At 38.2% G+C, this 110,699-nt stretch overlaps 3 protein-coding genes across 3 annotated transcripts; 1 reads left to right on the forward strand and 2 right to left on the reverse strand.

Annotated features, from left to right (window-relative positions):
* Window positions 1-16,807: 16,807 nt before the first annotated feature.
* hdac12 (histone deacetylase 12) lies at window positions 16,808-21,962 on the forward strand. Its single transcript, XM_056270787.1, has 8 exons — window positions 16,808-16,960; window positions 17,077-17,220; window positions 17,318-17,477; window positions 18,114-18,310; window positions 20,778-20,928; window positions 21,078-21,194; window positions 21,285-21,427; window positions 21,815-21,962. The coding sequence occupies exons 1-8, from the start codon at window positions 16,832-16,834 to the stop codon at window positions 21,836-21,838; spliced, it is 1,065 nt and encodes a 354-aa protein (XP_056126762.1). The 5' UTR covers window positions 16,808-16,831; the 3' UTR covers window positions 21,839-21,962.
* Window positions 21,963-23,610: 1,648 nt separating this feature from the next.
* Window positions 23,611-46,150, reverse strand: trmt9b (tRNA methyltransferase 9B). Its single transcript, XM_056270771.1, has 4 exons — window positions 45,939-46,150; window positions 30,379-30,569; window positions 29,797-29,970; window positions 23,611-25,287 (listed from the first exon to the last, which is right to left on the reverse strand). The coding sequence occupies exons 2-4, from the start codon at window positions 30,530-30,532 to the stop codon at window positions 24,329-24,331; spliced, it is 1,287 nt and encodes a 428-aa protein (XP_056126746.1). The 5' UTR covers window positions 30,533-30,569; window positions 45,939-46,150; the 3' UTR covers window positions 23,611-24,328.
* A 2,371-nt stretch (window positions 46,151-48,521) lies between these two features.
* pds5b (PDS5 cohesin associated factor B) lies at window positions 48,522-110,371 on the reverse strand. The gene is made up of 34 exons (XM_056270734.1): window positions 110,073-110,371; window positions 92,342-92,468; window positions 90,022-90,225; window positions 89,514-89,600; window positions 89,324-89,421; window positions 82,761-82,887; window positions 81,880-81,960; window positions 81,095-81,235; window positions 78,320-78,435; window positions 78,113-78,207; window positions 77,575-77,720; window positions 76,081-76,232; window positions 65,844-65,957; window positions 65,485-65,566; window positions 65,328-65,376; window positions 65,063-65,202; window positions 64,852-64,967; window positions 64,667-64,772; window positions 63,813-63,973; window positions 63,422-63,545; window positions 63,083-63,241; window positions 61,663-61,731; window positions 61,266-61,402; window positions 60,387-60,510; window positions 56,946-57,150; window positions 55,841-55,955; window positions 55,407-55,539; window positions 55,044-55,163; window positions 53,991-54,053; window positions 53,764-53,906; window positions 52,050-52,517; window positions 49,990-50,088; window positions 49,791-49,899; window positions 48,522-49,347 (listed from the first exon to the last, which is right to left on the reverse strand). Exons 2-34 carry the CDS (start codon window positions 92,447-92,449, stop codon window positions 49,312-49,314), a joined length of 4,227 nt encoding a protein of 1,408 aa, XP_056126709.1. The 5' UTR covers window positions 92,450-92,468; window positions 110,073-110,371; the 3' UTR covers window positions 48,522-49,311.
* Window positions 110,372-110,699: the final 328 nt, after the last annotated feature.

The raw sequence follows: 110,699 nt of genomic DNA on the forward strand, positions 1-110,699 counted from the left end.
ACAGTCAGTCAGTCAGTCACAATGTCAGTCTAATAATTTATTATTTAGACAATAATAATAAAAGGCTAGGATTATCACAAATAACCACAAGATTTTGACGCTCATCATTCATATTAAATCGTCTATTCCAGCATATTCCACCATTATTGTGGACCGCGCTTAGCCTGCATGACATGGAGGCGCCGGTGACTTGCATCACTTTTCTTTTTCCTAACAACCATGGAAACAACTTAAAATACTCCCTAATTTCTGGTCATACAGAAAAGAATAATACATAATTCGCAACTAAGTATATTTGTGTAAACTCACAATAACAAGAAAACAATGTGCTTTTGTAAAATAAATGTCATGCTCTCCGTGACCTCGAGCGCGTCTCAAATGAACTGAAAAACAGCGTATATAGCCTCACAGTCACAGACACATATATATCGTATATAGGCTATATATAATATATATAATATATATATATATATATATATATATATAGGATATATAAATTATTTATAATAATATATAGCCTACTATAGAATATTATTTATATCGTAATCATAATCCGTATGAAAGGTGCATTTTGAAAACATTAGTTTATTAATAAATAATTAAAATACCTCGTTATTTGTTCAGAAACATTTATTATCATTAGCCTACTTTTGCCGGTGCTTTGCGGCAAGATTTATACATTCGCTTTAGTATGGGAGGCTATTCCTCCATGCACCCATTTCTAATTTGTTCATTTAAATGTAATGTAAAAACCTGAAATGTAATTATAATAATAATAATTATTATTATTGTTATTATTATTAGAGTGTATAACTATAAACGAGTTCACTTAAGAAAGTAATATGTTTATCATAAAATAATTTATGAATGCTTTATTAAATTTAAATTATGCACAAAATGTAGGCTTATTTTTCCAAAACTGTAAAAGGTTAGGTTATAGTCTATAAAAATAATGCATTGGTAAATTATTTTATGACAAACATTTATATATTTGTAAATATTAGTGTCTTAAAAGAGCAAAATTTAGGCTACAGATCTGTGGATGTTCAGGGTTAGTTTACTAAAACTAAAACTATTAAAAAACAGTTATGCTAATCGACATAAACCGGAAAGTATTAGTTGAACAACTTAACTAAACGAAAATTAGAAATGTTTCCTTTTATCAACAAATTGGATTCATTTAGGGTTTTTTTCCCCTGTGACCTTCAACCGACGCGATCATCTCCATTCATTAACCGACAAGATTGTTAAATTAAAATTTACACGTGTCTGTGACCCATTAAAACACACAAACATGTTTTTCCAGGGGTTTAGTTTTAGCCTGCATGCACAAATAGCTGCATAAAGAACAGAAGCATCATCATATGCACCTGTAGCACTTCTGTGAACAAGAAAAAAAAAAACAGGATAAAATCATAGCCTATAAAAGGAATAAATAGCCTATCTATACACAAAATTTATTTCGATTCATGGTGAAAATGATTGCTTTTGAGAGGCAAGTTCACGGAAAGGAAAGCTGTTTGTTTTCTTCATTATACAAGCAATGTTTTGTTTTTATTGTGAGTGTAGGTAGGCTATAGGCCTACACAAAAAATTATAAACCATTCACAGATTCGAATGATCCTTGGCTATAATGATCCGTGCTGAATTGGTCTGGTCTGACTCAGTTCATCATTGATTGGGAGAGAACAGTTCAAACTTACTGGCTGTGTAAAACAGTGGGCGTGACTCATTATACTATTAGCAAAACGCCGTAAAATAACGCGCGCTCTGTTCAACCAAAACGGCGTTTTTTACGCCGTCATATGGCAAGATGAACGGCGTAAAAAGCGGCGCTTTCCATGCACAATAAAACGCCGTGGAATACGGCGTCATTGGCGTATTTCGCGCGTTTTTTACGGCGTCTGAAATTACAACGGCGTAAAAAACGCGCGAAATACGTTTTAAAACGCCGTATTTTACGGCGTATGGCTGTAAACGCGATTAATCTATAGCGTAATTCTGACCCTCTTGGCTTGCCATAAGACTGGCTGCCTGCACATTCACTGTCCTCGCGGCTGCGGCTGCTGCAATTTAAGGGGGCTGGCTGCAGGACGACTCAACTTCCACGGACAGTTTTTAATATTGTATATCAAGATTTTGCTTTAGTATAATTTTCGGGACAATTAAGGCCGGTTTCGGGATTCGGGACAACAGCTTAGATTTGGGGACTGTCCCGAATTTTTCGGGACTTCTGGTCACCCTAGGGAGGAAAAATCTGAGGGGGCACGTGCCCCCTCACTTTGAATGGGCATGACGCCACTGTGCCTGCCACACTCGCAGTGAAGTCATCACAAAAAGCAAATGGAACATTTTTCTGCGCTACCAACATTGCCATCTTCAGTTCGGCTTGCATCACGTTTTCTGCCTCTGTCTGTCCTTTCGTGATGAAGGATGAGATCGCCTGTGTGCCCTTACTTGCCTCTTCTGCGCGATGGTGCCGCTGTGTTTTAATGTGCTGGCTAATGTCATTTTTCCCGCCGTGGCCTACATTAAAATCAATGCGACACACCTTACAAAAAGCGTGGAGGTTGTCGATATGACTTGGTAAGATGCACGTAAATTGTTGCGTCCAACATTGTTGATATTTACAATTGTACTTAAGTTTCTTTGCGGGAACACCGCCGGCGCCTTCACCTGCCATCATGTCTATCGGCTCGCTTTTGGGTTAAACTTTCCGCGACTGCGCAGTGCGCAACTGGGTTATAGGTTGCCAGGTTGAGGTGAAAAACTGGTTGAAATTGTAAATAGTGTGTGGATTGTGTCAATATAATGCATTTAATACAATCTGGCAACATTAGACAAACATATTGGTCCGATTATTCATAAAGGAGTTTGGGTCATGCAAATTACGGGAGTTTCCCGGGAGAAATAACAAACCGGGAGGGGTCCGGGAGATAGGCCTAAAAAACGGGAGAAAAACGGGAGTGTTGACAGGTATGATGACCAGTCCAGTCCGTGCGCTCGGTGTGTGGATTTGAATTCGATGGACTCTGAGTCTGGTGACGATGTGATGACGTTCGAAGCACAAACAACCCACGTGCTGGGTCAACCGATATATGTTGGGTAGATGGAATTTGGGTTATTTTGTGCAACTCATGTGTTGAGTCAAAGTCCATATAAATAACCCATAATGGGTAAAACATTTCATAACCCAGCGGTTGGGTAGATTAAATAACCCAGCATTTTTTAGAGTGTACAATTACAGGTGCCACTAATTAACTATAAAGTATACTACCTTATACTTAGGCTCCGCTCCCAAACAAACAACACAAAGATTGTGTATCCCCACCCGTGATAAAGCGTGGGCAGGGATGAACACACAATGTAATTTTATGTTTGCTCACCATACTTTTGATATAGATACGTATATGTAGACAGACAACACCAAATAAGACACACAGTTTTACATATTGCACTGTTTGGACATGCTTTATAGTTTCCTGGTTTGTGACATCACCCGCTTCTGACATCTCATCACACCATTGGACAGATTTCACACATTAGGCTTCAAGACGCAATCATGCAGAGTGTTCCCATGCAGTGTCAATCGACACAGTGCGAATTCCATTGAAAGCGAATCAGGCGCCTAAAATCCACTGAGTAAGGTGTTTTTGAATTAAGATTAAGTTTATAGAGGAAACTGGTTTAATATGTTTATAATGTGCTTTCATGTCTCGTACCTTTCTTTTGAATCTACTTCTTTCCTCTGAGACATACTGTCGATTACCTGAGCGTACTTTGAACAGTAATGGTGGCATGCTGACGTCAAGTGTTTGGTTTGCGATCGAATGTGTTTTCGGATCCATGAATCGATTCACTGATTCACTTCCATGGAGGCTACTAGGCTATCTCATATCTTTGCTCACTGAAATCGCCCACATTTCACAAATTGGCTAAATAATTGTGCATGTGTAAAACTAACTGATGACCATGTAGGCTACAAATAAAAAGTACGTCATTAAAACTAGTTGAATAACATTTTGATGCAGATTGCTGAATTAAAATGATTTTCCTTTAATTAAAATGATTTTCATTGTTTTAACATTTTGCGATGCCATATCTGACCAGAGGCATTACTATCCTTTTGAAATACTCTGTGCCCCAGTAATATATTAGTGATAAATCCAGTAACGCTTTAGATTACAGCCCGGAAAGTACTGCGTAATTAAAGCGATTTTACAGCGTAACCTTCGGTAATTATAGTGTACCTATAACGTACTTACAATATAAGTATAAGGGAACAATATTTTAAGTTTGGGGTAACAACCAGGAGAATTAAACAAATATTTATACTGTAGGTATTACAGAACTAAGGGGTACTTATTCTACTATTATGATATAACAATCTTACATTTGGGAGCAATTTAGCAAGAACATACCTTTTTGAAATAATGGTGACGCAGTACATATTGTATAGGCTTTTTAAAAATTACAGGGTACATATCTATGCACTTATAAAGTAATCTTTTTAACAAAAGTATTGCAACTTTTGCTTAAATATTGGGGAAAGATACTCTTGTTTCATGTAGTGGTGCTTGTTACCCTCTTGTTCCATGTAGTTACAGGGTAAGTGTGACATTGCGGGCTGTAAATTAAAGTGGTGCTTGTTACCCTCTTGTTTCATGTAGTTACAGGGTAAGTACAATAAAAATGCATACACACAATCTTATATCACTGACTCGAAAACCTTTATTTATTATACAAGCACCACTTACCCTGTAACCACATGAAACCAGATATATTTCCCAGTATATAAAAATTTTTTTTTGCAATACTCTTAGCTTTTCTTGCCTTGAAACATGTTAGCCCAAACATAAACATCTGCACTTTTGCTATCAAAAAAAATAAAAAATAATAATTGCATAAATGCATAGATATGTACCCTGTCATTTAAAAAAAAACTATACAGTATGTATTGGTACACAATTATTACAAAAAGGTAAGCAGTGTATGTTCTCGCTAAATTGCTCCCAAATGTAAGATTGTTATATCATAATTGTAGAATAATTACCCCTTAGTTCTATAATACTTACAGTATAAATATTTTTTTGAATTATCCTGGTTGTTATCCCTTTATTCCCCAAATTTTACATATTGTTCCCTTATACTTACATGTAAGTACTTTATAGGTACACTATAATTATCGAAAGTTACTTTGTAAATTCCTCTTAATTACACAGTACTTTCCGGGCTGTAATCTAAAGCGTTACCATAAATCCTTCTCTAATGTTGGAAATTACTTTATTCCTACCCATGATTTTTTTCTGATCATGTCCTCCTTTGTGTTTTCCATTTCTAATTCCAGAATAGGGAATGAGTCACTATCGATGTAATTAAAAAAGGTTTAGAAAATGGTCTGAAATTGTTCATGGTTCAGTTTGATTCGTTCAAACAGTTCACTTAATCACTGATTCGTTTCTAACACGAAATAATGGGATATAAGACAGAAACACAAATAGCCCTGGATGAAGTCCATATTTGCAATCCATTGAAGGAAACACACATGCAAATGTCTTTTTTGTCAATGATGAAGCAGCTGCATGCCTAAAGCCCTCACCTGATGATGACATAATTGAATGCCATTCTAATAACCATGTCCTCAAACCTTGCTACTGTTACGGGTGTAAGGACAGGCTTGGAAGGGCTGGACGGGACCAGCGGAGAGGGCTCTGGCGGGCAGGCGACGGGCTCTGGCGGGCAGGCGACGGGCTCTGGCGGGCAGGCGACGGGCTCTGGCTCGGTGGGGCCCACTGTGAGCGGCGATCCACAGGCCACCAGCACCCTCTCTATGTAGGCAGCGAAGTTCCCTCGAGGCCCATCTCCGGGCAGGCATGCTTTGGTCTCAGCGTTTAGGCCTGCCCGGAAGAACACACAGAGGCTGGTGTCATCATAATGAACTAGAGGTACCAAGTCCAAATACCTCTGTGTGTGGGCCTCGAGGGACTGATCCTCCTGGGACAGGAGAAGGATTTGGACTGCTGCATCCATCGATGTTAAGGTCGGTTCTTCTGTTACGGGTGTGGTGCAGGCAGATGAAGGAGGCAGCAGTCAGCAGATCAAATTCAATAATCTTTACTATTATATAACTTGAAACAGGAATCAAGGAAACATTACCACACCAAATACAAACGTACCATACACAAACGAGAACCGAACAAGGAGTTAGGGAGAACACAGGGTTTACATATATACACAGAGAACAGATAGGGGAACAAGACACAGCTGGGGCAAATGAACTAGACACAGGTGAAGGAACTGAGAACTAACGAGGAGCGGGAAAACTGAGACACAGGACTAAACCAAATACACAGTGACGGGGGGGAAACTCAGGACACACATGTAACAGCTACACAGTATACTTATATATATCCTACATGAATTTGATTGTCCACAATGCACATGATTTGTTTTATCAATGCTTTTATTAATTAGAAGAGTGTTTTAGAGAAGATATTGAGAAGAGATTAAAGTTGAGAAGAGATTTGATTTCGGAATAACATTTTTGTAAAGATAAGATCAGAAAAAAGTAAATCAATCAAAGTAACTGTAGAGCAGCATGACTGCATATGGTCTCACTTAACACAAATATAGGACATTGAGATTGAACAGGATGCATCGTTCCAGCAACGGTTAGCTGTAGGGTGAAATAATGAAATAAGTTATTCTGATCATCATAGAGGTGTTAGAATCAAAATAAAATAGAAAGTTTAACTTAAGGCACTTTGTGAAATCCAAATTAGTCATTTCATGTTATGTATGATATGATATCTTGAAAGATATGAAGTATTGTAAATTGTAACTGAAAGTATTCAAAAAACAGATTGCATTCTTACAGGTCCAGTTGATCTCCACACAGTTCTCAAGTGAACTGTTAGGTTCTCCAGGGCACCAGTTGGTATAGAAAAACTTAGTTCCATCACTCCACAACCAGTGTCCCTAATGAGTGAAGAGAGTGAATACAAAGATTGCACTACTCCTGTCAGACTTCAGGAAGAAATCAAACCATCTTCTTTAGAAACTTCTTAATTCATTAGAAACCATCTTTATTGCCTTTACTAAAGCAGACATTTTTTAGTAACAAATAAATAGGTCTCGTTAGGACACACAATTGAACTTACATGTGAACTATCATGAGCACCAATCCAAGAACGTGTGGAAGAAGGCGGCAACAGACTCAGCAGGAAATCATTTTCCAGTTTATTGTGCACAGATGCGAGATTTCCACCAAGACTTTGACAGTTTCTCTAAAGAGACAGATTTTATTATTGTCAATACAAAATCTAATATTTTTAACATAAAGCACAAGTGACTTTTTAAACAACAGTTAAGTAATTTGCAAACAAAGTCTGTTCTTATTGATTATTTGCTTATTATGTTCTGTATAATTTATTTGCAGAAAAGAAAGTTTTACTATAAAGAATAAACACAGTTGTGCTCAAAAGTTTAAATTCACCTTGCAGAATCTGCTAAATGTTAATTATTTTCACAAAATAAGAGCAATCACACAAAATGCATGTTCTTTTTTATTAACCCCTTAAGCCCTGCATGACGCCATTTTTGGAGTTGTTTTTTTCCTGAGTGACACACAAAAGTAAAGACTCATAATTCCAAAACTTTAGCAAGGAGAGTCAAAAGGTAGGTATCGTTTGATAGAACACTTTCAAATTTTTTAGAAAATACAAATTACATTACTTTTGGACATTCCCATGCTGAGAAATGCTGAAAAATACAAAAGATATATATAATTTTTGGTAACACTTTAGAATACGGTTCCTTCGTTAATGAATAACTACACAGGAACAAATGAGTAACACAATATTAACAATCTAGTAACTACTATTAACTAACAAGAAATTCTGATTAACAAATTAGTAAGTAACAGCGCACAAATGAAAGTGGTAGTTCACTATTAACTAATCAATAACTACTTTTTTTTAATGCTTCCCAGAGAAGTACTGTAAGAATCATGGTAACTAACTAGTAATGACTCAAGTGTTACTACATACTTCTAAAGGAATGACTAATTATTTGGATCCGTATTCTAAAGTGAAGATCACGGTAACTAACTAGTAATTACTCAAGTGTTACTACATACTTCTAAAGGAATTACTAATTCTTTTAAGCTTTTGAGGTTTTTGGTGAAGTTTTAGATAGTAATTCCCATAGAAGTATGTAGTAACACTTGAGTAATTACTAGTTATTTACCATAATCTTCACTTTAGAATACGGATCCAAATAATTAGTCATTCCTTTAGAAGTATGTAGTAACACTTGAGTCATTACTAGTTAGTTATCATGATTATTACATGAAAAGCCAATCCTAAAGAGTAGAATCTTCTAATCCTTCACAAGATATTTGCACACACGTATGAGGTAGGAGACATTAATAAAAAAAAAAAAAAAATTGCGAGGTATAGGTTAAATAATAAAATCACTGTATATGGATGGCCGATAACTCAATATGTTCCAGCCGTCACCGTGACTCTGGCCAATTTTCTGGCATTCCTCTGGACTGGCATTGAATCACTACAGGACAAGTAAGGTCCCGATAACTGCATTTAAAAAGCCATTTCTTTAAAATTATTCAGTTGATAAATAGTTCTCTAGGAGAGAGCATAGGCTAATTATTTCCCAAATCATAAGTCTGCTATGCTATTACATATTGATAAACCTTGTGTATTTGTTTACAGCAGTTATTAATGTTAATGTAGTGCTAGTCATTTGTCCTGCATTAGTTATTGATTAGTTTTGCATGAACTATTAATTTTCTTCAGTAGTTCTCTGGGAAGCATAAAAAAAATAGTAGTTATCAATTAGTTAATAGTGAACTACCACTTTCATCTGTGCGCTATTACTTACTAATTTGTTAATCAGAATTTCTTGTTAGTTAATAGTAGTTACTAGATTGTTAATATTGTGTTACTCATTTGTTCCTGTGTAGTTATTCATTAACGAAGGAACCGTATTCTAAAGTGTTACCTAATTTTTTAATGATTTTGTATATCTTTCTTATTTGACATGCAATTCTGCACGTCAAACTCAAAAAGGTGTGATACCATAACATTCTCATATTTATTGAGGGAAGATGGGTCATATTTATACACATAAGAGTTTAGGCAATAACATCCAGGATGTCCTGGGCCACCAATCATACTCAAAGATCAAACCTTACCATATATGGCATATTAAGAATTACAGTAACAATTAAGAGAGGTCAAATTTTCAAATGTATATGAGTGTCTTGATTTGCCTTTAGTGTGCGAGTCTGCCAGTGTTCAAGGTCTAGTTCTTCACCGAAAAAAAAACAATAAGTAAAATTTACTTAATTTTTCTTTTGCAAGTTATTGCACTAATATTTAAAAAAAAGTACATTTTAATTATTACTTTGCAATAATCTGTTTCAAGTACGTTTTACTCACTGTAATAAGCCATGCTTTAAAGTGTATGGTTTACTTAAAAACATTTCAGAAAACAACACAGTAGATTGTGTTACACTTTATTACACAATAAAGGTATGAGGTACCCAACCAAACACAGACACCTCAATACTTGATACACAACACACAATAACGGTAACAATCAGTAGATAGTTTGAGGATGAGGGTTAGGGTGAGGGTTAGGGTCTTTGACCTTCTCAAAAGGTCATTTTGAGAAGAAAATGAACTCGTCACGAAACCACAAGTTACTAAACAATGAAAGAAATCTACTCAACTATTTTTTATCAGAAATTTGAGTATAGGTTTTATTTCATTTTATAACTTTGATACTTGCTTAAAGAATCATTGTAAACATAAAAAATTCCAAGTAAAATATACTTATAAGCTCAAGTTTTAATTTCTACAAGCTTGAATTGAGTAATAATATAGAATTTATTTGTATTATTCTTGCCTGAACTAACTTTTGTAATGTAGAAATTACTTCTTTTTTTTTTATTCACTTCACCACAGAATAATTTTTATCAGTCTAGGTGTGTCCACGATGTGCACATAACGTAAAAAAAGTTACACAAGAACAGTCAAAAGTGAAGCTTGAGAAATAAGAAAATAAGTCACTGTCATGATGACTCCTGGCTTGTTTTCCCCTCTCTTGTGTTTAAGGATTTTTACGTTGAAGTGTGTTTCTGATAAGGATATTAAGATATCTTTAATACTTCTTAAATTACATCCAAACTTGAGGCAAAAGTGCTTTTTTTTTTTTACTTTTTGAAAGGTCAGCATTTAATGAAACAAATATTGCTAGAGAAAACAGATTTTACTAATAGATCTACCAATCTCTGTGTAAAAATAAAATAATGATGCTGACATCTTTACACCCCTCTAATTTGGCTCAATAAATACAGTGATGAAAGCCAAAATATTAAATGTCACAGATGTACTGCATGTGTAAACCACTGTTTTTGTATAGGGCGGTCAAAATAACAGTTTTCTAGCTTAACACACAAAAAAAAAAAAAAAAAAAAAATTTGAATTTGGAAATTGAACTTTGAACCTAAATAAACTAATAACCCTAACTGCAATGCTATTACAAAACATTTCAAGTTAAAATAACTGAAATATTTATGTTCACTATACTTACATTTTTTAAGGCAAGCAGTTTCCTAATTTGTTTTAAGTAAATTTAAGATGGGTCATATTTATACACATACAATCAGGCAATAACATTCAGGATGTCCTAATCATATTCAAAGATTATACCTTACCATATATGGCATAATTAAGAATCATAGTAACAATTAAGAGAGGTAAAATGTTCAAATGTATGTGCGTCTTGAGTTGCTGTGTCCAAGTAGTGTTCAAGGTCTAGTTCTTCACTGAGAAAAACAATAAGTGAATACGTTTTAGTACTCATGTTTTTAAAGTAAATTTCACATGTATGGAATTAAGTAAAATTAACAAAAGAGAATAAGTGAATTTAACTTGGCTAGCTAAAGTTTGTGGAGTAATTTCTACTCACTCATTTGAAGTTGACTTTGGCATAATCTGTTTCATCATTTTACTCACTGTAATAAGCCATGCTTTTAAAGTGAATGGTTTACTTAAAAATATTTAAGAAAACACAAAAACAAAGATTTTGTGTTACACTTTATTACAGTTTTTAATCAAAGAACTTGCTGATTTTCTATCAGAGTTAGTACTGGCTGCAGATAAAGTCCTAATTGTTGGTGATTTTAAGATCCATGTAGATAATGAAAAAGACGCATTGGGATTAGCATTTACAGACATTCTAAACTCTATGACAACACGTGTCAGGACCTACTCATTGTCGTAATCACTTTAGATCTAATACTGTCACATGGAATCAATGTTGATGCCGTTGAAATTCTGCAGCAGAGCGATGACATCTCAGATCATTGTTTAATCTCATGTAAACTTAATTTAGCCAAGGTTGCAAAGCCGACTCTGTGTTATAAATATGGTAGAACTATCACTTCTGTCACTAAAGATTGCTTTATAAAAAATCTTCCTGACCAGTTTTATCTCGTCAGCATCCCAGATAGCTTAGAGGAACTCGATGTTGCAACAGAAATGATTGGCTCTCTTTTTTCCAGCACTTAAGACACAGTTGCTCCATTGCGCCAGATTGCTGTTATGATGATAGCAGAAGAACCCAAGCGCAGACGGTAGACAATTACACGACGTTTATTATAACAGAAAAACAGGGGAAAATAAAGCCCACGAGGGGGCAAAACAGAGGCAATACAAACGAGGGATAACTAAACTAGATAACACTTAACAAACACTAGACTAATAAACAGCAAATACAAGATCAAGACGTTCTTCAAAGACAAGGTACTCACAGGTAGACTCTCACAAAGTGTGACACAATGAACCGGCACAGGACAGCAAACACAAGGGGATAAAATAGGGGAACACTAATGACAAAGACAGGTGAAGCAGACTAGACAAGGACAGGTGAAACTGACTAGACAATAATGACGAGACGAGGATAACAAGGGGGCGGGGTAACGTAACGAGACAACACAAGCACATGGCTGAAAACACAAGACCATGTGCTTGCACACAAAACATGATTCTCTCATGATCCTGCCTCAAGACTAGAAAATCAAGGACATGAGGGCAGAATCATGACAATTGCGCCTAATGAAGATTAAAGGAAATAGTCCTTTATTGTGTGCACTCCCTGACTGCCTGTGAAAACCCAGCTAAAGTCATTTTTTGTGATTCACTGTTTTCTACATAAAATCATCCTACATAATGTAAAGAACTTTCTGTGAAAATATAACATTGATATCTTTAATATTGACTGAGTAAGGCTATGTCAAAGATTTGCTGAATTTCAGGCTCAGAAAATCATGATTTTATAAAAAAGCTTATTTTTAAAACTGCAACACTTTTGATCCATAATTATCCTCCATATGTGCCATATACCACATTAAAGCTGAGATTCTCCCCTTTTTAGTGATATATGACACATTTATGGGAAAATTCTTAAGGTTTTGTAAAACAGACCTATTTATTAGGATGCGCATGTCCAAAAAGCTAAAAGCATAAAAACATTGAAACGAATGGGGCCACCACAAGAGCTTGATTGTAGCAACAATTACCATGTCAATTCAGTTGAATGATTTGTATAACTTTATTAGTAAAATGAAATATCAGTGAAAATATAATATCAATAATATATCAATTAATTAACATATAACATTTCAGTAGAAAATCTCATTCTCTTACTGAGCCATGGTGTAACATTGAGTAAATCTGGAGTAAAAAATAAATAAATACAATTTCAAGGGATAGTTCACCCAAAAATTTGAATTCTGTCATCATTCTGTCACCCGCATATTAATGAGCCTTTCATTCAGGTGTGTCACACAAGAAAGAATGCAAGGACAATATACACACACACCCACACACACACACACACACACATATACATACATATATATATACACTCACCGGCCACTTTATTAGGTACCCCATGCTAGTAACGGGTTGGACCCCCTTTTGCCTTCAGAACTGCCTCAATTCTTCGTGGCATAGATTCAACAAGGTGCTGGAAGCATTCCTCAGGGAGTTTGGTCCATATTGACATGATGGCATCACACAGTTGCCGCAGATTTGTCGGCTGCACATCCATGATGCGAATCTCCCGTTCCACCACATCCCAAAGATGCTCTATTGGGTTGAGATCTGGTGACTGTGGAGGCCATTTTAGTACAGTGAACTCATTGTCATGTTCAAGAAACCAATTTGAAATGATTAGAGCTTTGTGACATGGTGGAAGTAGCCATCAGAGGATGGGTACATGGTGGCCATAAAGGGATGGACATGGTCAGAAACAATGCTCAGGTAGGCCGTGGCATTTAAACGATGCCCAATTGGCACTAAGGGGCCTAAAGTGTGCCAGGAAAACATCCCCCACACCATTACACCACCACCACCAGCCTGCACAGTGGTAACAAGGCATGATGGTTCCATGTTCTCATTTTGTTTACGCCAAATTCTGACTCTAACATCTGAATGTCTCAACAGAAATCGAGACTCATCAGACCAGGCAACATTTTTCCAGTCTTCAACTGTTCAATTTTGGTGAGCTCTTGCAAATTGTAGCCTCTTTTTCCTATTTGTAGTGGAGATGAGTGGTACCCGGTGGAGTCTTCTGCTGTTGTAGCCCATCCGCCTCAAGGTTGTGCGTGTTGTGGCTTCACAAATGCTTTGCTGCATACCTCGGTTGTAACGAGTGGTTATTTCAGTCACTGTTGCCCTTCTATCAGCTCGAACCAGTCTGGCCATTCTCCTCTGACCTCTGGCATCAACAAGGCATTTCCGCCCACAGAACTGCCGCTCACTGGATGTTTTTTCTTTTTCGGACCATTCTCTGTAAACCCTAGAGATGGTTGTGCGTGAAAATCCCAGTAGATTAGCAGTTTCTGAAATACTCAGACCAGCCCTTCTGGCACCAACAATCATGCTACGTTCAAAGTCACTCAAATCACCTTTCTTCCCCATACTGATGCTCGGTTTGAACTGCAGGAGATTGTCTTGACCATGTCTACATGCCTAAATGCACTGAGTTGCCGCCATGTGATTGGCTGCTTAGAAATTAAGTGTTAACGAGCAGTTGGACAGGTGTACCTAATAAAGTGGCCGGTGAGTGTATATATATATAATCAAAATATAAATAAAAGTCAAAAGCACATTTTTAGTCATACCTGGAAACAAATCCTGTTCAAATAGGTTATATGGGCCATTCTACAGAATTGGTTCAAAGTTAGAGTTGGAAACATCTTGAAAAGAAAATGGACTTTTTCCATAAATGTCTTAGTAGGCCAATACATTTCATCATACATATTTCAAAGTTAAGGATTCATTATTTTGATGGCTTGCATTGGAACAAACACTATAACATCTTAGTTGATTAGTTTATTGACAAAACATATTTAACATATGAGCAGAAACTGCTAACAAACGCTTATTTGATGTCTATTTTAGAGTTAAAACTTTAAAATCTATCCAAAACTAATCACACACACACACACACACAGAAACATGATTCAAATTTAAACAGTAGGCTATTTTTGCGTTTACAGACACTAACGTTATTATATATCGCGATTAGAACAAAGCACAAGAATAAAACACTTACAGCTCAGCTCGCTCCTCGAAGTGAAAATAAACCAGCACTTGTTCTGAGGTAGGTAAATGTCCCAGGATTATTCCTCACAGCCGCGCAAGACGACAGTACATTAATCTGACTAAATATAGTGTGTTTACCGAGTTTATGTGGGCGTTTACACGTCTCAATATGTTGCTTCAGATCATTAGCGTTTTGAATAGCGCGCGCTCTCCGTGGGCGTGTCACATTAGCGGAATAATGAGATGCGAGAACGATAATGAGAACGGCTGACACCTCTCTCTTTTTATATAGATTACATAAACAGAGAATATTTATTTTAGTTTTAAATTAGATAATTTAAAAGTACAAACTTAAATGATCATAAACATATATTGCTCATGTCTGGGTGAATAGTATTCGCTGAGTTTTGTTTAAGTTTAGAGACGTGCTCCAGAAAAAAAGTTCATGGACACGGAGAAGCAGAACGCACACCCTGTTTATTTTCTTTATTTTACAAAAGCACAATATTTTATTTCGATTGTAGGTGGGCACATAAAAAAGTAGACATTTAACAGTTTATTTTTTAATATGTCTTAACTCTGTATGACCAGAAATGATGGAGTAGTTTAAGTCTATTTTCCTGCTATGTGAAAAAAATCTGCCAAAACGCACCGTTGCGTTTGCCGTCCCCAGAGGGTTAATGTCCGTAAACGTTATTTTTATCTTACATTTCATAATAAACTCAGACGATCTCAGTACCGACTCAATTTCCGTCAGTTTATTTTCGTGAATTTAAATATGTGCAAAGGATTGTGGGTGATTTAAGGCAGCGAAGGATACATCCAATACGTCCTTCAAAACAGGCCAAATGAAGGACATGAAACGAAGGCTGCCTTCCAAGGATCCTTCAAATTGAGATGGCCATCAGCAATTTTTGATGACGTGGTAGCCGAGATTTGCAGCCTTCGTAGGATGCAGCCTTCTTATTGAGAAGCACCCCTTGTTTCCTTCCCTTGCTTCATTTCCTCACGTCTTAGCTCCACCCACTTAGGATGCGAGGGAAATATACACCTGTGTATCCTCACTCATGCCTCCTCAGGAAGCTTCCTCACTTCTCATTCACCCACACTTTTCTAGTTTAACAAATTAAAAAATAAAACAATTCTTATAAATTTACATTGGAAATTGAACTTTGAGCTTAAATATACTAATTGTAACAACTGCAAAACCACAACGAAAGACTCGTTTGGACTACAATGCGATTTTACCGGATCTTATGAAGTCACAATGGTACTCATTTAAATAAACCCTGCCCATGGAATACAAAAAAAAAATTCATTGTATCATTTATAAACACCCACCAGTTTGAAAACACCCACAAATTTAGAAACGCCCACTTTTGTTCCGCAGAGACCCCATACTCCTAATGAAGGGGCGGGACATTTCCTGAACATGCGCTAATTGGTGCTAATCACACACTGGGCCAACTGACCAAATGCAAATCACAGCACATTTCATATTTCGGAAGAAGGGGCTTCATCGAAAGCGGTGGTTTTTAGACAGACTGGGGAGAGAGGTTCTGAAATAATGTAAAATATGTGAAAAATAATGCGTTTTTTGAACAAGCATGAAAACATTTTCTAGCACACCCCAAAATCAAAATCAAGACTTTGTAAAAGGGCATAATTGGACCCCTTTAAGGCAACCATCCTCACGTTTTTTAAATAAATTCAATTTATCCATATTATACAAGACCCTTCTGCTTTAAAGGCATCCTGTCGGTACCATGTATTTAGGGCACTTACTTGTTTGTTTGTTGTGCCCATTCTCTCCTTCAAGTGGACAATATCCTCTTGAATAAATGTAGAATAAAAAAATTAAAATAAAAAGATGTTTGCACTATGACAAAATGACTTTACCACATTTGATGTTCTGTTTGTTGATGTCTCACTCCTCAACAGAGGGTGGCAGTAGTACACTTCCATTACAACAAGAAAAATACGAGTGTCAAATACACACACGTGACGGGCTGATGTTTGATTCTTTGTATTATTTTCTTACGTGCGTATCTTCAATAACATTCTATCTGATCCAGAAAGCATTTTAAAATGTCAGGTATCTCTCGATCGTTATTTAATAGTTGCTGATTGTGTATCTGCACGCTATTTGCAAACAAACAGTTGTTACGTAGTAGATTGTAACTAAGGCAGCAATGTTTCGTTTATGTCAAAAACCAACGTATAGAGCAACTATTAAATGCAAACATGTGGTCCAAAATGAAACGCTTCTGAAACGAAACCCAATGCATGGGGCATGGAGGAGGTCTTTCAACGCTGAACATGTAATGTTTCCTCGATATTATCACATTCAAACCCCCAAAGTGTAAAACTATAGTCCAGAAATGACACTGTCCATTGCAGTGAATTCCTGCAACTCATTTGCATCTGTTTTTCTCAGGCTTGCCTTGAATCAAGAGCACTTCCTCTAGTTCATCATGCCAAGTACATATGTGACCTCCCTGAAAACCACAGGTTTCCCATGGGAAAGTTCCCCAAAGTCCTGGAGAGTCTGTTCAGAGATCAAGTCATAACAGATAAACAGGTTGGACAGGATGTTTAGTGAATCTGTGACTTGCATTAATATACATATTTTGAATATACTTGTGGAATATTAATAGGCTACTTGACACATCTTGTAGGTGTGGGCTCCTAAGATTGCCTCAAAAGGGCTTCTGGGATGTGTGCATACTGAGGAGTACCTCTCCAACTTTATCGGTGGAAAAATCAGTGAGAAAGATCAGAGGCGGACTGGATTTCCTTGGAGTTCTGGTTTAGTTCAACGCTGCAGATATGAAACGGGTATGTCATTTAGTATGTGCTGAAACAGTGGAGTGACCCTCATTAATGTCAGGGTCATTTTACCTCAAAATACAAATGTGTATATATTTTTGTATTATTTATATATTATTATAAAACAAAATTTATTCATATTTTGAATTAGGTTTTAATCTAAAATTTATATTTTACTTTTGCAGCTTTGTTTAACAGTTTTATTTTTTGTTAAGAACAACAATGATATATATATATATATATATATATATATATATATATATATATTTACAATTCCCTAATAGTTTTCCCTAAATACACATTACTATAAACACATTTTTTTAAACAATATTATGTTCATTACAAGAAATACTGACATACATTTAAAATTATACTTTACAAATTAACTTTAAAATGTAGTCATCTTTTAATATTTTTTTGCATTACAGTAGACCCTTTCTGTTATGAAAATAACGTCACTATGGAAGAAATCTTAATTTTCTTATGCAAAACACTATTTTTTATATTACGGGATGGAATATTGGACTTTTTTGTCTTCTTTGCACTGTGTTTTTTAAGTCGGTACTAGATTTGTAAAGCTACTGTATATTGTCCAGTTGCCATCTCATCATGTAATGTATTTCTCTCATCTGAGATGTGGTCCAGGTGGCACTGTGCTGGCAGGAGAGATCGCCCTGCAGAGGGGACTGGCGTGCAGTACAGCCGGAGGGACCCATCATGCCTTCCCAGGCTACGGCGCAGGCTTCTGTCTGCTCAATGACTTGGCTGTGACCGCCAAACACTTGATGGGTGAGTCCGCATCCAAGAGGAAGATTCTCATCATGGATCTGGATGTACATCAGGTACAAAATACATTTTTTTGAGGAAGAATTGCTTTAGTCACCATAAAATGAAATCAAAATTGACAATTCATATTTGTATTTTTATTGAAAATTGCAGTATTTATTATACATTATTTATCTGCATTTTTTTTAAATATTATTCATGTGCCCCCATGATCTTACAGTGACAGCTCTTCTCTGATTAATCAGTTAAAAGATCACAATCTCCATTAAAACACCTTATTCCTAAATGACAACGATTCAGTAAATGTCTATAAACCATTGACAAAATCATACTGGAACATTCAAATCTGCGTTGGCGCTGCCTCAGAGAATACAGTTGTCAAGTTTAGGTATGAAACAGGTTAACAATCTGTCATTTCGGATAGGTTATCACAGAAGTACTGGGATAAAATGTATAATTTGGATACAAACACTGATGTCTACAGTAGCGATCAAGTTAAATAAATCACCTTTTGAAAGTAACATGGCGCTTTAAATAATGATGGTGTCCATCACACCCTTACACCAGTAGGTGGCGACAAGTGAAAAATGTATTTGCCATTGAATCAGTGTTAATTTTGTCAGCAAATTTTGATTTAGTTTTAGTCTTAGTCTTTTGACTAAAATGCCATTTAGTTTTAGTCATATTTTAGTCATCTGAATTGTTTTAGTTTTAGTCTAGTTTTAGTCGACGAAATACAATAACATTTTAGTCGACTAAATCTACAGTAGATTTAGTCGACTAAAATATAATGGGTTTAGTTCAATTGTAATGCGTTAATTTAGAATTTCTCTAAAATTTCCAAACCCATACTCCCGGAGAAAACATCTATTAACCTATTAATATGAATGATTTTTAAGTTTGAACATGCAATACAGATACAGATTTAACTGCTGTTACTTAAAAAATATCTTAAAATGAAATAAAACCACTTTTCCTAAAGTACAACACAGTCTTCTTTACGATGAATGATATATTCATTCCTTATAACTACTTACACATCATTCTTTATTCTTTCAAGCAGACATATTTATTTGTATGAATTAAATATAATTAATCCTTATTAAAGCTATTAACAAACAGTGAATGCTTTTCTCTTTTTCTTTTGTTGCTTGATCAAAATTAAGGACACAGACCGCATTAGGTTTATTGCCACTGTCACTTTAAGACGTCGGATCATGTCCAATGACATGCGGATACAATTGCACTGATGCACATCCGACACACTCACAGTTTAAGACATAACCAGCATAGTTTACATGAATACTCTCCAAAACGGACATTTAGACATACTGTTGTGTATTTCTCCATTCAGACACGAAAGAGAGCTCAATCCAGTAGCCTACTCGCGCGCTGTAGGTGTATTGTGCATGACTGCACGCTTCGGGTTAGGTGTGTGCGCACAGAAAACCGCACCGAATAGAGCTCTTTTTTGCATCGTCACTCTTATTCAGAGATCTATATGTCTGCCCTACTCATTCTCCCAGACGTTCACATTTTTTAACGTTTTATGACCGCGGGGTAGATCACGTTACAGTAGCCTACAAATGTGCGCATCTTCCACACACGCAGGACATCAGTTCTGACGGATCGCTTCCCAAATCGTCACTATCTAACATTTTCGTCTAGTTTTTATTCGTTGACGAAAATGTCAATAGATTTTCGTCATAGTCTTTGTCATTCAAAACTAGGTTTTATTTAGTTATCGTCTCGTTTTCGTCTGTGAAAAAATGTCGTTGACGAATAATTTTCGTCGTTATTTTCGTCAACGAAATTAACACTGCATTGAATCAGTCATTCAAGAGATTCGTTCATCTATGAATGATTCATTTATGAGAGTCATTCATTCAAACCAATTTTCTTTAAAACAATTCATTCAAATTAGTATATTTTTTAAAATAGATTGCAGCAATTAACATTTTGTCAGTAAATTACATGTTATTTTGTTTGTCATTCAAGAGATTCATTCAAAAACTTTGGTTCATCTATGAATGATTCATTTATCATTGAGTCATTCATCAAACCAATTTTCTTTAAAACAATTCATTCAAATTAATATATATTTTTAAAATAGATTGCAGCAATTAACATTTTGTCAGAACCTCTAGTAAATTACATGTTATTTTGTTTGTTTGTGCAGAATCATTATCTGTATTTGAAACCAAAATAAATTGTGATTCTTAGTTTATCCAGAAATTTGCATATTCTCTGATGTTGTGTTAACTGGCGGGACAACCTGTCACTTACATCAGATCGACCAATAGCAAACAGCAACAATCCAACCAACTAATCAATTCCTGATGGACAAAATCAAGTCCCGCCTTACACTCTTTCTATTTTGAGAAGCCCTTTCCCTCAGATATATGTCACAATAGGGAAGAAAAGTCTATAACAACTCCCATCCCAACATCTTTTTTTGTGCTGACCAAAATGCTGTTGTTTTCCTGAATTATAGCAGATGTTTTCCTTTCCTGCGTTCACTAGGGTGATGGCACAGCATTCATCTTTAAGGACGAACCAAATGTTTTTACCTTCTCAGTGCATTGTGGGAAAAACTTTCCTTTGCGAAAGCAGCAGAGTGACCTAGATGTCAGTTTAGAAGATGGCACTGAAGACAAAGAGTATCTTTCCAAAGGTAGTGTTTATTTCACTCTGACTCGCTTTGCACCTACACAAAAACATAAGCAGATCAGTTTGGACTTTTGAATACATTTACATATATTTCTATTAAACAAGCCTATCTGTGGTACTATGGTAAAACGCATTAAGTCATTTCCTGTACAGTCCAGGAACACCTCCCTTGGTTACTGGAGACATTCCACCCGGATCTGGTGCTGTATGATTCTGGAGTGGATCCACACTGGGAGGATGAACTTGGAAGACTTCGTCTCACAGATGAAGGTCAAATCTTTCCACACATACATCATATATTATAATTACAGTATTTTATGTAATTGACCCTTCAATGTCTGTCCATTTTACCCGAATTAGGCCTTTACCAGAGGGATCTTTATGTACTTCAGACAGTCATAAAAAAGGCCATCCCTGTGGCCACTGTCATTGGAGGAGGCTATTCAAGAGATATTGATCGACTGGCACGCAGGCACTCAATAATTCACAGAGCTGCTTCAAAGGTGAGCTCGCAGAATCCACAATGAAAGTAACATGGTATTTAATGGACCTGAGTGAAATGAACATGGATATTATTTGGTGCCTTGTACCAATCTATATACAGTATTTATTCATATTATTTAACTTTGATTTATTTTAGTATTTTAATTGTTTTATTATAGCTTGTTATTGTTTTTCCTCTTGATTGTGAGAAAACAGTATGTTTTGCTATGATTTTTACGACTGTAATTGTTTTTTTGTTTTTAAAAAAAAAAAACAGGGAAAAACGGCACATGCTATGTTGCTGTTTTTTGTGTTGATATTGTTATGAAACAGGTGCTTTCTATAAACGGCAGTATTGCACTGTCAGAGGTTTATATGCTTTTAATGGTTCACATTTCTGCTTTTAGGTTTGGAGAGAATATGGACTTTAACTCCAGGATAGAAATGGACTGCTAAACAAACTGAGATCATTGGGTGCTGAGAGGGACCATATGAACATTTTGCTGTGCCAATGCTATTGGATGGGATAGATTTCATGAATACAATTTTTTTTTTTAAATTCAATTATGTTGGTCCTCATTTAGTAATGAATTTTATATATATATATATATATAATAGGTTGGGTTTTACAATGTTTACAATTTTTTTTACTTGTCTCCTAAAATTACATTTTTGCACTATTATTATTATAAAAATAATAGGTAACACTTTATTTTAAGGTGCTTGTAATAAGCAGTAATTAACAGTTAATAAGACACTTATAAGACCTTATAAGATGCATATAAGATGCATATAAGCATTAACTAATTATAATAAATAAAATAAAATTAAATAATACATTTCTCAAGTATCAATACATTGCACTTTTAGAACAGCCGAACAAACATAAATGGTAACACAAACTCCCAGGCCCTTAAACATTTACCTTCCCAAGAGGGAGTAGTTTCCCTGATCTCTTCAGTGCCTGGACCTTTAATTAACCCTTATATGAAGTAGTTAATGCTTATATGCATCTTATAAGGTCTTATAAGTGTCTTATTAACTGTTAATTACTGCTTATTACAAGCACCTTAAAATAAAGTGTTACCAAATAATATTTAATTAAAATGATAGTGAAGTAATTACATCTGAGGGGCTGTTTACACGACATCGTAGACGAGAGATTTAAACAATCGGTTTGGAGAGGTATCACATCTTACTGTTCAATCATCTCTAGTGGGAAGTTACAGAGTTATCAGGCATTTTCAAATACGTTTGGACTAGAAAAGCAGGCTTTTTATAGATATTTGCAGGTCAGAGATTATTTTAACAAAAAAATTAAAAGTACATTGACGGAAGATCATAATTACAATATTCTCAAATGCGTACACAGTAGGAGATAACAAAAAGCTGGTTTCTAGATTGTATGGAAGTATACAAGCATCCAAGAACCATTCATCAATATACATTAAACAAAAATGGGAGAAAGAGTCTGACTCACAAATAACAGATGAAGACTGGACAGATATACGTGTGATACAGGCAAATACCACAAACTCAAGATCCCGGAGGGAATTTGGATGGAAGAATTTCGTAAGATTTTTTTTAACTCCCAAATTAACAGCACTTCATACAGGTTCACAGAGCCGTGGCTTTTGCTGGAGGCAATGTGAAACCTTGATGGCTAATCACTATCATATTTTCTGGGCATGCCCAAAAATAAAATTATTTTGGCAAGAAGTAGTGGCAGAGATTGGGAAAATTATAGGAGTAGAGGTGGATTTTTCGTTCACTACTATATATTTAGGTAAAATACCAGGAAATGTTTTAGACAAGGATAAATATTTATTAAAAAAATACTGTTAAAAAGCAGTAGGAAAGCAATAACCCGTAAATGGTTGCAGGTGGATCCTCCAACTAGGATCAATGGCTAGGGATCGTAAATGAAATATACAGTATGGAGAGGCTTACATTTATATTAAGGCTCAAATTTGACAAATGTAACAAGTTTTGGGAAAAATGGATTATGTATGTAAACCATTGAGGAAAGTGTGATAATGTATATCAAGATGTTGGAATTATTTTGTGATACTGTCTGATATTGTAGCATCAATGATAACGGTGTTCTTTGTTCCAATAAAATAAAAAAGAAGAAGAATTAAAATATTTCAAGCAACTGTAAAAAATGACCTCTCTTACTAAAAAGACAAAAGAAGCCAGTAGGTCAGATAAAAACAAAATATACTGCATTTATTATATTGAAGTCAAAAATACACATAAAAATGGTTCAAGTTTAAGAGAAAATTAAAGACCTTTGTTGTGACAATGACATGGTCAAGTTACACAAATACAAACACAATTCACAACAACACGGCACAAACACATATCAATTGTTCAAGTTTTCAAGATGGGAATTCATGTGCAATCGATTAACAAGCAGCCAACTAGTTAAAATCTTGTTTAAAAGCTTCAGACCACAACACAACTGCTTTATGGTAATACTAACCACACAACACAACACCTACACAGACAAACTCGCGAAGAGCGTTCATTAGAAAACTCTAGTTATGTGCTCACATTGTTTGGTTCAGAAAAATTATGTGCTATGCTTTCTGTTCCAGGCAGGCATTGCTTAAGACAGTTAACAGTGATACACCATTAAAATCAGTGCAAGTTAAGTAAATTACTTGTAACCTTAAACTGAATGCAACCAAACTAGATTAATGCCAAATTACTATAGCAGTTTTCATAGTACAACTAGCTTTAGTGTTACAATTTGGACCAACACTGGTCACATCAGAGCATCAATACCTCGCTTGTTATTGCCATTGATACTGAACAGCTAATATTTAATATTAGCTCTCTAGTCCCAATACTTAAAATCTCAAACTAAAATGTTAAAAGACATCAAAAAAGATTAAACCAGACCTTTAAAATGAGATTTAAACCTTCCAGACTTGGACCTTCTCAGCCACCACGCACCAATTGGCGTGGTCCAAGTATGTGTGCAGAACATGGAGCTCATCAACGTGGTTTTGGATCAACTGCGTCAGTTCTCCTTCCCTGAATACATGGTAGTACCGCAGACAAGAGTCCTTCATCTGTTCGCTGCTCCGTCCATTCATCCCTTCAGTTTCCAGAAGAGACGCTGTGCTTTCCTGCCTTCGCAAGGGCTCTTGTAGGCTTGATTTTCCATCTACCTCTTCGTGTCCTTCAAGATTCGACTGATCCCTCTGGTAGGACACCAAGTCGGGCAGTGCAACTGAGGAACAGTCATGGACAAGCTCCACAGGAACAGTCTCATTTCCATTCCCAACACTTCTGTTGTTGATTTTATGGACCCGATCGTGAGCGTCTGAGATGAAGACGTCTTCTTCTAGACTGGTCCTGGAAGAGGAAGAAAAGAGGCTGGACATCTGCCTGAAGAGGCCTCTACTACTAGCTCGTCGGCTTCTGCTTTCCGTCGCTTTATCGACAGGAGTTTGTAAACTGCTGGAAGAGGAGCGGGACATGGCCAGGCTGCCGAAGTCCAGCACCGAATCCAAAGATCTGGAGAAGAACCAAAGCCTCGGTTGTTTCTGCTGACTGGGGCTGATCAAGTCGCCCTCGTCCACCATGGAGGATGTGCTTTTCACTTTCCTGTGCTTGTCGCTTGAAGCGCTGTCGTCGCCGATGCTTTGGGTTCCGTTGACTCGCTGTCTGGTTCGGCCGAGTACTCTGAGGGCAGGAGATAACGGTGGATTGGGGTTCCAGGGAACGAAGATGTCCTGCTTTTCAAACTTGCGCCTCTTCTGCTCCATGGCCCAAACGTAAATCATGATCCGCCCTCCCACACGCAGGGTGCGAGCCATCTCTTTTATTGCTCGGATACGCCGTTCTTTGGTGGACATGTGGTGGATGACTAAGCAATTGAAAGAAATTGTGGTTATACTCTATTTTTGATGGTCCACTTTAGACATTTTACTAACCATAGGTAACTTTGCAACTACATGTCAACTAACTAGGTTAGGTTAGGTGTTAGGGTTAGTAAAATAAGTTGACATGTGCAGTAGTCAACATTTAAAGTAGATCAAAACCTTTCATCAAAGTTATACATGCATATTGAACAATACCCATTCTTGTCTTAGGACAACTTTGATTAACTTTTTTGATCCACTTCAAATGTTGACTACTGTAGTTGCAAAGTTACTTCCAGTTAGTAGAATATCTGTTGGGCGAGCATCATAATAAAGAGTTAGCAGATATTAAGCAGACAGTTTATTAATCTCGAAATCACTAGACTGTATATCAATGAGTTATGAATACCATTTCGGTAATACTTTATTTCGATGGGCCACTTTAGACATTCTTCTATTAGTAACTTTGCAACTACATGTCAACTAACTCAGAGTACCAGCAGACTGTCTGCTTAATATCTGCTAACACTTTATTATGATGCTCCCCCAACAGATATTCTACTGACTGGGAGTAACTTTGCAAATGTCAACTTATTCTGTTAACCCAAACACTAACACCTAACCTAACCTAGCAGTCTACTAATAATCTAATGAGAGTTAGTTGACATGTAGTTGCAAAGTTACTTATAGTAGAATGTCTAAAGTGGCCCATCGAAATAAAGTGTTACTGAAATGGTATTCATAAGTCATTGATATCCAGTCTAATTGTTTCGATGAATAGCTTAGCCCCAAAAATTACATTTAGTTATTTTGTATTTCTAAATGCGTTTGGCATGTATGCAATACATTTTCTAAAACAATATGTTATTTAGTCGAGACATATATTTATGTCCTCTTTTTAAATAATGTACTGCATCTTATTAATGTATAAATGTAACTGTTGGGTTTTACAAAGTAGATAATTATTTACTAGTCTGTTGCATTTTTGTCTCAGTATTTACTATTATAATAAAGATGATTAATAATAAAAATAATAACAACAATAATATTTTTCAATTAAACTAATTAAATAGAAATTTCTGAAATTATTATAAATAGTGAAAAGGGTCATTATTTGTCCGTTTTTTAATTTTCAATTAGATTTCATTTGAAATATATTTTAAAAACAAAAATATATTGATTCAGTGAATCAATTCCGTCTTAAAATATAATTAAATTCATTTAAATTTATAAAATTTTATTATTATAATCATCATCATCATTATTTTTATAATTATTATAAATAGTGAAACGGTAATTACAAATTTAAATTAAAAAAAAGTTACAAATTCAATAACAATATGCAGCAATATTGTGTTTTTATCAAATGCAAATCCAAATACATAGATAAAAACAGAAGAAAAAAATCAAGACCTCCAAGACCAAACTATACCAATATGAAAAAGAGGAATATAAATGTACTAAAAAAAAAATTAAAAGGAGAAGTAAAGTAATAAAGGTTTGGAACATTACACTGACAAAATTATGAAATTTTTCAATTTTGGGTGAACTAACAATTAAAAAAAAAAGATAGTGTCTCTATGAAAAACATATCTCTGAAAAATGTAAAACCACAATCAATGCAGAAAGCCCAGTTCATAGCAGAGGGCTGTTTCGTGTGTTTAGAATGGGCTTTCAGAGTGTTTAAACCGTTATGAGACTCTGATATCATCAATGGCCGCATGGATCTTCTCTCTGGGGACTGAGAGGGGTTGCCAGGTGACCCAGCAGTAAAGCCTGACAACAAATACTCCCAGGCCTCTTCCAAGAACCACTGATCTCCTGTAGCCTAGTAACACCTCTAGTTACCTCCACCTCATAAAGCTTAAATAAACCTATATAACTGCTCCATTTTGAGTTAATAGCAGCATTACCAGCAGATTGAAATTAAATGGCTTGATCGTGGAAATACTGGTATGTTAATTTGGTTATATCACATGAAATGTGCTCCTATGAACATACATCCTCATTGATCATTATGCTAATGATCCCATCTCAGAGCTTATCAAGCTCTAATGTGCAGAAAATGTCTGCACTAGATCCAGTACATTACAGTTCCAGTACATTCTGCACTAAAATAAAATGGATGTGCATAAAAAAAATATTTTAAATAAAATGTGACATACATAAAATTAATAATAATTTCCAAGTTAGGAATGTAATCATTTTTACAATAACTGGTGTAACCAGACCTACTCTCCGAGCGGGATTGGAACTGGGGTCTATGGCATGGGAGGCGGGCGTGCTAACAAGGACACTAAAGACCGCAGACGCTAGCATCAGTCGCTAGTAGTCGCTTTTATAATAAAAATAGAAAAAAGCCTATTAAACATCGATTTTTCGGACTAAATCATTTTAATGATTTACTGAATTAATCCGAACAGTTCTTCCCTTACTTGCTGAACTGAAAGTCAATTATCCAACTAATAAAGTTGTTTCCTCAACAGTACTTAAAGAATCATTAGGAACTGACTTAAGTGGAATCTGAATCAGAACCCACCTGAATGTATTAAAGGGTTAGTTCATCCAAAAATTTAAATTCATTACTCACCTTCATGTCACTCCAAACCAATAAGACTTTCATTCGTTTTCGAAACAAAAATGAAGTTATTTTAATGAAATCTGGGAGATTTCTGTCCCTCCATTGACAGCTATGGAACTACTACTTTGACGCTAGTAAAAATAGAAGAGATAGTAAAACTAATCCATATGAATTTAAAACTTTAGCTGGAAATAACATTATTCAAAAATCGCTATAAAGCCAAAACAATCTCTTTTACCGTAAATTGTATGTTTATCTCTGTAAATCTGCTTTGAAACAATCTACATTGTTAAAACCGCTAAATAAATGAAGATGACTTGACTTGAATTTAGCGGATCACTTAGTTTATATGATGAAACAAATTGAATTTAGGTTTTTATTTACATATAAACATTTATTAACTTAAACATCAGTTGTGGTAAACGGAAGCTCAAGAACCAATGAGGTTCATTCTCGTGTTGCGCAGCACATTTGAGCTTCAGCAAGAACCAATGAGGTTCATTCTCGTGTTACGCAGCACGTTTGAGCTTCAGCAAGAACCAATGAGGCTCATTCTCGTGTTACGCAGCACGTTTGAGCTTCAGCAAGAACCAATGAGGTTTATTCTCGTGTTACGCAGCACGTTTGAGCTTCAGCAAGAACCAATGAGGCTCATTCTCGTGTTACGCAGCACGTTTGAGCTTCAGCAAGAACCAATGAGGCTCATTCTCGTGTTACGCATCACGTTTGAGCTTCAGCAAGAACCAATGAGGTTCATTCTCGTGTTACGCAGCACGTTTGAGCTTCAGAAAGAACCAATGAGGCTCATTCTCATGTTACGCAGCACGTTTGAGCTTCAGCAAGAACCAATGAGGTTCATTCTCGTGTTACGCAGCACGTTTGAGCTTCAGAAAGAACCAATGAGGCTCATTCTCGTGTTACGCAGCACGTTTGAGCTTCAGCAAGAACCAATGAGGTTCATTCTCGTGTTACGCAGCACGTTTGAGCTTCAGCAAGAACCAATGAGGCTCATTCTCGTGTTACGCAGCACGTTTGAGCTTCAGCAAGAACCAATGAGACTCATTCTCGTGTTAACCAGCACGTTTGAGCTTCAGCAAGAACCAATGAGGCTCATTCTCATGTTACGCAGCACGTTTGAGCTTCAGCAAGAACCAATGAGGTTCATTCTCGTGTTACGCAGCACGTTTGAGCTTCAGCAAGAACCAATGAGGCTCATTCTCGTGTTACGCAGCACGTTTGAGCTTCAGAAAGAACCAATGAGGCTCATTCTCGTGTTACGCAGCACGTTTGAGCTTCAGCAAGAACCAATGAGGTTCATTCTCGTGTTACGCAGCACGTTTGAGCTTCAGCAAGAACCAATGAGGCTCATTCTCGTGTTACGCAGCACGTTTGAGCTTCAGCAAGAACCAATGAGGTTTATTCTCGTGTTACGCAGCACGTTTGAGCTTCAGCAAGAACCAATGAGGTTCATTCTCGTGTTACGCAGCACGTTTGAGCTTCAGCAAGAACCAATGAGGTTTATTCTCGTGTTGCGCAGCACATTTGAGCTTCAGCAAGAACCAATGAGGTTTATTCTCGTGTTACGCAGCACGTTTGAGCTTCAGCAAGAACCAATGAGGTTCATTCTCGTGTTGCGCAGCACATTTGAGCTTCAGCAAGAACCAATGAGGTTTATTCTCGTGTTACGCAGCACGTTTGAGCTTCAGCAAGAACCAATGAGGTTCATTCTCGTGTTACGCAGCACGTTTGAGCTTCAGCAAGAACCAATGAGGTTCATTCTCGTGTTACGCAGCACGTTTGAGCTTCAGCAAGAACCAATGAGGTTCATTCTCGTGTTGCGCAGCACGTTTGAGCTTCAGCAAGAACCAATGAACTAAATCATTAAGTGGAATCAAAATAAGAATGTTTTAGGACATTTATGATGACGCATTACCTGCAATGGAGAGCACTGAGTCAAAACAGCCGTCTCTGTAGGGTAAACGCAGGCCATCGCTGAGCTGCACCTCGTGACCTTGACTCCATGCAGAGTCCACCAATGGACGACACACGTCACAGCCCAACTTGAAGATTTCCTCATTGATGTGCAGATACTTGCCATTTCCACATCCTGTAATAATTTTAAAAATAATCAGAGCATGTCATAAAATAATTCATAAAATAGTTCCTCGTGGATGATTTACTGGGCTGTTTTTTCAGTGTCGTACTGTAATAACTTTGGTGCCCATTCATCCTTATTAAACTTTAATATGAATAATTGCATTTCCTTTCAGGCAACGGTGAAGTAAAAGCTGTTGACAAAGTCTCTGATATAACGGGCCATTACTCACACAGAATTTTTTTTTTTCAAAGCAAAAGAATAAAGACAAGATTAAATGGGTTTCTTTTAGCAGTAGGAGTGCAAATCATCAGATAAAACGTGACAATAGTCGTTTACAAAGCAAGCGGGACTGTAAAATGCTTCTGAGAGTTTTAGTTCTCATTTGAAAGAAAATAAAGATCAAACATGAAGCCTTACCGATGTCAGCCACGATGCTGCCGGGCTCCTGCTCTAACAGGAACTGTTTGACCTTGGGCCAAGCTTTGTAGCGGCTGTCGTTGAAGTAGGGTGCGATCCTCTCGTACACACTGTGAACATGGTCTCTCTCCAGCTGGCTGGCAGCCTCGTCCATGCTGCTCTCTATTAAACCCCACCAAGCATCTTCACCACTTAGCCAGACAGAGACGGGAACAGAGAGGGAGGAGGCGAGACACAAATTCAGACCTAAAGATTGAGCCGTCCTGGATTTAATGGTTTACGTCTGCAGCCATTTCTATAAAAAAAAAATGAATCCAATATGCCATTTTGATTGGTTGCTTCTATACAGCAGCACAATCTTATATTTATATATACCTGGGTGAACAACATAAAAACTGTCAAGAATTGTTATATTTAACCACAAAAAAAAACAAAGAAAAGAAAGAAAGAAATAATAAAAAACAACCCTATTTATAGGGCCATACATTTTTTAGATAAATAGCTTAATCTCATTATAAAAATTAAATTCTAAATGTACAACAAATTATGATGTATTTGTTACCATTTCTATTAAAAACAGCCCAGTGAATCATCCAGGAGTAACTATTTTAGGATGGATGGATGGATGGATGGATGGATGGATGGATGGATGGATGGATGGATGGATGGATGGATGGATGGATGGATGGATGGATGGATGGATGGATGGATGGATGGATGGATGGATGGATGGATGGATGGATGGATGGATGGATGGATGGATGGATGGATGGATGGATGGATGGATGGATGGATGGATGGATGGATGGATGGATGGATGGATGGATGGATGGATGGATGGATGGATGGATGGATGGATGGATGGATGGATGGATGGATGGATGGATGGATGGATGGATGGATGGATGGATGGATGGATGGATGGATGGATGGATGGATGGATGGATGGATGGATGGATGGATGGATGGATGGATGGATGGATGGATGGATGGATGGATGGATGGATGGATGGATGGATGGATGGATGGATGGATGGATGGATGGATGGATGGATGGATGGATGGATGGATGGATGGATGGATGGATGGATGGATGGATGGATGGATGGATGGATGGATGGATGGATGGATGGATGGATGGATGGAACTATTGTATGATTTTGATTTATATATAATTGTATGTTACCACTAACAATGGATGGATGGAGGAACTATTGTATGATTTTGATTCATATATAATTGTGTGTTACCATTAACGATGGATGGACGGACAGATGGAAAATTATGGTTTTCTGATTTTGATACCAAGCAAGAGTCTGTGAAATTTGGCTGAAACTGAAATGTTTCTGAATAAATCTTTATTTTCCTCCTTTTCATGTAAAATGGTTTTGTAAATTGTTGCTCTTCTGCCACTTGACTGCACCAGCACAGACAGATGCGGTTGTCGCCTCTTCACAGCAGCACATCCGTTACCAGATATCCAATACAACAGCATCATGCTTCACAATCAACACACGGCTGTTCATCATTTCCCCCCCTCCAAACACACACTACACCTCCCTCAACAAGGACCTCGCAAACAAAACGTTGAAGAGGAAACAGTCAGAGATTTCTGTGCTTCTAACATATCCCGTAATTGAACTGCAGAGTGGACGCCTCTTTTCAAACCGCGTTGCCACCTCTGATCGGTTTACAAAGCCTTGAATGTCATATAACCGATACTCCTGAAACTAAACGCATCAGCTTTTCAGGCTTTGTTTATTCATTTATCGTCAAGTATGTGACATATGACATCAGATGAATTTGAAAAAGGGATGTGCTCAGCTGTAAAAGTAGACTAATTGCCTTTGAGAAGTGAAGTCACGGATCAATAAAAGAACATGGCGAAGCAAATCCACATTCAATGCTGATCTACTCTCCTGCATTTCAATTGGCAAGGTTCAGTCAATAATCAGATGGTCTGGCCAGCAAATTGATGAGACCTTCATGTGGGCCGCCAGAAGGGTCAGGACGTGTCTGCAAAGAACAAATTAAGGTTTTTATCCCATTTTCACAAAAGACCAGAATAAAGGGTGGTTTTTGATTGTGTAACAAAGCCATTGTGAATAAGTCACCTTTTGGGATACTTAAACGAAAAAATGATTATCTTGTTATTTCATAATGCCTCAGTGGTTTGGTGTAGTCTGATGACTGTTATGTAAAAACAGAAAGGCTCTTCGGTTGAATCACAAGCTGCCCTAAAGGGGGAAACTCCACTGCTGAAATCACAGATGAGCCATAAGAGACAACACAGCAGCATGTGGGCTGATGGTATATGTGTGCGATTTGACAGAGGGTGTGTGATTTGCTGACTGAAATAAGGAAATTAAAACAGAAATGGAAGAAAAATTGCCAAGCAAGACGATGGTTATTTTTGGAAGTGTCTTGGCTTGCATAATGTATCTTTTAAAGCCAATATAAATTCGCAATGCAATTTCGTAATGCATGTTGTGCACTTATTTCCTCCGGTGCGCAGCCGGAGAGGCCTCAGGTCTGGCTAACATCACAAGTTCCTCATAATTTCATCATTCAAAGCGAGAAAAATCGAGTGCTACTCGAACACTATAGACTCACAGAACCATCAAGACTTTCTCCCGAGACTGCATCCGGACACTCGATCAACGGCAGTGCAAGTATTGTACATTTAACTAACTAAACAGGTTTAGTAGAAGCTGTAGACCCCTTTGTTAAAAAAGGTGTTTTGAAATTAAAAAAACTGATGGTTCTTTCAGATGGTTAAATTACTCTTTTTATAGCTTCATTCACTTTCACTTTTCCATTTCCTATGTATGTGTGATTTGTGTGTATATGTTTGTTTAGATTAGTTATGTGTTCGGGATTTAGTTAATAAAACTTGTGTAAATTCACACAAGTGTTGATTCTGGTCCCTGCTAGTAAATCAACTTCAATTTAATGATGTCATCACAGCTACATGCTAAGAAAGAGGTGCTTTTCTGTGGTCACGAAAAAATATCCTTTCTGAAAGTTAATGGACGATCGACACTGAGGGCTCTATCTTGCACCCGGCGCAAATGACTTTGTACACTGACGCATGTATCATTCCTATTTTGCACCCGCACAAAGCGGACTTTTCCCTCCACAGACACACGTCGGTTAACTAAGCAGTACACTTGCGCTCCCCAGGGCGGTTCAGCGCAAAGAGGAGGCGTGTTCCGGCGCAAACTTTCCCTCATGCTATTTTGCTGTTCTATAAAACAATTGCGCCACTGACCAGAAAAAACCTAGTCTAAAGTCAGTGGCGCGTTGCGCGTTGTTCATAATGCTATTTTAAGCGCGCATGCTTGGCCATAATGTAGCGGGTGCACACCGTGCATACACTTTGATTCTCTCATCAACACAGATGCAGCAGTTTTTATTTTTGCAAATCATACATTATAACAAGGAAAAATATTAACACTTGAGGGAAATCATTGTGGTGTCCATGAAGATGAAAAAATTTAGTTTTTTTTCCTCCCACGCCTGTTTAACCGACGCTGATTTGGGTGGGTTTCTCCCATCCCCAATGTCACTTCTCTGTGTTTTACGGCCCTGACAAGAACGTCGGTCTCCTCGGCTGTGAACCGCTCACCGCGCTTGGTAAATCCGCCGTTATAATAGCAATCCGCCATGCAACATGCGCACCTGCTCTTAAAGGGTGTGTTGGATGACGCTCTGATTGGTTTATTTCACGTTACGCCCAAACCACACCTATGAATAATGAAGCTACTTCAGACCAACCCCTTTTAGATTTGCGCCAGGCGCAAGAGGTATTTATCCCGCCGGGAAAATAGCAACAGCACCGGGATCCGCCCACAAAGTTACTTGCGCTTTGCGCTTTGACACTTGCGTTTCAGATCGTTTAAATAGGGCCCTGAGTGTTCGCTGGACGAACAGATTAATTGAGCTAATTTGAATTAATTTAGCCTTTTGAGCTAATTTGCTACACAAAATGTTCCCTATTATGCTTTTTCGGATATTACCTGTCATGTAATGTGTAATATAGCGGTTAGTTATTGTCAAAATCTACCAAGTTTAAAAAATATATAAATGCTGAGGAAGCTCCTGAGCAGAAATCAGATATGGTAATGAGAGTTTCATTTCCGAGACGTGCAGTAAGCGGTAGACCAATCACAACAGACTGGCCAATCAGAGCAGAGTGGCTCTCAGAAAGGAGGAGTTTGAAGAGACCGAATCCTTGATTGAACCGTTTCAGACACTGTGAGAAAAGAGGTGATGCTGCAGTGTATATAATGAATAAATTAAAGTGTTTTTTTGACCTTGGATGCATCTAAGATGTCCAAAAACAAAATTAGGAGCCTTTCAAATAGCATAATGGGGCACTTTAATAGAGCCCTTTTAGAAATGAAACAATAACAACTGAAAAAGGCTGCATTTACATCTCTCTCCATGCCAAAATATCCACACAACATTTGTTTTCTGAGCAGTCGTTTTAGACTCTCTGGCCTTGAGAGTCTTGTCAACAAGCAAGCAATATTAAAGGTCATCCAGCACACGCCGCATCAAATAAAGAGATAGCGGACGCCGACCTTAAATGTCACCTAACTGAAAGATGTCAACTAGTGTCGCTCCAACACACCTTTGGAAAATATCAAACCTCCATCAAAGCAAAACCGTTTCCGTGACTTTCTCAAGCCCTTCTGTTTTGAGCATTATGATTTCACCTCTCTTAGGACCCTGCACCGTTGAGGACTCTGAGGGTCCCTCATTACGAGACTATTTTAAGATCACACCCGCTGACAGAAGGATGGGAGAGCAGCTTTACGGCATCATCATCTCGCACAGATGAGACTTAGATTGCATCTGATTGTCCCTTCAATTCATTAAAATGCTCGACTCGACAGGCCTTATTTAAGCAGCTGCAAGGGGGATGTTTTCAGCATACTGAACAGCAGCATCTAAATTTAGAAACAGGTGTAGTGGCGATTTTAATGATATTCATTGATCTTTAGTAAAATATAGATGATTCAAAGAATGTCACATGTGTGTCTCACTTGTAGTGAGAGAAGATTCTGTTTATGTACCTGGGGAGGCAGAAGAGGGGGACACTCCAGAGAACAGACGAACAAGGACCTCTGACCTAGATGTCAGAAGGCCACTTGGTGCAGGGGGGCTTATTGGGGCCAACTAGAAAACTACTGGGAGGAAGGCTCTGGGGGGAAGAAGGCCTTGAAACTAAGATAAAAGCTAGTTCAGTCTGTCTGGGGGGTGTGTCACTCTTCTGCACAGGGTAACAACTGTGTATTAGACTGCTCCTATTCTTGCAAGAATAAATACTTCTATTTTATATAATTTGACTCTGAGTGTCTCTTACGCAGTGATGTTTGTTTGTTTGAGATGAATTTTTGCCACAACAGTTTTGGTGTCAGAAGTGATATTCCTTGGACGTGCCTCCTGGACCTGAGATCGGACGGTGTTTGGCCACCTGGGCTAAGTAAGTTCCAGCTCTACCTCGTAAACTTGAGAGAGAGGGGCCGACCGATATCAGGGCCGGGAGAATCGACCACTGGAACCTAAAGAACCCGCAGGTGGCAACAGAAGCATCTCTGGTAAGAGACAGTTCAATTTATTTTCTTTTGGGTAAGTTAATTAAATTCAGTTTAATTGGGGAAAGAGTGAAATTGAACCATATTGGCTGAGGGCTGTTTCTGTGGTACGTAATCTGAGATTAATTGAGATCTATATATAGATCAAGAGGTTTCAAACAGATACGAGAGAAAATATCTGAGATTAATTGAGGTCTGTGACAGAACAAGAAATTTCAAGCAGATAAATAATCTGGGATTAAGTGAGAACTGTAACAGATCAAGAGATTTCAAACAGATAGGTACCCTGAAAATTAGTTGTTCCACCACGGAGCAAATTGTTTTTAGGTGCTGAGGCTAATTAGGGGGAACCAGAAAAGATTTTTTGGTAAACCATAATTAGGAGGGCACTAATAGTGCAACCCGACCGATTTGGGTTAAAAGAAAAATCGGGTCTGGGAGGGACGCCTTTCAGACCAAGAGAACGCGCGTTGAAGAGAAATCCACAGAGAACAGAAAACAGCCAGTATGGGGATGTCTCAAAAGCAAGCTTGCGAAATTTGATACACCGGTTTTCTGTAGAACTAGGAAAGTATGGGGGAAAAAATGTATGTTTTAGATATTGAAAAAACTGAGAAAATACCATGATTTTCCCAGGGAGGGAACACTGAGCACAAATAGACTAAGAGTGTGCGAGAATCAGTGGAACAGGGCAGCGGGACAAAAGGTTGTTGTGGCTGCGTTCAACATGTGTGTAAAAAATGTGAACAGATAATGGATTGTTCAGTTGAAGATAAAATGTCGAACTGCCAGGAGAAATAATGTTTTTTACTTCTTTATCCAGTAAATGGATGCATGACATTAGATGTCTATAGAACTTAAATTTATATGACAAGGATTGAAGTGGCAAGAAGCAATAAGGCTGTCTGTGTGGAATAGAGGGAACTGTAAGTGAGGTATGTGTGTGTGGGGATTGTTCAAACAATCATGTACTGGTTAGATAATGAAGGAACTGGCATGTAGGGAAAAGAAAGGAGAAATATAGTAGAAAACTATATGTGATGAAAATAGACATGGTCTGACAGAATATATGGAAGTCAAATTAACTGTTTAAATGATATGAAAAGTTTTAGAATAAAATAAGGCATTGTATGATTGACAAGGATTAACATGATATGAAGAATGTTTTGAGCAGAATGGGGAACAATTCTAGATTTTGATAAAATAATGATTGAAATGATGATATATCTGCTTTATTTTATTAATGTTAAGAAAATAAGGGTATTGAAGCAAGTAGCTATAATGGTTGTCTGTGTAATTTACGGACTGAGTAATATAATCTGTTTTGGAGAAACAGTAGAGATAAGACTGAGACAATAATGATAATATTAAGTTGAATCTGCAGACTAACCATGTAATGGAAGGAAAAAGGCTTCAAACCAGTTGTAATGAAAATAATGATGTACAAATTGTTACACTTTATGAAGAGTAACTGAACAGTCCGGGAAAATAAATAAATAGATAAATAAATAGAGAGACAGAAGAGAGCAAATGCTGTAAACAGCTCTGCTCTGAAGATCTCACTTTGAAGAGATTTGCAGATGAGGTTTTGTAAAAGATAAGCTGGGATAACAGCAACAGTACTTGTAATTAGTGTTGTTGATGATAATACCAAATTACTAAGGTAAAGACAGAAAACAAATTCGAATATTTTGAGCATTTTCTGTGCTGCTCATGAAATTATGTTCTGCCAATAATAATGATAAAGAGTATGATTTGGCTATTGTGATTTGAATCCGCCATTGGTGGATGGTCAAAGGAATACAGAGAACTGCTTATCAGTGGCTCTGTTTACATTCCTGAATGGGACACACACTGCTTCAAGAGTGTGCAGTTAGTTGGAGCCGTTTGCAAGCTCACAGTGATCAAACTATAGTCAAGGACAGGTGTCTGATGCTGAAGTTGAGGCTGAAACAAATTCACTAGATGACAGAGAGTGTTTTAATGGTGGTCATCAGGACAATTTAGTAGGTAACTGTAAATTACCACCGAGAGGGGTTTTAAAAATGTGATAAAATGACAACACATTTCTGGTAATAATATTGGTTTGAAAATAGATCAGTGTTTAAATGACGACAGTGACAATTTTTGGTCTGAGAAATAAGAGATAAAAAACAAGGTCAAAAGATTGATCTTAAAGTGAATCCTTTTGAAGAAAAGATCTATAATAGTAATTTTTATAAGTGAATTGAATACAGGTTGATGCAAAATGAATGACTGCAACAAATGTGAGTTGCAAAATATAGTAAAGGTAACTAGAAGGAGAATTGTGTTTTAATTAAGCATTTTTAAAAGGGTTCAGGTAATATAGAGAGACAGATCTCAAAGATGATTTATAATAACTGCAAAAGAGGCAGTAGCCTTGTAAAAGTTAGTGTGAATCCTGATTGGAGACTGATAAACTCCTAGAAGAGAAAACTTTGAGGTCAGATATTAAGTTATGGTAATTGAGAACTTGACAACTAAAATTGAGATTGAGAAATGTGAAATGTTATTGAGAACTAGAATAATTACCATTATGTAAGAACAAATAAGCAGAAGCAGTAGGCTACTGAATTAACAGTTGCTAAATGTAAAATGTGTTGAAAGGCATATGATTAAACAAACCGCTTGAAAAGTTGACCATGAAAGAACTAGAAGCTGATGTTTTGCTTTCAAAAGATAAGTTTGTTATGGGCTGTAATGAAACAGTTTGCTTATCTGAATCTGATGTGTGCTGTGGCTGAAACTGCCAGTGCAACAGACTCAATCTGAGTGGAAAATTTGTAATGTCTAAATTCCCTGAGGTGGGCAAAAGACAAATATAAATAATATGTTTATTTGAAACCGTATGTAATTTCTGGCAAAGATGCCTTAAGCTGGGATAGAGTTAAAAGATGATAGATAAATGTTTGATGTTAGAAGTATATGAGAGAGCAGTGTACCATCCAATAGAGTCTCAGAGTCTCTCTCATTCAATGAGTCAGCTAAAAGCTGTTATCTGTGATAATGTGTAAAGCACAGTGTGTCAGTTGAAGAATCATAGACACAGAGATGGTAAAAGAAACCATTTAGAGAGCAATTTGTTTTAGAAGTAAAACTGAATGACTTTTTAAAGAAGTATTTAAAACAATAATACAGATAGAGATGACATTTTGATTAGCTTATTTTAGGACAGTAACTTCTCTGTCTCATTTAGTCTCCACCATTCAGGACCGATGGCTCCGGCTACAGATGAAGTACACTGAATGTACGGTTGTGATCTAAATTCACTGAGTATAATCCAAGTAGCTAGGTTGCTGCTTTTAAGATAGTTAATGGATTTAAGTGATTAAATACTGTTGTTATTGAACTGTCTCCCCATGTGAACACTATTAGGCAATCCGAATGGCTCTGGTGACTCTTGAACGTGCCTTTCCTAAGCTCTAGAAAACAGCTGAGTTCTGTTGAAGCAAACAGCCTGTGATGGGAAAGAGCGGTCACCAGTGGGCACGAGTGGCTACTCAATGACGGGTACGACCTTCTATTGGCCTGACAGGGGGCAACCCAAGCCAGAGTGGATCACGTAAAGTCATTGGGCATCTCCTGAATGGAGGTGTGTTATGTGAGACAGGTATGAGGGTTGAGCAGGAGCTGTGAGGCCAGCAGCGTCCTTATGGCGTTAAGGGGAGATGACGCGGTGACGAGTCACGGCATGTCTCCCCAATAAAGCAAAGCTCCTCGATATATACCACTCGCCAGAAGAAACCGCATTAGTTGTATGGCTTGTTTTTTTATTGTGACAAGCGTCTGCAAATATGCCAGGGGAAAACACCCTGATGGAGATTATAGATAAAGGGCGAACAGGAGTGGGCTTTCAAGAGCCAGCTGAGGCCATGAAGTGATTCCCATTAGTTGTTGTGGAGACAGTAATAAAAAATTTTGTATGTACTGGTTGCCTTATGGGCAAGGAAAATCATAGTGTTGATTTTGAACTAATATGTTATAACATAGTTTTAACTCTTGAAGGTCGTTAGACATGGTGGTGGCTAAAGATGAAGACAGCTTTTGTAGATTTGAGAAAAGTCTGGATAACAAAGGTGAATGGTCAAAGGTTATTGTAATGAATACAAATTTTGTCTAAGTTACAGCCTTAGGAGGCTGGGGGGGGGAAATATTATTTGTTTATAGTGAGAGAGACTGCCTGAGTTGGAGGAAGGGATGGTAACTGTGTCTGTCTTTCTGTTATCGGCCTGCTAGAGCAAGCTGAAGCAAAATAATGATAATGAAACAAAACAACCCAGCTGACTTGTCTAAAAATCAAATGAATAATGAACAGATGTAAAATTAGGTAGAAGCTACAGGAAAAATGAAAAGGTTAAAATCTTATTTAAAATTTAAATCTTTAAGCAATAATATAAAGAAAAGTGAACATTGAGAATGAGCAGTTAACATATGTGTGTCTAGAATGAGTGCGTGTGCTAGTGACCGCACTTTATGTCTTGTATGTATTAGGTTGGGGCACTAATATTCCACCTGAATGGTGTGTATATTGCGTCATTAACCTCTGGAATGAGTTTATCATTACAGATGGGTTAAGGCAAATGACAAATTTTAAAGAAGCTGATAATTCTGATGAAAAGACAATACAGAACATGGGACAAGCTTTAAGTTGATTGGCCATCAAGCTCTGTCTGGTAGTAATAGTTTTGTCATACATAATGTAGATTTGAAGATCAGTTTAAGTAAATTGGAATTGTGTAGTTGTAGATCACCATCTGGCATGGGCTGAGATAAATGAAAATGTTGTAGATTTGAGGGAAACAACAAAGTGACATATTGGCTAAGTCAACATGAAATTATCAAGAGAGCCTCTCACATTTATGATTATTGTGAACAAAGGGGGAGAAATGATTGACTGACAATGACCAAGTCTGTACAGCATGACCTGACCTGAAACAATTGATGACTTTGGAAATGTTTGTAGATGACTGACTTGAGAGACCAAACAACAGGCCTGAAAAGCGGGATTTGCTGTGAGACTGAGGGCCGTTGCCCTTCAAATACTGCGAGAAGAAGATGAGATTGTGGCTTTAAGTGAAGAATGTAATATTTTTGTTTCAGAGACAGGGAAAGATGTCTGGAGGAAATTTGTCTGAAGGACAATGTTTGGATTAGTGTTGATGGCAAACTTTATCAAAAACACTATGTTAAATGTTATGTTAAATTGATGCTCGAGTTGTGTCGTGCATCAAAAGGGGGATGGTATAACAATTGCCAAATATGGTTTATTAAGGGGTTCACATTTGCTGAATAAATGTTGGGAGAACACTAGGGGTAATTGGATAAAAGCCCTGAAAGAAGCCATTTTTCTGCCTAACAAAATTGATGTCTGTGAGTGTGCTGCACACACCAATAACAAAGATTGTTTCAACAGGAAACGCCAGGGCATCGAAGGCCACGGGAGAACAGTAGACAAAAGAAACTACGTACTTTACTATCTGACAATAACCTCGAAATTTGTTTCTCTTTACAGAGAGCATGCAGGATTGGGAGACAGGATGAATTTATGGATTATGGATGAATTTGGCTAACTGTCCTGGCCTGGGTTATTATTGTGGAAGAAAGGTGCTACACCTGCGCAGCGCATAACTTAAAATTTTCCTTTTACAGAATGTCAGGATGGATTGGATCAAACAGAACTAATTCTGTTCCAAATGTATAAATATTGTGGACATGAGCAAAGTGGGTTGAGTGTTTTTCAGGGTAAAAGGACCCCGAGTGCTATTAAGTGAGCAAGAAATTATCCGGTGATAATGTTTCAGATTGTTGAATCCACAGGTCACACCAAAGGGGACGAGCGGCAAGACAAGCGGTCACTAACAAAATACTTAAGGTCTCCATTCACAGGTGACGGGAAGCAGGAAATGGTTCATTCCAGTGGGGGTGCGGTGGTGATCTCAGGAGATCAGTGTCACCTGGGTCCAAGCCTCTCACCTTAGACAACACCAACAGGCCTCAACCATCCAATAGAGCACAAAGTGAGGGATTCAAGGACGTGCTAGTAACGTACCTCCCGAACCTACGAGGGAAAGACCATTGCAACGGCACGCAAAGTGTCACCCTGGCGAACACGGAACGTCCGTGGGGCGAACGAGATGATCAACACACCTGGAGGAACCAACTGCCAACTGATGGTTTAAGTTTAACAGAAGAATCTGTTTTTGTGATGATTTTGTTTGATTGAATCAAACTAGGTATTGATTTGATTGTAAATGTAGAAAATATATTGATTGTGTCCGTAATGGAAATATTAGAGTTAATATTGAACAACTGCATTGGTTGGAAGAATGGATAAAATTATAAGACTTCTCTGGTTAGATTTTTGTTAAATATGGCATTAAATAGAGCTTACTAAATTGAATTAGAAGTGAACAAAATATGGTTAGGAAAACCGAGGTGAAATATGGAGATGGGCGTAGATTAATGGAAAAGGCTTAATGATAGGGTTTAGGATTGTTATTCTAATAATTTTGTTATTCATGGGTGAATATGATTACAGTGACAGGTGAAACATGCTGTCTGTTCAATTGGTGAAAATGACAGTCTATCCCAAGGATGAACAAAATTATGTGACGATACATGTAGCGGGAGCTACAGTGAGAGATGTGTTAAATGTATGTTCTGTTTGTTTTTCTTCTATTTGTTTATTTTCTGAGAAAGATTAAGGGCAAAAGATTTAAAGAAGGTTACAAGCAGCGGTCATCCGTGTTACGAGATGGCGTACAAAGATAGGGTTTGAAACTGAGTGATTTTTATTATACTTTTATCTGTTTGTTTCCTTACTATGTTATAACTACCTTTTTCCTTACTGGCGTGACTGAGGGTCTGTTTACAGGAGCGCAGGAACAGTGATTTCTCGCTTAGCCCGGCGTCGTAAAAATGTTTACTTGCTAGCTAAAATATTACGGGGCCTTTCCCCCACAAAAACAGCCTTATGCTTCTTCATTCTAAACTTTTCTTCACAGGTTCAAGGAGAGTGATCATTTATGCAAAAATCAGAGATAAAGAGTATAAGTGTGATGATATGACTTAAAATTTGTTTTATTGTTTATTATTGTGATTATGGGTAATCAGAATGATAAAAAGTGAGGAGTTGTAGTGGCGATTTTAATGATATTCATTGATCTTTAGTAAAATATAGATGATTCAAAGAATGTCACATGTGTGTCTCACTTGTAGTGAGAGAAGATTCTGTTTATGTACCTGGGGAGGCAGAAGAGGGGGACACTCCAGAGAACAGACGAACAAGGACCTCTGACCTAGATGTCAGAAGGCCACTTGGTGCAGGGGGGCTTATTGGGGCCAACTAGAAAACTACTGGGAGGAAGGCTCTGGGGGGAAGAAGGCCTTGAAACTAAGATAAAAGCTAGTTCAGTCTGTCTGGGGGGTGTGTCACTCTTCTGCACAGGGTAACAACTGTGTATTAGACTGCTCCTATTCTTGCAAGAATAAATACTTCTATTTTATATAATTTGACTCTGAGTGTCTCTTACGCAGTGATGTTTGTTTGTTTGAGATGAATTTTTGCCACAACACAGGCAATACCCGCCTGACCACTATTCTCTTACAGAGAAACAGTGGGCTCATGGAATGAACGATAAAGAGTTTTATTGTTCAGTAATATATCCGCTGATAGATTTATACTCCACGCAGGTTTCCCATAACTGATGATTTAGAACTTAAAAAGCTCTGTCAAGATAAATCTAAGCATTGCTTATTCTCATAAGATAAGGACGTAATAGTATATTTTTAATATACAGCCGTGTGGTACGCCTATATACAAGCCTGAGTATGCATGTCAAGCCTGAGTAAGATGTCAGGAGCTGAACATGACGAGGCTGAATACAGCAATATCTCCCAACTGTTCAAAATAAAAATGCTAAATAGGGTGGCCATCTGTCCGGTTTCAGGTCGCACAGTCTGGTTTAAAAAAAAAAAGTCCTTCTACTGGCACACTCATTTGTCCTCCTTATAAGATCATAACTATTTAATACTTTATTCAATGGTGTATAATTAATAAATAAAAAATTAATAATTTAAAACATAGACCAGGTTTAAGCTAATATATGCGACGTACATTTTAGACACAATATCGTCAAAATTGAGTGTTTTGCTCCAAAATAGTTTCAAACGGAGTCAGAGCAAAATGTTTGCATCTCTGATCAACACGGTTGTGTTTCGTTCCTAAAATGATTCAGTTAATGATTCAATGACTCAATCATAAAGATATTCACTTGCTTCGTTCCTGAATGAATCAGCTGTTTGGATACAATCAGTTGAATTAATCAATCCCTGCGTCTCAATGTCCATACACTATCCATCCTAAACAGTATGTGAGATTAAAATAAGTGTGTCCCAGAGCATAGTATGTTGAAACGAGTACCCCAGAAGTACCCGGATGGCTATTTCCGGTGGATTTTCAAAGTGTGTATCTGTGCTCACTATAACAGCTAATATTGCCCACAACCCATTGCGCTTTGGAGGAGGATCCAGTTCAGAACTACAAACATGAGTAAGTGACAGAGGGCACCCGTTAAAGATGCTATTTTATGACGTGATAGTATGTCCCAAAGCTTGTCTACTCTTCTGCTACACACTCAAAAGTATACTTTTTCTTCACAAAAAGAGTACATACTTTTAGGGCGTAGTATAAGTAGGTGAATTGAGACGCAACAAATGTGTGGATTCACTTATTAAGAAAGTGACTTGTTGCCACCTACTGGCGGTTTTAGTTTAATATTTAAATTATAATAATAATAAATAAAAAATTCACATTTCTATATTTAACATTTTTATTTAAAACATTAATCTTATTTGACTATTCTGTGTAACTACATCTAAATGCCACTTCAGATGCAGCTTCCGTGCCACATCTGCAGTGCAAAGATTGATTTTGTGTAATTTCATTTGATTGGTAACAGCCCTATTCTAATTCTAATTGCATTTATTTATTTATTATTAATTTTGATAAGCACAAAAAAAAAATTTATTTCAGTAAAAAAATGTAAATGTTATATTTTTAAGTAAGTAAGTGGCGTAAAATGAACCATTGTGTTATGTTTGGTGTGTTGCGGACCGCGGGCCGCTCTGTGCCAGAAAGTCTGGGGCCACTTTTTTAGTCCCAGTCCAACCCTGCATATATAACATGTACAGCAATCAGCAAATGTACATGATGTCATCAGTATTCTCAAAAGTGCTTGATTTAACATATATATAATTGTGTGTGTGTGTGGCCTGGTAAACCCTACAGGGACAAAATGTCCCCACAAAGCGAAATCCTTCTCCTTGTGGGGACATTTTTGGTCCCCATGAGGGAAACAGCTGATTAGGAAAATCATACTAAGTGATGTTTTTTGAAAATGTAAAAATGCAGCAGGTTTTCTGTGATGGGTAGGTTTAGTGTAAGGGGATACAGTTTCTACAGTATACAAATCATTATGTCTATGGAAAGTCCCCATAATACATGAAAACAAAACATGAGTGTTATGCGAGTGATGCACATATGTTTATATAACACACATGCGCACATATAAATGTACATGATCTCAGTTAAATAACAGGAAATCAAGAACTTGATAATTTAATCATTCATTCATGTTTGGTAATCATTATGAACTGGACACATCATCATGTTGATGATCCCTGACGAACCTGTATGACTAAAGTTTAAACGCCAACAGAAAAGCTTCTTCAGAAAGGTAATTTTCATTAAATAAACATGCATTTCTGTTTGCCTGAAACACAGGCGTTTCTGTTTATCTTCATGCGCAAACTACACAAGACCGTCATTCAGCGTGAAGGGATAACAATCAATACATTTGTTCCAGTCGAAAGTTTTATCCAATGTATATTTGCAATGCAAGAATCAGAGCCATACATCATATGAATCAAACCTACCTTTCCCCTCTCAAGGCTGCAGTCGCAGAGACATCAAAACCGACGAGAGGTTGTTCCTGTAATTCGCCACATAATATTCACGTGAAAATAAAACACATGGATAAAACATCGACACCCCACACAGACTGTGTGCAACCGACCGGCTCAGGGTGCACACTGAGGATGTGTTAATAAATACATGCTCACTACACTCGACCCCTAATCTGGAGTGATGTCCGATTCGAGAACAAATAGTTCATATGAACCGGTTCTTTTTAATGATTCGGTTGAACCGATTCTCAAATGAGTACATCTCTTACATGAAAAGTTCCTGGTTTTTCTCCAGAGTATCTTGGAAGTTATTGAATAAAGTGTGAATTTTTTTTTTTTATTTTTTTTTTGTATGAGTAACGTTATACATACAGGCTATATATATGTGTGTGTGCTGTATTGCTTTCATTATTTCGTTGTATGTAATTTGTACATTGTTGTAGGCTACTTGCATTTTTGATACCTTGGCATTAATAAAAAAAAAAAAAAAAAAAAAAAAAAAAAAAAAAAGTGTGAATAAAATGGTTGACTAAGTGCACATTTTGGCATAATATTACTCAAAAAGGTTGGAAAAAACACGTCTGTAGCGCACAGATAGCCTATAAGCTAAAACCCAGTCAACAACTTAGTCATACACAGACGCATTTAACTAAATGTCACTTGTGAGAATTCCGGGAACATTGTGATGAATCAAACGAATTTATTAATTTCAGCAAACCGAACGAATCGACTCGTTTAAATGAATCGGATATCGCTATGTAACTACTAGACGGGAGACGGATGAGGGAATTGAATGAGAGAACAGGGAACACAGGACTAGTGCGCGGCGTAACATCCCTACTCCGATTGGTCAGCACAGTCACGTGACCTCAACACAACAACAATACACACAGTGACACATGGCAAACGATTGAGCCTAAGCAGGATTTTCATTTACTTAAGGATGATTCAGACTTTTACTACAGTTTGCGAGACAAAAGACAAGTGGTGTAAATAAATAATAGTTAAACAGCTAAAAAAAAAAACTAACTGTGATTTCTAGGCTACAAAAGATGATAGATAGATAGATAGATAGATAGATAGATAGATAGATAGATAGATAGATAGATAGATAGATAGATAGATAGATAGATAGATAGATAGATAGATAGATAGATAGATAGATAGATAGATAGATAGATAGATAGATAGATAGATAGATAGATAGATAGATAGATGGATAGATAGATAGATAGACAGACAGACAGACAGACAGACAGACAGACAGACAGACAGACAGACAGACAGATAGATAGATAGATAGATAGATAGATAGATAGATAGATAGATAGATAGATAGATAGATAGATAGATAGATAGATCACTCAAATACCAGTGTGTAAATGGCCGTTAAGAGCCTTTGCTTAAACCAACACTGAATTGTTTGTCTTATTTACTTAATTCTCAGTTGCAGTTGGCAGCAAGTAGAGTTCTTCTTACATAGTGTGGGTGTATAAATGCATGCAAATGACAGTCCTGCACAAAGCTGTTATAATTGTACAAAACGGCTTCATGTTGCAAAGTTAAATGCAGTCTAATAGATTTCCAGTTTTAAGGCTACCGGTAAATGCCACACAGCAGCTGGTAAGCAGACGGTGCATGAAAAACAATATTTGTTCTGTTAACGGTTTGCTTTTAACCAAATGCTCACAAAACTTGAAATATGTAAGCAGACTTAACGAAAAGGCATGGTTTATCATTTGACAAGATGGATTTCAAAGTTTCAGTGGCCGAACAACTACTTGTAGATTCTGTTTGACCTTATGATGTCTTTATTTATTTGAATAGCCTCAATCAACATTTGTTTTAATCTGGATCTTCTGGACAGATGTTCGCGCGTCACAACACAAACGCCGCTTCACAGACAGCACGCTCTTTTGCATCTTATGGCACTTGAATGATGCCAAATAAATGATTGGCTTGATCATAAATTTGGTTTAAATGTGGACCGTCCAGCGTCCAAACTCGGTCGGTCGCTCTTTCTCACTTCGCAGAACCCAGATAGCGTGATCTTATACTGTAAGGCCGTCCCGGCACAGAGGATATTGTTGGAATCACGTTCAGAACGCCTTAATCCAGCTGAATGATAAAAACATTGACAGCCAATCAGAATTCATTCTGCTTTAAAGAGCTCAAAACTGCAGCACGTGCTTATAATAAACAAAATGTTATCTTGTGTTGGTGTAGACGTTAATATAGTTATCGGCATCTGTTATCCTTAAAGACATTAATCACAATTTATTCATTCCATTACCAGCCATAGTTTTGCATCTGAGTTGAAATCTAAAAGTACTCTTAGAAAAAAATTATAACTATATATTTACCAGATCATATTTTACTAAATATACTTCACAGTATAAAAAAAACATTTACATGAAAATGTAAAGCTGCCATTATATTTTAGAAAGATGATTCCTCAAAATGGGCTCATAATATTTTGAGGTCAGTGGCATAAAAAATTTTTAAAAGCCCTGCCTAAATGAACACTACATTATCAATAAATAAATACGCAAGTTATTTATACAGAATATTTTATTGGTTCAGCAGACTGAAAAACTGATTTTGGTGGTGGGGGAAGAATCTTCAATTGTTTCCCAACACGGCCAATATTAAAACCAATGCTCTGTACCATCTCCTCCCTGTTTCAAACACTGATAAAAATCAATACTGGGCTGTAAAATGTAACAAAGACATGAATTTATCATCAGACCAGTGTTTCTTTTATCTGCAGAGGCACATTTGCACATGCACAACCATATGCACACAAGAATTACACAAATGAGTAGGGTTAAAAAAAGGAAAGGATAAAATGACAAACAAATAATAAAAAAAATGGACCTACAAAATGGTTATTCGTGTAGCACAGTACAGAATGATATACAGAAGACACAGAGGACACATACAGTACTGCTAAAAGTTGTTCAGATTTTTTTTTTCCTTTACTTAGACAGATCAGCTGGTGCAATATATTTAAAGCTGGAGGTAAAAGCTATACAAGTTGCCTCCCTAACCTTGGGGTGGGGGGGGGGGGGGGGGGGGTTGGGGAGTAAGAGCCCAAAAACTATTTACACTTTCTCATAAGATTAAGATCACATGGTCGGCACACATAACAATGGAAAACGAACCACAAGTCATGGTGGATAGGTGGGGCAGAAGCATACGGCAGAAAAAGACGGCAAAATACAGCTGAAGCAGATGCATGGCTCCAAAGTCCAAACTTTCCACAAGTTCACTCCTCTTTTTGGGACTTTTTCCTTAAGTATAGCAATCTCCAATCAATCTTGCGTTTTGTGTCTGTAAGCACTCATCTTCTGTCCCTTCTTCCAACCTTCCGTCGCACCTATAAAACATGTCATTAGTACATATTCTCAACAGTTTCAATGTTACTGATCAATGAATTCCCATGACATTTATGGTCATTCATGATTACTAGATACAAATTTCTGGAGCATTTTTCTACACGGAAATAATAGAGTTAAATAGTTAAACATTTCAAGATTTCTGACCAATTAATTTATATGACCAAGTTATTCATGATAAATATCAGATTTTATTTTTATTTTCATACAGATTTCTGGAGTGGGTTTCTATGTGGAATTTATATATTTAAACAATTATTATATTTCTGGTACGAATCTCCAGTCTCCAAACCGAAGATCTTCCTAAGTGTTTTAAAGATAGACTTTTAAGATGTTTATCTTCCTTGCCTAGATACCAAAATGTTTTTAAATCAGCTAATTGGGCTTTCTATAACTGTGGGAATTCAAGCGAATGGAAACTCACTTTCGGTGAGTCCATTGACTCATCCTCTTCCTCTTCACTCTGTTGGGCTGTGTCCATCTCCTCTTCAGACTCCTCTTCCTGGTTGGCGGCAGCTTTTGATCTCCCACCACTGAAACAGATTATATGAGTCGAATGAAACCCATGAAACAGACCTAGACACACATGTAGGCTGAGCTTTTAGCAACATGGGTCTGTGTACCTGGCTTTCCTTGCTGCTGTCTGTGACTTTGGAGGCCGTCCTCTCCTTTTCTGAGGTGTGGATTCCACAGAATCACTGGCGGCCTCTGATACCTCCGCTCTGCGAAAAAAAAAAAACATTTTTAAACATGTTAAAAAAGGGTTTATGGGTATTCAGGAACTTCCAGTAGCAGTTTTTCTACATTATCCATAGTACAGACTCAATTTGGTATGCAGTTCATGAATATTATTTAGGCAGACTTTGACAGTGGCAGGGTGGGTTAATGCAAATATCTAATCAGAAAATCACATGGCAGCAAATCAATGCATTTAGGCACGTAGATGGTCAAGACGATCTGCTGAAGTTCAAACAGCCTCAGAATGGGGAGGAAACGTGATTTAAGTGATTTTAAAAGTGGCATGGTTGTTGGTGCCAGACGGGCTGGTCTAAGTATTTCAGAAACTGCTGATCCACTAGGATTTACACGCACAACCATCTCTAGGGTTTGCAGAGAATGGTCAGAAAAAGAGAAAATGTCCAGTGACCGGCAGTTCTGTGTGTGAAAATGCCTTGTTGATGCCAGAGGTCAGAGGAGAATGGCTAGACTGGTTCGAGCTGATAGAAAGGCAACAGTAACTCAAATAAGCACTAGTTACAACCGAGCCGAGGTCTGCAAAAGACTCCTGTCAGCTGAGAACAGGAAACTAAAGCTACAATTCACACGCAGCCCACCAAAATTGGACAATAGAAGATTGAAAAAATGCTGCCTGGTCTAATTAGTCTCAATTTTAAGCTAGGTGTACCTAATAAAGTGGCCACATATATATATAACGTGTTTATTTTAGCGTTTCCGTCAGTGAAACAACACACTACAGCCTGTAAAACATTGAAATAAATATCAGTAAATAATGGTAACCTAAAAAATATAAGAAAGTTGAAAAAACAAAACAAAAAACCATTTGTTTTATATTTCCCCACAAAGATAAATGCGTCATCATAAATAGCACTCTGAGAGAGATTTGGGACACGAGCAGGACAGATACCATCTCTTGTCTAATATCTTCATGTCTTCCCCCGAAGTTCCAAAGTAAATGACACTTGTTGTAAAAGGTATGAATAGTTAATTTGCAAGTGAGAGACATTTAGGCTATAGCCTATTTGATGTGCTGCCAGAGAAAGCAAAACTAAATTACAGGGGTGTGTGATACGCGCTACACAAATAAACTGGATGTGCCTTACCAAGTCTAACAAGCTCAAACTGTTAAATAGAATTTGATATGCAAGTAAATGCCCGTTCACACCAAGACCAATAACTAAATTAGCGTCCACACCAGCGGACGATATTGTTCTGTTTTTTCTCAGCGTGTGCTGGTCTGTCACTTCCTCGAGCTTGTAACAGCAGGATGGATTCAAAATGGCTGCCAATGTTTTTATCATTCATTAGCTGGATAAAATCGTTCTGAAAGTAATTTCAACGATATTGTTTCTCAGTGCCATTATCATCGTTATAGATGTGGTGTGAACTGTGCTATTTTTTAATACCGAGAATGATTTTTAGAACTATATCTTAATGGTTATCGTTCTTGGTGTGAACGGGCCTTAAAAATGTATCTGTCCTACAGTGTTTTTCTTTCAATTCGTGGAAAATTGCCAGATCGCAAAACAGAACACAAAGCCGACAAATGGCTTAAATGTATGGGCTCATGTGCCTCTCTCATTCAGCACGAATCCAAATATTTCCATGGTTGCAACCTTTACTTTCTTTTGTAAACAAAGCTTTGTGCTCCCCTCGTGTTGTAATATTCACATAAAACAGCATTCACATATAATAAAAAAAAATGGTGTTTTGTCGTACCATCGCTAGTTGCTTTGCAACATTCATGGAGCAACCAATAAAAACTTCCAATATTAGGTTGAAGGCTATATAAACCTATACAATTATCGTCAAAATTCTTCATGTCTTCTCCCGATGTTCCAAAGCCACTGACACTTGATTGTGTCATATACAGTATATATGATAAATAATAATAATAATAATAATAGATGAAGAAGAACAGAAGTGCATACAGGCAGCCACCCACCTTGGTTTCCGTCCTCGTCTGCCTTTGGGCTTCACCTCCATATTCTCACTGCCTGCGTCATCCTCTTCCTCCTCCTCTTCCTCTTGCTGCTCTTCCTCATTCTCCTCATCTACAGGTGGAGCAGCCTTCCTGCGACCCCTCCTGCCCTTGCTGGGTGTCTCGTCCTTTGCGGCTGCTGATTTGGGGGGCCGTCCTCGCCGCCCCTTCTTGGGTGGGCTGTTCTGTTCGTCTTCGGTCTCCATGGTCGGCTCTGCCATGCTGCTGTCCTCGCCCCATTGGTCCTCAGCATCATCAGTGCTCGTGTTGGCTGCTTTCTTACGGCCCCGCTTGGGTTTGGACTCCTGGCCCTTGTCATCTTGGCTGGCTGCAGCGCCTCGCTTGCGCCCCCTGCTGGGCTTTTCTGTCTCAGACGGGCTCTTCATTGAAATGTCTTCATTCTCACTGTGGTCCACTTCAGCCGAGTCCAGTCTGGGGTGAGAAAAGAAATGCACATGCAGTGCGAGACAAGTTGCTCTTTGATTTTTTTTTTCTTATAAATCTTGTTAAAGGCATTCGCAACTAATTGAAGAATGTGAAGAAAAGAAACCAATAATAAAAGACTCCAAGAAAGACAAACTTCAAGGCATTTCTCGTGTTTGTCTTGGTCATATTATAAAGACAGCTACGGGTTTGGCCATTGTAAATCTAGAGGGACGGCATGAGTCATCTCAATGCCATTGAGCAGTACATCCCCAGAGTGCTCTTTCAGTGTAGCACAGGTAAAAGGAAACAGCAATTATTGTGCCTTCGTGACGCAGATACATAAAACACTCCATTCAAAAGAATCTCAATGACACCTATTCAATAACCCAATGAGTTGGAGAAAGCCACCGCACACCTACCTTTCCTGCCTTCACTCGTGTGGATGCTTACAAAGGCGGTATGATTACAAAGCACTGTGACCTCAATAGAGCTTGTTTAGTCCACAGCAGGATTTAATACCACAGCCAGAATTTGCAGTATGAAAATTTGTGTTAATAACATAAAATGGATTCAGATGAGGCTTAAGATCAAACTGCAGAGAGCTCAGTGTTACAACAATATTACAGTTTTAGGAGAGGGAGTGTGTCAAATGTTATTTATAACGCTTGTGTATTTATGCACACCACCATTGGTTTTACAGGACATCTGGATCAAATTTATGCTACTGAACAGATCATGCAAATAATATGTCGTTTTTAGGAATGTGCTAAACTACACATTTTCAAAATCGCCGGTTAGATGGGTTGTTTCTTGCATTCAGAGCAAAAGCTATCTCTAGCCATGATATGGTGTTTTCCCCTACAACCTATAGTGAGGTCAGATTACAAACAACAAACTTTTACATTGGTTGTTAATGCATTGGTTTAACCAAACTGCAAAGCGTTTGTACACTTCTCAAATATAAGGTAGAATTTTGTCCTACTACCCAAAAACATGGCGATGAACAGTATTTTTTAACCAAAAATAGTTTACTACAAAAAAAGAACATGTAACTACAACTTTAGTGTAATTTGCATGCAAATGTAAAGAATCTTAAAGAATCAAAAACAACACTAAAAAAACTAACTTAAAATGAATGAGACTTCCCATCTCTAGTAGAAAGGACGATCTTTCGTAGTCCCGAGTGCTGCCTTCGCTTCCTCCTCACACATACATGTGAGCTAATTGTGTTTGTGTTGTTTGAGACACTAACCGTCCTTTACTGCGGCCGGGGGAGCTGGGGTTGGAGTTGCTGCTGGCGTTGCTGATGGTCTCCATTCGTGAGAGTTTGGTCTGCAGTTTTCCTGTGGCGGACAGAGGCTTGTTCACGGCGCCCAGCACGTTTGCTGCCTTAGGCTGCGGAGAGAATCAGGCAGTCAATCTCACAGCCCTATTGGACTGAAGAAGGTTAAAAGCACAGAATAGAAGGCGAATATGTACCTTTCCTGGGGTGAAGAACGACTTCATCTCAGGAGGCAGATAGTTTTTTGTGTTACTGAAATTCTGAAAGGCAGCGAGGACATTGAAAGAAATTGTGATCGAGTGGGAGAAAAATCATTTTGAACAAACTTTTTTTGAAACTGATTTAGTTTGTACCATCAGCAGGTCTTCCACACCTGCTAACCAATCAAAATTGATATGACTTCTGACTAGATAAAGGTGTTAAGCTTATTTTGCATGCAAAAAAAGCTCAACAAGAACATTTTCTATACAGTACAGACGTTTCAATTGACCGTTCGCAAAGACCCGCCCCCTTTAGTTACTGTTGCTATGTCCGACAAGCCATGCCGCTCTCACGCCACACCATGTTCTCACAAAGTGAAAAATACATCGCGGAGCAGAGAGGACACTGACAACGCGCTGACAGACAGGACAGACCAGGTTACTTTTGATATTAAACAAAGTCTCACCTTTCAAATTTGGTCATTTTCTAAAGAAATTTAAAGAGCCACAAAACGGTATTTATTGTTTAATGTGTCTGACAGATCGCTGTAGAGCCTCTTAATGCTGCTCGTGAACCGATCATCTCTTCCTTCTAGTTGATTTATAGCATTAAATGAACATGAATGAACATAAGAAGGAATGTTGTTTTAACCGTGGAAAGATGTCAGTACACACCATTTTTCAAGTTCAAATCCTCCAACGTTAATCTACTTACTTTCCTGACTGCTTTGTCGGACAAAAATGGCGGATTCGGTGGATGATGATTGGTCAGATCGCCTGTCAATCAAACTCCCTGCGAAGGGTCAATTACTCTAAGATTTCATGACTTTTCCACTCCAGGGCAGAAATGTGTATGGTTCATAATACATTAAAAAAAGAGCTGCTGTTTATGGGAGATATGGGTTCAAATCCAGTCACAATCCTATACTGACTCTCTATCCTATACTGACATAATCCTATACTGACATCCACTTTCCTGTCCCTTTTCCAGCAAAAAGAATTCCCATAATCAAAAAAAATATATATCCTAGAAAGGCAGCAATTAAGCACCTTGTCCGGTTGTGTGAAATAGCGTGCAGGCAGTACAGGATCTTTAGGCGACTCTAGACTGTATGTGGTGCTCTTGGAGATGACGATGTTCATGGCTACATCACACACTGTGTACAGTTTCTGGAGAGGAGAAAGAGAGAGAAGAGAGATAATTGAGGACAGTGTAAACAAAAACATTTATATGGGCATGGGCGATATAATGGTATAAAATATTTATAAATGACTATAGATATTTACAAGTTTTGTTAGTACTTCATAAATGTCCAGTTCTGAAAATCATTTACATTTCTAAGATTTTCCCTGTTAGAACAACTTTTGAATAGCCACATGAAAAAAGCAAAGCATCCTTGAAACAAGAAAGACCTCATTAATCTTGGGATCATCCGGACACTGTCCATCTTTTGTCTGTTTTATGTTTTCCACCATTTTCCTGATAAACGCATGGCTGTTGTTTTCATTTTTGGCCATTAGGATTTCCAAAACAAACCATAAAGCCCTGAAGGGAAAGAGAAGATATGAGAGAGAGAGAGAGTGACAGAGAGAGAGGAAGGGAGAGAGAAACATCATTTTCAAGATTAAAGGCAGATGGCAACTCTGGAACACCATTTATCAGTGTTTTCGGCAGCCAGCCAAACATCTAACAAGCTGCACATTTTCTCCACTGTTTATGAAACTTTGAAGGGCAACATATTGGTAACAAATATCTCATCCAAAGCTTGAAATGACAACCTAATGAAGAGATAAACATTCTCAGATTAAAGATGGAAGAGAAGCCGGTGGAGCTCGTGTGGACTCACTCTTTGATGTCTTTGAGCTGCTCAATGTCCTGGACTTTCACGTAGTCTGGGTCATGGACCAAAAGGTGAATTGCATATGGCACCACATATTCCGGCAGGAGAGATATCAGCTTCTCTGCAGTACACGCACACAAACACACACAGTTTATGCGAGTATTATAAAATCCTGGGCATTTTCCAGGTCCCACAATATTTTACAATAGCATGGGTGTGTACTGCGGTTCATGAATATGAATTACAATTGGAAAAGGTTCACATTCTCAAAGGGTCTGAAACTAACAAATTAAAACAAAATGGTGACATGCAATGAATTAATTCCAAAACCAACAGATGAAGAAACCAACACGATGGACTGGCAAATCCACCTGACAGGACAGACATAACAACAGAGTCTTCTGCATAATGACCCTGATGAACAGTTCAGCAGAGCATCTCAAGATTTCACTGTGCAGGACGCGTGCATATAAACTAATAAAGATCACTAGCACACAAACACACCACATGTGTGTGCCTCTTTAATAAGGAATTTGATTCTGCTTCTGATTCCGGAATGATTCTTTTAGCTTTTAAAAGCGCCCTCACCTCAAATAATCGTTCATAACTATAAACCGATTGATTCATTGGAAGGCTCTTTGGAAGGACTGTGGATCAACCCAGAAAAAAGGGCTATTTTTACATTAATTATTAATAACTGATGTTGCTGAAAATATTAAGATGCACTGAGAATAAATTTGGAATGGCATTGTGACCTGAATCAAATCTAAATGAATCGTGAGGTGCCTAAAGATTCCCAACCTTATAATACAGTAGTGGCTTAAGTAATCTTTTTGTACTGATTCATTGAAAGTCTATACAAATACAACTCTACTTAAAACACTGTAATAAACAGCACACTTAAACCAAAAACTGTTTACTACTACTACTACAGAAAATCAATTACAAATGCGGGTAGCTAAAGCTGGACAGGAATGAATCTTTTTGTACAGTTTTATTAAAATAACTCCGAAGAGTCGTTTGATCGAAAAACTGACTTACCAGTGGTGTTGTAAGTTTCTTTTTATAAAAAAACATAAATGAGAGCAGGATTTAGACGGACTGTCCTTACCGCTGACTGCTGCGTGCTGTTTCAGGTACTCCCTGCGCAAGTTGATGTTTTTGACCAGGCACTGACGGGCGTGCGCCCTGCGCTCCTTCACCGGGTCTTTGGCACACAACGTGAACACGGCCAGGTACTCCAGCGGCAGACGCAATCTGCACAGACCTTTGTGCAGCTTCTGGGCGAAGGCCTGTCGCACCTGATAGCACTCGTCCTGAGAAAGACAAGAACACTAATTAGTTCCTAAGGAGTCATTTAGCTGATGCTTTTCATCAACAGTTTTACAAAACACTCCAGGAACAATAACCTTGCAGCGACCTAGGGTTAAGTGCCACCACCAAAATCAAAACGGACCCTCAATTAATTTCTTAACCCTCTGGGGTCGGCAAACGCGCCGGCGCGTTTTGCTCGATTTTTTTCACATAGCAGTAAAATAGACTTAAAATACTCCGTCATTTTTGGTCATAAAGACTTAAGAAATATGAAAAAATAAACTGTTAAATGTTTTCTTTTTTATGTGTCCACTTACAATCGAAATAAAACATTGTGCTTTTGTAAAATAAAGAAAATAAACAGGGTGTGCTTTCTGGCTCTCCCTCACCGTGAACTTTTTTTTTGGAGCACGTCTCTAAACTGAAACAAAACTCAGCGAATACTATTCACCCAGGCATGAGATATATATCTTTATAATCATTTAAATGTGTACTTTTAAATGATCTGATTCAAAACGAAAACAAATTTTCACTGTTTAAGTAATTTGTATATAACCAACAAGATGTCCAGTTTCTCAAACGCTTGCTCATTATTTTTAATTTGACCACGCCCACGCACGCAAAAGAGATTGATATGCAAATCTCCACGCAGGAACGCGAACGCGCTCATTACCTAAAAAACAAAGCACCAAACTTCATAAGTCCTCTGCTTTTCGTCGAGTTTGGAAGACACGCAGTGAGCTTACATTGGATTTACCTCAGAAGAAGAACGCGATTTGAAGACAAGAAAGATGTAAGGTAAGAAATGTATTATGAAATATATTAGTTAGTGTTATTGTTGCATAAACTTAACATTCCAGTTGAACTGTTGCTAGACTAAAATTTATGAAATCGACGGAAACATGTTGAAATATGAACTATAGCTTAGACAGGCAGGAAATAAATATACATACGACACGAGGATGTTTTTATGTTTGATAATAAAACACAGCATGATGTGAGGCTAGTATCAGTGTTTACTCTAATATGGTGAATATTATAATGTTTAGAACCATGTTTACTGTTAAATAACGAATGGAAACATTTGAAGTAACATGATAAACATATATTTTTCTCTAGTGTACTGAAGTGTTCCTTTTTAACGATTTATAGGCCGCATGCTATAGGCTATTGTTATTATTATTCGGAATTAAAATAGCCGCACATCATCACATACCCTTCACCATACCTGGAGATTAGCATGGGGTACTTTCCATAAGATCATCTCTCAATGCAAATCAAACCAGCTATTAGGCTAACTGAAATAAAACCATGTCTATATGGTGAAGGGTATGTGATGATGTGGGGTTATTTTAATTCTAAAGGCCAAGAGAACTTTATCAGGATGCATAGTATCCTGGATCCATGAAATAACTGGCCTTTAAAAATAAAAATCTGCCTGCATCTATGGGATTTTAACATAGGGGTGTCCAGACGTATGCACCCTGTATTTTAAGGAAAAACATTTAATTATTTGCTATACATTATTCATTCACAAAGAAAATGTGGTGTCCCTAAAGGTTGGAGTTTTCCTCATTTTTTAAGTTAAGGCATTAAGATTATTTTTTAGTCAACTTTAGCATGGGTGTGTTCACTTATTCTAAGCACTGTGTGTGTGTGTGTGTGTATACACATACACACACACATATATATATATATATATATATATATATATATATATAAAAATCGCAATTTTAACCAGAAAAATCTACAATGTATGCCCAAAGTCATGCAGCCATATAGTTGCTCTTGATATCAGCATGTTCACAGGTGTTTATTTTTTTAATTTATTTTTTTACAGGGACCAGATGCCACTGATGAGTCCTGCTGACTTCAACATTCACAGGAGACTCTGTACATGAACATGGTAAAATGAAAAATCAAACACCTTGGAAATGACAGGTATGTACTATGTTTCAGGAATGGCACAAAGTTGTGACTGTTCAAGCCTCTATCTTTAGATCAGTGTGTTTACTAATGTGCTTTGTTGTCCTTTGTTGTGTATATTTGGATTATGTTGTGTTGTAAATAAATCCAAACAATCTAAAAGCCATTCGTTTTTAAATCTCCTCATTTTTTGTGCAACGATCCTCATAATGATAGCACCTAATAGGGCCATTAGGGGAGGGTCTTTGTCTTTCTCAGGTGTGAAACACTATATATTAATGGGTGGTTAACGCCTCCCCGCATAAAGCTTTCTTACACAAAACACGTCATACAAATTTTAAAAGACTTTATTGTCTTATCTGAATGAGTAGTCAGGATGATTTTCACATAGTTTTGGAGCAAATATTCTAGGCTACGTGATACAATTTTCAAAAGTCTTGTGAAGAAATAATAAGTATGGGTTTCATGGGTTTCATTATTTCAGTGACAGTTCTTTTTAGTTTTTTCACAAACCACGCATAAACGTCATTATCTCAAAACTACAAACTTTTACCTACATGCTGCTGACATATTATTGTAGCAAAGTTTGTGCTGAATACAGTGTAATCAGACTTTAGCCATGAAAATGTCACAAGTAACAGAAATAAGCACAGATGTCAGAGCATGTCAGAACACCTCCAGGGCCCAGAAAACACCTCAGACCCCAGAGGGTTAATACACATATTTAGACTACTGTGAAAGTCTGATCGGTTTCTTCCTCTGAAACCGCTTTATTTTTCTTCTGATGTCACTTTTTGGCTGTCAGTTAGCAATATTATCTAACAGCCTGCACATCCTGCTTAAGCTTTGGTTTTGGTCAAACATGCATTTGGTCTGGCTCCATAATATGAAACGCCCACTTTCAACAATCCAATTAATTCCCACCGTATTTTTCTGCTTAAACATCCAGTAGTACTCTGAAACAGTCATCCATCTTATAAAGGTAAAATGGATTGTGAATGACCATTCACACTGAGGCTACATCTGCAATGAGAGGCATTATTTGGAAGCTGACTTCTGATTTTAACGGTCGGTTTGCAGCCAACAGTTAAGTGACCCTTAGTGAGGCTTCCTCAAAGATATGTTTGTCATAATCTGCACATCAGATAAGACTTCAACGCGTGGCGGGTGACCAGGAATACAGTGAATCACTACAAAACCAACCAGCCTGTTAGTCAGAGCAGAGTAACCCATTAAAACAATGTTATGATCTTTTTTTTTTTTGACATTAGACCAATATGCAGTTAGATAAGGAGCCAGTGATGGGTCTTACGTTGATGACGAGGGCGCAGAGCTGGTACTGCTCCAGGGTGATGATCTCATGGTAGCACGGCTCCTGAGCGAGACGAAGAATCGCACAGCCGGCTGCTAGCCGCAGACGAGACATGTCCGGCTTCCTGTACACCCACACACAGAAAGCCAGCACATAAAATCACTCCCACATCACAACATACAAATAAAAGCATCAGTAATGTTTTGCCATGTATGCCATCATTTTCCAGCCAAAGTGTTCATGAATTTATTGTGATGTTGGAGTTTCCTATTAGAATGAAAGTATAATTTCCAGCCTTTATAATTAATAATTAAAAAATTAATAATTTTATTCAGCAAGGATGCATTAAATTCATCAAAAGTGACAGCAAAGAAATGTATAATGTACAAACTGTTTCTATTTCAAACAAATGCTGTTTTTCTATTCACCAAAGAATGCTGAAAAATGTATAATGGTTTCCATAAAAATATTAAGCCGCACAATTGCTTTCAACATTGATAATAAGAAAAGTTTCTTGAGCCCAAAATCAGCACATTCTAATGATTTCTGAAGGATCATGTGACACTGAAGATCACACGAATGCATTGTATATTAAAAGATTTTAAAATGGAGAATTATTCAATTCTAATAATTTCACTATGTTTGATCAAACAAATGCAGGCTTGGTGAGCATAAGACTTCTTTCAAAAACAGAAAAAAATCTTACGGATCTTTACAAACTTTTGAACGGTAGTGTTTATTTGTCGGATGTAAATGCTGTTTTTGAGTGCTCTTAAAACCTATATTTTTTATTTTACATCACAGCTCATGATAGTCACTAGTAAAGGGTTTGGAACTATGCATTTAGGGCATGTGTGACTGACTCAAAGTGCCACTCACCCCATCTTGCCCTGCTCCGTCAGATCGCCATCGCTGCTCAGGATAGCCGTCAGCATTCTCAGAGTGGAGTTGCCAGATTTACTCTGGTTGTTCTTCACGCCGAGCAGCCACCTGACCATCAGTTTCAGACCCTGAATCTGAAACGCACAAAGACAAGAGGAACATTAAACTCAATTTACTCGCTAGTATCATCTCCTGTGACTGCAAGTTTAGGTGTCATTTATTTAAAATATAAAGGAGAGAAAAAAAACTAAAAGAAGAAAAGAACCTGTCTAGACATATCTGTTGGGAATCAATGCAATACAGGATGAAATGTGATTCACTCTGGGAAAATGAATAATAAATGGCAAAAGACAAATCTTAGCTGAAGTTGTGATTTATTTACTGAGCGTCTCACCTTAGCCAATGTTTCAGGAGAGACTTCATCATCTGGGACCCACAGCTTGGTGGTTTTCTTGCCAGCAATCTTTGCAGCAAACAGAAAATCAGTATCAGATGCCTCAAAAACCAGAGAGTGTGGAGAACCCTTTATTGCTTGGTCTGACATTTTTCTAAACAAGGTTACAACTAAAAATAACCACACTGCTTGTAATAGAGGCGAGGAGACAAATTATGTGTCACACGCCTATGTGTATTAAAGCACACGACTTGATTTAAAACTACAGCCAAATTAAATAAATCTGTGCCCACAAGGTTAATCAAATGAGATCAGTAAACGGGATCTCATCTGTTTGATACGTTCTGAACTTTCTCAGGCATTTACTCTCATAATTATACTGGGTTGATTTGAGCCTTAAGCAAGCACACACCCATAAAATCACATTAATTAAATGAGTCTAAATTAGTTCATGCTACAGGCAAATAAACAACACATGCATATTTAATGCTGCTCTCTTGACCAGCAATGGCATTCATTATCAGCAGTGCTTTCACGATCATGAAACTTTGGCTGATGATTCATTGTTATGCAAATAATTGTGATTAAAAATTTAAATGTCTAATGTTTTTGTTATTTTTTTCCATGTTAGTTCACGTTCATACTGACCTCAAGAACAGTCATTATTTATATTGAAGTTAGAACACACATACACACACCCTTGAGGCTTTATAAACAAATATTAATATTTAATCATTTTTAAATTATATATTAAATAACAGTTTAATCATATGAATATTCTATTATTTTTGCCATAATTTGGCATATTTTTTCAGTAACATTTCAATCCAAAATATACTTACTTAAAAAGTACACAAACTATATTAAAAATGTGCGTGTGTGTGTGTATATAGAGTATGTATATATATATATATATATATATATATATACTGTATATACACACACACACACACACATTTTTAATATAGTTTGTGTACTATAAATGTAATAAAATGTAATATTTATTATTGTCATTATGATATTGGAATATATTTTTTTAATATTAGAATATTATACATTGGAACACTAATATATCCAAGTCAAAAATGTATTTACTATAATTTATTTACTTTTAATTTATATCATATATATTCTATTTTTGTAATTTATGCCCATCCTGTAACGGCCAGAAAATACACAAATGTTTATTTTTAAAAAAAGAACTTTGAGTTCACAATGTATGTTACAGTGAAGCAATCCATTGGCGTTTATACATCAAGTATCGGAGTTCATTTTGAGTGCTCGCACACTGCAGTACTTCACCAGAAGGGGAGATATAAAAATGAGCATTTCTATGCAGTGCATCACACTGATTGCTGTGTCCTCTCATCAAAATTCAGGCTTTATTGCGGAAACAGTAATGAGCAGTGCTGTAATTTACCCGGTCGTTCATTAGCAGGTCTTTAACGATGAAATTGGCCACTAAAGATTTGAGCGGAGCTGCAAACTGTTCCGGGGCCAGCATGGCCAGGTGTCCCAGTGTCGTTAAAGGGGTGATGAGCTGTTCCATGTTGTCTGTGTCTAGACTCTTATACAGAGGCTGTGGGAGATAGAAAGCAATTGGTTAGAATGTCAGGCATCCAGGTAAAATTTTAAAGTGAATATGTCAAGGTCTCGTCACGTTAGCCAAAAAGGAAAGTCATTTCAGAGGAACCGCAAAATTACAAAAACATTATTCCAGATATATTTTAGACAGCAAGACTATTCTTCACAATCTTACCTCAAATATCTGTGCAAAGTGCGTATCTCTGTTGGAGAACATGGCATGGATACAGTGGATGGCATATTTGGCCTGGCGAGGAGGACCCTTCTTTGCTTTCTGCTGCAGTACTGGTAACAAGACTCTAGGGGGCAAAAAGAAGTAAAACAGGCAGAAGTGAATGGCAACATCCACTTTATGGATGACTGTACAGCACAATAGAAAATGGTTTTCCAATTTCAAGTGCCAAAGCATCTCAGAAATCACAAAATGAGAAACAGTCTTCAATAAATATAAGCATTTTTAAAACGTTTGAAGTGCTGGAACAATTCAAGCAGCATCACTCCTCTTGAACGAAAGCCCAGATGTGCTCTTCTGAACAGCCCGGTCCATGAGACGGACTTAAACTTACGATTTGATGTGTGGAAAGCTCTCCTCCAGTTTGTTGCCAGTGTTTTTGAAGATCTGCAGAGCGGCCTCTGCAACCTTTTCATCGTCCATCTTCAGACAGCCCAGCAAAGACTCAAAGGTTTCGGCAGAGTGAAACGACACAGGGTGGGTGAAGGACAGGACCTGAGGGGCGTAAAGACACTTCAGTACAGCAATGAACACATACCAACAAACTAATAATAAAAAAAATTACATTCTATTAAATGTGTATATTAAAGGCTGAGTGATATTGTCTGGTGGCATTTTATTGGGCCATTATGATTTCTAAACATGGTCTGTTTCTCATTTAAAATACAGTAGTAAAAATGCTATAGTATTGGCAGGTTTGACTCAGTACATGAATTATAGGTGAATCAAGTTTTAAAATTAAATTAATTGAAACAGTTTGCACAGATTCATGGTAATGTTACCAGATGTTTCATAGTGATTTAATTCTTATATGTAACATTTTGAATCAAACAATAACTGTTTGGTTGAATTAATGGTTCATCTGAATCAGAGGAATAAAATAGAATACAATAAAATACAAATAAAATAGTAGACCATGGCGCTAGCACATAAACTGATAAAAATGTACCCTTAAATTCAATGTAAATCGCTTTGGATAAAAAGAAGACACCAAATTAATTAAAAATAAAAATAAATAAATAAAATGAAAATAAATAAACCCAGTAGCTATACTGGAGCAACAAACTAACTAAAAAATTCTGACGTAATCCAAATATTGACATGCATGTATGTTTCTGTGCTAATGGGATTTAACACCAGCACGGACACAGTCCAATGCGGTAATGGGTCTAGTAGAGGTTTATTTACCTTCAGCAGCTCCAGGCCGGCTCTGATCGCTTGCTCAGTCGGGACTCCCTCATCTTCATCATCAGCAGTTCCTTCTATAGATTTGTTCACTTGTTTGATAAGTGCACTGCAGAAAGAGAGGAAGCAGTGAGACAGCACGCAAATGATGGTACATTTATTCCCGGTTTTTAAAAGTCTCAATGTACCTGATAGACTCTGTGTCGATATGAACGGGTGCTATCCTCTCCAATAAAAACTTCACCATCTCTAGGAAAGGGTTGCTGGGCTGTTTGGGGCTGCCCAGTTTTTTGGTGATTTCTTTCTGTGGAGTGCAAACACAGCCACAAACTGAGGCAACTTAAACTACAAAAGGTAAAAACCGGATTTTTCTGCAAGGTGAAGAAATACGCTTCTTACCACGCAGATCTCGGCCTGCTTACACGAGCAGGATGGGCTCACGAGAGTCTCCAGCTGCTTTCTGATCTTCTCGTCCTCCTCAAGAACCTGAGCGAGCTTCTTCACAAAGTCCTGCGTCTTCCCCGGGTCTGGCAGGTTTTCTTTAACACAGAGATGGAGATGGAGAGATGTTTCCCGCTCAGTGAACATTTTTCTTACACAAAAAGCGGATTGTATTTGACAGGAGATTAATCTAACAGCACTGCAGAGAACAAACACGACTTACTTGTGATAACCATGACCTTTGAGAACACGGCCTTGTTGTAAGAGTCAGACTGGGGGGATAAAGAAATTCAAGAATGTTCAACCAGAAGTACAACATGTAATATAGAGAAATCAGAAAAGCTATAACCAAAACCAAACAACTGAGAGGAAAAACCAACTTTTGGCTGTTTAACAAGATCCAGAAGATCTTTGACATGGTGTCTCAGCATGTTCTGACACTTCCACATTTCATTCAGAGCTCTATAGGAGAGATAGACCACAACAACCACAATCAACATTCCATGTCTGCAAATACATCTTCATGGGTCCCATAAACTCTTTTCAGACCCACAAGCACCTTATAAAATCCTATTTTCCATTAAAAACATCATGAAACAATTTCACTTCCATAACATGATGCATTTCTAAATTAAACAATATTTAACAGAATGGGGCTTTTTGTTTGCAGGTTGCATGGTTCAAAAACCTCTACTCAATTTCTGCACAAGATGAATAAAACAAGAATTACTGCACCTACTTGACAGCATTTCCATCCAATGTGGCGTACAAGTAATACAGGCACTTCATTCGCTCTGTAGTCTCTAGATTGTGAGGCACGAGATATTGGGCGAAGATCCTCTCCACAAGCAACCTAGCGAAAGAATCAAATCAGATCGAATCTCTTATATATATTTGTTTAAATTTACATTCCTTTGAGATTGCACATTGTTTTCTTTGACATGTCATTACCCAAATTTAACTGAGCTTAGACAGCATTCAAGTGAGCTCAAATCTCAAATTGATGACCCAATCATAACACGAAATTGCATTTGCACACAGTTGTCAGCACATGCTTTAATAATGCAATAACATTATAAACCAACTCATCAGTGAGAAGTTCAAATGGGTAATCTGAACAAGCTGCATGCAACACGCCATGAAAGCTTGAAAATGAAAAGTACTTTGGTTGCAGAGCACAAAAAACAAGGTCAGAAATGATTACAAGACGGCATAAGGAATCATGTTTCAAACAATGACTGCAAATTAACTCAGCATGTGCATTTAAATTTTAAAAGAAGTGAAACAAGTTGTGAGCCCGAACTGCGACCATCTCTGCATTTCATCCTGTGGCTCCATTCTTGGGTTTAGCGTGAAGAGAATCTGTGGTCATCTTTGGTGGATTTTTGCAGCCGATACAGACTACCGATTTCTTGTCATCATGATCAGCCAATACTGATAATTCAAACTTTATATAAGTGACTTGTAAGCTCTCTGTTGACTAGCACAATGAAGCCATGTTTTTAATGATTTCATGTCTTATTCAGCAAAGACATGTTAAAATGATCAAAATAATTCTAAATAAATGCTGTTCTTTTGCTGTTCTAAATGCTGTTGTTTTCCATTCATCAACGAATCCTGAATGTATTATGGTTTCCACAAAAAGGTAACACTTTAGTTTGGGGTCCAATTTATTTCTCACCATTAACTAGGTGCTTATTAACATGCATATTACTAGGATATTGGCTGTTTATTAGTGCTTAAAAAGAACATATTAATACCTTCTTCTGCATGACCCATATTCTACATCCCTTAATCCTACCCAATACCCAAACTTAAAGGGTCATGAAACCCCAAACCAAATTTTCTGAGATTTTTACAGAGGTATGTGTGTTGATCACCATTGAAGACAATGTTAGCATCAGTTAGATTTAATAGTAGGGTTAAAATGGTTAAATTTGAGTTTTTTTCCGCTTTTTTCGTCTTCCGGGTTTAAAATCTTCATCACAGGCTGTAACGTGGCAGTGCACTGTGAGTGCGTTGATGACTCATCGGTGTCTCATAATTATTAATGAGACTGAGTTTTCATATCCTATGAGAAGACACCATCTCTTAATTATTCATGACACCACGTGGATCTTTCCAATGACAGACATGTCAAACTGTGATATCGCGTAGTAGATGAGAGAGGCAATCATGGGACGCACGCAAGTGTTTGTTTTCGTGGTGCAAATGTCCAATTGGGTTGAATGTTTCCCCTTGATGCTGCCCAGGCTAGACTCTGGCTCCGGGCGGTTGGTTTTCCATCAACCACGGACACATCTAAACGTGTGTGCCGCAAACATTTTTCACGAGAGAACTTCGAGAATTGTGGACTTCGCCTGGTTGACAACCAATGCAGGTTGCGTCTTGCGAGTGATGCGGTACCAAGTCCCGAGGACTTTTCTATCCCTTCAGAGGTGTGTGTGTGTGTGTGTGTGTGTGTGTGTGTGTGTGTGTGTGTGTGTGTGTGTGTGTGTCTAAAATGAGAAGTCATCCACCTCCACAGAGCCATCTTTATTATGGGGGTTCAGGGGGCGCGTAGATCTAGGCTATGCATGGAACGTTCTTTTTAAGCGGAAAATTAATAATTTTCAAATATATGTATTTATAGTGTCTATAAACAACTATATATTTTATAATGACATTATAATTATACATGTAGCCTACATTAATATGTTCTCAATAGAATTACGATTACTGTAGGATAATATAGCAGGGCATTCAGTTACTTTTGAAAGGACAATAATAAAGTGTCGTATTTCATAAGACTTTAACTTTGCCAGCTATAAAAAAAATCTAGCATTTCCTCACGTTTTACCACTGCTTTTAGTGACAGTCGATATTCATGGGATACTGGCGATGACAGTGATGGCCTTACCACACCCCTTCTCACAGCCATCCACGCCTATTTAAGTTGCATTTTTCAAAAAGATTGTGAGCTAGACTTGAGCTGAAAGAGGGGGGTTTCATGACCCTTTAACAACTACCTTACTAACTATTAATAAGCCGTAATTAGGAGTTTATTGAGGCAAAAGTTGTAGTTAATAGTTAGTGAGAATTGGATCCTAAACTAACGTGTGAACAATGAAAATATTAAGCAAGCAGCAGAACTGTTTTCAACACTCATAATAATAATGTTTCTTGAGCACTGTGGGATTACAAATTTAAGAATCGGTTTAACATCTGCTGATTTTATGTCCTTACATAACATAACATGAAAAACTAAGGTAGAGTACATTGAATTTAGCATTTAAGGTCATCAGCCTGGTGCTTTGTCTCCATTTCTAAGCACTGCCTCCTACAATCTATATAAACTACAATGTACACTGCCTTAGTTAGACTTGATGACTGCAGCTACCGACAGCTCGTCTTCTCAAAGAATCCTGCTGAAGACACAACCAAGTCTCCTAGTCTTCGCTTCTGAGTTTCCTACAGCACCAAATCAGCAGATTAGAATGATTTCTGAAGGATCGCGTGATACTGACAACATTACTATACTGTATTTTTTCTATTAAATAAATGCAGGTTTGGTGAGCACAAGAGACTTCTCAAAAACTTTGCAAAAATCTTACCAACGCCAAGTTGAGTAGCTGGTAAACCTAGATCAAGTTTGCAAGTATGATTTTCAATTCTCTTTGAACAATTATTTTGAATGGTATGGAAATAAAATCAATATCATAATCAAAGAGTTTATGAATATAGCTACCATAGATATATTATCTGTATAATTTTTAGCCATCACTGCAAATTAAAAATCTAATAATTTAACTGCTGTAACAATTTTACCAACTATAATTAAAACCCTCTATAAAAGGACAATGCATTCAAATGTGTAAAATGTGTTCACATAACCCACAATGTGCAATATAACAGCTTTATAATGCATTATATAAACAGGCACCAAGCAATGCGTTACTGAATCTGTGTTAGCAAGCGTCTGTCTGGTGACATCACTATTCTTTCTTTATGACTGGCCTTGTCTTCAGCTCTGCAGAATCACTCAACACAGGTTCAAGCTAAGGATTTTCACAGTCCTCTTGTTTTTAGCCAAAGCACAGGCTCTCAGAGGTCATTTTATTTGAGAAACATGCCCACTGGCTGTCAATGAATCTAAAAGTCACCTCAAGCCTTAAAAACATGACTGGATTTTTAATGTCGAGGATGTGCCATGGCATCAGTAACGTCGAAGGGGTTTCTCTGTAAAGTGCACAATCTCAAATCCTCTGTCCACCAGTGGTCCTTAAATTCCAACAACCTGTGAAATATCTTATAAAAGTTCAATTACCCAGCAGAGCTCCTTCATACAGGAGATTCAGCTTTATAACAAGCTCTTACTGTAGACTTGCTGCGGTAGTCGGTATTACCAGTGTTACAAGGTGGTCGGCCATACACGATTACATTACTTGGCCACCGTGGCACCGCCCCCGCTGTCTTTTGGCCTTGTTATAGAAATAAAAACCATTTAGTTCATTTGTACAACAGACACTACAATTTTAAACTGAAAGCGCCTGCTTTGCTCCATACAGTAAGAGCTGCAGAGTCAGATTTCACTTATCATGTGAGGAGAGTAAGGAGAGATGACTGACAGGACAATGGCGGAGTATTTGGTGCGCAACATATCCTGAGCGTCATTGACCAATATCTTGTAAAAAAATGTGTGGTCAGTAGTACCGCCACTCCCTATACACAGAGTACACGCGTTCAATAGCGAAAGTGAAAAGCCTGTGCGCATTCAAAACACCCCGTCCCCCGATGTTATCGGTAATTCTGGTGTTGTGTTGTCGCAAGTTTAAATTTCCTCACTGTGACATCCATATCTTATATATATCTCTAAAAATGATTTCCATTACACGAGAGTAGATGTTAAAACTTCATGCTGATTTGTACTCGGCTTTCGCCAAGATAAGCAAAACTAAGACGTAGCTTTACAGTAAACTATGCTTCTCCATCCATTTACGCTTCTTTCCATATGGTGGTGTGACTCCCCTTCTGTCCGGCGTTAACGGCTGCAGTGTACTTGGCGCGTCAGCACACACGACGGCTGCAACTACAGGACCAGCACGACAACCGTCTGGATTGAGCAGAGTAGGGGACATCTCTAGGGTCTTCAAGTGGGCACCTTCCGTCCTCAGTGTTTCGTCGACTAGCCCACGACACCTCAAGAGGGCTCGACAGTGACTCTGGCGTCCCAGAGTCACCCCCCTCCGTCCCCCTCTCAACTCAGCCCAGCTTACTGACCTCTACATCCCTCCTGCTGCTGAGACCTAACCACAATCTCACAATCTCTCCGCAACCCGACCATACGCGCCAACCCGTTTGACTAAGGCTGTCGAGCCCCACTGGTGCGTTAATATGCAGTTTCAGTGGACAACGGTTCCATATGGCATACTACCTACCGCAAAACACAATATCTGCCCAACCACCCGTAATTCACGCAATATACACAGGAACGTATACAAATAAACCAACAGACTCTTCAAGTTTTCAAGAACTCTACGAAACCGTAGCGTGGCGGCCTGTACACAGCCAGCTAGAATCTTTCCGTCTCAACCACAGCCAGTTGCTGCTCCTTTCTGCTGCTTCAGATAAGTTCTTTACTGTGCGACGCAACTCTTGGCCGCTGAATCCGATGTCTCTGAGGAACCGGGTTGTAGAGTGTGCCACAAAACCTCGACAACCCACTTCCACTGGATAAACCTGGACTCTCCATCCTCGCTGTTCTGCTTCAGTGGCCAGATGAGCATACCGCAGTTTCTTCCTCTCATATGCCTCATCTACCGCATCCTCCCATGGCACTGTTAACTCTATCAGTTGAACAATGCGTGCTGATCCAGACCACAAAACAATATCTGGTCTTAGGTTAGTGGTGGCAATCTCAGGTGGAAAAATAAGCCGTTGGTCAAGATCAGCCAGCATCTTCCAGTCCCTAGCAGCTTCCAGTTGTCCTGGGCGAGAACTGTTGTTAACACCTTTTCTTGGTGGTTGCTCGCCTGGGCGGAGGAATATTGTCTTCTGCGTGTAATGTTTTGCTAGAGCAGGTGGCAACTTATTGGTCATGTTACGCTTGCCTTCTAATGCTAAAGCCAAACATCGCAGTACTTGGTCATGGCGCCAAGTAAACCGACCTTGGCTAAGAGCCACCTTACATCCTGTCAAAATGTGCCTTAATGTGGCAGGTGATGAACACAAAGGACAAGAGGGATCCTCTCCTACCTAGAGGTTTAGGTTCTGCGGTGATGGGAGAAAATCATATGTTGACCTAATAAGAAAACTGATCCTACTCTCTTCCATTGACCAAAGGTCTTGCCACCCCATCTTACGTTGTTCCACACTCTCCCATCTCATCCACTCTCCCTGCTTGGCCTGGGAAATGGCCTTTATACACCTCATCCTCTCCTCCTGCTGTCGCACCTCGTTGACTACCAGCTTCCTCCTTTGAGCTGGGCCTGCCTTGTGCCATTTAGGAGGAGCTAAACTGAGCCCAAAACCCCCTCTTCCATGCTGTACCTGTCCCACGATATCCCCAATTTGAAGGGCAGCCTTTGCCTCTACTACAGATTTCTTTGCTGACCACTTTCTACCAGTTTTTAACACAGGGGCTGCCTCCCTTACACATTTGTCGCATGACTCTACTAAGGTCATTTCCAGTCTGACCTTGGCACACTTAACCCTTGTTTATACTCGACGCGTCCGCACGAGCGCGAGTCTCCGCTGACTGCGCGCGCACCTCTCCAAACGGACGAGGCGTTTATACTTGACACGCTCGCCGTTGTGCTATTCTGTGAAACGACAGGGGGCGACTCGGAGTAATTCTCCTCTAAACCACCAGGAATCAGCAGTGAAGAAGTAGTTTGCCGTTTATTAGTAGTTTATTAATAGCTGATTCATATTAAAAGAGTAATAAATGCAGTAGGTGTATTGTACTTTCTTGTACAAACTCGTTAAACAACTGAAGCCTTATTGAAGAGTGTTTAAACCTTAATTTCATCAGCAGGGCTTACTTCTGCTATTGTAGGCTTATTTTATAAATGTAAGCAGTTACTTTAGACAAGTGCAAACTGGGTGCTTAATGCAAATGTGTTCCTATACACAAAATGAGAGGCTTTTGTCGCCCATCAATGCAAATGTCTCTGTGTATTGAAGGATCATAAACATGCTGGTACAGACGTACCAGTTCGGCCTGATTCGGCTCGAAGTCCTTCATCTTCGGATGCGGCGCCGCGCGCGATGTTACAAAAAGTGCCGTGCACACCGCCAGGCGAAATGGGGTCTTGCGCACCCAACGCGCACGACCGCCCACACCGCAATTACGTCATTTTGCCGTGCGCACCTTCGCGCTCTTGCGGACGCGTCGAGTAAAAACAACGCTTTAAACTCCTCGGTTAACGCAGAGACTGGCAGCTGCAATATTCCTTTACTATAAAGTCCCACTCTGCTGAGGCAGCGTGGAACTCCCAACCATTTCCTGATGTATGAACTTATCAACGCTTCCAGCTTATCCACTGTTGTCAAAGAAAAGATATCTATATAACATATCTATATATATGTAAGGAATAATTGACGACAGGCCATTGAATTATTATAAAAATAATGCACACCCGAGGTGGTAATGCGGTCACGACGCGAAGCGGAGTACACCTCGGGTGTGCATTATTTTTCTAATAATTCAACGGCCTGAAGTCAATTATTCCGCTTATACTACAGTTACCACACCTCGAAACATTGTTCAGATGATGCATTTCAAGACGTTTGTCAAGTTTTTGTCATTAAAACGCTCTTGTATGTAGGACTAATTTCTTACACATCTAATCCCATGCCTCCGTTGCTAATTCCAAAACGTCATTTTAGAGTTAGTAAAGGAGGTTTGAGCCACTGATAGCAGACTAATGATAGGGACACACTTACGACTTGCTGCAACATTCGAAGACTGACTGTTTCCATCGACTGTAGTAGCAGGTCTTAAACACAGACTGAACGCGCTGAACACGGGTTTGGGCACGATCTGTCATATTGTCATAAGTATCAAATTACATTCATAACTGGCCTTAGAGTAAGTGTGTCCCCGGCTTTATGCAGTTATTAATGCAGTTATTAGAGAGAGAGAGAGAGAGAGAGAGAGAGAGAGAGAGAGAGAGAGAGAGAGAGAGAGAGAGAGAGAGAGAGAGAGAGAGAGAGAGAGAGAGAGAGAGAGAGAGAGAGAGTTGCAATAATGAGACAGAAAAGCATATGCGTCAATATTATTATTTATTTATTCAATTCGTTTTAATTCATTCGTTCATTCTCGTTTTCTATTATTGACAGTAGATAACCCAGTAAATGAAACACACAAAGCCCTTTTAACAAGTAGGCCTGTCAATAATTATGTATTTGTTATATTATCTGGAATAATTACGAAAACCCGTGGGTCTATCAATTTATTTTAGATATTCAGTTTAATTTTATATTTATTATAGATAGGACTATATACTTTATTTATTAATTAAAATTACACTGCATGTGTCCATTGATTGTGAAGTTATACATCGAAAATTGCAGATCAAGTGCATGGGGCTGCATGTTTTTTCTTGTTATGAATTGTATGCTATTTTCCGTTATTACGGTTAACTACGCGCAGTGATATGGAACTGTAATGCGGTCAAACCTGCCTGAAACTACTTTTAAATAATTGCGCACCTTAGAACGTTCTCAACCAATCAGAATCAAGCATTCAACATCCCTGTAGTATATATATATATATATATATATATATATCTTACAAACTTCATGGCACATTCAAAGCCTGTCAGAATCCAGCACTCTTTTTCAATAGCATCTTAAACCAACACAAAAAAAAACTTCAGAAAAATGTGTCAATGTTTTGGTCCTACACAAACTTTCACAGAAAAAAAAGTTCAAGCCTAAATTTCAGGTTCCGAAGCACATTTAAATATTTGATGCTAAACCTCACAGTTTAAAGAGCCTAGGGCCATCACAAAGACAGGTGTGATATCTCAGGACACCCATTCAGAGATATCCATCACAGTGTTTCCCCTAGGATTTTTTTTCAGGGGGGGGGGGGGGGGGGGTCTGCTAGTGTTGCGGAGCGGGCGTGTTACGGATACGTGGTATAAATTTTTTAGCAATCAAAAAGCATGTCTAATTAATTGAAATAGTGTATTATGAATCATAAAACATTAAATTATGAATATTATAAATCATTAAATCATTTCACACTAATTCTGTGTTGTGTTTTTTCTGGTAATAAAATGAAGACATAAAACACAAATTTTATCATTTATCATCAATTTTAATCATATGAAATTAAATAAACTTTTTGTCAAATAACGTGCTGCACAATGAGCTTTACTGTTAAAATTAAAACATGGATTATTCCTTAAATTCAGTTTTGATGATAATTTATTTGGATTAGTGTTAGTATTATTACATTGGGACATATCTAAATTCTACTGTACAATGGTAATATATTTCTGTCAAGTTAAACCGAACTTTTATTTTGACGGGTTGCCGTGAAGACCTTTTGAGTTTGTGTGTTTATGTCATAATGATAGTTTTTCTCAAATGAAGCGGTGAAATGATCACGAAGTGACTTTCGGAGTGGATCTAGAGCCTGGAGAGGAAGTTTATGCATTTGTGTCTTCATATAGGCAAAAAAAACAGCGCAAGCGTCACACGTGCTTCAGTGTGTGTGTGTGTGTGTGGTAAATGAAACTGCGCGTCGGCTGCACCATTCATTCACACAGAACAAGCAGGATTCGTATTTAAATTGCCTTTGTGGTTTAATATCCACACACACTTGTCTACATCGCGATTTGATTTCAAGTGTATACTGAACTAGCCTAGAAATCTAGACGCACCCTAGCAGCAGCGAAAATTATTTCGCAGCCAGTGTGGTCTAGCAACTCTCCATAGGCTTTTGAGCTGGAAAAACCAAAAACTGGTCAGGCCAATCACATCGTGTATAGAGTCGGCGGGCGGGCTTAACACAATGACGGCACAGTTCATGCCGTTCCGCGTGATTTCCATAGGTGATTTCCCTGCTACTTGAAAACAATGAAGATGCAGCGGTCTTTCGAATCGGCTTTGGCCGCGACTCTGGAGGACTTGGAGTTAAGAGAACACCACTTAAGTCATTCTTAAAAAAGGAAGATGTGTTCGGAGTTTTGCCGACCTGATACGGCAAAAGTTTAATATATCAATTAGCTCCGCTGGTGGAAAAACGCATGGGACTCACTCATCCACAACCGTTCGTTGCTCTGGTTGGTTGTAGCGTCATCCTATTGCGTGCAGAGGGATTTTGAAAGGTAACCGTTTATCCCGCCCCTCGGATTGAGGCATGTCAATGGAGAGTTCCCAGACCTAACATCTTGATGTAGGTTTGGCATGCCAGGCTAATACTGAACTGCTTTCTATTTATTCCTCAAAAGATTGACAAATTCCATGAAATTCCGCGTTATACAGTAAAAAAAAATGTATGACTGGATTTCGTCAGCAATTTAGGGGGGGCGGGGGGTCGTTTTGGGGGGGGGCAGGCCGCCCCCCCATAACAATGGTAGGGGAGACACTGCATCAAATGTGCATGAGTGCGAGCACGAGCATCAAGTCGCTGGCTGCAGTTCACTTATCGGTAACCGGTGTCTTTAATAACAAGGGTTTCTGAATTCTACATATAGCCCCTTTAAGATTTGGGCTATTTAAATAAACATTGAAAACATTTCAATAATCAAAATTTGTCAATCAAATTCTGGGTCAATTACTTAGAGCAACAAACTATGATTTAAGGCTTAATTAATTACAATTACATTACCATAGATAACCATGTATAGAATCCATCAATCCATCAACCATGCCAAGTACAGAATGGAAGCAGCATTCACAATTGACATAAACCACTTGAATTTAAAATAGCCATGGACATCATACTAATATCAAAAGACCTCCTGCTTATCTTTACTCACCGGTCGTCGATGCTGTTCTGGTAGTAAATATGGAGCAGTTTGTCTTTGATCCAGGAGATCTGCTTGGCTGCCTCTTTGCCAGCCTCCGCCTGTAAGGCGTACTTCTTATAGATCTGAGCCAGGCCCATCATAGCCTCCTTACGGACCCGCCACTGCAAGATAACACACAACAAGAAACTCTACTCAGTGAGATTATTCTACTCCCGTGTAGAAATCAAGCCCTTAGAGCCAGCAGCAATAAAAACACCTTGGTCAGCATCCCATTTAAGTCAGAAAATATATTTTACAGGGACACAATGTTATTGTATTGTTGATTTTTTAATGCAAAAATGTCCCATTAGCACAGAAAAATGTTTTCATTTTTTAATGATCCCGTAATGCACTGCAAGTGATGTACCGGTAATCAACTTATGAGACATAACAATACAATATAAAAACACTTTTCAGTAGTGAATAAAATATACAACACTACCACTCAAAAGTTTTAGGTTTGTAAAAAACAAGTCTCTTATGCACTCCAAGGATGCATTTATTTAATAAAAAAATACAGTAAAAAACAGTAGTGAACTATTAGTATTAAAAATTAAGTGTTTTCTATTTTAATGTTGTTGTTTTTTTAAATGTAATTTATTCCTGTGATGGCAAAGCTGAATTTTCAAAATCATTGCTCATTATTCAGTGTCACATGACCCTTCAGTAATCATTCTGATATGGTGCTCAAGAAACATTGTTATCATCATCATCAAAACATTTACTGACCCCAAACTTTCGAACCATCTGGAATTCATTAAAGAATCTATCTATAGCCAATTATGATTAAAAATGTTGTCTTGGTGGGCAGCTTACTACATTTTGGAACACACCTACAGTAAAAATGAATACATTAAGAAAGAGAAATCATATTTAATCTAGCCTGTAGTCACATTTTGCCTCAGCATGAACATGTCAGAGAAATGACTGCTTTTAAGGTTTTACCAAGTCATAAAAACATCCATTTAGCTACAGCTGAACCTAAATATCCCGATATAACCATTCCTGCATATAAAGCCACAGCTTATGTATGTCAAGCTACAGAAGCAAACAAGGTATAATAGGATGAGATGGAAATACGCCTTGACTACTGCGGTGTCATTTGTCCAGGAACACAGGGGGCTCTTCGATTAAATTTCTCCCTGAAAGCATTTTGAAAAGGCTGAGAAATGGTTATAGTCCAATTTATATCATTCTGTCCCCTCCAGCTCTGGTGGCTAAAGGAGACTGCTGATTAAATTATAGGGAGAAGAAATGGAGTGTGTCTGGAAAGAAACAAGAAGCTAATGTATTCCAGCTCGACTCTGCCCTGAATGCGAAGATGTCAAAGTCTCTGGTTCATTTGGGGTACTAATGGGAGAAAAGGCCCTCAGATATTATGCATGAAATAAAATGACTGCAGCACTAATAAAGACTGTTTAGGAGACAGCAAACAAACATGCACAAAGAGAGCCTGGCACTTACCCGTTTATCTAGAGTCCTCTCCTTCACAAAGTTCAGCAGGTGATCGTTGACCAGAGCGAGGTCCTTTTTGGAGGCAGTCACAATGGACACAATGACGTCGTGTCGAATTGCCTCCTCTGGGTCATGTGACCTTACTTTCAAATACTCTGCATAAGAAATAATTACATGCACAATTTGGTTTAATGTGCATTCACATAATTTTCCTTGCAAATTTAACTGAAATTTTTAAATAATAAATGAACAAATATACACAAAGTACAAACACATATTGACATATACATTATATATATATATATATATTTAAATATATATAAAAAAACATTACAAAACATTGTGTGATGCATTCAATATATAAAAAATGATAGATAGATAGAATTCAATATATTGTTAAATGTTTGCAATGGATGGATTTTTTTTTTTGTCATTATATTTTAATATAAATTTGAATTAAAGGAGTTCCATTTCGGTTTCGTGTTGACTTTTATACTCATTTGTGAAATAAAAGGGTAGTGAAAGTTAGTACGGGAACAGTTTGTACCAGTGAGATCTTTTGCCAGGTCTGGATGGTTCATCAAGCAATGGCTGGCAAACTTAACACATTCCAGTCGAACAGGGACGTGGATGTCATTAAACCTAAGGAAACATAGATTGTCAAAATCGTTCAGCTTCGTCTTGCTGTTGAAATGTTTATCAGTTTGTGTAGAGAAAGAAGCAGGTAATTGGATGTGTGGTGCGTGAGCTGTACCTCCCAAGGTAGCACTGCCAGAGAGGTTTGTTCTGTGAAGCAAGCTCTGAATCTTTCGCACCAAACATCTTAGCCAGGAGCTTCACAACTTGCAGGCGTTCATCGTTATCATTGCTCTACAAAACAGACATGAGGATTTCCTGGTGATATAACTGCATAAACAAGGCCCACGGAGATTAATTATAACACCAAAAAACCCAGAATTAACCCATTTAGCCTCGTCATCATTGTGCTTTGCATAAAAACAAAAGAATAAAGGCATGACGTCAAGTACGGTACGTGGAACAACAAGCCCCTAACAGACCGATAACATTCATTCATACGCTAATCACAAACTCAACCTGCTTTTGTCAGTGTATACAAGTTTAATAACATGACCAACACAATAGAAAATAATCGCCTTTGCTAGTTTTTGAAAAATGCTGTGCTTTCAGGCCACGCTGGATTAAATCTCATGTGAAAGAAAATGAAAGAAAGGATCGTTGACTTGGCTGAGGTGTAATCATGTTCACGCAGCATGTCAGCATCTTTTCGCTCGGGAATGTCAAGTCCATATTAGATGTGGATTTTATTGCTTAAAAGTTTCTATTAACTTCCAGTTAACTCACAAACAACTGAGGTGAATTTTCCATTTGTGAGAATAGCACATTTATTCTCAGGTAAGTCACAGAAGGCAGAATTTATTTGAACACTTTTTTCAGTTAAACACTTCTCCATGTCATCAGGTTCTGACCACAGTTAATACACACAAGGTTTTTGACCCCCACAGGCCACAAGAAATGTTGTAAACAAGCTTCCGTGGTATTGTGAGATGTCAATCATGAGCTATCAAAGATGTCCTAAAGGCTCAATAAAGGCTCATTTACAGGGCTACCATGCATTCTTAGAAGTAGACAAATAACCATCCAAAACTAGACCAATAAGCAGCCTGACATTAGAAGGGGAAAGAAAGATTTAGTAGTTCAACTTTGTCCTAATCTAACAAGACTGTCAATAAATAATACCCAATAATAAACCAATAATATGGTTTCAAATATTGAGGGCCAATGGCTGATATAATGCATGTAAGAAATGTAATATAAATAAAATTACTTACTACTACTACTAATAATAATAATAATAATAAAATAAGTAAAAGTAAATAAAGCAACAAAAAAAATTAAATCTCATCATTGGTCGACAAGTTTTTCTATTTGGCCAATGTGTTGGAAGCGGGACTTTTATTTTGACGGACCAGATGCAGGTCCATGTGAACTGATCTGAGTTCAGATTCACTGGACACGTACGATCGACAAACTTTAAACCCTTGATTTCCAACTATGCTGCGCTATATTCAGTTGCCCACCCTGTCATATTCCTGTTATTTCCACGGTCTGCTGTATGTAAAATTAGTTACACCTTGTCTTTATTTGAAAAAACATGATTCAGTGCGCACAAACTTGCCATATTAGGATTTCCCATGTTAGTTACAGTGATTACTTTCTTTTTATTCATATTAAAGCTGCAGTCCGTAGTTCTTCCTCTTTGTCGCCATCTCTGTTCGAAATCTGCAATTGCAGTTATTCACGGAATTATCAACCTTCCGTGAGTTGTGCCTCGGCACGGCACAGCGCGGATGAACACAATGTTTGAGGAGAGTGTGTGCTGTCAGTCACCGCGCCGGTGTGGATCCTGTCATTGAGAATCACAGATTCTACTTTTTGGAAGTATGACCAACATAAGAAATTTCACCGGAAAATGTCATCAGAACAAGTAACTTTTGTTCTTTCTTAGTTGGCCACTTTTGTTCTTCTGACCAACTAAGGGAAAAAAGCATTGCAGTAAATCGCGCTGATTAAATCTAACGATCGCTTATCACGTCAAACCGTGCAAATTATACTTTGTTCTCAAATTGTTAATGTTAACAACATCAGCATTGCGTGACTACATTTAATGCCCTTCCGATATTTATCCTTGTTTTCGCATGGGTCCATGCGTTTCCACAATAATATTTTTCGCATGGGTCCGGTTGCAGTCTCTTTTTTTCTGTAGCCACTCCGAAGTCCAAAAGTCTTTTGCATTTTACAGCGGGTGAATCTGTTGTCACTAGTGATTGTCGTTTGAACCTTTCTGGATCCGCCATCAAATGAATAAGTTTAATTATATCAAGTGCTGTGAGAAAAGTCTATAAATCTCCACCTCCAACATCCTCACACGCAATATAGCTTATACTAGCCGAGACTCTTCTTTATGTGTACAGATGTGACGTAATGACACAAAGACATGCTCGAATTTCCCACGGAAATCCAACAGTACCACTGGAATTAAAAACATTATTACAAGCTTACAGTTTTGAATCAAGCTAAGGCAAGTAGATAGTTTTGAACACTGGCTGGTTATGTACTTGCTCAAATTTATTTTTGGATAATTTTGAACCCAAAAAAGTTACGGACTGCAGCTTTAAAGAAAAAAAAAAGCAATTTGTGAAAAATACTGTAATACAATTACAGAATCAAGAAGTTGTCATCTAAAGTAAGTCTGTTTAATTTTTAAATAAATGACCCCAAAACCAAGGTTTTTATTTTCTGTTTACCGTTAGACCCCTATCATCTAAATAAAACCACACAGTTGTTAGATTTTGGAACAGAAAAACTCAATTGCCAAATATCAGTCTGACACCACATACAAAACAATTATACATATATACACAAGCAAAAAGACCTCAAGGCACAGAGAGTTTAATCGGAGATCCCCAAAAACAGCATAATGCCATGTGTCGTTAAAAAGCCATCTTACCTTAAGCTTGAACTCCAGCTGTGGCAGGACGGACAGCAGTAGATGGCTGTCGATGTTGTAGAGCTCCAGGATTAGGTCAAAGACATGTTCTGACAGATCACTGACTGAAGTCTTCCCCAGCATCAGCACCTGGTTAAAGAACTGAGACACCAAACAGCACATCACACACACTCGCATCCATCAAAGTCTACCATGCTGCATTGGAGAACCCTTTAAAACTCACTGCATACCCGTCTGGCAGCAGCTCTTCACATGCTGTTGATTAGAGATTAGTTTGAGGAAGCTGGTATTAGATCAAAACAAAAAAGTAAGTGGCTTCATCTTTGGGCTGGAGGGGCCGTCTCCAACAGAGCGCAGATGTATGAAATAGAAAGAAAATCAGGCCTTTCTGATCTATTAGAGTTATTGAGAAGTATTCTCCTCTGGTAAGGACCTCCGCACTATCTCTGGCACTTTTAATGAGCCCTGCAGGGAATAAGGTTCACAGCATAACAGTGCTGCAAGCTCCTGCGGGTGTTACTGATAAATGTGTATAAGCTCAACACGCCGTTTGAGCGTGGAGAGGCGCTCTTGATCTCCGGTTAATGTTGCAAGCCTCAACGAGTTTTTGAAAGCAAAAGGGCTGGAGTCAAATCATGGACGTTCATTAGGGATTATTCATGATTTAAATAAACTAGAAGAACTTACTCGCACCCTTTGTAAGTCAGCATGATTTTGGCACAGCCGACAAGAGATAGTGTGTATGTTCTATGCAAAGTTAACTATTATATATCACGTTTACTCACGTTGGTAATGTATGGCTCTATGGCCTGAGCGGTTCTCTTCAGCAAGGCTTTGGCCAGATCGTACGCTTGCTTGTTGAGATTCTGCAAGACAAGATGGAGGAAATTAATAATTAACGATTACCTATTAATACAGGTATGTGTGTGAATCTCATGAAACCTGTCAAGAACATGTCCTGGTCTTATTTTAAATAAAATTAAATAAAAAAAATAATAATATTAATAAATTAAAAATACACTTCAAAATTACTGTAAAATAAACTTGAAGATAATCAAATCAACATTGAAAATAATCATTTAGGGGTAAGGTGTGCTAATTGACATGGAAAGTATTTAATAAGCCTTATTTTCATCACGTAAATATCATTATAAAATTAAAGACAGTTAAAACAAATACCAACATGATATAAAAACATTCAATTTAAATCACGCATTAAAATGTGTTACATTTAAATATGCACTAAACAAGAACAATATTAAGTTAAACAAAACTAAACCCAAGAAGCTAAAGTTCTGCTAAAAGCTTCATCGTATTATCCACATTAAAATTCATTATGTAAAATTAAAATGTAATGTAAAGTGCATGACTGTTAATAAGTAATGACTTTTTAAATGGCTTTGCAATGCACGCAACAAATTATGTAAACACATTAATACAGTATTATAGACAAAAAATTATAGGCCACACACACATACATACGTGTGTGTGTGTGTGTGTGTGTGTGTGTGTGTGTGTGTGTGTGTGTGTGTGTGTGTGTGTGTGTGTGTGTGTGTGTGTGTGTGTGTGTGTGTGTGTGTGTGTGTGTGTGTGTGTGTGTGTGAGAGAGAGAGAGAGAGACTTTTCTTTTTTTTTATTGAGAATCAAGTTTATTTGTTTTCTGTACCTTGTGTGCTGGGACCAGGTTAACCAGAACAGTATCCAGGAGTTCCTGCGAGACCGAGTCGCCCTCGCAGACAATTGAGCTCATGAGATCCACCATATGCATGTGGACTTTCTGGTTGTGTCCATTGCTAAAAATAAACAAATAAATCATGGTAAAATCAAGAACTGACCTAAAATCAGGTGCACCAGGCAATCAAAGTGAAGAAACGCAAGATGGGAAGCAAGCGCAATGGGGCAGAGAAAACAGAAACACATCTAGGTTTTTCCATTTACACATGAGAGCCGAGCGCTGCAGTGTCCCGCTCATAGAGGACATTTCCGACTGAGTGAACATCAGTGGCTGAGATGAATCGCCCCATATGCAGCCTTTAGCGCACATGCAATGAAGGGTTTCCACCTGGGATTCGCACGCATCATTGTCATCTGACCGAACGCAGGGAAATAATATCGCCGAGCAGGAGGCTGACAGTTCATTAGGACATAACAAATAGGCTGCAGCTTCACATTTGCATCTCAAACAGAAAACAGCAAAATAAGGAGGTGCTTTACTGAATTATGACAGTTGTTATTGCAAGATTCAACGTTGCACTCTCTAACCAAATGGCAGCACTATTACAGGATTACAAAAACTACTGGGTCATGTAATTAATACTCACAATAATATTTTTGGTGATATAAAATTAGCAAATAGAGTTTCCCACACATTGACTAATTCGTGGTGCTGCGCCATAGAATCAACATCGGCCACCACATATTGCGTTTCGTTATTCATTTACTTTTTCAGCTGCATTTCCTTTCCCTGCTCTCCCTCCGTCTCTCTCGGCCGCCAAAGCGAATTTCTGTCCCGCCAAAGCCTTATTTGATCGGGGAGTGATGTAGATGATTGCTGCGCTTGTGACAGGGCTCATGTTACTGAAAGAAAGAGCAGAGCGAGAGAGAGCCCCGGCCGCGCACCCTCACCGTCTTCAAACTGTCTTGCTCTCTCTCGCTCCCTCGCGCATATTAATCAAAATGAATTGAGAATTGACACGATGGTAAAAGATAGGAAGACCGAAGTTCACGTGGAGCATTCGGATATTTTTTCCCCTGAATTACCGCTGGGTGTGAATTGTGCTAATAAAATGTTGCCTTATCTTCTCTGAAAAGTGTTCCGCACATTCAGCTGAAATAAAAAACACTTTAAATTAACAAAAAAAAAACCTACCCAGTGATTAAATGTTTTCTGTGTTTACACAAATCTTGTGCAATGTCCTAAACTGCCGGGATAATCACAAAATGCGTGCCGTGGTCCGCTAATGACACGTCCGATTCGCGAACTAATGACTCCTTGAACCGATTCAATTTAATGAATGGTTAAAACAACTGAAAGCTATGAAATCCAATAGTAAAATCACAGCTTTAAAGAAAAGAAAAAAGAGGGCAAGAAAGGTTGACGGTGTCCGTCGGCCACCACCGAAGACCAAGAATTTTGACCCCTTAGCAAACAAGCGATTGCACCTTCTTTAGAAAGTTAAAGTCCCTGTAAAGTCAAAATTTTGTATGTGTTCTGAGTTTGTCACACCACAGAAAAATGTGTTATTAGCCACCCTGCCAAATTTGAATGATAAAAAAAGCCAGCAAGTACATAAAATAAGTTATCAAAATCTTGAAAAAATGAGCAGTAGTCTCTGCTCTCAAATGCTGGGGGCGTGTCCGCTGGCTGTGCTGAAACCACACCCACTCGCGGGAAAGCTGCCGTCGCCACACTCAACTCTACAGCCGGAATAGATGCTCGCACGGTGGGCATGCACTGCCGATGATGGCACCAGTTGTCGGCGCGACGGGAGGATGAATGCCGAGGCGGAAGATAGTCGGTTCGGCCCCATTCACCAGTAATAACGGATTATCAGTGAATGTCTCAGTTGTCTCCGAACTATCCCGTGTAAAATGATCACTTACAGAGGTGGGTTTTGGCAGTGATCCTCAGCTCTCCATCAAGGTTGGCTCTTCACAAAATTAATCCACTTCTTCTTGATGTAATCGTTTTTCGGAAATTTAAATAAGGACACCGATCTGTTTTGTATGTGATCCGGTGATCGCATCCAGGTAGTAGGCCTACGTATTTCCGTGACGAAGGCATAGCTAGTTAGCAATCTGTAGGCTGCTGTAGTAACTAATAGTACTGACCGTAACTCACGATTGAGCGGCAAAACTGATGTGAATGTGCTCTATATTGTTAGGGGAGCGGACAGCCTCAGTGGGTCCAGTGCGTCATCAAGTAGGGGCGTGTCCACGAGCTCAGGGGCTCCAGTGCATCATCGAGCCCCGTTTTAGCCCCGCCCAAAAAATCCGGAAAATAGCAATGGTGAAAAACTGTTTAACGGTCTAACTCCACAATTCAGTACTTCACAGTTCACACACAGTCTTTGTAATATGTTTTAGCAATACATTTCTAACATTTATAATGTGTTTAGAATTTTTTTTTTTTTATTGCCTTTACAGGGACTTTAACTAGTCGCAAGTTTGCAGTAAAATGCAGTTGGGTTGTCGAGGTTAAAACACTATATAAGCTGTGAATCAATAAACTTATTATAAATAATGTTATATGTAATTTTTTTACTCTTACACTGAATGTTTGGATTTTGTGAAGGTGTGAATCATTTTTGATTAATATTTAATATAATAAAGTTCTGTGTAACAAATTATTAACAAAGGAATTATTTTGAATAACATGTCTGTTGGAGACCCTGTCTGACATGGAACAATGGCTAGCTCGACCCTACCTCCTCCTCATCCCGTCCCCTCCCTTCAGTTGCACGCGCACTAACCCCAACCACCACCCCCAAAACATTCTTGTCGGTTATTGGCTGGAACACTGTAATGTTTCGTGGTCCAGGTTGGACCAGTTTGTTTCTTTTGCCGTTTGTTGAGCCTGGGCTGTCCGTGTTTTTTTACAGTGTGTTCAGGGGACAGGCAGCTAGCGGATAGTGAGGAGATGTTTGCTGTATGTGACAAAAAATGTTTCGGCCTAAAAAACGCGTGACATGGCTTAGAGCACCTTTAAATGTGAAAAGCATCAAACAGACCATGATTTTTAGATAAATATATCCTTCGCTTTCGCTGCCTTTGATATCCCACAATCACGTGCTTTCCATTCTGTGACGGTTGAGCTAAAAGTTAAAGATGGCATCTGCAAGTTGCGGTTGGAGGTCAGTTTGTGTAAATGCACATTTATGACCAACGTTTTCCACTCTTGATGTCATTTGTAGCGATAAATTACTACTGTAGAAATTAAATATTTGCTTAGTTTTCCCCAAAGCTCGCTCCATTTCGCTGTAGATCATTACACCGTTATGCTGCCTCCGAAGTCTGTCCGAGATCAGTTTCGTCAAAGTCCCTTTCAGGCAAGTCATTTCACTCTGTGGCCATCTTTGAAACGTCTATAAATATCTTGGTTGTTTGGTATTCCTTAGAAATAATAATATTATTACTTTGAGAAGTTCATTTTGTTATACAGTAGTGATATATTTCTGTTATAATTTATAAGTTAAACTGAACTTTTATTTTGACGGTTTGTCATGAAGATCTTTCAGTGTTAGTTTTCACTTTCAGTGTGTATTTGACAGTAGTTTTTCACATATGAAACGGTGAAAAGCTTATGAAGTGACTCTCAAAGCAGCTCTGGAGATGAAGTTCATACAGTATGTTCATGTCATATGACGGCAGACGCTGAAAGCACTGTGAGCGTCACGTGTGTGTGAATTTGTGTATCAAGCGCGATTCATTCACACAGAGACATGCAGAAATCACTTATTAGCGACATGAACTGAATGGCTGTTCTTGCGTTTATTTCTGCTGTGTGATAGGCTGTTAGATTAATCCATATTGAGTAAAAATGTCCAGAGCTTATTTTATCACTTTCTCGATATGAAATCGTTTATTGCCCAGCCCTATTTTCCCAATTAGTGACTGGCTCTTTTATTTAGAAGGCGGGACTTATTCAGCATTGGGGCGGTGCACTTTCTCCCATTCAATACGAGTGCACAATCTTTGTATATCTAAAGTCTTTCTTTTCGTGAGGTACCTTTGTGCGCAAAGGGTGCCAACAAAGTCATTGCCTGATAAGGCAGTGAGGCAACTCCACTGAGTCATTCATTTGATTAGTTCAAACAGCTGATTCATTCAGGAACAAAGTAAATGGTCATTAAATCATTGGTTCACCCAATTCTTCAAAACGTGGATTCATTCAGAATTTAAACACCGATGTGCGTTACTCGGAGATGCACAATTGTTCTGTATGTATGTGTGTATATTAGGGCTGGGTATTGACACAAATTTCACAATTCGATTTGATTTCGATTCACAAGCTTGCAATTCGATTCAATATTGATTATTTTGGATATCAGGTACAATACATGGCAAATTTTCTCAAGGAAAACAAATCTCTTAACTAATGCAGTTGTAGCCTAATATAATATTGAAGGTAAAAAATAAACTGATTTGTATACAAACACTTAACACTTATTTATTTTTATAATAATAAAGTTATGTGAAATATAAACATTTAAATGGTGGCTGTCATAAAAACTTGCCAGATTTATTCAAACATGCATTAAATATTGAAGAATATTTAAATTATAATGAATATGTAATATGGTGCATATTTTTAGCAAAATGCTCCTCTCTAGAGTAAATTTTTCTAGCTGACTAACGAGTTTATGGTCACTGGATATGGTTTTTAAATGGGTAAATGTGACGTTACATGACATTGTTTACTTTACAAGCTGTTTTACTGACGTCTTTCCACGGTTGAAACAATGATTGAGCGATTCCATGTGACATGATACGGATTTCGATAAGTTGTACTCTATCTTTTAACACACTTTCAGATGCTCATTCATGTGTATTTTGCGCTGTAACTGGTATTATTAAGGCAGAAGAGAAGATAATGTACTTCTCTTGAGCTAAACTGCGCCAGAGCGATCTCACGCCACTGCGCCAAAACGGAATTTGTGTTTTTGAATTTCGTAAGAAAATGGACGTAATTTGAAATCTGAGACTTTGTTTTAGTGGTGCACGATATATCGGCCGCCGATATAATATCGGCCGATATGGTAAAAAATTTTACACATCGGTATCGTTCCGATCTCAAAATAGGGCCGATGTGAACAGGCCGATAATCATTCCTGTGTATTTGACGTGTGTGTAGATGTGAGTGTGGGGGCGGGGATGTTTGGCTTTGCACAAGCGTATACATTACGAGCGCAAGTCCTGTCAGTTTAAACATCAAGCGCAAGAAGACTGGAACTTGCGCGCTGTTTTCTGTCAGCCTTACTAAGGCGTATTTTTGTCCCGCCAAAGCCTTATTTGACCGGTGAGTGATGTAGATGACTGACAGCTGCGCTTGTTTAACTGAGAGAACGAGCAGAGAGAGGGCAATTTTTAAGTTAATCTTGATCGTTACACTTGATCGGACACTGTTTACCTTTTCCGGCTACAACCGAGTTCCCACGGGACTTCAGCGCGAGACTACAGCTTGCCGTCTAAAACACTTTTTAGGTGAATTTAAACAATGGCTAAGTTGCTAAACGCATCTTGTTCACATGTAATGCCCCTGTTCATGTTGGACAGACATTTTAATTGCATTTTGTGTCTGTTAAGAGGTACAAAGACACTCTTTTTGTTTATGCCCCCATAACTGCCGTTTTAGCTGAGTGGGAGCTCTGGGCATTTGCGGGAACAGCTCTGTGTTGCAAGCACCGATCCGGTTCGTTTTTTTTTTCTATAGACAATACTCACAAAGGTGTAACGATCGAGATTAAATTAAAAATTGCCCGGAGTTCTCCTTTAATGACACGTCCGATTCGCGAACTAATGACTCCTTTGAACCGATTCACTTTAATGAATGGTTAAAACAACTGATATGTCCAACACTGAACTCAAGAGACATCAATCAGAAACACTTTACAATAAGGTTCCATTTATTAAAGTCTAGTTAACTACATTAGTTAACATTCTATTAATATTAGTTTCTATGCGGATTTACTCCATGACAAAACCACCCCAGTCATTCTAGAATGATTCATTCTTTCCAAATAGAGCTATTCAAGTCATCTGGTTAATTGTTTTTATATCGCAATGTCATTTTTTACCAATATCGTGCAGCCCTAATCCTCGCTATGTGTTTTCTATACAGAGATATCGACATCGGTAAATATCGGTATCGGCCATAACAGCAATATTAATATCGGTTATCAGCCACAATTTTCACATCGGTGCATCACTACTTTGTTTCATATCAATAGTAACAAAGCACAAAGATTATTGCGATTTATTGGATGGGATGTGTGTTACAATGTTCCATTCATTCGTCAACTGAAAACAGGATGACTAGCCTAATCGATTCTTGGGATTTAAGTTCGTAAAAATGAAAATCGATTAAAATCGAGAAATCTATATTTTTTACCCAGCCCTAGTGAATATGTGGGTATACACACACACTACAAAGAAAATTAGAAAATACTAAGATTTAATTTTCTTACTCTATTGAATGCTTCAATGGTTAGACGTGAACAACAGACTCACTTGATCACTTGAAACAGTGTTCTGTAGAGCTGAGTAAAGATCTCATTACTGTCCTCCAATTCAAAGCAGATGTTGTAGGACTTCACCCAAGCGATGTTCTAGGGAGCCAGAGGGGGAAAGACAAGGTCAGATACTGGTTGAAAAACCATTGTAAGACCTTGCTTCAGAGTATATTAATTGGGTGCCATACCTCCAGAAGATAAAAATATCGATTAAACTGGGCACTCTTGGTGTCCTCCAACCCTTTCAGCTGTCGAGTTATGAACATGAAAATATCCTGAGTGGAAAAGAAGAGCAGACAGTTTTAATATTTTAAGCACCTGCAAAGGCAAGACTTCACAATGCATGAGAGACTGCAGTGTTATTTTAGTATTTTCTGCAGAACAACTCGATCCCTTGCTGTCTTTTGTTTTAGGTGAAGAAAAAGACAAATGCACACAAATAAATATCACCCTCAAAATTTTCAGTTTTAAAATGTATACCAATACAATCTAATAGTTCTTTCCCAAAATAAACCAGAAATCACAAAATTTGACTTAATGGGGCCATAAAAGAAAAGTATTAGACTGGTCATGTGATCTCACCATGGCAGCCACCATGGAGGGAAATTAAAATGTAATCATAGATATAAACATTTATAGTTCTTCACTGATATATGCAAGAACTATCATGGTATTCAATAGACTGAGTTTTCCAACCTTAAGTTTATCAGGTGATGTGTACGGTGCCTCGGGGGCGTAGATGCGAAATATATCTGCAAGACAGCAGGCCACGAGCAGTCTGACATCTTTGTCTGGGTGTTTGAGGAAAAAATCTGAGGCGAGATGCAAGGCCAAGTTCAGATAGAGTTCCTTCTCCTCCTCTGAGTCCTGGTCCATATCCATGAAGGTTTTCACCACCATCTGAGGTTGAAAAACACCATAGAGCCGTGTGTCAACCACAAATCCAACTAACAGTGTAAGACACTCTAATGGGAAACACACTTTCACTTGGCAGTCCTACTTAAAAATAGACATAAGTGACAAAGCCACAGAGGGAGGAAACTGTATCTACAAGCTGTAAAAACGGCTTGAAATACGAGCATATAAATGATAATTTCATTCTGTCTGATAAAACTTCAGCTGAGGTTTCCATTTGTGTATCTGTGTAAGTGCCCTGTAGAGAGCGTGACAGGTTTCTATTTACAACTGGTTTTTGCAGCGTTAAGCTTTATAGCCAAATCACAGGCATGTCTGTTGAGCATGTTAGTTAGTGACTAACTAACTAACTAACTAAAGTAAAAAGGGGTGGGGTAATTAAAAAATAGAAAAAAAAGGAAAAAAAGTTAATATTACAAACTGTTTCTGCATTTATTTTATTTATTTTTCTATTTATTTATACATGTACATCCATTGTACATCTAACCGAAGAGTGGTACAGACATGCTCCAGGACCCATTATTCATTGTAATTACATCGGGGGTGGGGGGGTGGGGGGGGGATATTTTCACCACTAATCATAAACTCTTTCACTTTGAGGCCATCCTTAAAAATATTCTTGTTTGCCGTAACCCGACCGACCCTGTAAAATTAGGACCGACCCAATTTTTTATTTTTTTCCCCTTTTAGTCCGACCGACTTGCCGGTTGTAAACTTGCATTAAGACCGACCGATTTTTTTTTTTACTCTTCAAACAACTAATACAAATGCAATAAAATAATATACATTTATTATAGTAAGTATTGTGAATATAAATTGCGTAGGCTACGTTCTTTCTTTTAAATAAAAACCCGTGGCGTCATCTATTATGATTATGTTTACACCATTGGTTTACGCATGTCACACTATGGCCTGTGCGTTCGCTTCGTTTCATTCACGGTCAATGGTTCGCGCTCGGTGATGATGGCTGCGGCGGGGCTGCTTGTGAAATACGTCTGTATGAGCCTACATTTAGTCGCTCATTATTCGAAATTCAAATAGGGAATCGATGTTAACGGCCTTTCCTCGGAGCGCGTCCAGCTCGTCATGACATGCCCACCGCGAACGCACGTCACACAGCAACTGCAGGCTCTGACAAACAAACACACATAAGTGTGGGAAGCCAAACACACCGAAAGGGGGACGAAACAGCGCGGTGTGTTACAGAGTTCGCGCTGCGCTGACTTGTAATCTGCGTGGCTCAATGGACCGAGACGCGCGAGCGCGACAGACTCGACAGCGCAGGAGAAGTGTTTGCTTGCGCCAGCCAATGGTCAGAGCGGCGGGAACTAATCTCACCAGCGCCACGCTGACCAATAAAACAGCACATCCCATACCGAAATGTACTAAATTGCACAAAAGAAAATCGACCATTCCATAATATGTCAGGACTACTTAATCGGCCTATAGTTTCCTACAATGCGCCTAGCCATTTGACCACACTGATTTCCGTTAATAATAGCAGATGTTTATGGGTCAAATCTCTCACTCTCTCTCTGCAACTTTTTGTTACCCTCCTTTCCTGCCCCTAGACCAGAAAGGGGGCTTGTAACAGTATGGGTCAAATGTAAACGAATGGTGCCAAACGCGCTGTTTTATTGGTCGGTGCGGCGCTGGTGAGATTAGTCATTTTAATTTATTTGTTTCCCTCTGAAAATCCACTTTCATTGAAATCTAGTGGCTCCTTTTTTTTTATTTTTTTTATTCTGCCTATTTTTTTCCAAATGAATCCAGCTGGAATTAATGCAATAAATATGTTTTTTTTTTACAAAGATTTCAAATTGTTTGTGGTCTATAACCTGTATCAGAATGAGGTTCGCAATGGTGCGCCCGAAGGCATGGGGGTTGAAGACCCAGTCAGTGACGTCACGATATGCAAATTTGTTTAAATTCATACCGACCTAATCACCATGACCAAAATTATCCTTTTTTTTTTACATTGAATCTTGAAAAAAAAAAATATATAGACCTACCTACCGACCCTTTTTTTTTTTTTTTTTGCTGTTACTGCAAACCAAAATATTTTTAAGGATGGCCTGAAGAATGACAGATTGTTCCTCACCTTCAGTCTCCGAACCATCTCCTCCTTGGAGATCTTATCGGAGATCTCCTTCACCCCCGGCGGGTAGGTGATTTTGCCGTCCGTGGCTCGATTCTTGGAGTGAGCCATGCTCTCCGATCAGTGATTGCTGAGAAAGAGAGAGAGAAAAAAAAGACATGAATATATGAACACTTATAAATGAACAGGGAATTTACATCAATTACTCTTTTGGAAAATGTGCTATTAAAGAAATAATCTAATGGATTCTGTATAAATCCTGGATCTCCCCCCAAAAAAGTGAAGGCAAAATCTTTTTCTTTTTTTTTTCAGAAAATTGCAGGATGCTGGCCAAAACCTCACCTCCTGTGGATGGTTAAATATTGACACCTCTAAAAAAATCCATTTTAGAAAGAGCAGTCTCATGCATTTCATTGCCACATAGACATTTAAATTCAAAGAAATGCTACACTTTCAACTCAAGCTGCACAGAGGTTTTGCCGATTATCCAACTAAAACACTACACCCACATATAAACTATAACACCAACCGTTCTAAATCTAAATAGACAAGTCAAAAATGCAAATGAATCTAACTGCATAAGTGAAGTGTTGTGCATGTTCTTCAGCTGTAATTCATGTTATAAACAAGTTATAACAAGATATAAACAGCATATTTAAACCAACTGGCATAATGAAGAGTAAAGATTAAATAAGGAAAGACACTATCAAATGCTTCATCAAGTTTTTATCCAAGTAACAAGATGGAGAAAGATGCATCGCTTGTAATTTTTTAAAAGGCAAATACTCTTTACTTTACATCACAACAATTAGGGATATACACTACACGCAGACACGATTAAACGGTAGGGATTTTGGACAATCAAATCGCAATTATGCTCATATGACGTTGCTGTGCAACGCAGTCACAAAAGTTTATCGTTTGCATGCGTTTTTAAGTATCGCCGTTTAAAAACAAGTGATTTCTAACCATTGAAGTGCCATAAGCAGTGAAAAACTGAATTCACAATTTCAAAAAAAGTCTAAACCTCCGCTCTGAGTTTGCATGTTTTGATGTCCACATATTCTTTTTTCAAGAAATTACTGGATGTAGCATTTCTATCGTTGAGAAGCGGCCAAATATTAAATATTGTTTACATTTTAATTAAATGTAATTTGGCCAATATTAAACAAGGATTTGATCTGCTGTAAAGTGTAACAACAAAAATCACTGGCACGTTGGCACCCTCCACAGGCATTTGTTATAATACATAATTCGTTGGACCATTTTTCCTGCCGGTGCGACCAAAAAAAATTTGTTAGCAGTCGCGCTGGCGCGACCACCACAACGTTGCCCAACATCAAATGGAAAACGTAATGAAAAAGGAACGAAACTGCTCTACTCATTATTTTGTGCTTCACGGACCGTTTATGAGTTTGGACCAATGTCAGTGCAGCGCGAGCCGATCTTGATCAAGCGACACTATTACTACACGGCGCTAAGAGATCCAGAGGAGAAAGCATTTGAATTCGCCACAGAAGTAATAACATTGCAGCGAGATCTAGTGAGAAGCATTCAAATGTCTCCGTTATTAACGGATCAAACAGCGCTGACGTGGAAACCAGGAGAAACATTGTGCCGTGGTGGATGAACTAGTTATAGGCTTTAAGTCCACAGATCAGCAACATTCACCATTATACCATGATTTAATGTAGTAACACTAACTGTTTGGCAGGAATAGTAAAATGCTCTCAAGTACGTCACACATCTTTTTCCAGCACTTCAAAACTCAAATATTATATCATATTTAAAAGTTATTTTATTGTGATGACCAAAACATTTGTTCATCCTTCAAAGATTACCCCCATTTATAAAACTAAAAGTTTCAAGATGTAGGAAAAAACACACTTATTTAAAAAAAAAAAAATTAATACTTTCTTTTTTTTTAAATCAAGGAAATTTCTCTGGCATTTCTTTCTTTTTGCTGTATCGAAAACGTATTGTGTCGCTTCGAACCATACGAACCGTGAATTTTGTGAACCGTTACACCACTACTAATGTGTCAAAGTGACCATTTATATTTTCAAGTTAAAACATAGTCATTTATGTCTTGAGTGAACAAACAGTTGAGAAAGAAAACGCATGAATAGATCAATGCAGTCGGTCTTAATTTTTTTTAGACAGTCTTTTTTTTACATTATCTCACCTAAATGTTTGTTCACTCATTGAATTTGTGTTTTTACAATGGGGTAATTTTGTTGTTAAGAGTTTACACAACACAAGGAAGCTTGATTTCAATCTTTGAATAAAAGTGAAAAAGTAGCACAAATAAATACAATAGAATAAAGATACAAATGCGTTTTCACACCTATAGATTGTTTGTTCTGTTCTGTAATTTGGACAGGGAGTAATTTGTTACAATGTTGCAGTTTTTTTCTTGGTACGGTTTGCTTTCACAAGGCAACCTTTCAAAGCATACCAAAATGTGTTCACGCAAGACACATGAGAGAACAACTGTCCTCTTATTGGTCCTCTTATTTCCTCTGTGTCATCCATCAAGATGATTGACAAGTTCGCTTCCTGAGCTTATTGTGACTATTTGTAATTGTCGAGACAGATCATGCAAACACTATACGAATGTAGCCGTCATTGCCGCTGTTAAATTATACTACATTCGTATTAAGACTACAACAAATTTAAACACGCTCTCTCTGGATCTCCGAGCGCTGTCTAGAATCAGTGTCAAGACTAGGGGTGTAACGATATTCGAACCGAACCGAAAAACCGCGATACAGAACACACGATTCGAATCGCGATACTCTCATTGCGTACCGAACACGCCCCTCCCCGCCCCCTGCTACCCCGGCCCCGCCCAGCCCGGCTCAATGGACCTCATGTCTTGTGTACAGTACACAACGAATTCAGTTTTGTAGCTAACCACCATTAACACCAAATAACAAGCTCCGTGTTTTGTTACTTTCGATAATAAGCAAGGTGTAATCTTTCAAATTTGTCTATTTGATACGAAATTCAAACAATAAATGTCGTTTTGGCGCTCTTTGATGTGGCGTGACAGATCGCTCTATGCCTACTAAGCTCCTCATTTCAAACGGCAACGCGGCGCGCGGGTAAACGCGATCATCTCTTCCTCAGTTACGGAATGGACACCTGAAGGTATGTTGAAAGATGCAGTATACTTACTGAAAGGCATCATAACTCGTGTAATCGCTCAATCAGTGTTTCAGCAGCGGAAAGACGTCAATAAAACAGCATAGCTTGTCACTAGCATTATATTTACCTCAACAGGCAAGTGATTCAGTGTCCACAACTTCCTATAAATGGTTCCTATAAATGAACTCTTGCACTAAATAAATGCACCATGTTAGCCTTTTTTTTTTTTTAAATTTAATTTTACTTAACCTGTTAATGATATCTTGATTATTTAATGTATGTTTAAAATATCTTTCATGAAAATGACAACTGTGTAAAGTATTATATTTCAATAACAAATTAGAGTAAAACACAAGTTAATGCAAAAACTGCCTTGTGTTCAGTTTACATGTTTTCATACAATGTGTTGTGTGTTGATTATTATATCTAAAAAATAAATAGCATCTGAATTTAGGTTAAAAGTCTAGGCTACAACCTTTAATGTTATAGTAATGTGCGGCTCCCTATATAGTGTACAGATTTAGCAGATTTTTTTTTAATCCTTGTGAAACGTTTAATTGTAATTGAATTAATTTAAAGACAAAGACAATTTTTTCGTTAAACCACTGTTTAAAAAAGAAAAGGGGAAAAAAAAGAAGCAATTTTAGCTTTCTAAACCGAACCGAATCGAACCGAACCGAGACGTCAAAACCGTGGGAAAACCGAACCGTCAATTTTGTGTATCGTTACACCCCTAGTCAAGACACATGCAAACAAAATGCGAATGTTATAATGCAGCTAAAACAGGAATCAAGGCTTGATCGGGACAGCATTCTCGCACAGAGAAGCTCAATTACACAACATTTTAAGATGAAGAGGTGCTCTTTTGGTTTTCAACTGTGATAACTAATGTGCTCACTCCTAGAATCAGACACTACTGCTATTTATATAGCACATTTCCCATTATGAATTATAATACCATTTGTTTCGTTGGTCCGTTAGGTCGGATTGCTTTCACACCTCAAGCGAACCGCCCTAGAGTTCGTTTGTAATCGTTCCAAGACCACCTTGTTCAGGCGGTCTCGGATTGATTGTTTTGGTGTGGATCCGAGTGTGATTGCCGTGTTCACATATGCCTAACGAACCGAACCAAGGGAGAAAACGCACCAGGTTCCAAAACAAACACCAAGGTGTGAAAGCACCCTAAGAGAAACGTTTTTTTTGGGGTAGGTCTAACAGTATTTAGAAATACTACAGACACTGAGTAAAGTAATCAAATGTAAAATAACACTGGATAGTTTTTTTTAGTCCTATATTAATTAAATACATAATCCTGCTATCTTTTGCTGTTTTATTAACAATAATGAGACACATATTAGGCTGCTGTCACTTTAAGAGCTTGTGCACGGATCCATTATAAAAAGTGTGCGAGTACTGAATAGTTTAAAATCGATTGAATGTTTAAATTGATAAGACTAGCCGCAGCTTGTCTGTATGGGATTAATTTATTCATCCAAACAGACCTCTATACTGAATTAATAATAAATTGTACACGTTTAGCATTCTGCAACAAATATTTTTAGGATTTTCTAGACTATTTTAAGTCGTAAAGTGAGCAGGATATATATATTCAAATTCAGCGCATGGATTCAGCAGACATGTATCATGCATCTGGTCTCTGAGCCCTCCCCAGCTCTACAGCGCCTCACAAATTTCCAATGTAAATCTGTGGTGAAAAATTATAAATGAGAATGATAAATTTAGTGACGATGCAACACTAGCCCAATTGTGCAAGTGACAATTCCGTCAACTGTCCTGACTGCCGAAACGCGAGAGTCTGGTATCGACGCCTGCTCACCTGTCGAGTTACCATCTAAATGAGGCAGCGGAGTCAGAGACTGAGCAGACGGCCAGGCACGTCTGTGCGCTCCGAGTCCGAACGTGTGTTATCCAGCGCGGGGAACATCGTCAATAAAAAGAGAGCCACACTTGATCCAGATCAAGTTGATAGATTGGTGTTTCTAGCAAACAAAATTAAGAAATGAATTAGGCAGGCCTTACTCCTGCTGCTGTTTAAGTTGTCATGTTATTGTTTGTGCCGTGCTGTTCCGATTCTGTTTTTTTTCCATGGGGGGGCGGGGCTCGTAGATATTCGAATATATTTGAATACATTGCTTGATATTTGATATCCGTTCGAATTAGATTTTTCTCAAAAGTGACAGCCCTAGTGTAGTGTTTATTGGTCATGTTTAATCAAAGCATTCAATCTCCTGTTTATTCAGCTACAGCGATAGGGATTTCCTGGGCTGCGTTCCAGTCCACTTTTAGACACGAACTTGTGAACTTACCCTAAGCACTTCCCCTCGGAGGAATCCCTGCCACCATTTTGAAGTGAGTTCCACTTCATGGAGTGGACGAGGGAAGTTTATATGGCTCCCTCGATTTTGACAGAGGGAGCGAGCGAGTCTACTTCATGTGTACACTTCAGGCAGCTCCATATACCACAATGCAACACGACTGTGACGGCAACACATATTGCGTTTAATTTACCCCACTACAAACAACACTATGATATATTCCTTTTTTTATTTTTTTATTTAAAGGGTAACTAAACACTGAAACAACTTTTTTTAGTTAATGATCTGTAAGAATGGAGCTTCATAAATGCTGTTCTTTGATTCGAGTACATTTTTTGACATTTGGGTATAAAGTGTTTTAATTTTCAAATATATGGTGTAAAAACGTATGAGTGCTGCCCTCTTCAGGTTAAACGGAAAGCTCCTGCAGTAGGGGTACTCTCTGACGTAGGATACTCTCTGACGTAACTCTGTCACGCCCTTGGCAGCCCCTGGTATAAAAGCATCTGGTTCCGTCAAAACTACTGTAGCGAGTCAGGAGTTGGAATTACGAGTATTGAAAACGATCAGGATAGTTTTATATTTGAAAATCAACAAACAACAAATAAAACAAGCAGCTCTATGCACTTTTTAAGGCAAGATTCTATTCTGTGGCATTTCCTTCTGACCGTCGTCAATAGCAACGCATTATAAACACAGTGCAAATCCATGCATCACAACGGACATTACCCTCTCGTTTCATTCAAATACAATTTGCCATCTTGCGTCTCCGTTTTTGATTGTATTGAAAATAAAATCAGAGTTAATTTATTGTTTACAGAGTTTGATAATATTGTTGTGATCATCTTGTCTGGACGATTGTTTTGTACGCTGTACAAAATGGATTTATAAACAGGTAAGATTTAAAACATTAATGCAAACTTTTCTTCGTGGAAGCTTCACGTTTATTTCGAGAGAGATAAAATATTTCAACTCAAAACAACATTTTGAAGTGTATTGCAGCAACTTTTTTGTGCATGTTCTGCAGACAGGGTGACCATCATCGATTAAGTTTCCCTCAGGACTTTTGTAAAAGCCAAAATATGACCACACACCTCAGATTTGGCCCTCTTAAAAGGCAGAAAAATCAGATGAAGGTGGGGAAGAAAATACTTCAAATGACCGCTCTGTTGCAAAGCTACTTGCGTCACTCCAGTCGGTCTCCATTTTAGCGAGTTTGACAGCAGCTGTCAATCAATCCCTCACTGCGGTCTCAGTTCGTCCCCTCTATCTCCGCTGGGCTCTGCCCACTTTTCCAGCATTTTTCAAATATTGCCAGTGGTTGGAGTCAGGCTCTGACCAGGGGTTTAGTTACCCTTTAAACAACTCAAACACACCTACACTCACCGGCCACTTTATTAGGTACACCTGTCCAACTGCTCGTTAACACTTAATTTCTAAGCAGCCAATCACATGGCGGCAACTCAGTGCATTTAGGCATGTAGACATGGTCAAGACAATCTCCTGCAGTTCAAACCGAGCATCAGTATGGGGAAGAAAGGTGATTTGAGTGACTTTGAACGTGGCATGATTGTTGGTGCCAGAAGAGCTGGTCTGAGTATTTCCGAAACTGCTAATCTACTGGGATTTTCACGCACAACCATCTCTAGGGTTTACAGAGAATGGTCCGAAAAAGAAAAAACATCCAGTGAGCGGCAGTTCTGTGGGCGGAAATGCCTTGTTGATGCCAGAGGTCAGAGGAGAATGGCCAGACTGCTTCGAGCTGATAGAAGGGCAACAGTGACTGAAATAACCACTCGTTACAACCGAGGTATGCAGCAAAGCATTTGTGAAGCCACAACACGCACAACCTTGAGGCGGATGGGCTACAACAGCAGAAGACCCCACCGGGTACCACTCATCTCCACTACAAATAGGAAAAAGAGGCTACAATTTGCAAGAGCTCACCAAAATTGAACAGTTGAAGACTGGAAAAATGTTGCCTGGTCTGATGAGTCTCGATTTCTGTTGAGACATTCAGATGTTAGAGTCAGAATTTGGCGCAAACAGAATGAGAACATGGAACCATCATGTCTTGTTACCACTGTGCAGGCTGGTGGTGGTGGTGTAATGGTGTGGGGGATGTTTTCCTGGCACACTTTAGGCCCCTTAGTGCCAATTGGGCATCGTTTAAATGCCACGGCCTACCTGAGCATTGTTTCTGACCATGTCCATCCCTTTATGGCCACCATGTACCCATCCTCTGATGGCTACTTCCACCATGTCACAAAGCTCTAATCATTTCAAATTGGTTTCTTGAACATGACAATGAGTTCACTGTACTAAAATGGCCTCCACAGTCACCAGATCTCAACCCAATAGAGCATCTTTGGGATGTGGTGGAACGGGAGATTCGCATCATGGATGTGCAGCCGACAAATCTGCGGCAACTGTGTGATGCCATCATGTCAATATGGACCAAACTCCCTGAGGAATGCTTCCAGCACCTTGTTGAATCTATGCCACGAAGAATTGAGGCAGTTCTGAAGGCAAAAGGGGGTCCAACCCGTTACTAGCATGGGGTACCTAATAAAGTGGCCGGTGAGTGTATATACATATAGAATGCTGCATTAAACAATTTCGTAAGAAAAAATAAAAAAAATCAACCCCATAGTGGATTCTAAGTGATCAAGGGCTTAATTAGCACGTTCGAATTCAGCCTATTGCAAAGGTTCTGCCAGTTCTTGCCAGTAGCAACGTAAGCAATGACGTACATCCGAGTGAACGAGACGGAGGGAAGTTAGCGAGTGAAGGGCATGACAATTTTTGACTGGAACACAGCCCCTGGAATGACGGCGTTATCTACTTCTGTGGCGGGGCATATTTGGCATGTCTGCACGAGAGAGCCCTCTGGTGTTCAGATGGAGCAGTACGTACTACCGATCAGCCGCACTGACAAGCTGCGCATAAAATAATCGCAGCCTTTGCTAAATCGCATGCGGTTTCAGTACGATTAATTGTGCAGCCCTAGTTATTGATAAAGTGAATATGCATTAGGGATGCTTCGATCAGGATTTATGCAGCCTATACGGATAACCAATTTTTTGTCATCATGATCACGATCATTCAAGCTTTGTACAAGTAATAATTAACCGCTCTAATGAATGTCAGTGTTTTTTCCAGATAAGTAATACCACAGACTTTATTTACAGTAATGCTATAGATGTTACATGTGTGTCCTGAGTTTCCCCCCGTTCATTGTGTATTTGGTTTAGTCCTGTGTTCGTTTTCCCGCTCCTCGTTTGTGTTCAGTTCCTTCACCTGTGTCTGGTTAATTTGCCCCAGCTGTGCCTTGTTTCCCCTATCTGTTCTCTGTGTATGTAAACCCTGTGTTCTCCTTCACTCCTTGTCGGTTCTCGTTTGTGTATGGTGTGTTACTGTCCCCCGTGATCCTTGTTTTGTTATTGAGTAAAGTATATTTGAATTGGACCTGTTGACTGCTGCTTCTCCTTCAACCTGCACCACACCCGTAACAATAGATTGTTGTTTCAATTGAGAATTAAATATATATTTTTCAATGAACATTTTAATAGGCCTTTAAATACATGGCTTATGCAAAACACTATCCATATTATGACACTTTTCCACTACATGGTACGGCTCGGCTCGGTTAGCTTTTCCACTGCAGTTTAGTACTGTTTCAAAGTGGGTGTGAATAAACGGATCGTTTTAGTTGCGCCGCCTCTACTGCCGTGACATCATCGAAAACGCAACACAAACAAAACAAACTCAAAACACAGGAGCAATGGAGCATATTGATGGAATGGTGTTCTTGATTCTCGGCATGCAGATGTTTTTCCACTGAAAGACAAAGAAGTTTGTTTGTTCGGGTTTGGCGTCTCGTGTAGCAAATCCTATGACGCTGGTAATGATGAATCTCTCTGACCAATCAGTGATCTACAGTGTTTACACGTCACATTTTACTATCAACCGAGGTGGTACTAATTAAGTGAACCGTACTTAGCCATACCATGCAGTGAAAAAAAGCCATATCACATGCTTTTTTGCATTTTGGAGAGGTTTACTTTTACTTAAAACATAGCCTAAACAACTGTGTTTACAAAGATACTCACAAAAACAGGCATTTTGACACATAAGTGTATGAGCTGTATGAGCAGCAGCTTTATGTGCGCTGATTGCGCTCAGAACCAGTCTCTCAGACAGCACGCGCACATATCGAATGAACAGTCAAATCACTTGTTCTTAAATGGCAGGCATAAAACCGCATCGTTTCTTGAGACCGTGCAATAACTCCACTTTGGTGATGACATGACTGTGGCGCTGAAGTCTGACGCCATCAATTTGCAATCGGTTGGTGAGATCTGCCTATTTTAGTGACTCCCGATCGAGTCAGAGATCAATGTGATTTTCGGTCGAAACCGATCTGCTGACGATTGATCAGAACATCGCTAATATGTGTTAAAAAAAGTTAGCTGTCTCTAACCTGTTTCCATTCAATTGACCTTTTACCATTAAAGGGTTAGTTCACCCAAAAATGAAAATTCTGTCAGTAATTAATTACTCACCCTCATGTTGTTCCAACCCTGTAAGACTTTCGTTCATCTTCGGAACACGAATTAAGATATTTTTGATGAAATCTGAGAGCTGGATCACTCCTCCATACTAGTCCATAGGCTTCTTCAGGGATTGAACTTGCCGGCCTCGAAAAGTTATTAAAGACATCGTTAAAATAGTCCAAGTGACTACAGTGGCTCAATCTTAAGTTTATCAAGCGACGAGAATACTTTTTGTGCGCAAAAAAAAAAAAAATTACAACTTTATTTCAACTATTCATTTCCTTCTCTGTGGGCCTCGAGTCAGTTCACTAGTGTAATAGCGTAAGCTTCTGTTGTTGTACGTCACACGCATCACGCACATGACCAGCGTCGGCCAATAGTGAGCCTACGTGTGACGTAGCTCTACGGAATCACACTACGTTAACTGACTAGAGGCCCAAAGAGAAGGAAATGAATAGGTGAAATAAAGTCTTTTTTTGTTTGTTTTTGCGCACAAAAAGTATTCTCGTCGCTTGATAAACTTAAGATTGAGCCACTGTAGTCACTTGGACTATTTTAACGATGTCTTTAATAACTTTGAGGCCGGCAAGTTCAATCCCTGAAGAAGCCTATGGACTAGTATGGAGGAGTAGGGCTGTCGCGATAACCGCAATATTGCAGTACCGCGCTACTGACAGGCCAACCGCAGAGGAATGCAAGTAACCGCAGCAACCGCCAAACCGCGTTTTCTTTTTTCATAAGGCCACCCTTCGTAGTTCGTACCATGTGTATTGAATGTTAAATAAGTTAATAATGATAACAAGACTGTTTATCATGGTGATTTGTACAGAGGCTTCGTGGATTTGGACTTAAGCCTAAACAGACAGTGAATGTGATCGACTGAGCGCGTGCGATTACCTGCGTCTGTCTTTGAAGTCAAATCATGTATATTCGTGAAAAGGTTGCCGTTTCCAAGGAAAGCGAAATATTTGTCGTATCATCCTTTTAACGTGTAAGGGTAGGCTATTTACCATGAATGGCGTCAGCATTACACAGCGCGAGGAAGCCGTGGGGGGAAAACAGCGAGTCACGCATTGGTCTATTAAGTGAAGCATTGCTTCAGCTTTGCCCAAAAGTGAAGCAGCCAGCTGAGCCTTGGAAAGTGGAGCTCAAAGTTAAAAAAAATAATTAACGCCTTGTTTCATTACATCTATCATTTAAGGAATCAGCTTTTTTGAACGTTTTCGTTGAATGAACGGTTTAATGACTCACTCAGTCTATGACTCAAAGACAGTCTGTTGGCATAACAATGTAACTGCGTGCTGAGTGACAGTCTTTCAATGCGCAGAGACGCTGTTTAGTTTCGGTTACATTGTTTTTGTGTATACTGACCACATCATAACACGTATTTATAGCAACAAATAAATATAAATAAATAAATGGCGGTAATACCGCATATCGCGCTATTGAGCCACTCAAAATTACCACAAGGGAAATTCCTTCACCGCGACAGCCCTATGGAGGAGTGATCCAGCTCTCAGATTTCATCAAAAATATCTTAATTCGTGTTCCGAAGATGAACGAAAGTCTTAAGCCCCGTACACACCGGGACGAATATCGGCGCGCGTTATTCGTCAGCGTTTTTCAACGTGTTTTTTGTGTTCACACCCAAGCGATTTTCGCTGACGATGAGCCGAGTGCAAATTCATTCCCTGACATTAGATGGCGCTTAATGTAAAACAGAAATAGTCCTATTTTGTAGTCGCTGTCGCGTTTGTCATCATAGTTCTTTATGTCCCGACACCAACGAGACCAGCAGCTCTACATTAATCTTGCCTCGCATCTTCCTCGTCTTATTTCTTCCCGGCAGTGTAGACCATAGATATCCATAATAAAGGCCATATTTGGCCAGCAGCGCGGACGAGATCTAGCCTTTATTATGGATATCTATGGTGTAGTAGACGCTACTTGGCGCATCTTCTTCGCCGTTACGTATGTGTGCTCAGCAAGACCGTTTTGTGTTTGAACGCCCCCAAGAGCTCCAGACACGTGAGCAAAAGCGCCAATCTCATTGGTCAGATAGTTTTTGACGCGGTGCGTCAAACCAAAAAAACGAACCCGAGGCGTTTTAAAAAAAATGACGCTTTTACGCGTGGCGTTTTTCGCGTCGGTGTGCACACTCACATTGGCGCCCTTTGTTTAGTCACGAGGCGTTAAACGTCTGCGAATATCGCGCGCGAAATTCGTCCCGGTGTGAACAGGCCTTTACGGGGTTGGAACAACATGAGGGTGAGTAATTACTGACAAAATTTTCATTTTTGGGTGAACTATCCCTTTAAAATGGTGTGCATAATGACATCATCTCTAACAAACTGAATTGTCGCATAAGGTTTGTTGTATAGCTAAAAAATCTGCCCTTGAGCCATTTCCATACATAATTTCACATAAATCGCAAATTATATTGTATCTTTCACATCTCAAATATTTGTCAAATCTAGAGTAATGAGATAATTGAAATTCACTTGTTTACAGCTTATTTTCACAAATAATATCATTAAATTAGGAAATATCAGAAGACGACAGCAAAGCTTTTCTGCATGTAACTGCCTTTATGTGCAGAGCCCATGGGTTTTTGGACACAGAAATTTTAAACATTGGTAATGGTTCAGGGAAATATTCAGTCTATACAACTGCAATTTTTAAAGTGGTTTGATGTGGCCGTGAATGCCTATAGCCTAATTCAATAGCAAAAAAAGTTATTTATTCTGGTTTCAGAGTTCAATAACATTAACCTATTTTTTAACGCGTAGCCTAACTGATGCCGTCTTATTCTCACATAACAATTCTAAAATTCGGTTAAAACTTTTTAGATTAAGCCCACTTTATTTTCCTCATTTGTTTAAGATAAAATTACATATTAACAAATTGTATAAAATTATTTTATTTACAAGTGTCATGTTTGTGATTATCATTTGTCATGTAGCCATTAGGGGTGTAACGGTACATGTATTCGTATTGAACCGTTTCGGTTCGAGGCTTCCGGTTCGGTACGCATACAAACCGAACGATTCCTTGGAGCATTTTTCCTGCCGACAAAATTCGCGCTGGCACGATCACCACAACGTTGCGCAACATCAAATGGCAAACGTAATGAAAGCGGAACGAAACTGCGCTATTGTGCTTCACGGATCGTTTATCAGTTCGGACCAGCAACATCTGTGCAGCGCGAGCCGATCTCGATCAAGCGACACTGTTACTAGTACACAGCGCTAAGAGATCCAGTAAAGAAAACATTTGAATTCGTCACTGAAGTAATAACATCGCTGCGAGATCTAGTGAGAAGCATTCACATTTCTCCGTTATTAACCGTAGATCTCTATTAGATCAAACAGCGCTGACGTGGAAACCAGGAGAAACATTGTGCCGTGAATGAACTAGTAATACTTTACGTCCACAGACCAGCAACATTCACAATGGATTTAATATAGTAACACTAAATGTAAGCAGTTTGGCTGGAATAGTGAAATGCTTTCAAGTACTTCACACATCTTTTTCCAGCACTTCAAAACTCAAATATTATATAAATAAATAGCCTATATGAAGAGGTCAGATGCAAAAGCCTCTAAGTGCCATTTGAAATTTTCTTCTAGAATTATCATTTTTATGAAGCTTGTATATTTATGTTCAGTAATTTCACTCAAATGACAATTAATAGGTAATCTTCATTGCCATTTAAGTGAAATTACTGAACTTAAATATACAAGCTTGATAAAAATGATCATTCTAGAAGAAAATTTCAAATGGCTTTTGCATCTGAACTCCTCATATATTTAAATGTTATTTTTAATGTGATGACCAAAACATTATTTGTTCATCCTTCAAAGATGACACCCATTTATAAACCTGAAAGTTTCAAGATGTAGGAAAACTCAAACTTATTTAAAAAATATTTTTTCATTTAACAAATAGGAAATTTCTCTGGCATTTCTTACTTTTTGCTGTATCGAAAACGTACCGAACCGTGACTTTAAAACCGAGGTACGTACCGAACCGTGATTTTTGTGTACCGTTACACCCCTAGTAGCCATAGTATATATCCATGGCATGAAATCAAAAGAGACTTACGATTTTTACATAATTTTATTAATTCAGGTACAGAAGTAACTGTAATTTGTGTATTTTACCTTTATTTTGTCAGCAATCAGCATTCAAATCTCCAATAGCCTTACTTCATTTTTTGATTTTTGATGAGCTTCAGAGATTTTCAAGATGCTATATTTTCCTCATCCATGCATGTGAACCAAAACTTTATTATATTATTGAATTGTAGGCTAGACATAATACAATTATTTTTATTAACAAGTGTCACTTCGTTAGACTATTTAGATCATTACTTAATCATCAATCGATATTCAGGTGCAGTTGTATTTTTTTAATAGACTGTAGATTGAAAAGAATGCTTGGTAATGGGAATATTATTTTTAAAATGTGAGAAACAACTGCCTATTCCAAATTTATACTCTGTCTGTATAAATCTTGTTGCAATTAGCTGTCACCCTCACAACTTAAAATATTTGCATTAGAATAACTTTGACCGATTTAACTAGTAGAGATAACTCAAATATCAAAGTTGTCTTGTATCAAATATCAAAGATAGCAGGATCGGTCTTTGTCAGGTGACGTCACACTCGTGATACACGAAGTGCATTATGGGGCGTAGCCGCCATTTGTAAGGTATCGATGCAGGGGTATTCTGTTGTTGGAGAATTGTGTTTTTCATTATTTTTTAAAACTAAACCATCCTTAACATGACATTATCATCATCATCAATACAGCAAACCTATCTTTGCTGTTACTACTGTGTCCTTCGGTGGGAATGTAAATAAATCCTGTACTCAGCCGTTGGTAAAATGTCCGTGGGTTTTAAGAGATTTATAGTTTTTAAATTGTTCACTGCTATATGCGCTTATACCATAAACAAGATAGTTGACAATGTCCCAGTATGAGGATGAGAAAGCAATGCGGGATCAGCACTCCAATTTACTGCAGTCAGCTCATATATGGATCTATGTTCTGAATGGATGACAATTTCTCCAAATAACGGTACCTGCCATATTTATCGAGTTTATTGTGGTACGGCATTTCCTCGGTTTTCTTGTGCTTCTCCAGTTTTGCGAGTTATTTACTTGTTATCTCTACTCTTGTAATCTCTTCAATGCTCACAGTCAGTAGCGATACCTCAAAAATGGCGCCTGCGGTGACGTCACACACAACAAACCCACGTGTCTGACAAAGACCGATTGTCTTAATACAACTAGGGGTGGGAATCTCTAGGCACCTCACGATTCGAATCGATTACGATTCAGAGGGCTGCGATTCGATGCTAAATCGATTATCAGAATCTTTTTTTTGTGTGTGTGTGACTATAAATACTTTGCTTTAAAAGTAGAAAGTAATGACCCATAAAGAATTAACGTACAATATATTTTATTAACATTGCAAAGAACCAACAGGAAAATACATGTGTGTCTGAACTAGCAGCAGCATATTTGTAGTAAATTAATAATATAACAACGACCGGTAACGTTACAGCCGAGTGTTTTTCCTCCTCTGGCTGGAAACGTGTCATATGGCTTCTCATATGTGTCTTGTTTCCGAAATATTTTAGTTTTACTCTACAAAGCTTACAACTAGTGTGGCTCTTGTCCAGCTCCTTTCCCCCTTCAACGTCAGAAGCCAAAATATTTCCACACGTCAGCTTTTAACGAGGAGGGTGTTTGGATTTGGCGCTCAGCCATCGCGTCCGCGTCTGTTACGTGCACGCCACAGACGGTCCGGCCACTGCACTTCCGCGCTTCAGAGTTCCGTCTTTCGCGTTCCGTCAATATTACGTTATTATAAATATATATCTAAATTTTTTCTTTTTTTTTTTGAAAATCGATTTTTGACAATTGTGAATCGATTCAGAATCGTCCACGTCCGCATCGCGATGCATCTAAGAATCGATTTTTTCCCCCACCCCTAAATACAACCCCACATTTTATGAAACAGTGCTTTAACGGGAGCAACACCATGAACACTGATGCTTTACATAAGCTAATTCTGTCATGTAGCCTAACTAACAACATTTATTTACATTAAGCCCTTTTTTAATTAAAAAAAAGCGCTTTCAAACTGATTTTTGCACCATTTGAAGCATCAATATAGAATTTATGCGCTAAAGTTAAATGCAAAAATTGTGTAGACTAGACAAATGAAAAATTATGTCGATAAATCAGCTATATCGATAACCATTTTGAAGTGCTAAACCTTTTTTCTGCAACAAAAAAAAAACTTGAATGGAAACCTGGCTATTGACAGTCAGAACCAGCTGGTATTAGGGGGAGGGGCATTCTCATTCTAGAAAGCATTTGATTGGACAAAAATATACAGTACAAGTTACCATTATTTGGGTTACATTTTTTTACAGGAGAAAAAGACTTTACATTTATATTATATCTGCTAAGAGACAATTTCCAATGTTTACATAAAAAAAACATCTGCTAAATTTCCATAAAATGGAAGTAGTGATAGATTTACATTCACGCTAATTACAACAAAAATTACAAAAATACATGTACTTTTATTCTGCAATAATTGCTAGAATTTTGTGTCAAAATACATGTATAACATACACTAACAAAATAGACTATTTAAATAAACAGTACGAATAAATTAGTCAAAATGCATAATAAGTGTTTTGCATTCCCAGAGCGAAGTTATAACAGCACAATTATGCAAGAAATGAATAATGCAAGCTGAAGTGAAAATAGCTGTCATTTCTAAAGGACGATCAAGACAGTGCAGGTGTTTCAAACTCCCAGCAAACACCAAACGCATTTCACAACACCTCTGCATGCAATTAGTAAACAATGCAACACATTTAAAGACACCATTACAGCCTTACAATGATTTTGCATGGAAAAAAGAGAGGCTTACACTATGACAGCAGGTTGGCTTTCTCAGCTGATGTCTTTGTGCTCCTTCACTGCTTTTTATACAGCCACAACCAGGACAAAATACAGTTTTGATCACACATCAGCTGTCATTTCATTCCTTTGACAGTGGTTTATCCCGTGCAAACCCAGATAACAGTCCTAAGGGGGTGTTAACAGGCTAAAATGCATTGCACACCACTACAGATCCTCCGTTACTATCTAGATCCAATGCATAACAGCGCGTCCGATCTCAACACGCAAAGGACTATATTAGCCCATAACAAAAATGAATGCTAACTGCAGTAGTAGAATCTGAAATAGGTTCTGAATCAGATTTAAATAGAGGCTGAATCGGTTTACGAGCAGCTAAGCTAAGCTAACAGAGCTAAAACACAAACACACTCATATGCATGTACACATAACGTTACACGAGGCACCAGAAAAGTCCACGGCCCTCTTTTCCAATGAAAACGACCACGATAACACACGTTACACGTAAACCAACAACAACTGTCATTGCCATTGGGATTTTGAGTTAAGAACGAACAGATTTGGGGGGAAAGACAGTGAGAGTCAGATATCCTCGCATGGGTTAACAGAAGAATAGACAACCAACCGCCGAAAAGGGAAAAAGCACCTACTAAAACAGCCACGAAATGACAATTCCCATTAACGGACCCGAATCGGCGGAGGTCGATTCCACTCGCGTGTGATTTAAATTTAAATAGTCGTTTACCTTTTCGGAAAAAGTGCGCGCTCCACTCGCTTCTCCCACTACTGTGATCCTCCTGTCGGCTTCAAAATGGCGCCAATTTGTCCCTATCTGCACCAGTCAGTGCAGCTCCGCTCAATACAGACCCTTCACTTCCCTCCTCCACTCGAGTTTACTTATTTAAGTGCATGACTGTGTCTTTTTTGTGGCAATATTGCAGTATTGGTCTGGAAAAACAAATAAACAGCTATAACAATAATGTAAATGGTCAGTGCATAAACGAGCGTTTATGTTGAGTCGCTTAGTAGGCTGGAGAGTGTGGTGTAACAGCGACATCTATAGGTCACGAGCAGGACGACAGTCTGTCTCCGCCTTCTTTTAATACACATTTATGACAGCTATGGATGCAGTCAAGGCAGTGTGCACCAGTGCTGCTATTGTTGACTAAAACCAAAAAATTGTTCCCCGTAATTGAAATAAAGCTGAAATAAAATATCATATAAATATTAAATTAAAAGCTTGAACTTAGAAAATTAGTTGTTTAAAATGTTTAAGTTGAAGACGAAGTAGCCTTCTAAATTACTATAGCTAAAACTAAAAATTATTTAAAGATATATATATATATATGTGTGTGTGTGTGAGATGAATATA

This window comes from Rhinichthys klamathensis, unplaced genomic scaffold (assembly GCF_029890125.1).
Source record: "Rhinichthys klamathensis goyatoka isolate OS25496 unplaced genomic scaffold, OSU_Roscu_1.1 h1tg000308l_1, whole genome shotgun sequence".
NCBI lineage: Eukaryota > Metazoa > Chordata > Actinopteri > Cypriniformes > Leuciscidae > Rhinichthys > Rhinichthys klamathensis.

What these genes read in the sequence shown, in the direction of transcription:
- hdac12 (XM_056270787.1), top strand. Translation starts at nt 16,832, where the DNA reads ATGTTTCGTTTATGTCAAAAACCAACGTATAGAGCAACTATTAAATGC. An exon ending in GGTCTTTCAACGCTGAACAT is followed by an intron (nt 16,961 to 17,076) that starts GTAATGTTTCCT and finishes TGTTTTTCTCAG; the next exon opens with GCTTGCCTTGAATCAAGAGC. An exon ending in AAGTCATAACAGATAAACAG is followed by an intron (nt 17,221 to 17,317) that starts GTTGGACAGGAT and finishes CACATCTTGTAG; the next exon opens with GTGTGGGCTCCTAAGATTGC.
- trmt9b (XM_056270771.1), bottom strand. Translation starts at nt 30,532, where the DNA reads ATGGACGAGGCTGCCAGCCAGCTGGAGAGAGACCATGTTCACAGTGTG. An exon ending in CAGCATCGTGGCTGACATCG is followed by an intron (nt 29,971 to 30,378) that starts GTAAGGCTTCAT and finishes AAATTATTACAG; the next exon opens with GATGTGGAAATGGCAAGTAT. An exon ending in CTCAGTGCTCTCCATTGCAG is followed by an intron (nt 25,288 to 29,796) that starts GTAATGCGTCAT and finishes TCAATTGCTTAG; the next exon opens with TCATCCACCACATGTCCACC.
- pds5b (XM_056270734.1), bottom strand. Translation starts at nt 92,449, where the DNA reads ATGGCTCACTCCAAGAATCGAGCCACGGACGGCAAAATCACCTACCCG. An exon ending in ACCTGGTCCCAGCACACAAG is followed by an intron (nt 81,961 to 82,760) that starts GTACAGAAAACA and finishes CTTGTCTTGCAG; the next exon opens with AATCTCAACAAGCAAGCGTA. An exon ending in ATCTTGTTAAACAGCCAAAA is followed by an intron (nt 65,377 to 65,484) that starts GTTGGTTTTTCC and finishes TTATCCCCCCAG; the next exon opens with TCTGACTCTTACAACAAGGC.